Here is a 138,323-nt window from a genome sequence, read left to right on the forward strand (position 1 = left end):
TGTCTTTCTGAATAGCAGAGGTTGGCTTCCAGTTTTCTCAGGCTTTGCCCAGGCGTGTCTTGAATATCACAAGAGATTAAGCTTCAAATTACTTGTGTAGATTGTCCAGCCAGGTCTTAAGTATTTAGATCTTAAATGAGCGATTAGTGAGTGGCTGGAGGCTGCCATGGCGCGTACGGGGGTCCTGAGCAGCGCTGGCTGGAGACACCCACCCGGGTCCCTTCAGTGGGAAGGCAGCTGGCAGGAAGCGGGCCCCTTCCTCAGGGTACGAATAAGTATTTCCTTGAGCGCAGGGATTAACAAAGCCGGGTTTCCCACAGATCTGTGTCTTGTGGGCAATTGTTAATTGCGATTGAAGCTTTTCCCACAACTGGGACACTTGACATCTCCCTTCCTCCTCCTTCCCCCATAGAGGCTGTGGTATCCAGCGAGGGGTGATCAGATGCTGTAGGTTTTGAGTGGGGTGGTGTTTAGGGTTGTCTTCTAACAACTGGCCTTTCTAACAGCTTCTCACAAAGCTGCAGTGATGGGGGACTCGGAGGCGTTTTGCCTCCGTCAAATGCTGCTGAAGGTGCCAAGAGAATGAGAACGGTCAGAAACGGGCACACACCCGTGCATATGCAGTGCGTCTGAGAAGTGTTGTCGTGTTAAATCGGCCTAAAATTGCCAAGGATGGATTTGAAAATCATGGCAGGCTTCATAAACTTCATTGGGTTTGAGTTAACTTAGTGGTTTAGGGATTTTTTGGTTTGTTTTGTTTTACCAGTTTGGGGTTTTTTTTTGCTTTGTGGTGGATTTTTGTTTTATGTAGAGCCCAGTCTTGGATTTTTGGATGAAAAGCATGCAAGATTGAATTCTGCTAATTTTGAAATGAGGACTGTGGGCATTATCCTGTCCATCTTAGTACAGGCAGAGCAGGACCAAAGTCCTGATTTTTGTTTTATGATCTAGCTGAGATGTTGCTTTCTTTATACCGGCCATCCGCTTGTGGATCAAGCCTTAAAGTTGCTGCATATGTTTCCCAACTGTTACATGGGAATAAAAGATCTCCTTTGTTCTATGTAAAATTAAAACTGTGAGCTAGGACAATGGAGTTTCCTAGAAAAAGACCCTTGGTGTTTAGGTGTTTGTGATGGACAAGGCCGCTGTGCTGTGCTTGGAGATGTAAACTGGAAATCCCTGGCCAAATCTTTCAATGTCCTGGCTTCAACTGGGGCAAATTCCAAGTTCATATGAGGCCTTTAAGATGCGTATTCTTACGGCTGCACACCAGATAAGTGACAATTATAAAAGACAATCAATTTGTGGCTGCTCTGGTTTTAGTTTCCATCTGATGCAACTACAATCTGGAAGACAAATCTTAATTTAGGACTACAAAGGGATTGTTCTCTCAGAAGATAACACGCTGCCGGCCAGGCTGTTATCTTCCGTGAAAATTGATTGTCCCGTTTAGTGATGTCTCTATTTTCCCATAGCTGGTTCAGAAGGAGCCGCTGAAAAGCGAACTACATTGAGGTTGTGGATGCTGTGGTTGTTGCTGTGAGAGGACCACTAATTATCCCACCTCTCCTCCCTTCACCTTTGCAGGCTCCCTAAAACTCGCCTGTTTGCCCTGATGTGCTAGGGACGTTTGAAGCTCTGTTCTGCAAAAGCTGCTTTCCTCTCACTTCTAGTGAACGGTATGAAAAAGGCAAAAGCCTGTTGTAAAAATGTGGAGGCTGGAGCTGTGATCTCTTCTGTATTACTGCGTGCCCGCTTAGGAAACGGGTGGAGGTGAAATTTCCCATGGGAAAGACATGAAGCCTCCTTGGAGGCAGAGGAGAGCCTCGGATTAGCTTCTCTGCTGCCACCCCTAGTGTCCTTTATCCTTTTCCCTTTCATTTGGTCCACCTCCTAGATCCCGGTTTCTTTCTTTCACTTAGGTCCCTAGACCTCGCTTGCCTGGCTGCTTTGATAACACCTTCCTCTGTCTCTTTTCCTAATAAATGGGCCCAAACAGGTCTTCTGACTAAGCTGAAAAATCAAGTTCTTCTCTGTTCTGCTGGTTACTGCGCTAGCGAGAAAGCTTGGAGCAGCTGTCAGATATTTATGCAAGCCCTTTTCCTCTTCTATTTTAAGTTCAGTTTTGATCAAAAAGGAGGGTGGGGGGAGAGGGGGGGGGGGAATCAGCTTGGAAACCACAATACATTATTCAGAGCTCCCTGCTGCTTTTTTCTGCTCGTTTGCAAAAGTAGGTGTGAGGTGCAGCGACGAAACGCACTGTTCAAACTGAACCTGCTGAAGGAGACAGCAAGCAGAGGATCGGAGATGCTGACTTGCTTCTCTACAAAACCCAGCCTTTCTCGCTGCCCAAACTGTGCTGTTGAGTTAATCATCATCTCCCTTGGAGGCCAACCCGCAGTGAACTTCAGCCAGACAACACACGCGACTCTTCACAGCCCTACTTATTTAGCAATGTTCAGGGTTTAACATCCAAAGCAGCAGATGGGGAGGATAGCATGCGCTGGGGAGGGCGGCAGGCAGAGCAGGGTTGGGAACAAGCTGTTCGAGGCCTGTTTCTGCTGGGATTTCACCTCCCATCTGAACTGGAAGTAACGCCGTGCTCAGCCCCGGCTCTGGACACTCCCATGGCTTTGCATGGCAAGGAGGACTTCGTAGGGGTGAAGCATGGCCCCACGGTTGCTCTCTGTACAGGCTCGGGGAGGAAAGAGGTGTATGGTGCTGCTTTTCCCTCCAGTTAGCGTAATAAGTATTAAATTGTAAAGCTTCCAAGGGCGATGAAGCACAGACATTGTGGTTGAGTTCACGGTGCGTGAGGATATGGGGGGGTTCTGAGGCATCGCTGAGCCAGTGGTTTTTGTCAGGAGCCCTAAAAGGTGAAGAACGGCTGTAGTACTGATGTGGAACCTCAGGGAAAATATGGAAAACTTCCCTGGTTTTCTTCTTCTAAAAATGCCTGTGTGTGTTTCTGCTGGGACAAATAGGTATTGCATAGGGGTGTTTCGGGGCGGGGACTGGGACAAGAAGCATGCAGCGGCCTGGGCTTTGACTAGCCCAGACTCCAGGAGGTACCGTGATTTCAAGGGACCTTCAGGCTCTGCGCTTCTGGGGTTGCGTCGGCTGCCAGTCAGCCTCCGGCACGGAGACCAGAAGCCATAATCCCCAGAGGAGCTTGCCCGTTTGCTTCTATATGTTTTGAATTATGCTCTGCTCACTTAGTTCCTCTTATCTAACAAGGCACTGTGGTGTTTAGGCCTTGGCAATAGATAGTTTTTCCCTAAGAATAATCTTTCTAGCTTCTGAAAAATCACGGGGAAAGAATGATTCTCGTGTTAAATGTTCTTGTCGGTACGGTAACTGGAATATTTAATATACTAACTTTAGGATCTGTGACTTGTTACGGTAATAAAAAGAAAAAATACAAAATGACACTCTTGCAAAACAGATTCCAGTAACTACTGGCTAGAAAAGTTTCAAGAGACTTTCTCAAGAGGAGAGTGAGGAGGCTGCCATGTCATTCCCCCCCCCCCCTTTTTTTTTTTTGAGAGCTGCTGTGCAAATTGAAACGTGTATTGCTGACTGATTCCTGCTGCCTTATTTCACACCTAGTGCTGAGGTCACCCTGCAAGAGGCTGAGCAGGGAATGCTCTTGCCTGCCTGTAAACAGGGGAAAGATCTTCCCAAGGATCCTTCCACAGCACACAAAAAAAGCAAATTCATGATTCATGAAGGCTCTGGCCATAGATCTTGCAAAGAAATGCTTGGCAGCTTTAGAGAATAGCTGGGTTTATTTTAACCTTTAAGAATGACACCAATTTCACAGCTGTTAATGCTATGTGGCTCCTACGCTTTCCAATGCAAATTGCACATGAAGGGCTAATGCATTTTGATGAAGGGAGGGGGGGTAAGGCAGAATCTCCATATTAATGTGCCAATATCTTTGTTCTGAAGTGTTTAATTTTATGCTTTAATGAGAGATCCTCTTTCTGGTTAAGGCAAGCCTTTGCAAGAAACAATTTAGATATTTGCTAGTGTCATCACGCTCTGGAGCAGGGGGAGGGAAATACTTATTGCAGGTGCGGGGGCAGGGGGGTGCCTCTGCGGCAAAGGCTGCTGCGGTGGGAGTCCCATGGAGATGAGGGAGTCCCTGAGTGAAGGTCTTACCCAGAGCCCCTCAAAATCGGGTTCGGGATTAACTCTTGCTGCTTCCAAAAGAATTGGGGATTTTGGATCAACTGCCTGGTGATCTGCTGGCTGCAGGGTGGAAAGTAGGTGTGATGGGCATCCGATCGCCCTGAAATTTTAGGGGGGTTCCTCCCTCTTTTCACCTGTGCCAGCATCTCTGAGCTCTGATTACTTGTACTTCAGGTGAACAGCTCTGTCGCTGCGTGCGAAACCTGGCGCTCTGTCTCCATGTGCATCCTCCAAAATACATTAGTCATTGGCACGGTGTGGGATAACCTGCCAAAGCCTATCGCCGGGTCTGAATGCGACTTCCTCGCCTCCGTGGGCCACGTCCTGCTTCTGTGACTCCTCTTGGCTGGTGCTTTAGGGCTGGGGCTGGGACTGCCCCGTCTACCTGCTGAACGGAAGGATTAAAAAAACCTCTGACTCTTGTTTTTCAGGTACAAATCCAGTCCAAGCCAGCGATATCCGTGTTTGGTTAGAGTGGAGAAGAGCTGTCAGCCTGCCACAGCCATGCCATTAAAGGGCTGTTTCACCTTCCCCAGATGAGTATTTTCACAGCCTGGATCATGCCAAGGTACCAGGAATTGAGTGCTGAAAGTTCTTTATGTCTCCGAGATGTGATGCACATTTGGTTTTAATCAAAATCGCGTTGAAACAGGCAGTCAGGATTTAGAGCATAGGATTACAAGTAATACCGGGTTATTATTAGTAATCACTTTTCATCGTGCGTTGCATTTACAAGATACAGAACAATCCCAGCAGAAATACCCTAAAATACATAATTCCTTTTATTAAAAAATCAAATTGGGCGAAGTGAATAAATCACGTACTACCGTAATGTGAGAAGACCTTTAACTTGCCTTCATTTGTGCTTCCGATTAACTCAAACACCGTAGAAGACAATAGTTGCAACCTTATGTTGGGCGTTAAACAACTGTACCTTAAACATACAGCAGTCGTGACACAGTTTGACCTATTCTGAATTTTTGCATATAAACCAGAGATGTTAAATCCCTTTGTTTAATAAGACGATTTTGAGCAGGTTTTTTGTTGTTGTTGTGCCAGGTTTAGGGAGCGAAGGCCAAAGCCTCTAGACAGATCCAAGTGGCTTTGTTGGGGCAGACACCCAGGTAACTCTTAAATTGTATCCTGCCTTTGGAACAAGTTCTGACATCACTTGCCTGGTGCAGCCAGGGTTATTCATTTGGGCTAAGCAAATTAAAAGGTTCTGCTTAGCCTCTCCCTTACTTTGCTTTTATACTGTCAGTGTAATTGAAGCGACTCCTGGTTTATAACTCTGCGATGGGGGATTGCATCCAGACAGCGTGTGGTGACGCATCGGAGTAATGGCGTAGATGAAGGGCTAATATTGAATTCGGCGGTTATACTAATGTGCACCTGTTGAGGATCTGGTCCGGCGAGATGTGTGCGGGCGGCTGGCGAGCTCTCAAGGCCTCGAGACAGCGCGGGTTGGATCCTTACACAGGGCCCTTCCCGTGAGCTGCAGCGCCCGCTGAAGTGGCGGTGAGGAGGGAGCAAGCTCTGCCCTTTGCTGGCCGTGGGTCCTGCTCCCTGCCAGCCCACCCCGTCCGCACCGTGCTGCTCCGTGGCGGCTCTTCCCAGCCATCCCTTTTGCGTGTCAACAGAGTAAAAGTGCGGCGTGTCGACGGGCCGAGCCGTGAGGAAGGGGTGGGGTGGCTGCGGACGTGTGTGCCAAAGTGTCGCTGCCGCGAGAGGCGGCGTACGAGGAGGCTCGTTTGCTTGGAAGGAGCAGACGTGCAGGGACGAGGCAGCGGAGCGTTGCTAACTCCCGAGGTGATGCAGTTGCTCACGTCCCTCCGGAGCGGAGCGAATGGAGGGGTCCTGGGCTGGGGCAGGGGGGCCGCAAGGTGGGCAGGGATCCAGTTACACAATGGCGGGGGGGCCGCTGCCCTCGCAGCAGCTTCCAGCCGGGGAGCAGCTGAGCACAAAGCGGAGCGGGGAGGGGGGGGGGTTGTTCACTTTAGGTTCCCCTCTTTTCTTTTTCGTCTTTTCTTTTCTCTTCCCCTGTGTTTCTTACTGAGGTCGGACAAAAATCTTAACACCTTGGGAACAGACTCGCAGCGGTACAGTGGTGTGTACTGTTCAGTTTAGTAGGGTCTCTTGAATGGAAATGCAAAGAAGGGGACGGGTCACTCGGGGCTAACAGCGCCTTTCTCTTCTCTCCTTACGTGTATCGGCCAGGCAACAAACCCACCTACTTCAGGGCAGCATTTAACCTGTAAGGGGAGGTACGGAGAAAATTCTTCCAGCAGGCTATGCCGAGCCTTTAAGTCACGAATAGCGGAACTTCTTTGGGGTTTTTATTTTGGGTTGGTTTTTTTTTTCTCTTCTGGTGAGATCTCGAGGGTATAGGCCAGCTGTTAACTGAGGAGGAAGGAAGATTTTTAGGGAAAATCTTATCTTGTAATGGGTATTCTTCTCGTGTCCCTAAACCTTCTAGCAGCAGTCTTAAAGGCATGACCATGGAACGGGCAAACCACCGATCTTTAAACAGTCTAATGATTTCTGCGCTGATTCTTTCTTTTTCCCTTTAAAAGCTTGAGTACAAGAGGGAAGCCAAGCTCCTCTGCCATCGTACAGTGAGTGCAGAGTGGAGGTTCAGGGGGATTTCGCAGTTCTTGTTGCCTTCAGTATGCAAAGCAAGTAATGCAAATGTGCTCTGGTACCAAAGGAATCAAATGTCTCATGCAGAAATTTGCTTGTACAAGTCTCCTTCCAAATGTGACAGCAACTCAGTATGGGTCCTTCGCTCCTGAATTCGTTTTCCCACTTCCTTAAAGCAGTCATAAAGGTACTGCCTTCACAGGGTCTTTTGGAGACTCAGGGAAGTTTTTCTGATATTATAACGTTTGCATGTGTCCTGATCCCAAGGTACCGCACCGTACTGCAGTGCCCGTTCCCATTACCGAAGCGGGCCTCATCCTGCGGTTGATCTCCTGTTATTGCTGTTCGTAATTAAAAAACAGGTTGCTCTGGAAATATGCAGCAGGTACAAATACTAACTGTGTCCCTAGAGGAGTAAATCAGCCCTGGAATAATTATAGGAGAAAGAGTAGAAAATGAGCTGGAAGAATTTTTAGTATCTGTAGGAGCTACTTGCTACTGATTTTTCCTTACACTTGGACTCAAATCAGGATGTATACGTGCTCGGAGGGCCAGGACAACCTGTTTTGTTTTGCAAACTACTTACAGTTCTGATTGAAACATTAAAAAAGACAAGTAGGAATGTTCACCTTGGGGGTGAAGGGGTGGAGAAATCGGGCTTTGAGTTTGAAATTCAATTTTGTGGAAAATGCAATGCTTCCACTCCAAATAGGACTTAGATAGAATGGTGATTCATCGCCCATTGAAGTCAATGCCAGAGTTGCTTTTGATTTAATCAGAATCAAACCCTATGGGATTATTCTCACTTGCAAACTGGACTGGTCCTATTAAGTAGAGAAACCACAGTGTTTTTGCAGGGCCGCCTTTTTTTTTTCTTTAATTTTTTTTTTTATTTATTTAATGAAATTGGCTCAGTGTCACAAAACTGAGACGAAACCCGAAACCCTTCTGTTTCAGTGCTTTTTGAATGTTCTTGGAACATCTGGCACAGCTGTTATTTTGACCCCAAGGCAGGAGTACAACCTCGCTCCTGTTCCTATTCCAATTGAAGCTGACACCAAATATGCCAACACGAGTGGGGCTGCGCAGCCCAAACTGAGCTGACAGCTCCTTCTCGGAAGAAATCGGAGCTCAGGGATGGGGCGAGGAACCAGAGCGGTCCCGCTGTCACGGTCAGAGCTGTCAAACCTACGCAAAAAAAAAGACAGGAATGAGGTAAAGTGATGGGCACTGTTTCTGGAGCTCCACGAAGGAAGAGGCTACTTCTGTTTTTCTTTAAATTGCTTCCTTATTGACTTTTAAATTTAGCCACCCATAAACCTGAATGAATGCCCACAGGACGAGGGGTTTTTTTACACATCCACTTAAATAAGATTTGTAGAATTGGTTCGTCCGAACAGAACTTCTGTACGTGGACAGGTCTATGAATCTATTCCAGCTGCATTTCCTTACCTGGCACCACAGAGACGAGAGTGTTTTTCCTTCAACAGGAAAGATCGTGGGGATAGCTGAGTGAGAATCAGGCATGCTCAAGATGCAAAAGAAGCTATCTTGTCTCTGATCAGTAATACCTGATATCTAAATCTTTCAACTTATTCTAAGCTGCAGGAACTTGTAACTTTTTATCTATAAATCTTCTTTCTCCATGCACCTTCCCAATTTCCTTTCAGCTCTAAGGCTTAATACTACTGCTTATACTTTCATCCCTTAAATACTCAGAGCCTTAAATTGTCTCTGGTATACAGGATAATCAGTTCTCTAGTGTGTTAATCCTCATTATGTGCCTATTAAGATGAAGATTAAATCAAGCATTAGGGTGCCTCCTCCCGTTATGAAATCTGAAAAACAGGATTGAATTTAGGGGGGAGGAAAACCACCAGACACCTCAAAAATTGTTTCTCGAGCTTCACTGGGGAGCGGTAAAGACTCCGCCGAAGTCTGAGGTATGAGCTCATGATTTTATCCACGTAATTGTGCAAGTGAGGGGAAGATAAGGAATGCGGTGTGTGAGGAATAAGGTTTTAGGCACCGAGAGGGTATTTGCATGTGCCTACGTGAGGCGTAGTGTGTTTGTGCACGGGCTCGGTGTTGCGCGCACGTGCGTTGGCAGGCGAGAGGCGATGCCTCCCGTCCGCACGCACGCAGGTACGTCCTCTTTGCCTTTCGGGGGGCTGGGGTCAGGTGCGGGGCTGACCCGCTGCGTGAGGGCTCGGTGCCAGCCCCCGTTCTACGTGCCATACAAAAATGCCCCTTCCCTGGGATAACTGCTAAACCCTGGGATAACTGCTAAACGGATGGGAAAAGATCTTTCCTTAAAGGGCAGGTGATTTTTTTTTTTTGGGGTGGGGGAAGATTTAGGACTGCCCTGTCATTTCCTTGAGCTCAATTATCCATAGGAAGTCCCCCCCCTTCCCTTTCCCACCGCCTCTCCAAAGATTAACTTTTTGGTTATTGTTGTTTGGCAGGTACTTTTAATTGGCTGGAAAATATTCTTCCTGTGAAGTTGCAGTTTTCTGGGGCTTGAATGAGTCCAGTCTGCCATTGGCTCTGCCCAGCGCCTCCCGATTGGCTCGGCAGCCCGCGGGGGGACCGATAAGGGCGGCTATAAAAGCCCTCGGCGCTGCTCCTGGTCCCCCAGCGAGCAGGAGCCAGAGGGGCCAGGCAGAGCCGGGCTGCGGCACGTCCCCGAGCCTCGGCAGACTCCTTTCTCTCTCCCTGGGAGCGCGTATCCAGATCCACATCTTTGCTCAAGCCGAAGTGGAAGAGGAGAGAGACACACACACACATACACCAAAAAAAAAAAAAAAAAAAAAAAAACCAACCAAAAAAAAAAAAAAACCCACCCAAAAAACCACACTTAGCGGAAACTTGTCAGAGAATGCTCCTAAAGTCTGGTTTTCTCCTGCTGCTGGTGATCAGTGCATCTGCATCCTATGAAGCTGAACAGAATGACTCTGTGAGCCCCAGGAAACCCAGGGTTGCAGCCCAGAACTCAGGTAACACCCAGCAAGGAGGGCTTTGAGCCTGAACCCTGATGTGTTAAACTGTCTCAGATATCTCTACTGCTGATTTTTCTTTTTTTTTTTTTTCTCCTTTCTTTTTTTTTTTTTTCCTTTTTTTTTTTTTTTTTTTTTTTTGCTTATAAACTTAATGGCTGGTAGGAGCAAATATTAATGTAAGGCTCTGATTCAGGAGGATGTTGGTGCATAGCTGGAGAAGAAATCTTCTCCTTTCAGGAGCTGGGTCAGGGAACCGGTGTGTGATCTGCTTGCAGGATGCAATCCATTCTCTCTCCTCCTCCCCCATCTACTAAATGAGTTCCATGTACTTTTTTTTTTTTTCCCCTGCTTGCATGTATCTTTCTCTCTTCTCCAATTGCAGTCCTACTTTGGTGTTAAATTCCTTGCTTTTTAGGAAGTTGATAAAATCCGTGGAAATTTGACTGAACCATTGTTCTGCCAAACATCTGTCTATTCAAAGAGGGGGAGAGAGATATGCGACTTTGAAGAATGCAGTAACCTAGAAACTGTCCACTGCTAGCATTTATTTTCAAAACCTGATTGCTATCAGTTAGATGGTACCATAAAAATACGATTGTGACATTTAGCAAACTTGCTTTTACAATGGGTAAAAAAAATTTGCTGGCAAGTCAGCTCTGGATGTCTTACTTTGTGCACTATAGATGCTTAGATAAGTTGGACACATTGTCTTGAACAATGGAAATTAAAAATCTGTCTTCTAGTATACTGAAAAGATATTAGGTCTCTAATTTGGAGCTCATTAACAGATGTCTTATTTTAGATCTGCAAGGCTCTGCAGCATTATACTAGGGTGTTTGCTCAATTTCCTTTTGTATTTGGTTGCTATAGAAACATAGGGTCTCACTATTGCACCGTGCCTAAAACAATAAAAGCTTAATGCATACTAAGTCTGCTGAAAGCAAAGTTATAATTTGAACCTGTGGAAACGTAATTATGGGAATGACTTGTGCGATGGTGAGGTTATGAACTGGGGAGAGGATGATCTTACCAAATATTTCTCCCTTCAGGCATGTAAGCAAGAGTGGAGAATGAGGAGGGGTTAATTGGGTGATTTTTTCTTTTTTTAATATATTTTTTTCTCCTCTTTTCTGTAAAGATCGTGGTTGTATAGACACATCTTTAGGCTACAGCTTAGCTCCTAATAAGGTGTGTTCTCTTCCACTAAATGCAAATCTTCACTTTCCCCACACCTAGGATCTTCATGGGAGACACTGGGTTTGCATTTCTTCCTAAAGAATGTCTCGTAACACGATCTGCAAAAGTAATGAATATGCCTTGCGCAGACACATAAGGGGACAGATGTTCAGCTTACCAAAAAAGGTTAATCCCTACTAATTTCAGGGCAATCATGTGGCAATACTGCTGATTCATTGTTAAAATGCATAGGATCTGCACTAAAAAAGATGGGATGACATGGATACCCTCCTGTTCAGACTAACTGCTGCCTCAACGATTTTAATTATACATGGTCAGCTCCATTACCTTAACTTTCTCTGCCCAAATGTCCCTTCTCTTTGCAAATCTTCAGCAATATGACCTTTCTTGGCTATGCTTGCAAACTGCTGGGTACCAGGTTAGTATTTAGCACCAAGCTGCTCGTTCAAGTCCTTTGTAGTACCGATAATTGTCAGGCAAACGAAACCCTTGTTTCTCGACACTTCACGCTTTTTAGAAAAGCACAACTACCTCCAGTGCTCGCAAACCCGGCGGTTCCTCGCAATAAGTGCAGGTTTCGTGCCAGCTTGCTGGCGGCCACCATCCCTTTGGTCTCATTTTCAAATGGGGTTTGTGAGGCAGATGCTGCCAAGCTGCTCTGCCCTCCCTTCGGTCTAAGACCGTGGAGAAGACCTCACCACCCAGTGCCCTTCATGGGGCCATCCTCATTACTTCTGCCTTCTTTAGAGGAACTCTGATTAAAGCTGTAAATGCACGCAGTCGGAGTTAGTTTTGGGATGGACCTGTAGGTCTCCATCTAGCCAAAGGCTGTCAGCTGTTGCCTCTCTTTTAATGTGTGTGTAACCGGTTGAAGGTTTTGGTGGTTGCAGTTTCTGTTCCTTGATTCGCTACTCGTCTGTCGCGCGACTTCAGTCCGTGACTCCTTCGGTAGAGCCTTTGGCCTCTCTCGGTTGCCTCTCCCTCCACTCCCGAAAAGCAGTAAGGCTCCTGCTTGACTGCAGTTGAGCAGGGCTCGCCTTTGTGCTGGAGAAGGGCTTTACGGCCTGGGGCATCGGGGAGTGGTGCGTGTGTAACTGTTGGGCCTGTGCCTCTCTCTCCGCAGCCGAGGTGGTTCGCTGTCTGAACAGTGCCCTCCAGGTGGGCTGTGGGGCCTTCGCCTGCCTGGAGAACTCCACGTGCGACACGGATGGCATGTACGACATCTGCAAGTCCTTCCTGTACAGCGCTGCTAAATTTGACACTCAGGTACGGTACGAGTATAAAGGGGACAAGAATAATACCTCGCCCTCAGAGCTCCCTTTTCATGCCCCGGTTCAATAAAGCGCTTTTACAAGTCCTGCGGCACTGAAGCGCGTGCTTCGGCGCTTTGCTGAATGGATGCCTTAATTTCTCTGTCCTCATGGGGGTCTGTGCAGGCTTAACCCTTCCTTTCTTGCAGCCCTTCCTCCTGCTTAGCTACTCCTCTGCACCGTGATTTTGGGTTTTGGCTACAAACGCATCCTTCAGGCCTGTTTTCTACGGCGGATTTTCCACATACTGTATGCTATGTGTGAGGACTTGGCAAGGAGCGTTTTGTGGGGCGGAGAGCTGAGTTTCCTCTTCAGGAGGAAATATAAACGTTCTTCTAACAAAGTACGTCTTCTGACTGTGTGACCTGGCACAGGGCTGGGATTTGAATTGGAAGTCTTCAGGCCTGGGAATACACGGCCAGATCAGCCTCTCCGGAGCTGCAGTCCCTCGCAGCAGAATAAATAGGATCATATCAGAGGACTGTGGCTCTGCCAAGGGCCCTTTTCCTTCGTACTTTCTTCCCCAAAAACACGCACGCCCCCTTGTTCCCTGGGCTCTCGCTCCCAAGTGCAAACTTAAAAGCTCTTAAAGCATCTCGAGGTCTGGTGAACCAGATGTGTTAAGTCGCTGGTATGCAGCGAGCGCTCTGGCCCCCTCCCAGAGGGCAGAACTGGCCCCTCTCTGGTGTTGGCACTTCCAGGTCTGTTCACGCAAAGATCTTCCATTGCCTAAATCTTTTGGGAACAGGAGCTTGCTGTTCTCTCTGGACTGTGTGCACCCCAACTGCAACTGCTGTCAATGATAACTGTGCAATAATTGCGAGCGCTTAGGGTCTGATTCCCTGCCGTGCTTGGTAAGAGACCTCCAACAGGTCTGTAATTGCAGCAAGGGTAATTAACAGCAGCCAGCCACAGTGGAGTATCTGTTAATACATCCCTTTCTATGAAATCGGTTGCAGTTTAAGGTTTTTTTCCTTCTGTTTGCAGGGAAAAGCTTTTGTGAAAGAAAGCTTGAAATGCATCGCAAATGGGGTTACGTCCAAGGTGTTCCTTGCCATCCGGAGGTGCTCCACGTTCCAAAGAATGATCTCCGAGGTGCAAGAGGAGTGCTACAGCAAACTGGACATGTGCGGCATTGCGAAACGAAATCCCGAAGCCATCACAGAGGTCGTCCAGCTTCCAAATCAGTTCTCAAACCGGTACGTGGAGCTTTCCTCAGCTGAAAGGCATCAAGTGCAAAAATGTGAAGCACAGGGAAAGAAATGAGAGGAACCGAGTTGACTGACTTCCTACAAGTCCTAATATAGCTCAGGCTAACTAATGTTCTCTGCCTTTTCAAGTCCTCGTTACGTTTTACCAGCACTCTTCTGATTCTCTTTTTGGTAAATGCACTTACAAAGACCTCCGGGGGAGAATCACAGAGTTAACTAGACATACATTACTTCAAAGCCTGAAGTTTGTTTAAACGTTAGCTCTTTCAGTTCGGATGCGGTGTCATGTTAAACAGAGCTTTTAAATGCCAGACCAGTTTGATTAATACAGCATCTCTGGCATATTGAGCACTTAAGAGCTTCTCAGACTGCTGCAACTTCTTCAGACTGCTGCCATCCCCTTCCTTGGGTTTGTGTGGCACCTGGCAAATGAGGCCTTGCCCTCAGGCTTACCGGGGCAGTATGAAAAACCAAGAAGGCTTTGAAGGGAAGCAGCGAACACGCTCCTCTGTAACCTTATTCTGCCATGAGCCAGTAGTTCCTATTTCCTAGGGATAGTCTGGTGTTCTTGATGGTCTCTTTTAGGGTTGTTTCACCCCTGTTCCTTCTTGATAGCAAAGGCTGCCTGCAGAAATGGGCACGTCACGCGGCTCTCTGGCACCTTGATCTGAGCACAGAACTGCCCTGTCCCCATCCTCCAAGGACAAGGGACAGAGGCTTCAGGGAGCTACTGCAATCTGCGCAGTCACGCTGCAAGGGCAGGGACTTCTTCCTCTGAATCCTGGAACAATCAGTGCTGAGTCTTGTGATTGGGATAAAAGGGATCTTTTTGAACCGTTTGAGTAAATATGCTCTAGAATTGGAGTGCAAACAGACCAGGCTGCAATTTAACGCGTTGGCTGGCTGTGGCTCCTCTGGGGTGGCTGTTGGACTTGATCTAGAAGCATCTTAAGCCTCCAGACCTATCCTAGGACAGGTAATGCAAGTGATGTGGAGATGTTGCATCTCCTCTCAACATAAATTTATTATAGAAAACCATTGTAGATGTTATATCCAGAAAATTATCCTTGTGGGAAGAAGAAAATGATACTTGTGTGTCTTTCCCTTCTTTCCCCAAGGAAATTTGAAGAGATTCACTTCAGCGCTCCCCCAAGGGCTGGGACAAGGAGCAGGCAGCACTGTGGCATCCGTGTTTCACAGGCTGAAAGAGCAGTTCAGATTCACGTGATGGATTGTAGAGTTCAACAGCCCTTGGCGGGGCTGTAGGGGCGTTGGGGTGAAGAGGGGACACTTGAGTGAGGGAGGATGCGGTGGTGGCAGCGGTGGAGTCGTACGTGTTGGGGACGCTCCTCTCCAGAGGACCAAGCCTGAACCGGAGCCGCTGTCTCCCGAGGCAGAGGGAACTCCTCCCCCACAGCCGCCAACCCTTGTCGAAGCCAAAGGATATTATGACATGTTGAGTAACAAAAGCAGCAGGATTTCCCAGCTAATAGTTTACATTGAGGTCTCCTAAAGCATCCTGCTTTCCCAGCCCCTGTCCCAACATAGCCACAGAATAAGAATGTGCCACTTGGCCTGGGAGGCTGAGAGGAAGTAGTTAAAGGTCATAGCATCTTCCTGTGATTTAATCTCATGGCAGGAGCAGGAGGAGAGGAAAGCCTTGTTGCCTTTGCTCGCAGCCGAGCTGCTGAAAGGCACTAGCGAGCTGTTTGATTGCAGCTCCAGCCATGGAAACCCCCCGGGCTGTGTTTGTACGGAGGAGGTGTGGGCAGCGCAGCAGGGGAAGGTGGACGGGCCCTGTTCCTCCTGCCCTGTTAGACCGGGGCTGATGTCAGCTGGACGCATGGCTCGCACAGATGTATTCATCGTCAACTTCTGTGCACGCTTCAGACCTCAACGTGAGCACTGCCAAGCTGTGCTTACACTGTGCTCCACCGTGCCAAAGCCTGGTGCTTTTGTGCTTCAAGTGCAGCAGAAACTTTAACCTCACCTGACCTCCACTGGCTGCTCTAAAGGCCAGAGCTGAGAGGTAGGAAAGGATTTTGAATGTGAACTCTCATTTCCCTCTTCCTTCCCCTCCTCCACCTGCAGGTTATTCTCTTCTCTGCTCCTGTGGAAAAATGTCACGGTGACCTTAAAGGCTTAAAATAAGTTCCCCGACGTCCTTTCAGGCAGAAGTAGCCAAGCAATTACGGAACTGCTCCTCTTTTCCCAACTTTCTCTCCCTAGGAAGATGTGCTCTTGTACAGCGAGGTCCCACTCGCCGGCTTTGCTCTCCCTGCCCGAGCCAGGCTGTGCTGATTCTGCCTGAGCCCTGCGCAGGATCGTTCCTTTGAGCGCTGCTCTCCGCTCGGCTCAGGCAGCGCTGGGGAAGCAGAGCAGCACAATTTTCTGGCTCCCTCCTTGAGCAAGGGACGCGTGCCGGGGGGTGCTGGAAGGTGAAGAGGCAGCAGCAGGCTGGAGAGGGGGGAAGGCGCGCAACAGGGCGAAGCATAAGGTCCTCACTTGGGATTTAATGCATGGTTGGAAGTGACACCACCTGATTGCACGGCCTAAAGATCTGGCCCCAGGGAATACCTGCATCTGTCAGGCTCTGGCTTGGCCCGAGCTTGCTTCTCGCCCTTCTGGTCCCTTGCTAAAGGCTCTGCCCAGAGGGGAGGGGAGAGGGACGAAAGGGAGCGATGCCCCAGGGGTGGGTGCATTCGTAGGGAGGGTTGCGCAGGCTCGGGCCAGTGGTCTGTGTACTCCGTTACCCTGTCTGGTGACGGGCGGGATCTGTCCCTTAGAAAGACGCGATTATTTTTCTTCCTAAAGCTCTAGAAACTGGGGTTGTTTAGCGGAGAGTAAAACACCCACTTCAGCCGATTACTGCAGCATCTCAGCTCCTCGCTCTCACCTTCTTCCCGAATTGCCAGGGTAACACCAACATCACTTGTGCTTATGGCCTCACCTTTCAGAGCTGGAGCGGCTGCTCGTTTAGGGCGACTGAATTAGAAGTTGTCGGGTTGTGCTCCGTCCGTGTGTCACGTGCACAGCCCCTCCAGGGCCAGGGCGTTGGTTCGATGCAGTGAGGATACGTACGTTGGGCGCTGTCGAAAATCAATTTCAAGCACACCCTGAATGACTTAAAAACGCTGATTCTCGTAGTTTTATTGCTTGGACTGGTCTCCTGGCTTGAGGTCAGCTCTTACCTTGTTTCTTTGGTCTCGCTGAGAGATGCCTTGGAATAACGGATGGTAACTCCCGTGCAGGTATTACAACAAGCTGGTGAGGAGCTTACTGGAGTGTGACGAAGAGACTGTCAGCACCATCAAGGACAGCTTGATGGAGAAGATCGGGCCCAACATGGCAAGCCTCTTCCACCTGCTGCAGACCGATCACTGCGCCCAAGGCCACCCGCGTGCCGACTTCACCAGGAGACGTATCACCGAGCCGCAGAAGCTAAAACTCTACTTCAGGAACCTGCGAGGTGAGGGGTCCGTCCCGGCCCACGCGAAGCGCAGCTCCGCCGAAAGCGCGTAACGCCTCGGGGGAGCCCCAATGGGTGTGTAAGGGATGCTAAGCACTACCAAAGCTGAAGTCTCTCTTCTAGAAGAGTAATGCACCCAAACCAAGTGTACTGTAGCTAGTTTTAATAACAACTAGGAACTGGTTTTAGATTTAGTCATTAATATTTTCTATTCCTCTCGAACAAAACTTTTGCATGGATCTGTGTTCAGTGTCTCAGCTTTCCCGCCGTCAAAATGTCTCCATCTCTTTTCTTCCCCACAAAAAGATATCCCAAAAAAATCTTAGTCTTAAATAGAACCGTACAGTAGTCAGGCCTTCAGACACCAAACTCTAAATGTACTGTAGCGCTAACACCATTGAAGTCTGAAGATTTGGCACCAGGGAGAATGGCTTGTTCTCTCTTGGAGTGAGCTGGTAGGCGACAATAGATGCACTAATAACTATTGCACATCCTAAAGATGTCAATGGAATTCGTGTTATGAATCTGTGCTGGCCATGGACGAATATGAATGTCATATTCCTGGTCTCTTAGTGTCATACAGTCCTAATCCTTCCAATACAGCTCTGTTAACCCTTTGATTTACCGAACTCGTTAGCTGTGGATGAGTCTAGTTACCGTGACCTGGCACCACAGCGCAAAACGAGTTAAAACTAACCCCCCCGACACACACCAAATCAGGAAAGGAACATTTTGTACTACGGAAAGGATCAAAAGAGGTGCCAGTCTATGGCTGAAGCTAGTCAGAAGGTTACATAATCTTGCATTGTATTTAAAAGCTAACATCTATGTACTGTATTTAACTGTCTAAAGCTTTAAAAGAAATCTAACAAAAACAAACCCTGTCTTAAGACTAGAGTATTAAAGGTCTTGCTCTAACTGTGGTATAAATAGTTTTAAAATCTGTTATGTACTGTACATAAATTCCACGAGAGTCTGCTTAAGAGGAGCAGAATATAATAACTTTATTGCATAAACTTAGTTTTGTAAGTTAGCTATTTCTTTTTTTCCTGGAAACAGTATCTCTGTCATATTCAAGAGTTCGCATTCTCCTCTGTGGCCTTTTTACAGTGGAAGAGAGAAAATGTTTAGGACAGAAGTTCCAGGGCCAGAAACAAACCTCTCTCCTCATAGTGGAAAGGGAGAGGAGGGGAAGAGTTCGACTGGCCAGTCCTATCTCCACAGAGCTGCTGTGAGCCGCAGTTGTACCCAAGGCGCGAGTGCTGCTGCAGAGCTCTTGGGGGAGTTCCCAGGTGGCTGACAAAAAAGCTGCTTTGGGGTCTCCGAGCTGCCGCGGCGCACGACTGCCTTTCGAAAGCTGATTTCTGGGGAAAGGCAGGAAAAAAAATCCTTACGTTCTCTTCAGCTTCAGAAGCCAAGCAGCGGGCCTGCCTTTGAGAGGCCACGTGCATTAATGCTCTCGGATCTGCCTTTCCTCCCAGCCGCCTCTTCGGCAGCCTCTGCGAACAGGAGCGGAGCAGCCCGGCCCGCAGCAGTAGCTGGGGGCCTCCCCCCACGCCGCTCGCTGCACAGTAGTCTGGCCGGGCTGCGGGGAGCCAAAAAAAGCCACGTCGTGGCATGCGATCAACCAGGCCAGTTCCACGCTCCAAATCTATCCCGTTAGAGTCCATCTGCAGAGTGGATGACTCCTGCTCAACTCGTTAGAGAGCTAATAAAGGAGGGATCTAGTTTTCTTTTCAAAACCTGAAGCAATATAACTTTTTTTTTTTTTTTTTTAAACCACAAAGCCTTTAAACAATAACTTGCTGCTAATATATTGAAACCAGATGCAGTGGCAGCATTTCTAATATTGCTGTCTTCATTAAATGTAGCCCAAAAGTGCTGTCATAAAATTGTAAGCAGCAAAAAATGTTGCTGACGGTAGAGGGTTGTTATTTTATTTTATTTTTTTTTTTTTAATACTCTGAATCGTGCCGTCCAGGGCAAGCAAGATGCAATATTGCTCGTTCTTAAATCACAGTCAGGTATATAGAGTCCAACACAAAGAAGTTTTGCAAGGTGAAAACCAAAGGCCCCTTGAATATCCTGACCCTAAAAGTTTGGCTTACGCTGGGGGAGCTGCTCCCGGAGCTGTGCGCTGCGACTCTCCGCCCTGCAGCCTCGCACCTCGGGCTGCGCCCTTCGGAGGTCTGAGGAGGGAGGTCTGCTGGGCTTGGTGCACCCAGTGCGCGTTGCCCCGCGGGGAGACAGCGACAAAAGGGGCTTGACGTGGCTCGGGGCCGTGTCACCCCACCGCCCCGACGCCCTGGTGCTCCGGAGCCCGGCTCGGGGCTGTGCGGAGCCGCTCCCGGTGTGGGTACCCAAGGCCCCCACGGGCTCCCCCCAGCAGAGCTCACTGAGGATGTCTGGCAGCCACGGGTTTCCGTGGAGAGGCTCCTCAGGGCGAGTGGCTCCTCCGTTGCTTCGTGCATCCATTTCTGTGAAACCCCAGAGAAGGTTTGTAACGTGGATGTGGGGCCAGGGAGGAGGGTCAGGTGGCCCCGCACCCCGTCTCTCTGGATTGTCATAATTAACTTTCTTTTTTCGGATAGGAATTTCAATGTCCCCTTAACATGTGTGGGAAGGTGACTGGGAAAATAACTCCCCTCCCCATTCGATTCGCTCTGGTACCGCAGGTGAGCGGCGCCCGCGCCCACCGAAGCGGCGCCTCTCCGCCCCGGCACTCTCGGGCCGCCCCGTGCCGGAGAGAGCCCCGGCTACATCACGAGATTTTTGAGCTGCTTTAACCTGTCACTTTGGGTTTTTGGTTTTTTTTTTTCCCTGTGCTGAAGTAGCGAGGAAGCTGCAAGCCCACGTCGGTCAGATCCAAAGGCCTGGGGTTCACCTTGCCTAACTTTTGCCGTCAAGCCTAAGCTGGTCATTTAGAGCTCTCCCACCAGGGGAGGGGGACGGGGAGAAGGGAGAGGCGCTTCCCGGCGACTGGGAGGGATGCCTGGTTTTAGAGGGGTTGAATTAGGTGAGAGGGATCCCCCTGGGGATGGGGAATGATTCTCAACAGTAAGTCCAGCTATTTCACGTTTTATTTAACCTCTAATGCTTTATTTTTTTAATCTTGCGTTCATTGCAAAATGATTTCTCTTGGGGGCGGGGAGGGGCTTCTCTAGAAATGTTTGCATGATTCTCATTGTGATTTGTTTGCACTTTAGATGTTTTGTGCCATTATAAATTTGCATTATGTATTTATAATTTAAAGATACTTAGAAGGGGGAGAGAGTTTGGGGTTTTGGTTTTTTTTGCTGAGTACTGGAATAAACAGTGAGCATATCTGGTATATGTCATTATTTATTGTTTAAATTACATTTTTAAAGCTCAGTGTGTTCATATAAAGGTTATTTGAAACATATCATAGTAATGAGAAAGATGCAAGTTATTTTCTTTGCTTATTTTTATAATTAAAGATGCATAACATAATGAGGCCTATGTTGGATTTTCTTCTGCAATGAAATAAAATGTCAAATTTAAGGGTTTTTGGCGTCTGACTCGTTCATTGAACCTTGCTGTGAGTGCTGAGTACCGTACTGCCATCAAGCACGTTGTTGTACTTACCTTCCACCGAGCATCGTAGCTTCGACGCCGAGTATCTCGGGTTCGGACCCTGCAGCGTAGCTGAGGGGAAGCCAGAGGTTCGTCTCACACAGTCTCCAGCCCTGAGGCTGGAGAAAAATAGGTAGAAGCGGGTGAGCGCAGAGTAGATGATTCCTGGAGTCCAGACCACGGTGCCGAGCGTCACCAGAATAATCCTCTGGCTACGTTTGGTCTGAGCAGAACCTCCCATCCGGGCCCTGCCACGTCCGAGAGCAGCTGCACGTCCCGGTGCTGGTAACGCTCTTGCCGGGGCTCTCTGGCAGCGGCCTGGCCTTGTAAGTTGTGTCTTGTTCAGCCTCGTCACGAAATTAAGGCAGAACCATTTTTTTAATGAGTGCGCCCGTAACAGCATTGCAGGAAAAAGAAAATACCTTGATTTTGACTTTGATGTACATGAAAATGTGCGTTTACACTTCATTCAGGAAATCTCTAATTTCCAGTGGAAGATCAAAAAAAGTTTACTAGTCATCAGAGGAAGACTGGCAGACTAGTTCAGCCTTACTGCTCCAAAAGCTACTGCAAAGGTTAAAAACCCATTTCCCCCATCACATTACACTAAGACTTGTCCAAGAGAACCGAAGAATAAATATTAGCAACACAGCTGGGTTAAAATAAAATCTTTCCTCCTTTCTTGTTTTGTCCAGCAATGTAGAAATTACTTTCAAAAGGGGCTATTAGGACTTTGCTGTTGCTGAAACCTCTTTCTGGTCAAACCCCAAGTTCGTAACAGGGTGCAGTAACTTACCAAAATCAGAATTTATCGTTCTTTGCAAACAGAGTTGATGCTTATTTAGCATTGCTGCAAACCAGGGCCGAGGGGCCGAGGAAATGGGACCTTCCTTGAGCTCCCGTCTACTGCTATTAATTCGCAGAAGGCGACAAGCCACCCCCCACCTGCTTACCCTGATCCCGCCTTGGGAAGCACCCCTGTTCCTGGCTCCGGGAGAGCTGCTCTGTCCCGGTGGGAGGTGAGCTGATGTCTGGGGAAAAGGCAGAAAGGGCGAGCACTGGCATCGTCGGGAGCACTGGGCCGTGCTGCCAGTTCGGTTTGGGGGGGGCTCAGAAAATCCTTTCCCCAGACGAAACCCTGAAAAGCAAAAAGGATTGGGGAGAAATGTCAGCGTCGCTGCCGTAACCGAGCGTCAGATCAGGTCGGTGTGCGAGGGAACGCCAGACCAGCTCCTGTCTCTGTGCAAGGGCCGCGGGGGCGTCCGACGTGCCGGGGGGCTTGGACGTGGATGGCGCCCTCCGACTCTTTCCTTTGCGCTCCCGTTAGTAGGAATCCCCGAATCTCTGGCTGAACATTCGCCCACCTGTAAATCACCGGCTGCTCGATAGCACACCCCCACACACCCCACTTTCCAGAAGCCAGAGCAGCGAAGGGAAGAGCGTTCGGTTAGAAATCACGAAAAAATTTAGGGATGAACAGGGAATTATACATTGCTAGAAACAAAGCCAGTTAATGTTTCTGCTCTTGCAAAAAGCAAGCCTTGGCAATAGTGCAGATGCCACGCGTCCGAAGGCTGGCTGTCCCAGCCGCTCTGTAATTAATAACCACTATAAAATAATTACTGTCAATACAATGTACTATTCAAATGAGATCTTCATAAATCTCAGCCTCCACAGCTTCCTCCCCGGCAAACCACATCCCTAAAATGAAATTGCTCTTTACAGAATTGCAGGATTTTGCCGGCCCAAAGCACCTCACCCCGATGCGTGGAGTCGCTTAGAAATCGGGGCGTTTCTGTAATAGTCCTACACAACAAATTCTGTTTGAAACCCTGGTAATTCTGGGTTGGGGTTTTTTTCCTTTCTTCCCTTGCATAGTGTATGAAGCAGGCAGCGTGAGTCAAGTGAAGTTCTTTAAAAAGAGCAATGGTGTTAATCAGGCTGTTGTTGTTGTTATTATTATTATTATTATTATTATTCCCACTACTACTATTAGAAATATCATGGGTAATTTTTACCTGCTGCCCCCACCTGCAACAACATCTCAAGAGGCAGAAACAAAAGTGCCAGGCTTAGACCAGTGCGAGTAACTGGGGTTTTGAGTTCAAGCAAATGGCAGGAGGAGGGGTCTGATCGAAACAGCCACGACGGTGGAAAGACCGCGCCGAAAACAGTCCCAGGAAAGGAAACCTTGGCTCCCGACGCGGGAGAGCTCGGAGCGCGCTGAAGGCCTGGTTGTCATCGTCAAATGGAACAAACAGACCAGGAGCTGAGTTGATCTGGCCGAGGCCCAAAGTCCATGATTGACTGATGTTCGTGTCTTGGCCTTTTTTTTCTTTTTTTTTCTTTTTTTTTAAAGTTTCATTACAAAACAAGGGGAAAAATCATTTCAGATTTTCCTGGTCCTCACCCTTCCTGCTTGCTTTGCTGTTCTGAGCAAGGAGGGAGGGAGAGAAAGAGCGCGAGCGGGAGAGAAGGAGTGTCATCTTTGGCACTTCGAATGACACTGGGCAAAACGACTGGGAGTGAAATTTGGGAACAGCCTTCGCTTCCGGCCTCCCATGAGCTTAGAAAAATAAAAGGAGCAAAAGAAAAAAAAAAGCCTTCCACAATATAATAAAGGACATTGTCTTTGCCATCATGATTCAGCCAGTACGGCCGGGAATATGAAAGAAGTTAAAAAAAAAAAAAAGAAGTAGGATGCTAAAAATATAATCAAAGTGCAAAGAAATTGACTCGGCAGTGCTCGTTCCCATCGTGCGGGGTTTGATGGGCGAGATGCGAAAGGAAAAGGCAGAAGAAATGCAAATGGATGCAGACTTCGCCGTGTTAGACACCAGGGAACTCGCAGTCGCAGGGCACTGAGCTATGCAAAGAGATTTTTATATATTTCAGTGTAAAGCAATGGCCAGAAATTATGGTGATGGATTTTTTGGGGGGGGTTACACTGCTTGAAATCCCTCTCTTTCCAAGGCCTGATCAGCGGGAAAGACAGGCGGAAGGCTTATGGACAATAGTGTCCAACAGCACAAAGCACTCACAAAAATTCCTTTCTTTCAATAAATCAGCATTTTCCAAGGAGAGAACTCTTCCTCCCCTGGCTCACGGTGTACAAACCTGTGGTTTCATAGGCCGGCTTCCTCCTCAAAAAGCCCGAGTTAGGCATCAGAGACAATGACAGATAACTTGTGCTGTCACCCCCCTTATCTCGGCAGTGGAGAGGGGTCCATGTTGCAAGCGGCAGGAGAACCTTGGGCAGAAAAATATCTGCGAGAGACACGGGACTTTTATTCCAGACTACAGCTGGAAAAACCAGTAAAACCTGTATGAGCTCATGGGGGGGGCGGTGGATGTAATTATTTTCACACAGATGGGATTTTTTTCTCTCTTTTTTTTTTTTTTCTTCTTTGGTTTTTATTTTTAAGCAGACTGGAATGCCAGGGTAGCCCAGATCGTGGCTGCAAAGGAGGGTTCCTGTTACCTGCACCTTCCCGCTTCCCCCTCCAGCCTTTCCCCTGGCCGGGATGGCTGCTGCAAGTCCAGGCACAAAAACCTGAGCTGGTCATAATGGTTATTTAAAGAGAAAAAAATCATTTTATGGAACCTGCATTCCCTGTATTCTCAAGCTGGGAGAAAATTCTGGTTGGTTCCCTTGAATTTCCTTCAGGGTTATTTTTCATCTGCAGGCTTGGAGCGTTTTGTGCTGCAAAAACAAACCCCTGCTCTTCTCTCGATGTGCTGTTTGGTTTGGAGTAATCAACTGGGCTCAATAAAATCATCAGCCATCTCCAGCCAGTCGTGCCGAAACCCTAGCATGATTTTGCTCTCAACTGGGGAATTTAGACAGTCCAAACCAGCAGAAAGAGCCCAGCTATTTATTTTTATTACCGTGCTGATAATTAATCCTAGAAGTTTTTCAGGACTTAAAAAAAAATCTTTTTCTGAGCTGTTGTTTGCTTAACTGTTTCACATGTGTTTCTTAGAATCTCTTCTATTCGCTGGCCATGATTTTCGTGGGAATGAGGTGTCCGTCTGCGGATTCGAGTTCATGTTTGTGGTAATTATCTGAAAAAGATCCCTTTGATCTTTTCCTAAATGTGCCTTTATTCCTACAGCCACAGCGAAGCACACAGCCCCCGTAGGGTACACTCACAGAGAAGCTGCAAGCATGAAAACTTACAAAAATCCAATTAATCGGAACAAGAGGAGAAGAATACAGATGTTTTCTGGGTTTATCATTCCTCCATCACGTTTGCTCGCTCTGGTGCTCCCAGGCTTCCGCGAGCATCGCTCAGCTCCTCGCCCCAACAACCGTCCCCTTCGCCCACCAGCTCCTGGCCGGGCAGGACACACTCCTGCCCCAGGTAACTCCTTCCTTCCTCTGGGCAGAGGCGCTGTCCTCAGGAAGAAGGAAGGAGGAGGCCGAGGGTCGCGCCGGCTCCCGGGGCGGTGTGTGCCTGGCTAGGTGGAGCCGCCATCGGTGAGTCAAGAGAGCCCCAAGGACGCACGAGCGTTTTCCTCCTCGTCACCCGCGCAGGTGCCGGCGGGGACGGACACCCGAGCCCCGCTGACACGGTTAAAGCTTTGATTGATGGAGCTGGAGAGGGCAGATGTTTTATCGCTGCATCAGAGGAAAGGGCTCCGGGCAGATCCACCCACGGGGCCCCTGGGGAGATGCACCAGCCCCGGAGCTGGATTCCCAGGTCAGGGAGCAAACTTCCCTTAAGGATGGGGAGTGGTACGTTCTGGCCGAAAGAATGAGATTACCAGAAGGACAATATTGGTTTTTCCTCTGGTGTGGAAAGGCGTTCTGCTCTGCTCCCAGCATTGTGCGGCTTCATTCTTCCTAGGGGTGTACTTGGAGTTCACGGAGCCTGACGCTCACCCCATCGTTAGGCACTGATCGGAGTCAAGTACGAGGGACCTTTTTCTTGAAGCCTCGGGGCCCCTCGGTGCTCAGCATCCAGAGGAATTTTCCACAAATACCCGGAATTTTCCCAGCATCCCCTTTCGGGGCTACTCGGGAGGCTTCGACAGAGCCCTGGTTTCAGCTCACGGGTATTCAGCAAGGCTGAAAAAAGCAGATCGACACCAGCTGAGACAATCCCACCCTGAACACCAGCCGTTCTCCAGCGCAGCGGGCCACAGCCACCACCCACGCCCCGTTTACGTGCGACTGAGTTGCCAGGAGCATCTGGCTGTGACATCTCCCACATTTCACATCCAAGCACAGCTAAAAAAGTCACGTTAGCGTCGTAGAAGTCTGCACGCGTTGGTGCCCGGCTCAGCTTTGCAATCTCCTACGCAGTTTTGCAGCAGCTAAGAGTTTCATCTGCCGTCAAAACAGCAAATAACCCCCTGATCTGGCATTCAAACTGCTACCAAAAGCTCATCGTTTGCCGTGTAGAAAGCAAAATATTCCCTATAACCTGAATTTCCAGCAATTTGCTAAGCAGACACCGACCAAAAGGCCAGCGGGAGCAGCACGCACCCCACTGTGTGGCCAGGCTCCGGCAAGATGTGCGTTAGTTTTTTCAGCATCCCCTGATACTCAGCTGTTGTGAATGACTTAGTAATACCATGGTTTTTCTGAATTATATGTGTGCTCAGAGAGGTCCGATGTGCTCCGGCTGCTTGTCACGCAGGCAGCAGTTCCTGCGTGAGGTTGTAAACTTTGGTTCAATTCTACGAGTTTCTCACACGCTGTGTGAAGGATTAACCACCTTCATTGCCCCCACATGCCTTAAAAGAAATGGAACAACTGTCCCAGCTGACTGCCACCTTCGACATCCCAACGCTTGGCTGGGATTTGAGCTCCTAAAAAAATCCCCTTCAGCCCTGGGGTAGGTCTAACCGAGCCAAACTAAGGATGGATTCAGTTTACAGGGAAGAAAACATGGAGATGCTCTCTTGTGGCGAGGCGGTTGGGGCTCCCAGCTCAGCTGCAATTTGATTTTAAGGCGGCTGTTGGTGAAATCTCAAGAAGTTTGGGATTCGGGCATCACGGCAAAGGGCAAAGCTGAAGCTCAGCGTTCTTCCCAACCGAAACCCCTCCCGGCTGCCCTGCTGGGACCGGGGTGAAAGCTGCGTCAGCCCTTGCACAGCATCACTCCGGAGGATTTCTCATGCAGCTCCGGGGCCGTCAGGAAGTGATTAAGAAAGCAAAGGAAATAAAAACAAGTCAAAGAGTTTTGATCCCGCTCACCCTCTTCCCCCCGCAGCGCTGACGCCGGAGAGCAGGATTATTCAGGGTCCCCTTTGAAGCTGCGCTTGCGTCAAAGGACGGCACCTGAAAACGGGGAATCGTCTCGATTCCAGCCTGGATTCAGTAGCAGAGAGGAGCCGGGGTGGATCTGGGGCAGAGCCTCATCTCTGCAGACTCTTGTGTGGTTTGTTCAGTCGCTGCCACCCCAGTGCATCCGCCTCTAACCCAGCGCATTGCCCAGTGCTGCTGCGGGGATTGCACTGGGCAGCGAGAAAACCAAAGCTGATCCACGCGCTTTGCCCCCAGCTGGGCTTAGAGCGCTTCCCGGCTGCAAAGGGCATCGTGATCCACAGCCCCATCCCAGCCGGGGAGCAAAGCCCCGCCGCGTTCAACTGCTCCCGAAAAACTGCTCTCGCGTGTCACGAGAAGACGCGTTTCAGAGCAAACACGCGACCAAAAAGTGGATTTCTCCGAACCCACACAAAAAGCCAGGGGTATTATTTGCTTTTTCTCCCTGCTCTCCTCCTCCCAGGAGGCTCCGATGTGTTTTCAGCTGGTTCGGCCGCCCCCGGAGCCGGCGCGCAGCCTGACGTCACCCCCGCGCTGCACCTCCAGCTCCCATTTATGCTGGCAGCGCTCTAAAGATAGATCCGAGCGAAGATTATCAGCCCGAGCGGTATTAATAGGAGGCAGCTGCTCTTTAAAGAGGCTTTTAAATAATGTAAAGAAACTTTGTCGTATTTTTAAAAGCCTTTTAAGTGAGCCAACCTACCCCTCCTCTTCTCTCACCCCCCGGCCCAAGCCCGCGTGCACCCGCGCCCAGGCGGTGTTGGCCCTGGGAGGTGCCGTTTTGTCACCCTGCTTGCTGAAAAGCAGCTCCCCCATCGGCATGGGCTGGGGGATCACGGCTCTATCCCTGCTTCAGCCCAAAGGGAGGGTTGGCGGAGCTGGGAAGGGGTTCACCGACCCCCCAGCTGCCGCGCTGGGCTGGCTTAGAGCAGCGACCTCTCAAAAAAAGCCTCGGGCAGAGCTGGTTTTAAGGAAAACACAGTGAGATGCCTAAATTAGCACCGAGCAGAGCAAACGCATCCCTGTGGGTCAGCGGGGTTGTACCCAGGGTCTGACACCCCGCTGACACCCCCACCCACCCCCAGCTCCGCAGCGGGGCCACGAGCCTTGGGGCAGGCTGGTGAGCCCGGACAGCGTCCCGCTGCCGCGTCGGCTGGTTGTTTGCATGGCACGAAGGGAAATAACACACAAGATCTTGGTCTTTCCTCCAGCCAACTCTGGCTCCTCGGCCACGTCTAAGCCAACTAAATGGCTCCCGAGCGCCACAACAGCCGGGGAAAACGGTGAAAGGCAAAAATAAACATTGTGAAACTCGCGGCCGTAGGAACCCGCTGCAGCGGCCGATCGCCGCGTGGCGCAGGCAGGGCCCGCTCGGAGGTCGGGCAGGGGCAGCGTCTCTCCTGCCTGCCCCGTTTGCTGGGGGCATGGGGAGGATGCTGCCCTGGGTCCCCCCCGCCGTGGCATGGCCATTCCTCTGCTCGGTAACCTCATCTCCCGGTTAACTGAATAATGGAGTGAAACCTTAACCGTGCTGCTCGCAGCCTGAAAATAAAACCCTCCAGGACAGCGCAGGCTCCTGCGGAGCCCTGCTCGGGGCTGCCTGCGCTGAAAAGGGAGCGGATACCCCGTAAATCCCATCTTTGTCTAAAACCAGGGAGGGCCCGTATGGCACGGAGCTCCAAAGGGTCTGGCTTGGGGCTGGAGCGGGCAGAAAACGCTGCGGCAGGGCCACCGACGTCCCGGCTGCTGGCCCCGAGCGTGGCCGAGCTGCAGGGGCGATGCTCGTGCCCGCGGGCAGCAGATGCCTGCGGTTGTTGGGAATAGATGCCTGCGGCATGCCGTTGCTTTTAAAGGCCAAACCAGGGCGAAATTTGTTGCTGTGGCGCGAAAAGAGTCGAGAGCGAAGCCTGTTGGAGAGGAATAAACGTTTCTCCTTGGGGAAAGAGAGGCAGCGAGGCTGGCCGGGTGCAAAAGCCGGGGATTCGTGCCCGTGCAAGAAGCGGAGCGTGGGCACGGCCACAACCCGCCTGCAGCTCGGCTGCTCCGTCTGAAACAGGGCGGGGTACGGTCCAGGTTTGGGACTGGGCTCTCGGGAGACTCCGGCTCTCACAGCCGTCAGGCCAAGACCCTCCGAGGAGTTTCTAACCCTCAACACGCCCAATCCACTCACTTGTGCTTTTAAGGAGGCTCTTCCTTTTGGCAGCCGTTTAGTTGAAAGCGGAAAATTGCACAGCTCCCGCTCGGAGCTGATGGCCACACCATTAATCATGATTTTTTTTTTTTTTTTCTTTTTTTTTCATTCAATTCCGAAGAGGACACCACAAACACGAGCACCAAATGGGCTGCTCGGGTTGACCTCCGATTGCTTCAGCACGGATTTCGCTCCAGCTCAGGAAGTTGCTCACAGCCAGTTTATATATTTTAAGGGTGGGTAGATTGACAAATAGGAAATCTATGACATGTAATAGCTGATAACTCATGATGCATTTCCCCCTGCCCTGTGACTTCTTTGAGGCTGCATTTTATTTAAATATCACCGTGCCTAGGATTTCAGCGTGTGGCATCATCTACAGATGACATCAGAGAGAAAAAAAATTGAGCAATTCTCTTTATTTTAGGAGCTTGCTTACTCCAGATATTTTAAGTTACGTTTTTGGCCCAGCATCCAAGCGCTCTTTCTTTAATCTAAATAAATGTCTCCCATTTAAAAAAAAAAAAAAAAAAAAAAAAAAAAAAAGGCAAAACAAACCAAAACACAAACCCAACAGATGTGGCGAGCCCCGCAGTTGTTCCAGAGCAGAAAGCAAACCCCAGCACGTTTGCCAGGCCCCGTCCGCCCACTTAACCGAGCCTGTCAAAACCAATAATAAAGAACACTTGTGCAGTGCTTGAGCTTCCACGGGGCAGCTTGAGAGGGGGCTGCACGGCGAGCGTGGGGTGAAGGAGGGACCCCCTTCTTTTTTTGAAGTGAGGGTGTTGAGGTTTGGGGTTCGGGGAGGTGAAACGGGGAGGTCGGGGCTTTTCCCCGACCCTGCACCCCTTTTCGAAACCCCTCTCCCGTGCGGCTCGGAGGGCGATGGGGGATTTTCAGCCCACCTCCATGGGGGAGGGCAGGGGGTGTGCACCCCTGCGATGCGTTCGGGATGCTGCTTTGCACGCTGAGCATCGAAGAGGCACGGCCCAAATTCCCCCTTCCCTGAGAAGCACTTGCACTCCAGACACCCCAGACATTTCCCATCAGGTATTTTCCTTGCCAGAGCCAGGATTTGGGGTTTTTTGGCTTCCACCGTGCTGGCAAACCCCCTCAGCCCTCTGCTCCCAGGGGGCTAGAGAACCCCTCGGCTCCCTCCCAAATAACCCAGCCGGGAGCGCCGCAGCCTCGCTGCCCAGCACTGCAGCGGGATGCAGCTGTGGGAAACCCGAGGACAAGTTTGGGATGCTCCAACCCTAACGGAGCTGCTGGCGGGAGAGACGACAGACTGGGCTCCTGCTGGGACTCACTGGGAGCTGTGGAGGAAGCTGGAGGGACCAGCGTCGGTTGCCTGCGGTGCCTCCTGCTCTACCCTTTCTGTTCAGCGAGCTGCAGGGTGATGCACTTATTTTTTTTACTTTTTTTTTTCCCCAATTACTTTTTCCTCTGCCCAAGGCGCTCAGCCACGGCTCTTGTGCCATCTGCCGACCGAAGGCCGCCGGCTCCGTGGCCCCACCACGCCACAGCACCCACCACCCAGCACCCACTCGGCCTGCCTGCACCCATCCCTTCCCCTCCAGCAGCCCCCAGTGCCTCCTTCCCTTCGCCTCGCTCCCACCGCCACCTCCTGCCCAGCCCTGGCTCGAAAGCATCCCCGGGAATTTGGCTAAATCCGGAAAAGTCCAAAGATGAGAAAAATTTCTGCTCCTTGGTCATCCCCTCTACGGCCACCCAGGCTGCCCCAGCGGCAGAGGAGGAGGGGGAAAGGCTGCACCCCGGCTGCTTTCAGACCTGTTTTTGCAGGAAAGGAGGGTAGAAGCAGGATGGGTCTGCCCAAAATGTCCAGGTAGAGAATCGAAGAATCATTGAGGTTGGAAAAGACCTTTAAGATCAACTGTAAATTGAACACTGCCAAGTCCAAACGCTGGGAAGGGGCAGCCTTTCGGGGAACCCTCTCAGGGAGGCTCTGCTCTTGCTCAGCATCTTTGGCCCAGGCGCTGCCCCCGGCCCCGGCCATGGCCCCAGCACAGCCCCACACGTCGCAGAGCTTTGTCTGCCGGGGGGCTGCACCCTTCACTGCAGAAATACGGGGGGAAGGAGCAGGGAGCCCCGATGGTTTGCTGGAGGATGCTCCCTGCAGCTGCCTCGTCAGACCGAGTGACAGACAAGCACCCAGAATGTAATTTTATGAGTTCAAATTTCCTCCATCTGCCAGCACTGGGGGACACTGAATTATTCATGACATTTCACCAAAATAATCCCTTTTAAAAATAACTCCGCTGCTTAAAAGAGGGCGAGAGCGCTTTTAACGCTGACCAATATTTTCATCTCCCAAGTGTGACCCAGCAAAACTCCCCCGACCCCAGCAGCTCCTGCCCACCGCTGACCCCAACAGCGTGGGGGAAGGAGCACGGGGTTGGTTTTTTTTTTTCCCCATTTTTTTTCCCATTTTTTTCCCCCATCCCTTTTCAGTGCTCAGCTTTGGCGTTTGGAGAAGCAAAGCTGCACATCTCCGGTGTCCAAGCAGAGGGCACTGCTGTCTAATGATTTAAGCCAAGGCTCTGCTGCAGGGGTTTGGTTTAAGTCAAACCCCAAATCCTTCTGGCACAGAAAACCTCTTCCACCGGCAGATATTGCCGTAGCAGCAGCTGAGAATCCCTCTCGCCACTTCACGCCCCTGATTTCAACAGGTCCCCCAAAATCCTGAAATAATAGATTAAAAAACGGTGATAAAACCAGCTCCTACAGCGGAGCAGAGCACTGGGAAAGCGCTGGCTTCTCTCAAAAGGGTAAGAGCTGGCTAAAATAGGGGGGAAAAAAAGAAAGGAGATAAATAGAGGGCAGGAGATGACAGCCTGCCCCACTTCTGGCCGTTCAGCCTTGAGCCCGTACTGCCTGCGCTGTGTCACCTCGCGATGCCCTGCCCGCACCCTGCCTGCACTCGCTGCCTGCCTCTGCCGGCGCAGCAGAGCCGCGGCCTTCGTCCCGGAGCCAGGCAGAAAGCGGGTTCTCTGTGAAAACTTGCTCAAGTTTCAAAGCTGTTTTTATCCCACAGATTCTGAAAAGCAACACGTTTTTTCTGCTCTTTCTTTTTTTTTCCCCACGATGTTTATTAGAAAGCCTTGGAGAAGGAATCTGCTTTCCCTCACCCGCCTGCAGCTCACTCTCTGCCATCACGTCCATTTTCTCTGTTTTTGTTTTATTTCACTGATCAAAAAGCACAGAAAGTAGCTGGGAAAAAAGAAGAGGATACAGAAAACCCTTTTAAGTTCTGTTTCAGCTGCATCAAAGCATTTGCAGACTCCTTAGAGATGTCTATACATGTGCTCTGCGCTTGCAGCCCCCCTGTGCAACCACCTCACTCATCATTCCCTTTATTCCCATTATATTCCCATTATGCCCATTAGTCAATATTCCCATTATTCCCTTGTTCTGAGCACTTTAAAAACAAAAGCTTCTGGCGGGGCAGCAGTGCCTTGGGAGGGCTGGCTGCCCCATCACTCTCCCGGCAGCCAGAGTTGGGTTTCCAGGGCCTCGGATGCTCCTCCGACATCGCATCGGGATCCTGATGCTTCCCAGCGATAGCTGCCAGAAATCAGATACCTCGGGAGCTGCGGTTGCGCTGCTGCCATAGAAATGGTCCCGTTTAAACACCCAACAGCAGCTAGAAGCAGCTTTCTCCTGATTTCATCTAACCTAGTTAAAATGAGGAGTAATGTCCCTGGAGAGGTGTAATGAAATTAACTTGCCAGTCAAAAAGAAGCTGATGATTTATGATCGCTTGTGACAGATACTCTTAGTCTTCCCAGAAATCCCCCAGTGGCCTCTCACTGCCAAAACACAGCGGCCGAGAGCCACGTCCATCCCCCGGCACCGCGGGAAGGGCCCGAGCCCTCATGGATGCTGATGTCCACGGCACCGGGAAAGCTCCCGGGCACGGGGCAGGGAGCGGGGCCGGGGCTGGGCCGGCTCGGCAGCAGGTTTTGGCAGGGGAGCGCCTGCAGAGATGATTTACAAGCCTCATCCAGGCTTCTGGAGGCTTCAGAGGCCGTTGCTGCTCTGCAAGCAAGGGAGGGCTGGATGCGCCCCGTGGGGGCACACGGAGCGGGATGGGGAGCAGCCAGCACAGCCCCCCAGCCGTCGCAGGGCACTCATCCTGCCCCGCCGCCAGCTGCTCGCTGTAAGCTCCATTTTCCTTCACTCTCCCCTGACTCGACCCACCCAGTGCCTCGTCTCTCCGCAGGTCCTGAGAGCCAAACTCCAGCCTCTCCATTAATCTCGGCCGCACCGAGTCATTAGGGGCGGATAAAGCTACTTACCCCAATTCCTTCCTGCTCGTCTCGATCCCAGCCAAGCATTTTACCTTGGCGCCGGCTGCCTCCCGCCATCAACAAGCCAAGGTGTAATGTTACTGTCTGTTTGCTCTCGCCTTTTGGTGTTTCGAGTCCCAAACAAGCCATTTAGACGTGGCAATGAATCCAGCCGGGGATGGGGAAGGGGCTTTGCAAACGGGGCACAGCCCTGGGCTCGGAGGATGGGTTTGCAGGAGCTAAACCTGTCCGTAGGGACCGTGGCGAAGGGCTGCAGGGAGCACACGGCCGCTGCGGTGGCTGGCATGGGCAGGAGCCTCCAGCCCGAGGAGCCTGCGCTGGTTTAAGTCAGCTGCGCTGTCATTCCTGCATGGGATTAGAAATTTTGGGGCCTGGGCAGTGCAATAGCTGAAAAAAAGGTTTAAAATAACCCCAAAAATTACCTCCAGGTATCCTTTCATCATGCAAAAGTCAGCCTGCAAAGTTCACACTCCTACCAACTATAAAGAGAGCAGGATCAGGCCCGCAGCGATGGACAAGCACGACTTGAAGCCATCGCAGAGGCGAGCGAGTGCTCTCCAGGGGGGGCAGCCCGAAAGAAAGCGCTGGAGCAGAGCCCGAGCTTTACCCCCGCCGAAGGGCTATCGCGGCTGCTGAAGGGGGCTGCAAAGGCATCGCCACGCGCCGCGAAACCCTCCCGGGGAAGGGGAGCTCAGCGTTTCTCACGGTGTGTTGGGTCATAATTCCTGCTTTACACTGGGAAATAAGGCACTGTGGGCAGGGATGTCCCACGGGCGTGGAGGCACACAGAGCCCAAAACACAGACTACAGGGGCCGGGAAGGAGCCCATGCATTATGTAGAAATGAGGACCGACCTGTGGGGCTGGGAGTGCTTTTCTCCCCAAGCCACTGTATTTATTTTCCCTCCTGTTCCAGCCCCTCACTTCCTTGCCTGCGTTTGGGGAGTTTATTTATTCAGCCTCCCCTAACAGTCCGGTTTGGCTATTTCGGTGGTGCGAGAGATACCGACCCAGCCCAGACAAAAACTAGCTCTGCTCTGTCAGGGCTATCAGCAAACACCAGCCCCTGAGGCCGGCCAGGAATTTTAATTGAAATAGCCGGTCACTGGGCTCAGATAAGGCCCAGCATCACCCCACGGCCGGTGGGGCTCCCCACTGCCCCCCCACACACCACCCCACAGGGCTACCAGGGCCCCACTCCGCTCCCCAAACTCATGGCGGAGGGGGAGCTTGGTCCTGCTTCATGCCTGGGTGGAGGGGTCTGCCAGCTCAATGGCCGCCTTCTAAGGCAGCACTGGAACAGACTGGGAGGGAACTGGGGCCCAGAGCTGCTGGCGGTGGGCAGCCCAAGCTGGTGGGGGCTCTCGCAGCATATCCCCCCCCCCCCCCCCCCAAACTCCATGCCCGCAGGAGCTAGGTGGTCTGCGCCCCTTATCAGCCCTTATCTCCCGAAGCCGCTCGCTAATGTGACCTTAATGGAGCTAAAATCAACTCGATTTGTTTTATTGCAGCTCAGCCCAAATCCCACACCACCACCCCCCACCCTTTCTCACTTCCCCTTGTTTTGGAAATACAGAGGGGAAGGGGTCTGGCTCCTTCCTCGGGAGCTGAATGGGGAGCCCTATCCGGACCAGCATCCCAGGCAGCAGGGAGAGCCCCCCCCCCGCCACCCCGGGGACACACCCGCCTTCTCCTGCTCCCCCAAACCCCCGGGGACCCCCCCCTCTCCACCGGGGACCGGGGGTGGTGCCTGGCCCGGCGGCAGCAGGAGGGTCAGAGGCGGGGAGCGGGTCCCGGAGCGCACAGCCCCCCCCTCCCCTCCACATCCCCCCCCACCCCCCGGCCCTGGAAGATGCTGCCCACCCCCTTCTCGGTGAAGGACATCCTCAACCTGGAGCGGTCGGGAGCTGCCGGGGGACCCCGAGCCGCCCCCGGCCCCCGGGATTCCCGCAGCCCCGACGGGGAGGACCAGCCGCCGCCGCCGCGTAAGTCACCGGCGGGACCGGGGGGGGGCGGCGGGACCGGGGGGGGGGGGCGGCGGGACCGGAGGGGGTGGCGGGGCCGGGGGGGGGGGGGCGGCGGGACCGGGGGGGATCCCCACGGAGCCGCTTTCGTTCCTCCGGGGCTGGAAAAATCCGAGGGCAGCGGAGCCGCCCGTGGCATCCTCGCACCCTCCAACCGCGATCCCGCCGGGACCCGGCGCTCCCCGCTGCCCGCCGCGGGCCTTGGCGAATTTCCTCCTTTTTTCACTTTTTTTTTTCCCCCCAGGGTTTGTTTTTTGGGGTTGTTCGGGGCGTTTCCCGGGCTGCCCGGCAAGCCCCGGTGCAGCCGCGCATCCCTTTGCCCTCGGGGAAACGAAACGGCCCGGGGGAGCGGGGCGGGAGGGATGGATATTTCGGGGGGGGGGGGGGGGGTGGGGTGGGGTGTTCTGCCGAAAGGCACAAATCGCCACCGTTTTCGATGCCACAACCCCCTGTGTCGATGCTCGGTAAATTGTCCCCGCTGGGGACGGGGACCGCCGCGCCAAGGCACGACCGGCCCCGGGGGCGCGGCGCCGGCGGCGGGGATGCTGCTGCGGAGCGGCCGCCGAGGGGGGGATCGGACGGGCCCCCTTCTCCCCCCGGCTAAAATCCGACGAAGTTTCCTTTGCTCGCGTTTCTCCAACCCCCGGCAGCTGCAGAAACGGGGAAACCAGTAGGACCAGAGCCTGAGCACTGGTCAGCACTGGGAGACGGAGCCAGAAAGCCGGAGAGGGTGAAAGCAGCCCGGGGAGGGTGAGAGGAGCCCGGGGAGACCTCCCTGCCGGCTTTACACCTGCAGAAGGACCCCTCCAGCACCCCGTTTCCCAGCAGCACCCCCCTCAAATTCCCCGAGCCCCTGCTGAGGCTGCCAGGGTACCCGAACGCATCCCACCGGCCAGGGAGCGATGGCCCACGGGACCCCCGGCTGGCTCCCCTGCCACACAGAACGCCAGCAGATGAAAAGCAAGCCTCTGCTTTGCATTTTTCTCGCGGATCGAACGATTTTTCCTCCATCGTTCCCAGCTGTTTCGTTTTTCTGGTTTTGCTTAAATTCAGAGAGCCGCAGGATTCGCCTTCCCGCGGGCGCTGGGGGTGAATCCTGCCAGAGCTCCGACTGCCATCGCTTCCACCCCTCAGGAGCAGGACGGTGGGGAAGGGGGGTTGTGTTTTGGGGTACTTGAACATGTGGCGTACCCCACCTTCCCCGTGTCCCTCCGGGCCGGGATTGCCACGGTGGCAGCACCCACGACAGTTAGGAGGGACCGAAAGGAGGCATTATCCAAACTTCATATGACAGTTTAATTCCACCCAAAAAAAAGGGAATTTTCTTGTATCCCCATTAAACACGACAGGAAAGTTCATATTAAATTGATCAACTATCAGCCCCAGGGGCCCCATTCCCAATCACCCCCCTCCTTCGGAAACACACCCTCACTGGGAACAGAACCGGACTTGGGTCTCACTTTGCTTCGGGTTTTTCTCGCTGCAGGAAAATGTTTGCTCGCCCACCCTTCCGAGGCAGACGAGAAGAAAGCTGACCCCTGCCACCACCCCAAGCAGCGACAGCGGCGAAAACCCCGAGTTTTGTTCTCCCAAGCTCAGGTGTTCGAGCTGGAGCGGCGATTTAAGCAACAGAAATACCTCTCGGCTCCGGAAAGGGACCACCTCGCCAGCGTGCTCAAGCTCACTTCCACGCAGGTGAAAATCTGGTTCCAAAACCGGCGGTACAAGTGCAAGAGGCAAAGGCAGGATAAATCCCTGGAGCTGGCTGCCCACCCGCTGCCCCCGCGGAGGGTGGCAGTGCCGGTGCTGGTCAGGGACGGCAAACCCTGTCTTGGGGGCTCCCAGCCTTACCCAGCCCCCTTCAGCATCACCGCCAGCCCTTACTCCTACAGCTCCTACTACAGTGCCTATAGCAGCAGCCCGTATGGCGCTAGCTACGGGGGGGGCTACGCCGGGGTGCCCCCCAGTGCCGCCCCTGGCAGCCCCACTGTGAGCTTGGGCATGGCCGGCGCCGCTCAGCACCAGCCCGGGTGCTTGCAAGCCACTGTGCAAGCGGGGATCAGGGCTTGGTAGATGGCCGTGGAGGTGAGGACCACCTGAAAAGCACCAAAGCAAGCCCCCCCTCCACCCCAGAGCCCAGCCTTCCTCGGGATGGGAGCTGAATCTGGAGGGTTTCTGCCACCCAGGACAGTGGGTCGTCTCCGGAGCATCCGTCCCCTCCAGGCAGTTTGTGCGGTCACGTCTCTGCAAAGGCAGGTCAGGAGCGAGGGGGATGCTGCCGCTCCAGCACTGCCGCTTTGGGGACCCAGTGACTGAGGGCATTTATTTATTTAAACACAAGTGTTTCGGAGCCTGGCCCTTCCTGCTCCCCCAGAGGATCTACTCCTCCAGGGTGCCAGCGCACAGCCACCATGAGGGTACGAGCGCTGGTTTTCTTCCTAAGGACAACTGGAAAACAGGGTCTGTGCACATCGCTGTGCATTCACTTTTATACGAACAATATTTAATGCTTTGAGTTCCTCTAATCTTTTGAGATACATTTCTGATTTATATTCCTTAATATCTCCCAGCACAGATGTTCATTTCAGTCTTTGTTATTATTAATAATATTTGCAGATAAAAAGGTAATTGATGAAATTGTGTGTTTTCACTCTCTTGCCAATCCTCACTGAACATTTTGACTTTTCCTACCCGCAACTTGCAGCTGAGCATCAAAATCCGATCCAAGGGAAAAAAACCCCAAATCAATCTTAATGCTGATAATTAATTCAGTAAGATAACTGCCTTGTAGTCCAAGCTTGGGGAGCTCCCAAGGTTTAACCCCCTCCCTGACTCTTGGCGAGTGTTTTCAGGTCTCTGTTGCTATTCCCTTACTGGTAAAAGGGGTTTGCAGGTCCCTCGTGGAGCAGCCGTGAGGGGCAGCTCACAGGATCACACGGTGGGTTGGTGTCACCTGAATTACACCAGCACCAAGAGGCGCAGGATCCCCAAATCAGGATCCATCAGCATCCGGTGCCTTGCTGGATCAAAGGACTGCAGGTATATTTATACATCCATCTCTCTACACGTATTTATGAAATGCAGGAGGGCTGAACACCATTGCAGTGTGCTGGGATGGATCAAAGGGGAGCACAGCCACATCCCAAACAGGTGGCACGAAACCATGGCCTCACCCTTACAGAACAAACCCAGTGAGACCTCGTTAGACCAACCCACTCATCGGGCTGCGCACAGCCCCCCTGTGCAGGCTTTGCTCATGCCGGGGAGTGGGGAAAAACACACGGAGGTCAATGCCTGATGCTAAATGGTGGTTTAACGGAGATCTTTCCATTACAATGCCAACATATCCCAGTCACAGAGCCGGGCAGGAACCTGCACACAACTCCCTCCGCACGGGACAGGCAAAATCTCCCCCTCACAACCTCCATCCTCGCTCCGGGCTGCCGCCTGCTCCTCCCCACTCCTTTCCCGACAGCTTCTTATCCCCCCAGCGTTTGGCGACAAGAGACTTGCAGGAGGCAATTAAGCTTTTATCTCTAATCCCCCTCAGCCCCATCACTCCAGCGGTCACTCGCTTCCCAAATGGGACATCCCTGACATCTAAATCAAACCAGAATAAAACCCTCTTGGCAAGATAGCTTGCTCCCCATCCCGCTGCTCCAAGGCTTTGCAGCCCCACCGGGACACTGGAACAGACTGGGTAAGGCGACAGCCCCCCTGGATGCTGCCCCTTCTGCTCCCCTTCATCCATCCACACTCACCGAGGGATATCTCCCGAAAATCAGCTGAGTCTCAGGTCTCTGCTCTGGCTTGGGAGCAGCCACGGGGCTCGACAGGGTCCTTGCACTGGGAAATGTTGCCGGCGTCGGGGAAAGCCCCAGCAAACAGCAGCGTCCCCAGTGCATGGGCTTACCTGCAAGTCTTAACAGCACTGAGCGTTTTAACTTTGAGGTTCAGCGATCAAATGAGGCAAATCACACAAAAATCCCCCCAAATAAACATGGAAATCAAAGAAGAAAATTGCTACCGTTCCCAGCTCAGGAAAAAAAAAAAAACCTGAAAATGGGAATCATGAGCGCCGAAGGCATCGTTTGTGCCCCACCACTTGTTTTGGAGGAGCTTCCAGAAAGTCCAGTTCCTGCAGGATCAGGATACCCTTAAAATCCTGGTGTACACCAGCTTCCCTCTGTCACCTGCAGCTCTGCAGCACGTGCCGGGGCTGCTGTTAAACCTCCCCTGTTTCCAGCCCAAACCAGAAATCACTCGCTACACCAACCCCTGCAAAAACGAGCTTCCCCAAACACCCCCACGCACCAGCTACCGTTTCCCCAAAAACCTTCTCCTGGACCAAAACTCCCATCCTGGGCCAAATTACTCACCGCTCGTCAGCTATGAGTCATTTTCCCTGAGTGAACAGCGAATGCGGACACCAGCAATGAAGGGACAAGAGGCTGGACCCCAAAAGAGTGGTGCAACAAGGCTGCCCAGGACAGACTTACAGCTGGAGGGGTCGAGCAGACGGACAGCACCGGGAGATTTCACTAATAGTTAGGGTAAAGCTGTGGCAGCTCAGCTCTATTTGCAGGAAAATGGTTAATTGAAATGAAATATCCCCCTGGAAGGAAGGGAAGCGCCCAGCTGCTGAGGGGAGAAGCCCTTCTGCTGGGCTTGTGGTCCCATCTCGGTGACAGAGCCCAAAATGGGGGTGGATGCAGGACAAAGCGAGCCCCTGGGTGTGTGGCGGGGGGGGGGGACAAGCACGTGCTGAGCTCCCACAACAGCGAGGGTAGCCTAAAATTGGCAGGGGTAGGGTCTCTGCAGTGGGAAAACTGGCTCCCAAATTGTCCCCAAGGCTTCCTGACCCGAGCGAGTGTCCCTGCTCAGCAAGCCCGGCCGTGCGGCATGCCAAGCCCTGCTCCTGCCAGGGCAGCCACCGGTGCCCCTCGGGGCTCCCCCTCCACCCCAAGCCCCCCCTGGGCAGCACAGTGGGATCCCAATTAAGCACTGGAGCGGGCGGGCAGGGAGCTGTGGGGCAGCCCACCCACCCACCACGGCCACAGCAGCACCTTGCACCGGCTCCTCACTTGCTCTCCAGAAGCTGGGCTGGGGGGTTAGAGGGCCAGTGGCCGGGCCACGGCTGCAATAGTACCCCTGGGCTCCAATTGCTTCATAAATCTTTCCAAATTCCCTTTCTCAGACTATAGGAGTATAATGAGGCTGAATTATTGAAGCTACTGAAGCTTTCCAAGCGTACAGTGAATATAGGAGGATACTCTCTAAGGCAGGAGCATCAGCAGGTTAAAGAACGAGAGAAAAGGGCAGGTTAAAAGCCGAGTTCGGGGCATGTCTGCACAACCTGCTCTGGGCTTTGCGCTGCCGTAACTGAACACCCTCCTATAAAATCAACAAAATCCTCCGGGGATTTCAAGGAAACCTATTGTTTCCCCTTTTTAAAGTTAAAAAATCCCATGCCTGGGCTTTTTGGCTGAGGAAGAGGGGCTGGGTTTGAGTGGAGGCTTTAGAAATAGAAGAGCTGATTAATGCTGCGTTATTCCAACAGTGAAAGGAGTTTGCAGGCAATGGGGCCGTAGTGGATCACTGTAGATACATATATACATATTTATATATATAAAAATCACCCAGAGGGTGCCTGCAGTTCCCAGGGATGCTGCTCATCCGCATCCACAGAGCCAAATCCTGCTCCCACGGGGGTTTCCCCACCAGATTGCTCTGCCTTACGATGAGGCAAGGTGATTTTTTAGTCATGGACTGCCCACATCTGGCGGGGGGGGGTTGCAGCTGTTTGTGTGGTGAGCAGGGTGTTGTTTTCCAAACAGAAACTCTAGAAGAACAACTACAAATAAAGTAGATACTCAGCAAAAAGTCTGTTGTAACAGAGAGCTCAACTCTTTGTTTTTTCTTGGAATCAGGAAGATTTTTCTTCTTTTGGTGTGCCTTTGAACACAGGGCCTTGCAGGATGGTGTATAAAGGTACTAAGGCTTCCTAAACAAATGCTGTCCCGTTCCACAGCTGGTCAAGGAGCTAGTTTGAGCTTAAGGCTTAAATTTTCATGTGAACCCTCTGCCCCTCTCTGTGCAAGCATGTGCCTCTGGAGCTGCTCTTCCTGTCTGTTACATCTTTTATTTTAAGGCCCTCGTTAGAGCAGCTTTGCAAAGCTGATGAAAATGTGACATTTTTCGCTTGTTTTTCAACAAACTGAAAGTGCATCAAAGTGGAAGGTTTTGAAAGAAACCCCCAAAGCCCCCAAAATACAAAAATCCCACCCCAAATCCTTTTATTTTCTTCACTTTTTTTTTTTTTTTTTCCCCTGAAAACAGCATTTCCCCAAAGAGCTCTGGGGATTACCCCGGAGACAGAAATAATTTCCATAACCAGCAGCAAGCAGAGCACCGGCTCGCTGGGGCTGGCGCAGGGGCTGCAGAAGCTGTCCCCTTCCAGAGCATCCTTCCAAGGCAGCGATGCTGCTCCCCCCTCCTCTTGCCAGCACCCCCCACCCTGGGAGCGTTTTGATCCCAAAAGGATGAACTCAGGCATCCTTTTCTTCATCATAAAAGCTCGGGGGGGATTTGCCAGCAAAGGAGCAACAGAGGGGCATAGGAGGAGGCTGAGGTTTGGCTGCAACCCCGTGGATCCATGGGGAAGGGCGTCCTGGGCAAGAGGGAGAAAAGCAAGCGGCAGGAAAACCCGTGGGAGCCAAGCCATAACCGAAGGGCGTAGACTCCTGCCAGGGATCTCCAATCAGGCCCGGGAGGCTTGGCTGCCTGCCGTATAACCGCCGAGCCGGGAGGGTGGGAAGGCAGCGTGCCTCTGGGCAGGGACGAGAAGAGGAGGATGAGTGCCGGGGTGCTCCCCGCAGGGGGGAAGAGAGCACCCAGCAGCACCCCAGCGGGGATGAGCCGGACCCCGGCAGCAGCCCAGCAGCCCATGCCCGTCTCCTCCAGGCCCAGGACATCCTTCCTCATCCAAGACATCCTCTGGGATGGGGCAGAGCGGGGAACACGGCGGGAGCAGGACGAGAGCAGAGGGTTTGGCAGCCCGGAGGAGCGGGAGCTGCGGGCGGCCGTGGTGGAGGGCAGCGAGGGCAGCTCAGCCCCGCAGGTTGCCCCAGGGCACCCCCCCGGGAGCCCTTGTCCCCCAGGAGCATCCCCAGCCCAAGGCCGAGGGACACCCCACGAGGAGGACGCAGGTAAGGGGGTGGAAGCTCCTGGCTGAGCCAAGGGCTGGGGAATGGATCAGCGATGTCCGAGCTCGGGTCAGCCAAGGGGTAGGATCCAGACCCAGCTGCCTCGAGCACCCCAGAGCCAAACCACCAGCGCCTTGAACACCAGGGAGTTTCGGTGCTTTGGCAGTGGGAAAGTAAGAGAAATAGCAACTGCGTGCAAACCTTTCGCCAGGCACTGCAAATAACTCAAGGGGCTGAATTTGCCTGAAATGCCATTTAAAAAAAAAAAAAACAACGCAGTCAATGCGTTTCTGTGATATTTTGGGAAATAAAATTCCCTTTTAACTCAGAAGGTCCCCAGCAAGGGCACCGTAGGGCTGCCAGCTCAGAGAGGCTGTTTGTGCCAGTCCTTCATGCAGCCGAGCTCCTCGGTGCCTCCGGACTGGGGATATTTTGAAAGTCCCCGTGTTGAATCTGCGCTGTTTTGCAGCAGAGCTCAGCTTTCCCACGTGCCCAGCCCCGGTTTCACAGCGTGCTCCTGCCTGTACCACCGCACATCGTGTGTTTTATTGATAACCGTCCTGCTCCTCTTGCCCCAACATCCCTTTCTAGTGTGCGGTCGCTAAATTCATTGCAGGCAAGAACATTTCGCTGCAGAAGCGACTTAACAAAAATCACACTCAGAAGCAGATTTTTTTGACCGGTGCCTCTGGCCTTGCAGGAGCAGGAGCACGGCTGGGGCTGCGGGAGGGGACTCAGCCTTTCCTTGCCCAAGCGGTCCTGGGCTGAGCTGCAACAGCCAAAAAAGCAGTTCTGAACTCTCTAGCGACCAGCTCTTGCTTGCTGAGAGAGCCCTTGCCAGGGGAATTTTGGCTTTACTTTTCAATTCTATTAAAAGAAGCTTCTACATAAAAGCAAGTTCAGAAACAGCCACCGGGCTGATTATTACGAAAATCATTAAGAGCCGTACCAAATCTCCCAGAAAGGGGCTAGTGTAAATCAGCGCAGCTCCGGGGATTTCAGTGGGACAGCCGTGATTTACACAAGCTGGGATTTAAGCCCGTTGTTTCTATCTCGAGCATTATGTTCACATCTTAAGAAAATATACTAAGAAATGACTAAAGGAAAAAAAAAAAAATTGGCCTATTTCCATCCCAAGCTGGGTAATACACAAAAAGGAACTAACTGCATAAATAAATTGACTTAAGAATTTTTTAACAGTTGCAGATGACACTTCCCAGGGAGCTCAGCACCTTTCTGGTCCTGGCTCAGGCGGCCGAACGGTGCCATGAGAAATAAGCCAGGGTCAGACACTGAGATGCTGCTTTGGAGCTGTGATCTGAGGCCAGGTCTGCAGCTACATGTGTAAAGCCAAGCCTGAAGGTTTAAGAATCTGCCCCAAAAGTTCTTAGCAGTGACTTGAGGCTGCGAGAGAGAAAAGGGAGGAACCTATTTTCAATGCTTTTTAACTGCACTCTGCTTTAGGCTGCACCCATTTCCCATTTCTGAGCTATCCTCTGTAGCTTGAGGATAAAAATTCATTTTCTCTGGGGATCAGGATTTTCCCAGAGGCAAAGCAGAGAGGATGTCTCAAAGAAACGCCTGATTGTATGAATTCTGCAATAAAAATCTCAAGAGATGGCGATGCCATAACTTAGACAACAACAGCACCTTGAGGTTTTAGCCAGACCTCCACCAGCACCGCAAAATATCCCTTTCTGTATTGTTTTAGCCCCTTGAATGTACATTCGTATGGAATTCGTGCTTATTTGAATCAGGAAAGTGTGATTTAGGAAGAAAAAACTCCCTTGTATGACTTTAAGGTGATATTCACTCTACCAAATGGAAATATTTCCAAGATAATATGAATATTTTGCGCTCTGGAAGGGAAAAAGCAAGTGATCCCGGCAATTTCCAAGCAGGTAATTCTCTTTCCTCTTTCCTCCCGCAGATGCCACGGCGGAGACCTACCTGTCGGACTGTGCCCCCCCGCTGCCCCTCGCCCCTCGCCCCCCCAAGCAGGCGAAGCGCTCGCGGTCGGCGTTCTCCCACACCCAAGTCGTCGAACTGGAGCGGAAATTCAGCCACCAAAAATACCTGTCGGCCCCCGAGCGAGCCCACCTGGCCAAAAACCTGCAGCTCACCGAGACCCAGGTGAAAATCTGGTTCCAGAACAGGAGGTATAAAACCAAGAGGAAACAAGTGGCCTCCGAAATCAGCAGACTGGGCACGCTGGCCGGGCGGGAGGCGGCCGAGCTCCCCGCGGCATCGCTGCTCGCCCTGCGGGGCGGCTGGCAGTACCTGCCTTGCCTCTACTACTTGAACGGCTGGAGTCCCTCGTGGTGGTAACCGCCTTTTTAAGCTGAAAGCATCGGTTTTTTCTTTTTTTTTTTTAATACTGCGTCTCTTTTTTTCTAGAGCAAATTAGGAGAGGGAGACCCCATTCATCAGCATTTTAGAGTTGCCACAGCAGCCTCTCTCATTGCTAACAGTAAAAAAAACCTCAAAAAACCAAAATTTTAAAAGTGTGTAATTCAGCACGCTTGATAGGACTGCTCCGGGGTCACTTTGGAGCTGTGGCATACTGCAGGCTCTTTTGGGGGCGGAAAGGGATGGTCCAGCTCCAGAGACAGCAATCGCCCATCTCTGCTCCCCCAAAATCGCCTGTGCCCCCCCGCCAAGCCTTTGTCCCTTGCTGAGATCAAGAGGGCAAAAAGCAAACTGCTGGTCCTGGGCTGGCACTGATAGGGCCACTTGGGCCACCAGCTGTTTTATCATCTGAAAACGAGGGGTTTTTTTTTTTAAAAAAAAGGCAAAAAAAATTGCATTTCTGCCTTTGATAATTGCTAATGGTCCCAGGGGGGACTTAGAGCCCCCCAAGATTTCTGTGTGCTGTCACGCAGCACCACAGCCTCCACCCGGGGCAACACATGTGCCTTTTGGGGAGAATTAAACCCTTTTTCTGCCACGAGCAACAAAAAAAACCCTGAAGTGCCTGATGCAGCCGGGGAGGGGGTTTGGTGGGAGGTGAGCGAAGGCGCCCGCCCCGGCTGGGATGGAGCCGTGCCAGCTGACCCCCACCCAAACCCATCCCTCTGCCCTTCGACGAGATCCCAACCGCCTTGACAGCCGAACCAGAAAGCCCCGGGCACGCGGACAATAGCGCAATGACAGATGAGCTTTGCATATCCGGGTGCTGAGGCTGTTTGAACATTCCCATACGAGCGATTTAAAATAGCAACAGCTCGAAGAGTTCAACGCTCCTGTCAGCTTTCAAAGCAGCAAACTCCCTGCTTGCAAGTGAAATCAGCCCAACTCTCAGCGCCGAGGCGTCAGGGCAGCAAGACGATGATATCTTTACAAGTGGGTTTTTTTTCACTGACATGACAACTATTTGCACTAGCAGAAGAGCAAAGATTATTATTTTTTTTTTTAGCTGATCATACTTAAAACTTCAGATGCTGCGATGTCCGTGGGGGAAAGTGTAGAAATAAAATGAGATTTTCAAGAGAGGAAGCCCATCAACCGCTTTTCCTCAGCTAGTGTAAATCAGCATAGCTCTGCTGGAGCAAATTTAATCTCCTGAAACAAAAATACGTGGAGGTTTCTTCCCTGTGAACCTCCAGAAATGTTCCTGTGGAGCCTGTGCTTTCCGAAAGAGAACTGAAAAACGCAGTGGTCCAATTCCCCCCCGCAGCAGGGAAATACAGACAATTAAATAACATTAAGAAACCGCTTAGATCTGTCCCTTTTAACAGGATTATTTGGGACCCGATCTTTCGCCTTGCCCATAGATGCAGACCTTGCAAGCTCGCGGCCATAGCACAGATGAAGCTGCTGGGGGAACGCGGATGAGGAAAAGCTCAGGGGAAGGGAGGACAGGGAGAGGAGGACACGCAAACTGAAACCCTTTGCGGTAGATACTCATTTGCTCTTGCTATCAAAGCTGCTTGCTCAATTTGGAGGTCAACCAGTTGCTTTCTAATTGTCTGAAAGTAACTCCCACCACCTCGAGATAACGTTTTTCTCCCAGCTCCCGCTCTCAGATGCTGCGTATCCCCCCGGCCCCTTCTCTCGCTCGGGCGAGAAGGCCGTCTCCCCTGCACTGTTGCAATGTGTTTCAAACCCAGCCCCGCTGCTTATCCACTTTGCTTATCCGCTGCTTGGAACGACAACAACAAAAAGCCTTTATGGCCTCGGAGCCAAGCCCCCGCAGGGCACGCAACCCTCCCGATGGCATCTCCAGGGGGAGGAGGTCTTGTTGAAAACCCAGACCCTTGGGATGCTGCTTAAATCAACGCAGAGGCACAATATTTGCACTAAATACACCGGATTAGCAGCTCCGACCGTCCCAGAGCTGCCCTGAACAGGGATCACGATGTGTCCTTTGCACAGCCAGCAGAAGAGCAGCAGGGATGGGCACGGTATGCTGGGAAGGACTGGATTGGGCTGGGAAAACTAGATATAAACTGAAAATCAGACATAAACTGAACTTCTTGGATGCTTCTTTGGGAAAATGTTCGTGTCATGGCTACTTTTTTTTCCCCAGCTGATGGTTTACAACCAGTAAAACAGCCTTCTTGTTGCTTCAACCCCCAACTGCTCACACTTAACTTTGCTGGTATAAAGCAAGTCCAGTGCAAATAGTCACTATTTTTGTACATATTTTTTGATACTATTTTATCTGATGTGCATTGTCCTTTGGAATAAAGAGTGCAGAGTCTTTATTAAAAGCAAGCTGCCTCAGTGGTTTTTTTGCCCCAGGTTTGGATGTTCTTTTGACCCCTGTTTCTGCCACGACATGACCATGGCTGTCCCTCCGACACCAGCTTCCCACACGAACAAGTGTTGCAGATGTCACAAGCACCAGCTCACAAGGTTTTACAGGTGGTAAATCATCATTCACCACTATTTCTAGGTGCTCAGCATCGAACGTTGCTCCATCACTTATCCAGCCAGGTATAGGGCACCACCGAGCATCCTCCAACCCCATTTACTCTCCGATGAGCATGAAACAGGTGACTATTTCCCCAAAGTAAGAGCTTACATAGTGAAACACTTTCTTTAACACCCCCAAATTACTCCTTGTCCCAAAATGTAAGCACAATCCCAGTGGCCTCCAGAGTTTTGCACCACAAGCACTGGTCCCAGTTCTTATTTCTGCTGCTGCCTTCCAGTCCTGCAACCACACCAGCGCAGTCAGGAGCAGCGCTGGGCTCTGTAGGACCCGAAGAAGAAGAATTCCCCCTGGGAGCTGTCAGTATGAACATTCCCCCCTCGTACAGAGGAGGAGAGGGACCGACCTTGGGTCCCAGCCTGCCCGTGGGCGCACTCCCTCGCCTCTGCTTTGGCAGCAGCGACTTTTCCCAAGTGGAAACGAGCTGCCATACCATTACTCCCAGCTTAATTTTGTATTTCAGTAGCTTTAAAACAAACAAAAGGCACCAAGATGGCAAAATGGGATCTTGGGGAGCTCGTATCGCCTTAGGAGGCTGGTGCTGGCTCCTCACCAGCCCAATCCTCCGGCAGACGCCGCTCGCCAGGCTCCCCTGCCTTCACCCGGCGATGTCGTGGATGGGAACGGCTCCCGAACGTGGGTGACTGTTTGTCACAGCCAGGGCTGGAAGTCGGGTCTCTTCCCCCCGCACTAATCCTGCCAGCAGCGCCGTCCTGCTCACAGGAGCTGCCTTGTTTGGGACCCAGACCAGAAAGCTGCCGCACGCCACAGTTTGCCGCAACACAGGCACCGTCAAGTGCACGGCTTTTGCGGCGTGGGCACCTGCCAAAGCAGGTGCTGGGTCTGACACGGGTGCTGGTTGGAGACAGGGATGTGGGCAGCAGCGCCGGCTCCTTCGCAGCCTCTGCCGTGGAGAAACACCGTGGCTGACTCCCCCCTGCCGCGAGCACTGCCCTCCCTCCTCTCCTTCCCAAGCCTTTTCTCTGCAACCCCTAAGTGGCTTCTTTATGGACAGAAGATAGACTTCCAGTTGGGTTTTCCTTTTCCTTTTCAAGCACAAAGCACAAGGACAAGAAAAAAGGGCTGTTCTGTTTGGATAACCAAATCATCCGAGAGTGTCAAAGCATTAATCACAACAAGGGGAACCACATGGCAGGCCTTCCCGGTGATAAATATCCCCTTGATTAATACAGAAAAGAAAAATCCCACCCAAACTATGGAGACGTGGAGTTTTAATCAGCCCTAACGAAGCAGAACTCCTGTTTGTACGCAACAAGAAACAGAAAGCATCATTTAATGTCTGTCAATTAGTGTCACGCTCTGCCGCTAACATATCCGTCAAGATTAAATAGTGTCTAATGCTGACATAACATTTACACTTGTTTGTGCCAAATCATTTATTTAAAGCTAAAAAGAAAGGAAAAAAGGCTGCCTTTGGATAATGTAACTGTTGACTAACATTTGCATGCAATAAACCACATACTTGGCAAGGACTCTCAGGACTGGAGCCAAGAAAAATCTTCGACTTGACCTACACAACGGCTGCAAACCGGAGCAGTGGGAACAAGTTCACCACATGGAGCTAAACAGGGGATGGAAAATGCAATGGCACCCAAAGTGCCAGGCTGCATCAGACCGGTGTTTCCCCCCAGTTTTGGTACCGGTTACGACAAAGATGACTTGGAGGGAAGCGCAGAAAACCCTTCAGCAACGAGCACTAGGGTGCATCTTCTGGGATGCTCAGATGCTTCCCAAGGAGACAGGCAAGCTAAGCCGTAAAGCACAAGGATTCAGAGCTCTTAAAAACCCTTGGGGATGTGCAGTATCTACTATTCTTGTTGCGGATGCTCCTGTCATCCACAGAAACACTTCATCTCTTTCTAACCCAGCTAGAGCCTTGGTGGCAAGGCCGTCCTGCAGCAGGCAGTCCCCCACACAGCCCATTTCAGGTGCTGGACCACCGGGTGCTCCCACCACCCTTGAGCCACCCCGGCAGCAGCAATGCCAAAGGGGGAAGCACGGGAGAAGCCGAGTGGCACAGTCATCGAGGCAGATTTTCGCCGATGGGGAAAGGAAAGGAAAAGGGGAAAAAAATAAAAAATGAAGTACTTTGGTGATGTGGCAAAATGCAGCTTCACAGATTGGTGTTCCCATGGGAAACTCCTTCTCTGCCCCTCACAAAAATCCAAGGCGCATTCCTCCTCTTTCTTCTGTTATGGTCTGGGCACCATTTATTAAGAACAGCCGAAGGCAGGGAGAAATCCGCAGCAAATACCCCTGGAAGTGCTTCCAAAGCCGTCTGCCTGGGGTAATTTATGGCGGCCCACTCGCAGAAGGGAAAGTCAAGCGATAAGACAAGTATTTTTACAGGAAAAGGAGTTAGGAGCGAAGCATATATGGGTGGGGTTTGTGTTGAAATGCTCCAGTTTTGGAAGAAAAAGGAAACGGGGCAAAGAAAAAGGCTTTGGGAGTCAGGTACTGGGTGTCGGAGCAGATGGATTCGGGCTGGTTGCTTTATCTCCCAGCCCAAAACAGGGAAGTGCAGGGGGGGTGTAAGAGGGGCCCTATGTGTGTCACCCGCGGTCACCTGGCCACAGCCTCCCCAGGGAGCCCCCCAGCAAGGCCATTCCTGGGGGGCAGGAGGGGTGATAGGCACGGAAGGGAGCTGCAGCATCTGGGCTCTGCCTCCAGCCACGCTGCCTGGGGGAGTTGTCCTTTCCCCCGGCTCAGAAAGCTGGCAGGGAGAGCAAGGACATAAGGGAGGCTCCGGCAGCGGGGGGACATTCCCACCGGACAGTGCCGGAGCTGGGAGGGGGGGGGGGGATCTCCACAGAGGCAGCGGGGGAGGATGCTCGCAGCACTGTAGCTGTTGGTTTTACCCAATTCTATTCCCATTTAGGGCTCTTTCCAGCCCTAGGGTTTGGGTTTGCAAAAGAGATCAGCCGTGCACAGTCTCCCCAGCTCTTCTTTTCATCCAGAGCCTTTTGGGGCAACCAGATTTCCAGAAAAGCAGGGGTTTTTCAGACTCAAGGCGGTATAACCTCAGAGCAAGGCCAGTCTCCCCTCAGCAGTGCATACACATCCCCGTTGAGCCCTGGCTGCCCAGCCTGAGCCTCCCAGAGAGATAGTCCCGGCTTTTAAGACCGAGTTTCGAACACAGTTTGATGTTACATCCTCTGTGTCCAAAAGTTTGCATCACCTGAGCCTGGCGAGGCTGGATCAGGGCTCTCAGAAGGCAAAAGGGACCCCGTGCCGAAGAGGGGGGTAAAAGCAGGGGTAGTGGCTATTCGGCGCAGCCTCCCACGGTACTTTTCCACCGGCCGGTGAATCGCTCAGCCCAGACGGCACGACGGGGTCCTGCTCGCGCCGCGCCGGAAAGCAAAGGGATTAGCACAAGTCTCTCTACAAACAGAGCTTGGGTGGGGGCACCCAGCGCTCCCCGCCGCTCCCCTGAGAATAAATGGCTGGGTTAAGCAGGAAAACGCACCCGCCGAGCTCTAGTGAAGCAATTATTCATTTGGAGCCGCTTTCTCATGGGGGACGGGAGCACCTGGGCGTCTGAGGTGGAGATTTGCAGGATTTACACAGGGCAGAGTAACTCTGGGGTACACCCAGAACAACTTCCTCTGCAGAAGGATGTCCAAATGCTTTACAAACACCATCCCAACGGCTGTGCCGCTCGGTTGGGGTGAGGGCAAAGCTCCTTTCCCAGCCTGGGGCTGTTGGAGGAGAGCGTAGCCCAGAGGCTGCAGCAAATGCCAGATGTTCCCCTCGCAACGTGTGCAGATGTTTTCCCACCCCAGCCGGGTCTGAAACAAGCAGAACATGGGCTCTCTTTGTACCAGCTAGATAATATTAATCCTTTTTCTAGACTCTGAGCGCTGCGGCGGCCGGGAGCTCTGCCAGCGTCTATCGGATTTGTTTGCTGCTAGGTATCGTCACGTACGAGGCGGAGGGATGCAGACTGCTCAGCTCCCAGGCAAGTTTCCATGATGAAACTGAGTTTTTCCCCAAATACCAGTGTTTCAGTCTGGATATCCACTCTGTTCCCCAGCATGTAGCTTCCTTGCATGAACTTTTCCCCCTAGAACGGTATTTCTTCATTACAGGTTTTATCCTTCAGCCCTTTAAAAAAGGGGGAACAGAGATAACCTGCAAGCCGGCACCAATCCTGCACTGCTCCTGTGGCAGGTCCCCAGCAAGCCCCAAGCATTTATATAAACCCCCCATGGGGGCTCAGTTCCCTGCTCCCCAGAAGCATGATGCATTTGATGACATGAGCATGGAGAGGTACTGAATCCAGAACGATTCGGGTCATTTCCCACCTCAATTCAAGAGCCACCCACTCCGCCTAATTAAAGATGATGATGATGATGGTCACCAGTAGAGCCAGCAGCAAAACTTCTCAGGCCCAGGACTGCACCCTAAAGCCACAGCCTTGTCCCCGTCAGCACAGGCAATGTGGAAACGTTGGTTTTTTTCATGCCAGCTAACAGGCAAATGGAGAATTTTAAGGCAAAAATCCTGGAGCAGGACCTGGGGAGCCTTCGAGGCACCTTTGCGAGATCTGACTCAACACAAGGCAGCTCCGTGCCTGGGCACCAGACAACCAGCAACGTACCAGGGCATTGACTAATCCAGGGTCTGGAGCTCTCGGGCTTCAGAAGAGAGACGGAGGAACTAATTCTACTCGTGACACCAAGACCTACACAGTTTTCACCCAGGTCTCCCCATTCTCAGCCCAAAGGACCTCTGGACGCTATTTAGCAAATGGCTGATATTTCACCCCTCCCTGCTGAGTGGCTTTTTGCTGGGTGTCGATGGCACATCAACCCTCCTCATCCTCTATTTGCCCTGGTGAAAGGAGGAATTACTGCAGTATTTATCTACCACACTCTTTCACCGGGAGACTGATCATCTCCTTTGCAAAGCAGCCCTGGGGGCACTCATCACTGCACGCTTCATACCACTTGCTAAAAACATCGCAGGGGGCAAAGCTTTAAAGCAAATAAAATAATAGAGAATTTGCAAACGAAGGTGATTAATGTACTTGGAGGATTCGGTTGCTCAGTGACTGTGTCTGGGCTGGGCTGGCTGGTGCAGAGCTCCATCTCGGAGCAGTTTTTGGAGGGTTCAGTTTCCTCCAGGCAATGACAAACAGATTTTTGCTGTGCAAAAGTGAAAAAGAAAACAGAGGGGAAACCTGGCTTTCCTCCTCCCACCAAAACTGCTAATACTGGGGCTGTGCTGGGAGCAACACAGGCGTAAGTGAAGCAAAGGTGAGGATGCTGCAGGAACCTGCTTCATTCCAGGACAAAAAGGTTCATGGTCCCAAATCAGCAATATTTGGGGCGGGAATCACATTCAGCTCCTCCACAGCCGTCCGCAGCCAGGGCTTGGCCACGCTGCACTGCTCCATGACAGATTTACACCTGCAGAGCCCGGCGGAAAACACTTACCTGTTCTATAAAAGGATCCCTTGTCTTTTAAAAGGAATTAAATCTTATGGATAAATACAAGTGGTTTTATTCCCTTTGTGGACAATCGTGGCATAATAAGATAGCGGGTTAAGGTGTGGCCGGAAAACCTTTCACTCCATGGGCTGCATCTTGTCATCCAAGGTAAACACGCAGCTTAATGAAATTTCAAGAGGGGAAAAAGTGAGATATTTGCCTTTATGTTTATTACCCTTTAGAGCAGAAACAATATTTGAAGAGAAACAAAGATAATAATCATATGCGGTGAACAAACACAGCCTAGATCCTGGATTAATCGAGTGACTTAAATAAAAATCCAAACGCCGGGGCTTTGGCAGCGCAGAGGAGAGCACCCGTGTCCCACAGGGCACGTAGACCTTGCACCCACCCCTGTCCCTAACATCTCTGCCTGAAGGTCCCCCAGATGGCGTCCCCAGATGCTGTCCCGAGGACGTGGCCATCGCCATCGCCACTGTCCACAAGTCCCAGAGAGCCTTTGTCCCCTGGCAGCCCCCTATACGCACGACTGATGCTCAGGGTGCACTTTCCACTCTCTGGCAAAGCCCTCAGTTGCTGTTTCTCCTTTACCCACGCAAACTTCAAGATATTACAGTTGTCATTTAATTATTTTCCCCTCTTCTTCTTGTCCTGTGTACTTATAGACCCCTAAGAAAAATGGGGATGTTTATAAACCACAGACTGCACAGTAGAAGGGGATTTGTTGGTGCCAACCCAAGACTTCAACAGACAAACAAGTGCTGAGCACAGCAAAGCGAGCACCCGCCGCCCTGTAGATCTTCGCTGCAAGTTGCTACGGTCTGCCAGGTAAATAAGACTCATTAAAAAACACCCTTAAAAGATATTTACACAATAACCTGTACTGGTTCCAAAGAAACCATTAGTGTCAATTAGAAAAATCCGATGAGTTCCCAGGGCAAAACACCACCCAGCCCGGAGGGAGGTGGGGACATAGGTGTCACAGCTCTTGGCAAGTGCTACACGCCCATGGGTGGCAATTCCAGCAGTTCCTTCCTCCTCCTGGGGAGCCATCCCAAAAGTTTGGAGGTGGTGGAGGAGCCAGGGCGATGCCCTTGGGCTTTGCTGGCTCTGCCGCCTCCTGCTGCGGCTCTCGGTACCCGTGTGCCCCACGGACGTGTCCCGTCCTCCTCAGCTGCAGGAATTCCCCATTTCCACTTACTGGCCATCGACCAGCCAGGCAGATGCCAGAGGTTTAAAGCAGAAAGGAAGGAGGAGAGATAACCATCGACGTGATATTTTGCAGAGATCCTTCAGCCTTTCTAGTAATCTCAGCCAGCCTCGCCATCCAGGGAAAAATCATCCCCTTCTCCCGACCGCAGCTTTTTCCTGCCGGGAAAACTGGGACTCAGCAGCTACCCCATGCTTTCCTAACAAACAGTATCTATTTCCCACAATAACCAGCTACATTTTCCATTTTTATTCGCAGTGCCAGTAGGACACAGCACAAAACAAGCACTTAATGAAGTCAGGCAACTTTTAGGCACACAAAAACCAGAGAAAATGTAAGAAAAGTTTAAATCACTCACCAGGCAAACAGAGGGAGAGCAGCCTGGAGTCCTTGGGGATGTCGGGGCTGGAGGGCTGCAGCCACGTCTCCCTCTTGGGCAGGTGAGGAAGGTGAGGATGCTCCCAGGGCATCTTGCAAGGGCACAGAGTCTCTTTTCAGAGGTTTTTAGTTTTCCTGGGTGTTTTTCCTTTATTTCAGTAGACCTAATTCAGAGTTTTGACAGCCTTGAATAATCCAGGGGTAAAAATTCCCTAGTCCCCCTGGGTCTGATGGAGAAGATGGATGGACAGAAATAGTTGTTACCAGCAATTCAGCTGCAAGTTTAATCGCGTAATTTGCGTCTCTTCTAACCACATGTCAGCTCAGCACAAAAATCCCCTCCTTCGCAGACACGTATTAGGGGCATTTCTCACTTCTTGGGGAATTACTGGGAATAAGATGGAGCTGAATGGTGGCTGTGACAAAGAGAAATGCAGGGGTCCTCACCAGCCTTCATATAAAGAAGGTATTTAGTGTTTAAGAGGTATGCACGAAGCATGTTACATACCTCACCTTTCAGTACTACACACGTTTACCACACAGCGGGAAGGGAGGGTTAAATATTTACTCTACAATGCAAACAAATATAAACCTGTCAAAAACATTTAGCTGAGGACAAATAGCACTTTATCTCTTGATCGTGTCTCTTAAGCTCATCAGCCAGGCGAGGCAGCCTGCTCTCCACCCCAGGACATCAACAGGTCGCTGCACTTCCCTGATTTTTCAGTGACAGTAAAAAAAAAAAAAAAAAAAAAGAAAAAGAAAAAGGGGAGAAGAAATGAGAAAAGGAAAGTCCTTTTCCCTTTGGGGTGGATCAAGGACAGCAGCATCTTGCTGCTGCTTCCCTTTGCAGCCAGCCCTGGCTCCCCAGGTAGGTGTTTGCTGCTAAACCCTGTCATCGTCCTTATCCCCAGCTGAGCTGCCCTTTGCCAGCCCAGGGGGGGCTGGGGCAGAACTGCTGGCTGGCTGCATCCCAAACCTCTAGGATTTTGGGTGGCTCTCTTCATCGCTGCACCAGGACCACACTGAAATCAACGCCTCCTGCATCACTGGAAGGTGCATACATACCCAGCAGCTATTCCAAACCTGTGGTTTTCCAAACAAAACTGATAGAGGAAACAAATCATGCTCCATCCCCTTGTCAAAACTACAGGAGGCTGCTCCCAAAATAATCCTTCAGACCCAGCTCCAGAATTTAAGGCTGGAAATTTAGTCCAAGGAGTTTCAGACTCTTCTATGCACAGTGCTTGGTAAGTGGAAATGTTATTTTAAGACAACCTGGTTTTCATGCTAGATTTGGAACAAGGACCAGGCAGTTCTGTCACATTTATTAGAGGTGAAAAGGAGGAAAAGGACCTGCAAGAATCTCAGATACTCCTGACAACATTAGAAAGAGTTAAAGTTTGAAATAAGGTACGGTAGACTTTGGATAAACCAAACTTTGGCCCAAAAAAACCTCTGACACCACCAAAAGAAGTGAGGAATTTCTTCTGCTTATGCACATGCCCAAGCTTTAGCAAAGTCCATGGTACAGTGCAGGCTGCTCGGGCACCCCTGCCCCACAGCCCTGCTATCCCACCCTGCAGCCACGCTGCTCTGCCTTCAGAGCCCCCAAACTCAGCAGCTGAGATGACAACAACTACAGTTGACTTATCCTTGGGACCAGACCAGGGCAAAGCTCCCCGCATCAGACACCAAGCTGGAAACCAAAACCTCTGTTTGGAGCCAGAAACATTTTCTACCATGAGCTGAAACAGTCGCTCCGCGCTGGAGATTCCACAATTGAAATGTTTCGGTGAAGACTCGCTTTTTTTCCTTTCAGAGCCCACCTTGGCCAAGCCCTGGGGGACACATTTGCCCTGGGGACAGCTTAGTTGAAGGCTCCGGGGCAGGTCAGTAGCTCCGATTAGCCTGATGCTGCTCAGGGAAGCATTCCTCCCCCAGCACCCGTGCTGTGCAGAAGCCACACCAACAGATGGGTCTTCTCCTTTTCATTGAAGGGGAAGGTAAGATCTAAAGCAGCCTCATAACTTCTGGGGTTTTCCCTTCAAATTATACAGCAAATCTTATTGAAACCTCAGCAAACAAGCAGCTCCCTCAGGGCCTTCACCTCATGCACTTTCCTTCCAGGGGGAAGAAATTCCAATTTGGGAATTTGCTGCTGAACAAGCCACAGTCTGCAGGTTTGCTTTGCAAATCTCGGAAGCCAATTCATTGCCAAAAGGACTAAGTTTCAAAACTCTTCAGCGGCTCCTAGAGGAGTGAAAGCCCGTCATACAGATGTCAGCTCCTGCCAGGCTGCAAAACCCCTCCCAGAAGTATTTCTGTCCTCCAGTGTTGACCAAGGGCTTTCTCTGACTCAGATGATGAGGTGCTGAGCCTGCCAAGTGTTCAGGCAACACTAGAAGGCACCATTCCTCCAGAGATCAGCCTGCCCGGCTGCCGCCAAGCAGAGCCATCGACACCCTCCTGCTGCTCAGCCCCAGTTGGAGCTCCATGCCCAACTACTACACAGCTCAGGAAAGCCACAAGCATGAGCCTAAAAGGACAAAAATCAGATTTTTTTATTTCCTTGAGCTCCAGTGATACAACTGTAGCAGCATTTCACAAATGAACTCCTGCATTGTTAAATATACATTTAAGGAAACACATTGAATTCCATGGCAGGCAAAAAAAAAATAATAAAAATTAAGAACTGCGGACAAAGTTACTCATCCTCCCCCTTAAATAATATGTGCGTTTGTTGCAGACAAAGCAGCAGTACCTGTTTCACATACCAGGTTAAAACAAAACTTCAGACTCGCAGCAAAACTTTCAAATGCAAACCTAGAAGAGACGAGGAGCAGCTTTGGTGAAGGGCTTTCACCTGGGGATCCAGCATTACACACAGCAGGAAACATTTTAAACACGAGAGACCTCTGCAAGTATTAGACCAACTGGGCACATTCCCAGCTGCAGAATGGGAAGTCTGGTTTTATGGGATACCCAGGGTAATCCATAAAGAGCTCTATAAATATACAAGTGCTGCTCACCCTCTCTCAGCTCGAGGCAGAGCAAGCTCCCAAGAAAACGTGGTTGATAATTATTTGTGCTCAACACTCAGGAGGTTCCCAGACATGCTCTGGTTAGTGACCGAAACGGGCTACCCTCCCCCTCCAAGGACAATGCTCAGCTGGCCAAAACCATGACCACCCTCCCAGTCATTCCACGGCCACAGGCTCTGTCCCTGGGCAAGCCCAGCCTTGCCCCAGTTACTCACAGGTTACTCCAAATGGGAGATGAAGTTCTTCCGGAATAGTCAAAGTGATGTCAGAAATGTTAAAGCTAAGCAGCCAGAGGAAGGGGGTGGTGCACTGGGGACCACTTGCCGAGTCTCCTGGCCACTGAAGTCGCACTGAAATCTGTCGCCTACGCAAAAATATCAGCTGTCGTTATGCTACAGTTTGCCTCTTTTAACATTAAAGTGACCCAAAATTTGCATCAAAGTGTTTATGCCCATCTCCGATGGGAATATTTTGTGCAGTTCTGGTTCCTGTTAGTGACTCCCCAGTTCCTCAAGTCAACAGACAAAGACATCCAAGGCTGACAGGCAGCTCAGAGACCTCCAGCCACGAGGATCTCCACGTGCAGAGAGCGCTGAGGGCTTTCTCCAGCTGCACCACTGCCACCAGTAGCCTCAAGCCTACAATTGTTACACTTTAAGACACAGGGTACATTTGACACAGTGATTCATTCAGTTTAAGTGACAGAAAGGCATCGAGAAGCTCATTTCACCATTATCAGTGATGCAAGATTAATTTACACAAGGCACATGCAACACACCACCCAGTGAGGTGCTCTTTGATTTACCTTCTCCAAAGAACGGAGCAAAAGGATTAGCTCTGGTTAGTGTCATCCTACGCAACGTGCCTGGCTGAGGGACACCTCCAGCGACACGTGTCAGCCCAAACGGGTCGCAGCTCCCCCACAGACCCCCCCAGCACTGACAGCAAACTGAAGCCACATCTCCACAAGCTGCCCCGTGCCCAGCAGTAAGGAGATGGTGCCAGCTCGAGACATCAGTGCCTGCTGGCAGGGGAAGTTCCAGGGAGCATGGAGATTTGCCAACTGGTGTCCTGTAACTTGGATTTCCACAGCCAGGCCCCCAAAATCCCTCATGAGCTGCTGAGCACCCAAGTAGCTGGCTAAAGGATGCATTTTGGTTTGGAAGAGCCATTCCCAGGAGGAGCAAGGCATGCAGCAAGGCTTCCACCCTTCCCAAGCAGGCACAGCTTCGCTGGCCACCCCAAAGCTCAGCACCCCGCAGCAGCCAAACCAAACCCACGCCACGAGGAACCTCTCTAGGTTGGGGTTGGGGGTTTTTTTTCCTCCCCAAGAGAGACGAGCAGCAGCTTATTGTCAAACACGGGCTGGGAGGTGGCTTCGGTTCTGCAGGGAAGACTTTCCCAGCTGCTGGTTTGGGGCTGCCAGGGTGCGACCCTTGCGACCCAGTAGCCAAACTGTAAACAGAAGCTCTGCGCTCCACACCCCCCCCCCCCAGGGAGCAGAGCAGCTCCGCGCACCCTGCTTCGCCCCCGCCAGCTACCGAGATGCACATGGTCGCTCCTGCAAGCAGGATCAGGGCCTTAACGAAAAAGTCCGAATAAATTAAGGGAGGATGAAGGCTGTTCAGCTATCACATGCCATAAAAATGTACCTTTAAAAAAAGTGTTTGCAAAAAAACCCCTATTCTTTAAAATCTACTTTTTTTTTTTTTTAAGAGACTCCTCGTAAAAAAATGGAATTAATAGTTTCCCCCTCACCCCCACAAAGTGACCAGGTATTCTGGGGTGCCCCTTCCTCGGTGTCCTGCAGTTTCCCAAAGTGGTGTCCCTATTCCTTCTCCCCCCACCCCCGCTAGTCACAAGGGGCTAGCAAGTACCTTGACACCCACAGGAGAATCCAGGCCACCATTTGGGGGCTAAATGCTGTACAATTAAAGCCAATCTGGCTATAAAAATAAATGCTTTTGTGTCTTCCTTACAGAGGATGGAAGATTTTAGCCCTTTTTAAACAGCTCAGCATCTAGCTGTAATAGTATTTAAAAAAAACCCCAAATGTCTACATAGAAAAATAAAGGATAAACATTATCCATCTTTTATATTTATATAAAAAGTAAGTTCTGTGTCAGGATAATTTGCTTCTTTGCTGTAAAAAACCCCAGCCTAGGCTGTACAACCTAAGCCTTCTGGTGAGGAGTAAACTACATCTTCAAACTTATCCAGAGAAAAATATCAAGTTAGCAATTTCACTTCTCCAAAATAAAGTTATTAAATATATATATTATTCTAAGTCTTTATAAACTATTCCATTGTTTAAGCAAGGAGGGGAACACGTGACTGAGGACCACTTTAATCCCTCCTTCCCTGGGGAGGGAGAAGTGGCCGTCAGCTGTGAATCCACCAGAAACCTGGCATGTTCCTTAGCAGAGACCCAGAGCTGGCTGGCTTGCAGGCACACACAGACACACACAGAGGGGACACGGAGGCTTGCATTCACTCGTGGGTAAGTCCTTCACAAGGATGTTCTTTTTTCCAGCTTGTGTTTTGTGAGAAAGTACTTGAAGAATTCATACACCGACCAGGCGATGGCTGTTGAAGGCATCTGGTAAATGACACGCGCCTGCACCCCTCTGAAATACCCCGAAACGCCCCCCAGCTGATAGACAGTCTTGAAGGCGTTCACCATGCCCGAGAGATGTCCGCTGATGTTCACAGAGCTCAAGGCCATGTTCTCCTGGGTGTTGAGCAGGGTCTTACAGACATCCAGAGGAGTGGTGGCGGCGGCGGCCACGGCCCCTGCGACGGCACCGGAGATGATGTGGGACCGAGGGTTATACTCCCGGTGCGGGTTGATCTGCTCCTGCATGAATTCGTAGGTGATGAAGTGAATGGCCTGGAAGGGGACGTTCATGGTGAGCTGGGTGGTGTAGCTGCGGTAGAAGGCACTGAACCCCTCCGTCTTCTGCACTGTCCTTACGCACGCCAGGACGGACTTGTAGGGGGAGTTGAACATCTGCATCCGCTGCTTCACCACTGGTCCAGGCAGGGCAGGCAGCACGAGGCAGGACAGACACGGGGAGATAAAGACTTGTTAGCTAAGGCACATCTTTCCTGGTCACCACAACACCCAGACCAAACCCTGCTCCCAGTCCCTGCCATCCAGACCCAACCTCCCCCTTCCAAGTCCAAACGGCCAAAGACATCAGCCAGGCCCTTCTGTAGCAATGAGCTCCGTATTGACAGGCTTTTACCGAAAAAAAAAAAAAAAAAAGTAATCCTCCACTTCCCCCAACCTGCCCAGTGCCCTCCCCAAAAAACTCAACACAACCAGTGAGGGAAGCGGGTCAGAGCTCAGCCCTGGTCCAACAGCTCTCCTCTTCCATGGGCTAAACCCACTCCTCTCCTCCGGCATCATTAAGGAACTTTCACTCCTAGCTAGAAAGGCATTAAGACAGACTGGTACGGACCCTCAGGTGCCTCTGTGAGGATGCAGAGCTGTTGTGTGGGAACACTGACGTACCAAGAGGACAAAGGCAGAAAGTGCTCAAATCACCCTACGTCATCTGGGAAGCCTAACAGGCCTCGCCTATCGTCCCAAGCCCTGAAATGGAACAACTTCCACTGACTAAAGCAAAAGGAAGGCCAATTCATTTAATCAGGATACAGTTAAAAGGATTTTAAACACTGGAGGTATTTTTTCCTTCAGAAAAACCTGGGTTTGGGCCAGCTCAGAAGCACAATACATGAACACTGCACAGCTGGCAGTCCAGCCTCATTTTAGCCGCATTTCACTGCTAGTCCTCTTCATGCCTGACCCTACCCACCCGGGAAGGCTACGCAACAGTCCCACCGGCTGCTGTACTTGTCTAACAACATGACTAAGCTCAGCTTTGTTTGGGTGGCCCAAAACTTCAGAAAAAAACAGTAAAGATGCAGTAGCAGAGTAGTAACAGCATCATGTTAGTAAAGGTGACACAGTTTTCCTGGAAAAATCACAATGAGCCACACAGATGCTGTGCAACCCCCTGGCAAACAAGGGAAAACAGTCAGGCAGAATTTATCCCTCTACACTGGCCTGTCTGAGCTCAATACAAGCTGGGCAGAGTCACTAAAACAAAGGGCTTAAGCTGTTAAGATGGCACAGGGTATCCTCAGTGCCTTCCCAGGGGTGCAGCACCTCCGCGCCGAGCACAAGGCATTACCTTCTGCAGGATTCATCACCGCGTCGTGCAGCAGCGTGGCCACGCTCCCTGCTATACCTGCAAGACACAAGAGCATCCTTCAAAAAATAAAAAAAAAAAGAAATTCAGAAGCCATGGCTTGCTTGGGCACTGCACTCTGCAGCCCCCAAGCCACCCAGCAGCCTGGGGAGCTGCAGCCCAGCTCTGCAGCAAAGCCGAAGGAAGCACCCAGCAACACCGCTCATTCCCAGGGCAGAAAAACCCATCCAGAGCAGCCTGACGGAAACCAGGATCCCCCTCCCAGCATCACAGCCGTCACCTTTGCTATTCCCTACAACTCACAAGGTTTTGTCCATGCAAGACACCACCAGCTTCACTAAGCCTGCGCTGGACTGAGAAACGAGCAACGCTTAGAACTGGCTCAGCACATCCATAATCGGGCATTTTCATCCATACACTCAGTCTAGTTTTAAACACTAATTGCACGGATCCTGCAAACATCCAGCCAGCCATTAATGATTCTGCAGTTGGCTCTAGGATGGGCCTCTCGAGCCACACCTTCTCCTTTGATGTAGGTTTCCATCTCAAATTCTCTCTTGCCCAAATGACTTTCGGTCATTTCTCATTAACGCAGCGCTTCAGTTTTCCCGCTGGTACTGAAAGCCTGTAGCTACTTGAAGGCAAACACAGGAAGCATATTACTAGCAAAAAGCAGCAAGCCAGAAAGGTATTAAACACCCTTAAGCTGGTCGAGTCAAGTCAAGTGACTGCCATGGCAGATTCCTACCGTCACATCACGTCAAGGCCCCGGCAGAAGTGCCTTCTGCACAAACCCTTTTGTAACACCCCTGGCTGCTCAATTAAGAGGGTTTCTGCTGTTACAGCGGTATTGCTGGACCGAAAAGTAAAAGCCTTCCTGGTAGAAGCAAAGTCTTTAACAAAGCATGCGAGCACACGGAGGATGCAGCGCTCTCTGGCTCCGAGGAAGCCATCTGGAACAACCTGTACTTCAAACTTCAAGAGGTTTAGATGATGCCTTCAACATAAAGCCTGAAACAGCCCGTGACTGCACCTGAACACCTCTTGTCCAATGTGCTGATTACTTGTGCTACAGCAATTTGAGATTAAAGAGTAGTGCAGAAATCTAGATTAGACAAAGGCTTTGGCGGGTGCCCAGCAGTGCCATCAGGGGTTCCAGGCCAGGAAGGGTGTCTCTATTCTGCTGCTGAGCACCAGCCCAGCCATCTCTACCCTCTGGAAGAGAGATGTACCAAGCAGTCAGCAATCCTAAGCCAGGGCACAGGTTTCCGAGGAGCGTGGCAACCAGCACGAAGCACTCAACTAGAGGGCAGGCGCCCCACTTGCCCACCTGGCTTCCCCCTGCCTCTCCGGCACTCCCGAAGCGAGTGCCAAAAATCTGCAAGCCTGGGGTCACGTTTGCCCCTTGCATCCTCCCGCAGGGGTATTTACACGCAGGCTGCCTACAGCAGGTCCGGCAGGAGCAGAGCGCAGCGAAGGATGCCAGGCAAGCAAGGGACAGGCTGCTCGCTGCGAGGGGGAAGGGGGTTGTGCAAAAACCAAAAATACCATTGGCCAAGTGGCTGTTTCCTCCGTGCTGGATAGTATCACTTAGAGACTTTTTCATTTTTTCATAGCAGGCAAAATACATCGCGTGGGCAGGGCCAGCCCCCAGCATGGTGACATTAATCCCACGTAAAGGCCTCCAGAAACCCTCTGTAAGGACAATCTTCTTCAGAGCTTCGTACACGCTCCTGTACTGGGCTTTGGGGTCCGGCTGCAAGCTCTGCATCCTTGTCTGCAACAAAGCACACGTAGGGAGAGGCCTCAGTTACCTGTCTCTAATGCAACAAGCGTGAGTCAGAGCGCTACAAGACTTCCAAGATCATTAGAGGGGTCAATAATTCAGTCCCCAGTTGCACCCGCGCCAGGGCCGCGGCAGTGTTTATCCACGCTTCGCCTGCCAGACCGGCGAGATTAGCTCCGCGCTCCCATTGCAACACCAAAACGTTATGAGGCTGCTCAGACAAGCGCTCAGCGGAGGGAAGTGTAACCTCTGCTCTTGTTTATGCACGGAAAGTACAGGGAATTAAGCTAGCGCAGTCGTTCAAACGACTCGGTGAAGAAATACAGTTAGGTCTTTAATTGCCTCTTGCTTACAACACTCCCGGCTCTCTGCCCCAGCTTGTTTCTCCTGCAGTTGCTCAGCTGCTTGTGACACTTGGAGCGCAGTTAGTCTGCTCCATCGGGAGCCAGGTTTCCTAGAAGGGCAAGCTGAAAAAAAATGGGGTACTTGCAGTAACCTGCCCCCCATAGAGGGCGAGACAGGGAAAGGCCACCACCCAAGGAAGACCCAGCTGGTGACTACGTCCCCCAGAGCCACCCTTCGCCCCATTGTCTTCCCTCCCAGCTCCTGCACCCCCCAGCTGCCTGAGCTGGGTGGTTTCATCTGTGTTCAGTAGTCCTCGACGGACTCTTCTTCCACAGATTTTTGAAGGCAGCTAAGCTTCTGGCATCCAAAGCATCCCATTAAACTCACTGCCATTACTTAATTATGCACCGTGGGAAAAATTAACTTCTTTTAGCTTGTTTCAGGCTTCTGCAGGCTGACGTCATCACACACCAGCAACACTCAAAGCCCTCGCAACGGTGATGCCAACCTGCGACGGGCATTTGCAGGGCACAGACCCCCGCCACCTCTCACCAGCCACAGGAGACACGCTGGCAGGGCTTCAACCTCTACGAACGCCCCAGCAAGACTGAGCACATCTAGAGCACCAAGATGCAACACGGCTGATGCACCCCACCACGCTGAAACCGGTCTGAAGGGACGCAGCCTTTGGTGCAGCCTCGAAACACAAACAGAGAAGGCTCCTGGGGAAGGGCACAGCCACAGGAGATGAGTGTTCAGCAACCTGCAATGGGCTCCATCGAATTGATGTGCTTTTAAGGAGAAGCTTGAGAACTGCAATTCGTTTGGGTTTGACAGGGAGGATGCCTTCTGCCCCCTCAGCTGGGACACCCCATCTTCAGAATAAAGTTTCCCCCAAAGGATTTGGCAGCATGCAGACCCCAGCGCCGCCCCGGCAGGCAAAGCAACACGCATGGCTCTGTCCTCGGCAGCGATTCAATCGCCCTTGAAAAAGCAAGGACTGCCCGTGCCACCTCCACACTTCCTCACCGGGACACATCCCTGCAAGCTTATCGATCCACTTCAATTACCCAGGAGGCAATACTAGAGCTAAGCTTTCAGGCAAGATTAAGCCAACAAAAGCGTTTCAGGTTTGGACCTTTGATTTTCCCAAACCACTCCAGTTACCAGAAACTGAAGAGCACTTTCACGTACACTTTCTGAGACCACGGAAGAGATCAGAGCTGAATGCAGGACTTTAACCCAGTATAATAAAACCAAGCTATGAAAGCAGCAAAGCAACCAGTGAGGCTAAGCCAACAAATTATTGCGTTTGTAGTAAATACTCTAACAGAATTGCACAGGAATTACATTTGCAAAGTGACTTAGCTCAGCAGCTAGCTGAATTTCAGACTTCAGCATCGGCTGGTGTTCATGACAAGGCATCGCCCTACAACAGGGAATTTGGCAGCCTCGAGCAAAGCTTCCCATTTCAGAGCACTAATGCATTGTAACCTATGAACAGCACTGGAAATAAAGCCAAAGGCTCAGAAAAATCCTCCTGTCAAGGCAGCAACAGCACTGAATTATCTTAGAATTTTAAACCAGGTTTTAAATCCTTCTCTCAGCCCTCGCTGAGCGGGCATAAGGGTCTCCCAAACCCCTCCATGGGTCTCTGCACCTTCGCGTCCCACGGATGCTCATCAGGAGGGGCTGGACTTCACGATGCCCCAGAGAAACTCCCAGCAGCTGCTCCGCCATCAGCGTGACTCAGCATGACCCACCGCTGCTCAGCTGGTCGCATCCCGATGAGGTTTTGGTGGTGGTTTTGTGTTTTGTTTTGTTTTTTTTTCCCTCTGCTAGTTTTAACTTGAAGGCATTGCTTCAGACTCCAGAACTGACCCCAGGAGATCTCGATCTCACCCCGGTCTATTGCTGAGATGCCTTCGAAGCAACCAGTACCATTTAAGCATGCAGCAGCATCTTCTCATCAGAAAGGCAATCAGGGATAAATGCTCCTGTAAAGCAATAACCTAGCAGCCTGGCATACACACGACCAAAGCGCGTGGCGCTGTGTTGTTGGGAACTAACCCCAAGTTATCTCCACCCTTAGTGAGAATCCAGTTGCTTTCACATGAGAATGGACAAATATTAATTTTTTATTTTTCCAGTGATCACCTAAGCCACTCCAGAGGGGTTCAAAAGCTCACCCTGTACCCCAGAGCGGGCAGTAAGCATCTGTCACACCCACCTAACCCCGGTACCACCACCAGCACAGCCAGGCCCACAGACTTGCACTTTTCATTAAAGCTGTGGAGAAGACAAACAGCCCAAGGAGTCACCAAACCCAGGATCTCCTGCGTGGCCGCTGCCACGCAAGAGGCACAGAGCTGAAAACAGGTTCAGCTCCGTTTCATCCACGATAAGTTTATCACGGTGTGAACAATGATGATTTGCTATGAGCTATGCAGTCCTTACCCCTCCAGCTCCTGCCACCCATCTGAAGCCAGCAAGCTCCTCCAGGAGCCTCACCCCCCTCTTGTTACTCAGCCAAGAAATACTTCTCCACCTACTTAGATTAATCCTCATTGCATAAGGCAAGAGTGTACCGACAACCGCAAGCATCCTGGTAGTCCTGGTTTCAGCTTGGGCATAAAAAGCAACACCAGAAGTCACAGCTTCAGGTTCATGAGGTTCCCTGCTGCTTGCAGAGCAGCGCTGTCTTTACAGATGCTGTTTGGGGGGCAGCACCCAGCCTTCCTGCTGCCAGGAGCACAGGAATAGTCCGGGGTCATTTTCTACCTAGAGTTGCTTTACTAACGAGAGGCAGGTCTCTAGTTCTGCATATTCTTGCAAAGGGTCACTGATTTGACATGCCACTGTACAAACAAGCTCAGATGTAATTTGCCTTTTTTTTTTTTTCCCCCCTGAACATGGCATGCTTTCTCAAAGTTCAGCCGGCGCGTTCATGTGACAGACAACCACCCCAGTCTCCCTGCAGCTAACAAAAGACACAGAGAACACAATATGCCTTTACCAGGAAATAAGCAGCAGTTCTTCAGTGACCGGGTCAGATCCTGCTGCCTGGAGAAGGCTTCGCTATTGCACGACCCATGCCCATGCTCAAGCTCCAAACTCCTTTTTCTTTTCTGCTGGGCTGTTTTTCAGCTAAAGAAGCTCCCCAGACAAGCAAAACACTTGGTGTGGTACACCCTGTGTCTGCAAATGCCCACAGGAGGGGAGCGCAGGGTCAGTCGAACAGGTTAGCCGTGACTTTCCAGCAGCCCAATACTATCAGCTGAAACAAGAGTAACTGCTCCTCCTGGACCTGTGTAGAGATAGGTGGATGTAGAATCTCCCACCACCAAACCCAAGCCAAGGCAAGTGTTCCTAAGCCCAAAGTCTAAATAAACCACAGTAAAACAGCTCACAGGAGCTCATCTGCCCTGCCACCCTCGGTCACACCGGTGTGCTTCCAAGACCTTAGTCACAAGCAGGGCAGCTCCAAAGTCTACTTGCATCAGGCAGGTCACCCATGGGTGACTGGAGCCACCGAAACACTCGCTCCATCCCTTCCAACAAGCCCCATTGTACTTATCTTCCTTTCCACTCCCCGCTCTGGCATCGCAGATGTAGGCTGGGTGTTTCTCCTACCCTTCACCCCAGGAGTTCCCAGCACAGCACAGGACCTCCTGTACCCGTTAGGAACCACACACAGCCACAGCACCATCAACTTACACACACGTCTTGTTGCACCAGCTTGGTTAGGAGCAGTTCAGGTTTTCACAGAGGAGGACTGTAGCATGGCTGGGGATGGAGCAAGGACTTCTTGTCATTAGTGCAACTGCCACCCACTGCGAGGAAGGGAGGTTCAAGCCCTGCACACACCTCCAGTTTCTCACTGAGCTGTCTCACATCAGCAGTTACTTCCCAGGAGAGGACAACTGTTTCTTCACATCCTCAAGGCAGCTACTTCACCTGCTTTGGCAAACCAGCTCCAACAGCCTTGCAGAAAAGCCACCGAATGGCTTAAGCAAGACGAGGGAGGAAGCTCCAGGGGAGTCCTCCAGAAACTCCCTTCTGCCACCATCACAAGAAGTCCTTAACATGCTGATCTCTAAAATTACTTTGGAGACTGACCAGGCTTGCCAGGACAGCCTTGTTTTCAGCAGCTACAAAACAAAACAAGCCTCAGCACTATGAGAAACACCATCGGCATTCCTAAACCTACAGTTCAAGCCAGTGTTTCAATACAACCACAGCGTTAAGGGGGTAAGACAGAGGCCAGCGTGCCGTTAAGGCTGAAGCTGCAAGGGGGTCTTTACCATTAGAGGGAAAATCATGGGAAAGAAAAGACATCAAGCAAGTCTCAATCATCACAAGCCTCCAGCTGAAGCTTTAGTTGCTAAATACAGCCTGTAAGGCATTTCCCCACCGAACAAACAGCAACGCTGCTGCAGAACACACACACAACTAGCAGTGCTGTAAGTTACAGCAGGGTTCTCGCAGCCAGGCGCTGTAGGAGGCTGCACACAGGCACGCGCATCACGGATTTACACCCTCATCCCAGCACGTGTTGCACCACGAGCACCAAGAGCACCTCTGGGTATTTTCTACGCTGTCACACAGGCGTATCTAGGAACTTCACAGAGGTCCATAGGGCACGATTTTACCTGCTTGCCTTGACTCACCTCAACAGGACACCACTATTGCAGCCTGCCCTACCCCGACCTCATCAAGCTCAGGAATTGTGAAAGTGTCTGAAGCAAACAATTCCCCAAATTAAAACATTTTCAGTTTCCCTTTCAGAGGAAATGACTCGCTGGAACGAAAACATTTATTTTACAGCACGATCTAGCCAGGTGCCTGAAATGCCTCTTTTCTGCAGCATCCGCAGCCCCCTACCTCCTCCGTGGGCTCTGCTCAGCCAGGACCAATCCCAGTAACTATCATCCAGAAAGTCAGACTAAGGAAGGAGCTTTTTTGTAGGAGAGCAGCACATTTCCCACGGTAAAGTGTAAGACAGCTGCTCTTACAAGCTTATAGTGTTTGGTTACTCCCATTACCAAAAAAAAAGCCCTTTTGGGGTCAGTTCTCACCTTTTCCCATAGCAGACGGACAGAACAGGCAGGGACCAGCGGCGAGTGCCCATCGCAGTAGCAGCACCCAAACCCTGCAGCGCGGGATTTCACTCTGCCCCCGACACATGGGGTGACCTTGGCCACGCTCTGCCAGAGCTTTCCCGCAGCCAGCCAACGGCCGGAGCATTTTATCTGCTTCTGAGCACTTCAAGGCAGTTTGCAGAGTGGGATTATTCCCAGCGTAAGGCATTGCCCTGGCGCTCTCCTCGCACAGGCGCTGCCAGCCCTGAAGCCACTGGGGAATTCACTGCGCGGTGAAATCAGCACTTTTACCTTCCTACAAAGCACCTCCCGCTCCGGAAAACCAGGCACAACTTTCGTTTTCTCCCTCTCCCTTTTCCCGGCAGAGGAAATGCCCTCTTAAACAACGCCATAAAGTCCAAAGTGACGACACGCTGCTCTGACCGTGACTTGGCAGAAAATACCAGGCTTGTTTGTGGAAGGAGCCGGTGCGGAGGCACCCGGGGTGGGCACGGACCCTGCGCCTCGGGGGGGACCCACGATGCAGAACAGCGCAAACTTACAAGCACAGACCCAGAGGGAAAACACAGAAAAAAAGCAGAGAATATTTCCTCCGAGTGCTTATCGCAGCACACTGGCAAGACCTCCAGTGCCTCAAAGCGAAGGCATTTCCTCTCCTTCTACTCTTTCGGGGAGCCCTGCATTGAAAAGAGGAGAAATTAGAGCATCTGCTTGCAGCCCTTCCCAACCGGACCCTGGAGGATCTGTCAGCACTTGGCAATACAGGATTGAGGGCGTTTGGCTTTTCCCAGCCTTATTTTCTCTTTTTTTGAAGCTGCCAGAGCAGCACGCTGGCAGGGCAGAGGGAGGAAATACCCTTCGCTGTGCTTCCCACCACAGCAATGATGTGCCGTGAAGTCGTCCCTCGTGTGTACTCGACAGCACCAAGAGCACACTCAGTCTCGAGCAGCTCATCCGCACTAAAACCCAAACACCACCGGAATATCCGTGCAAGCCCCTTCGTAAGCCCCGACCCTGATAAAGCCACCGCTGCCACAGGGCTGGGGGGACACGTGAGGTCGGGTTCACGCCGCTTGCAGCCCTCCTGGTGCGCGGATGGACGGAGCACCCCGTGTCCCACCAGCTCGTGCCTCCTGGGCTGAGCTTCCAACCCTACTGGGAGGGAAAATCCTGCTGGAGGGCACTGGTGGCATCCCGGGGAGCAGCCCGAGGACTTTGCTTGCTGCAGCGGATGGCGGCCAGGCCCAGCGCACACCTTTGCACCGTGGGTTGCGCAACGCTCGCCGGGGCTGAGGACGCTGGGGGTGCCCGGGATGGCACCCAAAGGGTCCAGGGTGGGTGCACAGCTCTGGCTTCCACCGCAGACCTCGGGGGGTGACGCCTCGGGGACCTTGCCCACCGCAGCACCCCGCTCCTCGCCCACCCTCAGCACCTCTTGCACGCTCCTCCCCACCCCAACAGCCCCGTACAACTCCGCTCCCCCCAAGCCACACTCCCCACCCCGCGAGCCCTGTGCACCCCGACACCCCTTGCACACTCCCCCACTCGCACCACTGCACACCCCCCCCCCCCAGCACCCCACGCGTGCACTTCCCGCTTGCACCAGCACAAACCCCGGCACACCCCGTGCATGCAACCCCGTGCCCTCCCGGTACCCCGGGCACGCACTCCCGGTGCACCCACACCCACCGCACCGCCGCGCACGCCTCCCCCGAGACCGGCAGCCGCCGGAGCAGCCCCCGGCGGTCCCGGGGGCCACCCCCACCCTCCGCCCCGTACCTTGACCGAGTCCACCGGGTACATGACCGTGTGTTCCATGATGCCCGCCACCGCCCCGGCCATCATGTGGGTGCCGAGCGAGGCGCCGCTGGGCAGGCTCTCGTACTCCTCACCCTCCATAGGCGGCGCGGGGGCGGCGGCGGCGGGGGGGCCGGGCCCCGGGGGCGCCGCCGCGCTGCCCCCCACTCCGCAGCTCAGCTCCATCCTCCCGGTGACGGCGGAGGGGGGGTGGGGGGGCGGGGAGAGGGGGGGAGGGGGCGGTAAGGGGTACCGGGGGGGGGGGGGGGGTGTTACACCGGGCTCGCGCGCCGCCCCGGCCCCGCTTTAAAGCCGCGCCCGCGCCCCGCCCCGCCCCGCCCGGCGCCCGCCAATAGCGAGACGCAACGGCCGCCGCCCGCCCGCCCCGTTGGGCTGCGGCGGGGGCCGCCGCGGCGTGACGTCACAGGCCGCCGGGCACAGGGATGGGGGATTGGCAAAGAAGCGGGCGAATGGCGAGGTGAGGCGGGGGGGGTGGAAGGTTGTGATTGGCTTCTGCCGGAGGGGGGGGCGGGTCGGCTGGCCGGCGAGCGGAGGGGGCGGCCGGTGCGGGGAGCCCGGTGCAAGCGGCCGGTGGGCGCCCCGCGAGCGTGCGGGCGTCGTGCGGGCGTGCAAGAGGGTGCGGAGCCGTGTGCACGGGAGTGCGCACCCCCCCCCCCCCCGTGCAAGCACGCGCCCCTCGTGCAAGCACACCCCCCTGTGACTGTGCGCCTTGCACAAGCAGACGACCCCAGGCACGGCTGGTGCAAAGCGCTTCCCCCCCCCCCCCCCGTGCAAGCACGCGCCCCTCGTGCAAGCACGTGTGCAAACCGGTGCAGAGCCACGTGCATGGGAGTGTCCACCCACCCCTCGCCCTCCCCGTGCAAGCACTCACCCCTCGTGCAAGCACACCCACCCGTGACTGCGTGCCTTGCACAAGCAGATGTCCCCAGGCACGGCTGGTAGAAAGTGCTTCCCCCCTCCCCGTGCAAGCACACACCCCTCGTGCAAGCACACATGCAAACCAGTGCAGAGCCACGTGCACGGGAGCGCACACCCACCCCTCGCCCTCCCCGTGCAAGCACGCGCCCCTCGTGCAAGCACACCCCGCCTGTGACTTGCACAAGCACATGCTCCCAGGCATGGCCAGTGCAAAGCGCTTCCCACACTTGTGCTTGCACGCGGGGCAGAGGGCCCAGGCTGCCCCGTGGCCCGTGGCCCGTCGCAGCAGCCGGCCCAGCCCTCCCCAGCATGTCAGGGTGCAAAACGCTGCCCGGGGCGCTGGGTGTGCATCGCCTGCACGGCTGGGGCGTTGCAGGCTCCTGTGCATGGCCCTGGTGGTGGTGGGGGTGGTGGTTTTTGGGGTGGGCACCCCCGGCTGCACCCTGCCCTGCACCTCCGGGGAGCCACGGGGCGAGGCCGGGCAGGAAGGTGGAAATCGTGGGCGTTACGCGAGCAAAGGTGGTATTTTTCCTGGAGGGCCGTGGTGTCGCTGGGAGCCCTTGGCACGTGGGCGTTCCGCGTCCCCGAACAGCCCCAAGTGCTCCCCAAAGCACAAGCGAGGCCACGGGGCCAGCTCAGATCTTGTGCTGCTGCCGCCGTGTCTCAGAGGAGTTTTGCCTACGGTAGGGTTGATTTTTGGTCGTGTTTTCAGGGTTTTCTGGGTGCCTCAGCCCACACAGAGCCCAGTGTCCTCTCCTGCCACCCTGTCTGGCAGCGCCAGGACAGCAGGGCTGTCCTGCACGGGCTTGAGCCTCGGTGTGGGGGACAAAAGCTGGTGGAAGGGCTTAGGAGAGCTTTCTGCCCTTCCCTGCAAAGGCTTTTTGGGAAGATGGGATGTGCACCATCCACCACCCCACACTGCAGCTCCCCCTCCACCGCCGAGCTGTTAACCCTGGCCTGTCTGCAGGAGGAACAAGCTCACCCCATGCCCCTGCGTCCCTGAATGCTCCTCTGCCCTTGGATTTTGTATGATCTCTTTGTTCCACCATGAAATCACCCTAAAGCAATTAAATGTGACACTCTCAAAGAGATGGAGGCAAAGTCTTTGTGGCCCAGGGCTCCAGGAACTGCACAGACTTTATTTCATTCCTCCTTGGAGGATTATTTGGAATTCGACCTTGCTGGGAAGTTGGTTGCGTAGTGTGTACTGGAAATCAAGGTTAACCATTCGCATGGTGCACCATGATATCGCAGCGCAGTTTATTGCTGCTTGAGCTTCGGGAAGCAAGTGAGAAAACCATCCTGTGAGGACCCAAAAAAGCAGGAAAATAAAGTGCTTGGTTTTCCAGTTAACCATGAAATGAGGCGAGAAAAGCCCAGTCTGTTCTCATCCTCACCCCCCGTCTGGGTACCTGGAGAGGGGCTGTGGTGGAGCAGCTGGCACATGCTGTTCTCCTCCCTCCTGCCCCGTGTTTGTGCTGGGAAGCCTCCGTTCTCCGTGGGAACATGGTGCTGCTGGAAAAAACAACAATAATCATAATAATAGCGTCACGCGCGTGACTCACACCTGAATGATTTTGGGTACCTGGCAGCATTTTCTGCACCTGGAGCAGTGCTTGTATGGGGGGTGGGAGGGATGGAGGCGAGACCTGGCCCCCATCCTGGTGTGTCCACGCCATCACACTGTCTCATGAAAGCAGGCGTCACCAAATGCCCCGAAACCTGTAGAAAGCAGAGACAAAGATAAAAAGTCCTTCAACAACATGCAATTTAACACAGTAGTTGCTAAATCTCTCCTTCTTTTCCCCCTCATCTTGCCCCCTGGCAGAAGCCACTGCATTATCATGGCTTTGTTTCCTCCAGAAGAGACTAAACCCAATATATGTTGCTGACGGATGGTTTGACACTGTGTTCTCCCGCTGAAACGACATCGTGGGGTTAGAGAGCCATGTGCATACCTGTAATTCCAGCAGACAGCCCTCCCCGACGATCACGCGGGTCTGCAAGACGTAAATCAAACACGGGCACAAGAACTTCCTTTTTGTGAGGCAGCCTTCTTCAAGGAAATGCCTGAGCGAAACCTCAGCGAGGAACACTTTCCAGTATTGCCCCACATGGTTCATCCAGGTTTTCTACTCCATAAACAACAGTCAACACCGGCTAATCTCCTTCCAGTGCTTTTGGCAGGGCAGAGGAGGGTGGGGAAATTACACTGTCACTTACCTTAATGAGCCCTTTCCCCTACAGTCTTCGCTCTTGCTCCCTGATAAGAAATAGTATGGACCAGTCTGAAACACGGTGCTGTTTCCAGGTAGCAGCAGGTTATATTTTAACCCTGAGGAGCACTGACACGAGGAATCCTTTCTCCCTGTGTCCCATGCCCGTGCCAGGGGCCACCCTGGGGCGCAGGGAGCTGCTGTGGCCAGAGATGCCCAAGCAGAAACGCACAGACTGAGGATTTTCCCCATGTTCATGAAGAAGGGACAAAATTATTCACCGTTTGTGGGGGGAAAATGGGGCAGGGACTCTGGTCTGGCTTGTGGTTTTGTCGTGTGACGTGTCCCACTGGCAGGAAAAGGAACAACCTGTGTCTCTTGGATGGTTTCCTGCCATCCCTGCCTGGCAAATAAGTCATCACCAAAGCGAACTCCACTCGATATACAAAACCTTCCTTTGAAACAACTCGGTCTTGCGCAACGATTCCCTTGCTGCCTCCCAGGGCACAACCACCGCTGGGTGCATCCCGTCCCGGTGCCAGAGCTCCCCTGGGGTTAGCAGGTCCCTCAGGGGCTCCACGAGCCCCAGACTCCGTCAGAGCAGAGCAGCAGCGAAGGGCAAAGCTGTCCCTGCTATTAAAAGCACAGCCTGGCTGCAGGCTGCACGGAGCACCCTCGTTTATACACCGGCAAGTCGATGCAAAATACACCGCCGCAATCCGCACGCACGTTGCATCACTGCGAGCAGCTAAATGAAGTGATGAATCAGACCCACAGATGTGAGTCCCCACGGGTACGTAACCTCCTCTGCGGGGCCTCTGCACTACAGCCCAGCTTTTGAACAGCAGAAATTTAGGCAAGCCACCAGAAATATAACGAGAAATGAGAAACAACCTGCAAAATGCAGTGAAATGCCCCTGGCTTTCGCTAAGTCCCTGCCCAAAGAAGGTGCCTGCAGCCCCCAGCCCATCTGCGTGGCGCTCCGCAGCTGATTAGGGACACTCGGTTCTGCTTATCGCAGCAAGAGGTGCAGGACCCCACGGCTGCACCCACGCTGATAAGGCAGGAGTGTCCCGCTGGGAGGTGGACACCTTCTGGAAACCACTGAAATTGTCGCTTATCTTCAAGGTCCAGTGGGATATATCTTTTTTTTTTTTTTCACTTTCCAAATCTACATGTTCTCTAACAGCTGAGCAACACCTTGGTTTAGGGTGGGGGTTTATCCTTTTCACAACCTGCAGCCACCATCGCGGGGCTGCCGGCAGCGGTGCGGAGCCCTGGGCGCTGAACTGGGGGTGAGGAGGAGGAACGCTCCTTCACCTCCAGCTGCACAGAGCCAAGTAGCGGCAAATTACAGGACATTTTGTTTTAATTTAGGTGTTCAGCAGCCGGTAATTTTATTTTTAATTGTGGAAAGGAAAAGGCATGGCGTAAAGCCTTCACTTTAGAAGAGGGGCCGGAGCAAATGCATGTGGTTAAGGGCGCATGTTTGCAATCTTATTTGCAGTACAACCAGCCTGAACTTTATGTCCCCACAGCATTTTTTTTTTTTTTTGCCAGATGTTTACGCTGGAGGAAGGACAGTTTTCACGCAGGAATTGCCAGTGCTCAGTGAGCAGCACACACCACGACACCGACTCCCCATCCCGCCTGGATGCAGCCCGTTCCCGGCACACCGGCACTCGGCCACCGCCTGCCCCACGAGCCCCGTCCCTCCTTAGCAATGTTCAAAGCCCCAAAATAAATTTTAAACAGCGAGTCTGGACCGACCCTTGCTGGCCTTAGGTCAAAGATGCCCTGGAAAAGGTCCCTCTGACACGAGCCTGGGCTTTCCTGCCCACCTGGCTGCGTTTTGCGATGCTCCTGGGAAGAGGCGGCTGTGGGGAAGTATCAGCCGGTTATTTTTTATCTCTGTATCAGCAAACACCATAAAAATAATAATAAAAAAAAACAGTATTGGTTTTTCTTCTGGGTGGACTGACCCATTTACTTAAACATCAGCGTAAGGCATCTCCTGGTCTTAAGCCCCTGCTGAGCACACCGAGCTGCCAGTAGGTAGATTAGTACTGGAAAATCAAGAGCATTAATCCCTGCTCTGGTACAAACTCAGAGCACCTCTTTTTGCCTTGATTCCCCAAAGCAGCACTCCAGATTACCACCGTATTCCTTTGATAGCCAGTGTCTATATAACAGGTTCATACCTAACAGCGGCACCGCAGCGTATTAGGTTGGTGCCGGTGAGGGCCACGAACACGAATGCGCAGTAAATGAGAGAGAATTGAGCCCTGGTGATGCTGCGGGGTTATTCTTATGCCAAAACAGCCAAAATCTGAAACCTCAGCACTGCAGCTCCACCGAAGCAATGCAGAAGATCCAGTGCCCACGAACACTTATGCAACCTCAGAGGTAAAGGAGGTGTGGATGCGAGGAATTTGGCCTGTGGGTTTTATTTCAGCGCTCATATAATCTGACCTAATTTACCATTACCTAGCTCAATGGATTAATGGAACAGGGAGAGGCAATCCCCAATGTGTATAATTAAGCCTGTCTTTTGTATTACTTCCTGGACCGAATTTTTTCATCAACTTGCCTTTCTGGTTTGAAGCCCTGGGGAAACAATGGGAAAGGCGCAGCTCATGCTGGTGCTGCTTTCGGGATTGACTGGTGACACTGGGCAGAGGAGGCTGAAAGGATCCCACAGGGTTTGTTGGGTTTGGGTACAGCTCTCCTTTTTTTTTTTTTTTTTTTTAATTGGCTTTGTTTCTGGCAGTCAGCAAAATTAAATCCAGAAAGGAAAGAGAAAACCCTGGCTTGTCGTTCAGGGGATGTGTTTAAAGCTGGGGGTGATCCTGCTCTGCCACCGACTCCTCACATGGCCTTGGTCAACCTGTTTAATTCTGACGGGCTTCACCACCTCTGCTGGGCAAGGTTTTGTGTGATTAAAAGCCGGTGAGCAGAGAAAGGATGAAATGAGGGCTCTGCAAATGGGGCCGTGGCTGGCAGGCAGCCCCAGCCTGCTGCCGCAGTGCAAGCAAATAAAAAATCAGCTTTATTCACCCCAGAGCGAGCGCAACCGGCCTGTCTGGGGAGGTCGGGCTGCGGGGACGCCTCTCCGGCTTTGAAATGGGGAGTTTTAACAAACACAAAAATGCAAGGAGAAAAGTCCATCTGGGAGACACAGCTCAGCCCTGCCTCGTCCTCCACATCCCCCTTCGCACCCCCACCGGCCAAAAACCCGGGGGGCTCCACCTTGATCAGCAACGACAGCCGCCACGCGCCCCGGCTGCTCCCCTATCTGCTCGCCCCGGTGCACCCTGCGGGCTGATATTTGGGAGGGTGCGGCGGGGCGGGTGACATGCACCCCTGAGATAGGGGCCGGGCACCCTGCACACACCTTTCTCGGGCTGTCGGGGTCGAGGTGTGCATGTCCTAGAGGTGGTTTCTCCTTTGGAAATGGGTGACGCCCAAATGCCCGGCTCATGGCGAGCTCTGCAGTCTCCATCCCGCCGCTTTCTCCAGGCACCAATTCAGAGCAAGCTTGATGATTTCAGCAGCGTGGCTTTACCCCAGATTTCCTCCGAATCACGTGGGGGAAACAAAGCAGGGTTTGGTGCTCGGAGGAAGCCTTCCTCCCGTGAAAAAAGCTGGGAGTTCTCCTCGGCGGAGCAATCGAGCTGGCATCCAGGCTTGCTTCACCAGCACGATCAACAGCCCGTGGAGAAGGTTTTACTCCCACGGGTGATACTGTTAATGGTGGGATGAAATATATTCACAAACAACTAATATTTTCTCCGTGGCTGTGAAGAGCATGCATCTGGAAATAATTAGCATGCACAAAACCAACTTGCACATTCCTCCTGGGCCTCCATTTTGTGCCGCCTGCGGACTCGCAAGGACGGTTTCATCGGCAGCTCTTAATTTCTGCATATTTTTCAGTATGTCTAACACCCAGTCTGGCCCAGGCCAACCCCTGGCCGAAGCTTGCTGGTGATGCAGAAACCACGCTCAGCCCCCACCAAACCACCCCCCAGCGCAGCTTTTGTGTTCGCATCGTTTGATGGCAGTGCTGGCTTTTTTTTTTCCTTTCTTTTCTTTTCTTTTCTTTTCTTTTCTTTTCTTTTCTTTTCTTTTCTTTTCTTTTCTTTTCTTTTCTTTTCTTTTCTTTTCTTTTCTTTTCTTTTCTTTTCTTTTCTTTTCTTTTCTTTTCTTTTCTTTTCTTTTCTTTTCTTTTCTTTTCTCTTTTCTTCTCTTTTCTTCTCTTTTCTTCTCTTTTCTTTTCTTTTCTTTTCTTTTCTTTTCTTTTCTTTTCTTTTCTTTTCTTTTCTTTTCTTTTCTTTTCTTTTCTCTTTTCTCTTCTCTTCTCTTTTCTTTTCTTTTCTTTTCTTTTCTTTTCTTTTCTTTTCTTTTCTTTTCTTTTCTTTTCTTTTCTTTTCTTTTCTTTTCTTTTCTTTTCTTTTCTTTTCTTTTCTTTTCTTTTCTTTTCTCTTTTCTCTTCTCTTTTCTTTTCTTTTCTTTTCTTTTCTTTTCTTTTCTTTTCTTTTCTTTTCTCTTTTCTCTTCTCTTCTCTTTTCTCTTCTCTTCTCTTCTCTTCTCTTCTCTTCTCTTCTCTTCTCTTCTCTTCTCTTCTCTTCTCTTCTCTTCTCTTCTCTTCTCTTCTCTTCTCTTCTCTTCTCTTCTCTTCTCTTCTCTTCTCTTCTTATCTTTTTTCTTTTCTTTTTCTCCACAAAGCCTTCACCGCTGCTGACATGCTCCTACTTGTGCCTTCATCGCTGTCGACGGCAGCATCGCGAACCGGCTGCCCTGCAGCCATTTCCCCCAGAGTCACGAGTTGCTGCAACTACTTTTGGGTTGAATTAAGCTCGGAAAGGGACCGAGGGGCTGCCCAGAGCAGCTGGGTTTTTAGCCGCGTGGCCAGTGGGAGCCCATACAATGCCAGGATGGGTTGCACCAGCCAGGTGGTTGAATGTGCTGAGCGAGGACAGGGAAGCCCTGAAGGGACACGTGCTCCTCACCCCAGGGGACAACAGGCTCAGCACCTCCGCAGGGCTGGACCCCCCTGGCGGAGGTTTGCTCCCTCCTCCAAGCCCTTGTGCTGACACCAGCGACTGCCCCAGGGCTCCGTGTTTCTCTTGCAAAGCAAGGGCAGGTCTAAGAGCTCCTTCTGCCTCGAGGTCCCATCATTAGCTCGGCATAATTTGCCATCCCAGAGCTTTCCTGCCCAGGGCCGCATCCAGCTGTGCTGGGGATGGGTTGCACACTCAGCACAGCTTTCCTTGCATGTTCAGTACTGTCTGCTCTGCTTTGGTCCAAACTAAGGAGGGATATATACCCACAGAGAAGATCTGCAATGCTTAAATCTGAAAGAAGCCCAATGTCTTGGCCATCATGGAGAGCCACAAACCTGGAGCGTGGCTGCAGCCCTCCCTCCAGCCCCCAGCAAAGCCTTCTCCCCTGCCCGGGTGACCTGCCCTCGCTCCGTGGGGCACCATGCGTTACTTTGGCTTAGTCAATATGTTTCTGCATTGCTTGTACATGAAGTTCATTAAAATGCTTTAACTGTTGTGAAAAAAGACACTGGAGACGTGTGACTTCGTTCTCAGTGCATGGCAAAGTAGCTGCAGGGAGCCCTGGAGGGAAGCGTAGCCCTCACCCCACCCTGGTTATCCGGTGTGCAAAATCCAGGGTGCAAAACCCAGGATGCAAAACCCAGGATGCAAAACCCAGAGTGCAAAACCCAGGGTGCAAAATCCAGGGTGCAAAATCCAGGGTGCAGAATCCAGGGTGCAGAACCCGGCGTGCAAAACCCAGCGTGGAAAATCCAGGGTACAAATCCCAGCGTGGAGAACCCAGTGTGCAGAAGCTGGCACACGACATCTGGTGTGTAAACCCTGGTGTGCCAAATCCAGCACATAAAACCCAGATGCGAAACCCAGTGCATGGGCTCGGCGGGTCTCCCCGCGGACAGCTGGGTGCACTGGGGACTCTGCATCGAGTGGGAAGCGAAAGCCAAAGTGGTTTTGAGAAGGACCGACAGCGGCTTGAGAGGCAAAGATGAAAGTTTCTTGTGTGAGAAGAGAAAGAGGAAGAGGAAACACGGCAGACAATGAACTGCTGTGACAACCCACTGCCTTCCACTTTCCCCTCCAGCCTAAAGCGTCCTGCAGAGGATCCTGCTCAGAGCAAGTGGCTTCTCGGTCACATCTGCTTTTCCTGAGGGGACAGACAGACAATCCCGGCTCTGCTGCTTCCCCCCGGGCCAGATTTGGTTTCTGTGTTCACGGTGTGACCGTGGCTTTCAAAAGCCAGGAGTAGCTCTGGATGCTCCCTGTGAAAGGCACGGCAGAGGCTCGATGCTCCTTTGCTTAAGTCCTATTCACTGCCCAAGGGCAAAGCCTTAGTGGGGTGTTTAAAGCTGGGACATCCAAAATCTGCATGACCACGGAGGCCTGTGCTGGACAGACAGACGGACAAACAGCAGGGACCCCGTGTGCGTTAAGGAAAGGACAGCAGCCATCAGGCTGGGTGCTCAGTTTTGTCCCGCTTCCCTCCTGCTGCGCTCTCAGGGACGAAGGTGAAGTCCTTGATGTCCCAATTTGTGACGGCAGAAGGAATGAGAAGCAGCGGAGAAGCCAGAGCAGCCCGGCAGGTCCGGCTCCTTCCCTCCCGCAAGGGAACGGGGACCGCAGGGGAGCGATTTTTTACCTTACAAAACCTGCTTACCCCTGGAAAAGCAGCGTTTCACCCATGAGAGCTTTATGCAACACCCTCCAAACCTGCTCCTGGGCACACGTGAATCACCGACCACGCGGTGTTGGTGTTGCTCGTGCAGCCACACACGATTTCACCTGCAGCAGCTGAAGCTCACTCCGGGATCACCAAAACTACTCCTGTGGGGAGAGGTGAGGCCCCAGCAAAGCTCCCCAGCCTTCCCACGAGGTTATTCCTGTTGTTAATACGTTATAGTCGCCTGGATAAACTTTTTCTTTCTGAAGGGGTGGTGGAGCTGCGCGGGCACAGGCTGTGCTGCCGCTCAGTGGCAACGCACAGGAGGGTTGGCCGGCAGATTTGCAGCCCCTTCGAGGCGAGGAGAGGCTTTTCGTTGGCTTTTTTTCTGAGCCAGATTCGTTGATTTCTTACGGACACCAGAAACATTTACGAGTTTGTGACAGGCGCTGCGGAACCGCTGTGTTTTTATAACGCACGAACAAACATTTACGTTAATAAATGGATGTTTACAAAGGTCTGGCTCTGCGTTGGGGCGCGGTTTGTGCCCGGATTTGCCCAGTTACCCCAGTCACATCCCCCAGCTCCTACCCCCAGCGCCGGGCACTAGAGCGGCGCTTAACGCGAACCCAACCGCGCCTCCCTGGCCACGCCCCCTGCCCCGACCACGCCCCAACATTGACCACGCCCCCTGCCCCGATCACGCCCCTAACACTGACCACGCCCTCTTACGCATGGCCACGCCTCTCCTTTGCAACCACGCCTCCTCTCCCCCCTACGTGGCCACGCCCCCGGGGGAATCCCTTCCCAGCCCACCGCCGCGAATCCCAGCGCCACGTATGGGCGTGCGCGCGTGCGTGCGTCACGTCCGGCGGCGGGACCCGGAAGTGGCGCGGTAGCCGGTTGCTATGCGGCGGGCCGGCGGCGGGCCGGGAGGTGAGTGCGGCGGTGGCGGCCGCCCGGGGTCACCGGCTGGGGAGAGGGAACGGACGGCAGCGGGGCGGGCCCAGGGACAGGCCCCGGCCGCCGGGGGTGCCGCCGCGGGTGCCGCCGCCGTTCTGGGGAGCGGGGCGGTGGGGTGAGAGCGGGCCGAGCCGTGCGGCCTGCCCGCTGCTGGGGCCGTCAGGAAGGGGTTAGGGGTCCCCCCGCAGCCCACCGGAGCCCCGTGGGCTGTCGGGGCCTGTCCCCGTTGTCCTTTCCCCTCCTTGCCTCCGCCCGGTGCGGCTTTGCGGGCGCCATGGGGAGCGGGAGTGGGCGGCTGCGGTTTGGCACCGGCGCAGGGACTTCGTGGCAGCTCGGGCAGGTGCTTTCGTAAGGCTGGGGCGTGTGTGGCAGGGCTGCGAGAGCGGCTGGGGGTGGGGGGGGGAAATATCGACGGTCCCGACCCGCGCCGGAGTGTCGCCGTTCGTGTGTGGTTGGGTTTTTTTTAACGTTGCTGATGTTACGTCGTGTCTGGAGTCTTCCACGTTTCGGGGACTGGCTTTGCAGGCGGTGGCAGAGCTGGAGCTACTCGGTTTGTAAAGAGCTGGTGCGGCAGGTGAGCTGCCGTGTGTGCCTGGCTTCCTTTGGTCTCCCTGAGCAGAGCAGCAAGCAGCTGGGCTCCAAGCAGGGTCCGCTGGAGCGGGTTGCCCAGGTCTGGGTCCAGTCAGGCTCTCAATGTCTTAGAGCCCCTCTGAGTAACCTGTTCCAGTGTCCCACCGCCCCCACGGGTGTTTTTTATGTTCAGGTGGAATTCCCTGTATTTTAGTTTGTGTCTGTCACCTCTTATCCTGTCACTGGGCACCACTGGGAAACACTTTTGCTTCCTCATTTCCATTCTGCGGTCAGATTTCTATATGCAGTGATGAGAGTCATCTCCTCTCCACGTGAAGCAGGCCCAGCTTTCTCAGCCTCTCATTGTGTGAGAGATGCTTCACCTTCATCATCTTTGTGGCTCTACACTGAGCTTCATCTGTGTTTCTTGTCCTCGGGAGCCCCAAGGTGGACCCAGCACTCCAAATGTGGCCTCACCAGTGCTGAGGGGAAGGGAAGGATCATCTCCCCCAACCTGCTGGCAATGCTCTTCGTAGTGGTGTCTAGAAGATGATCTGTGTTTTCTTTTCAATTCAGGAACAGAAGAGCAATGGCTTTGAGAATGGTCGATGTGCCTTGTCAGTCTGAGGTGACCGGCTGATGTCTGACCACCAGCTGGTCTTTCCCTCTGCTGGTCAGATCCCAAAATGGGGAGGTAAGGATCCCAAAGTGGGGAGGTAAGAATCCCAAAGGAGCAGTCAGATTAAACTGTGCTGCCTTTTGCGTGAAGGACAGGGAACCTCATGATGAATTAATGGCTAATGATTAATTCGAAGGGTGGGAGTAGGGTCTTGGCAACCCTCAAGCCAGAGCATAAGCAAAGCTGGAGCAGAGCAAAGTAAAAAGTTTGAAGAATCTGTTTGTCCTCAGCTTCTTTCAAAAGGCATTGAGCTTCTTTTTAGTAATAAAGTCCGTTTTTAAAGCAGGTTGTCCTCTTTGAATTTTAGGGTCAGCATCTCCTGTTTGCTTCCCGCTTCTTGGCACTTCAGCATCTCCCCGGTGGGGTGTCCCCGGGTTCTCAACACCACTCTGCGGCAGATCGTTGTGATAGGGATCCTTGCTGCTGCCGTCTCGTTGCTCTACTACTCTCTGGTAGTCATCCGCAATAAGTATGGGCGTGCATCCAGGGACAAAAGATTCCACAGGTGAGAGCTGGAAAGGAATGAAATGTAGTTTTGGTGTGAAAGAGAAAACACTGACAGGCTGTGCCTGTAAAATACGTGAATGGGGTCAAAAAAGTATCAACTTCCTACTTTTTTATGAAGCTTTCCTTATCTAAGTTGATTTTAGTTTATCGATAATTCAACTTTCTGATATTTTATGGATCTGTAGCAGCTCAGTAAAACTGTAGGCACAAAAATACTGCGTAATAAATTATTTTGGAGGTTACTTCTGATGTCTGTTCTGGGAATGTGATTCTTATGGGTGGCACTTTGCTTTTTTTCCTCATCAGCAGCACAGTAGGGAAATCGGTGATCCCTGTGATGGCCTGTTTTGAGCCTGATGTTGAGGAGATCTTCCGTGTGGCACTTAATTGCCACGTAGCAATGCCTGGTTTTCTTCTAGATATCTTGCTCGAGTGACTGACACCGAAGCTACAGATACAAACAACCCCAACCTGAACTACGGCATCGTTGTGGACTGCGGCAGCAGCGGCTCCAGGATTTTTGTGTATTGTTGGCCGAGGCACAATGGTAACCCGCACGATCTGCTGGACATCAAACAGATGAGGGACAAAAACAGAAAACCAGTGGTTATGAAAATTAAGCCAGGTATTAGAGAGAAATGAGTTTTCAGTGCGATTTTCTAGATACTTTTCTGTCCTAACTTTCCTTTCTATCCTAACTTTGCTTTTTCAACCCCCCTGTTTGAAGTGCCTGGGTAAGGGAGGCTCACAAGCTGTCAGCGTGGCGCTCCTCTGGGCTTGGGTTGCAGAGAGCTTTGTTCAGCTTTAAAGCTTGAAACAGGACACTGACGGGCAGGAGGGACGGGTTTCTGTGTGGACCAAGACAGCTGCTGGTTCAGTTGTCTGTTAACTGGGTTCTGTTTATTTAGTGAATAAATAATTGGCTGTCTGTAAAGCTGTTTGAACAATTCTGTAAGCAGGTAATGCAGCCAATGTGGGATTTTGTTCAATGTTTGGAGGACGATTAAGTGTTACCTTCATTCTTATTTTTCTTATTTCTGTAGCTGATCTCCTGGGTTTGGCTTCGGGTTGTTTGTTTCTCTGTGCATTGGTTGTTGAGGTTTTCTAGGAAATACCCAAAGCTTGAGTGGCTTCACTCTCGCATTTCTCTGTTTCACTAGGCATTTCGGAGTTTGCCAGCTCTCCTGAAAAGGTCAGTGATTATATTTCTCCACTTCTGAGCTTTGCTGCTGAACACGTGCCACGTGCAAAACACAAAGAGACTCCTCTTTATATTCTCTGTACTGCAGGAATGAGGATTCTGCCAGAAAGGTTATTGGCTGTCTTATTTTTAGCGTTTAGAATAGCGATCCTGGTGTGTCTGACTATTTTTAACTGTTCAAAATGTAATTTTGCAGCCAGCAGAAGGCCATACTTGAAGATCTGCTCACTGATATTCCTGTGCATTTTGATTTTCTGTTTTCGGACTCGCATGCAGAGGTTATTTCAGGGAAACAGGAAGGTAGGTTAACGTTGGAAAAATTATCTCTGTTTATTACTTTCATGGTACAACTTGGATATTTTGTTGTTGTTGTTGCTTTTTAAAACTCTGGTTTGATTGAGAGACCTTATTCCTCAGTAGCAACATATGGAGTGTGGAGATGATCATCTGCTGTGGTCTTCTAACTTGTCTAAATGTTTTCTAATTAGCAGTGACAATAACTTGTCTTTGTTCAGCAGGAATTTTAGTCCATTTTCTCTGGCTTTGGGGAGGAAGGGGTAAGGATAAGGCACGACTTTCCTGGTGGAAGGAACTTTGCAGGGGAAGATGGTTTCTAAAGGAGCAATGTTTTGATGTGATCAGCTCATAGAGGCTTAAAATCTCTTTAAAAGCTGATGTGCCTACTTTTTCTGGAAATTACACGTTGGGATGTCTTTAGTACTTTGAATTTGGGTTTCTTTTTTTTTATCATAGCCTTGACTTGGGAGAGAAGGGCTACAATAACTTGTGAGGAATGTTTAACTTTTAAGTATTTTATATAATAAAATATGAGCAGTGACATATCCTAGCTCATATACAAAAAATCCCTCTCTGTTTTTAAGAGGGTATGTACCAGATATTCCTGAAGTGTCCAACTGTGTTCTCTTGTGTGTGTAGGAGTGTACGCGTGGATTGGCATCAACTTTGTTCTTGGAAGATTTGAACACACAGATGATGGCAAGTATCTGAATTGTGAACTAGATTTTTGGGAAGGATTTCAAGCCCGTTCCTGTGCTTTCACTGGTGATGGTCCGTTTTTAGACAGAGATGTTGGTGGGTAGCGCACGTGCCGATGCTGCCGTTGGCTTCAGTTGTGCGTGGAATTTCAATGATCTGCATTGCTCCAAAAGCCAGGGAACTAGAAGTAGTGTGCTGCTGCGTCAGGCCCGCCCTGGTTGGATGCCTTACTGCCTTCTCGTTGTTTTATCCAGAGGATGACGCGATTGTGGAGGTGCACGTCCCAGGCAGTGAAAACAAAGAGGCCATCTTTCGTAAGAGGACAGTGGGTATTCTTGACATGGGCGGAGTGTCGACTCAGATAGCGTATGAAGTCCCTAAAACTGTAAGCTTTGCCTCTTCACAGCAGGTTATTATCTGTGCAACTTTCTTCTTTTCCTTTTGGTTTATTTTAATGCATACTCGTTGTTTTGTTTCCTTTGTTTTGAGTCCTGTTCTTCATTGCATCGTGTGCCAAAACCAAGGCAAGAGAAGACGGCAAATAAGTCCTCCATCAGCTAAGCACTTCATTTGTGTTTTGTTTATTTCAATTAGTGTAATTTGCCGGTCATTTTTTCAGTTTTAAGTGGATGTGCATTCTTTGCGTGTGTGTGTGTGTGTGTATGTACAACTTTAAAATTTGTGTTGTACTTAAGAGCCTGTCTTCTGGAGTTTTGAAACCCAAAAGTTGTGTCGTTCTTCTTATACAAGAACTTATGTAAAATATGACTTGCCTTTAAGTCAGGTTGGTAGAAACTGAGTTAACGGGACGTGGGGGTAACAGTACCGTTTGTTTAAATATCACCTATGTCCTCAGCACAGTTCTTGTGTTGTAGGAAGCAAATTTCTTTGTTACAGGTCTTAACTGGAACGTAAATTGCTCCGACTTCAATCCATTAAGTTCTAGAGAAATTCTCAATGAAGTTAACAGGAGTTTATCCAACTTCAAAAATTAATCTAATGTAAAAATACCGTGGAAGCCCAATGTTTTGATGCACACTGCGCTGTTATAATGATGTGTGTATATCTATATGTATTTTTTTAAATCTCCCAGTGAAATGGTGCCTTTTCATTATTACAGACTTAATAACTACGCTGCCTTTCAGGCAGATGGTGTAGCGAGTAGTTTGGGCCGTTCAACAAAAGTATGGGTGTTTAGATTCAGAGCAGATTGCCCCAGTCAAATACGAATTGGCAATCGGAAGAGGTGCAGACAGTTGATGATGACTGTTGGTTGTATGGCTCTGTCTGAACATAAGCCAGGATAAAATAGGTGTTCTGGTCACGGCACCTGCCCGGGTTCTAGACAGCGAATGACAAGAGTCAGACAACTGGCTGTGACACTTGTAGTGCTGGTGCTGTTTTTCATTTACACGGTCAGTGGAAGGCATGTAATTTCATGCTACGTTTCTGAGCGTGTTCCACATGAAGTGCTTCTGCTGTGCATCTCTGAAATATCTGAAAAGCTGCTGCAAGTGATTGATGTGTGGTATGTGAGGAGAGCCGAGTGACTGACAGCTCTCCTGAAGAGCTTGAGAACTCCAGATTGGAAAATGAAGAACAGCTCTGTTGGGCAGACCATAAATCTACCTAGCCCAGTGATTGGTAGTGTGGGGACTCGGTCAGTAGCCACAGAATACACTTTTTTGTAGGAAAAGATACTTTAGTGTCCGTAGTAGCAGTTCCTGGCCTCTGCAGCTCGTTGAGTATCATATCAGCAGTGGTAATGCACTTCCCTGCAATCCATGTGCTTTGCCTATGAAATAGAAGGTAAGGTGGACCTGTGAAAAGCAGAACAGATGAGTAAGGAGTGAAGCTTAAAGACGTCAAGGGCGTCCCGTTGTCCAAAGAACTCACCTTTAAGTTCTGGGTCATCTCGTTTATACCTGATCTCGGTGGTTGTGTTCCTACAGGAGGAAGTAGCCAAGAACTTACTTGCAGAGTTCAACTTGGGCTGTGATGCTCATCAGACTGAGCACGTGTATCGAGTCTATGTTGCAACGTTCCTTGGCTTTGGAGGAAATGCAGCACGCCAGAGATACGAAGACAGTCTGTTTACCAGTACAGTGCTTAAAAACAGGTAGCTGGGGATATGGGTTCTGGGTATCCCTAGGCTCAGTAACCCCCTCACTGGAATATAGTTAGCAAAGCGTCCTGACATAAAACTTCATTTCTACAGCGTCCTGCATGCGATGCTGGAGTTTCTTTAAATGAGGATGCCTTGTTTTGATGCTGCTGTATCTGCTTGATGTTTCGGATGTGCAGTTCTGTGCTCTCTCTTTTGTACAGACTGCTGGGCAAACAGACTGGCATGACTTCAGAGTCGCCCTACCTGGATCCTTGCCTGCCCCTGGACGCTCAAGATGAGATCCAGCAGAATGGACAGAGAATGTATTTGCGGGGAACAGGAGATTTTAATCTGTGTCGTGAAATTATTCAGCCGTTCATGAATAAGACTAACGAAACGCAGACTTCTCTTAATGGTGTCTATCAGCCTGCTGTGCACTTTCAGAACAGTGAATTCTATGGTTTCTCAGAGTTCTACTACTGCACTGAGGACGTGTTGCGCATGGGTGGGGATTACAATGCTGCTAAATTTACTAAAGCCGCAAAGGTAAAGTGTCTTGGGAGAAACCTTTTCTAATTCAAACCAACTATTCTCTAGAAGCGTTTTGTTCTGAAAGTCTTGCAGCAAAAACTCTTCCTTTAAAGATCCAAAATCCTTTTGCCCTGCAATGAACTGTCACAGGGCACCTCTTTTCCTCGTTGGGTTTCCTTTTGGAATGCTCGTTTCAAGGCACAATAGTAAAATGGGCTGTAGAGGGGATGGGACGCGTGGTAGTCAAGCTCCAGCAGAACTGTTGCTAATGGGGAAATCCGTGCTGCTTCCACCCCTTGCTTCTTTTTGGGAATGTCTTGGTTCTTGTTAGAGAAATAATTCCTTTTCCTCTTGCTTTATACGTTTTGTACCAGTTTCCCAGGTGTTACTGCTAACAGGGATCAACCTGTTGGGCACAGCTTAAAGGCAGGCTACCACATAAAGTAGAGGAATATGACCTGCTTTGTCAATGCCCGAAAAATAGCTTGTCTATTTTTCATCTGCAAGTACGTGACCAAAGAGTTTAAGTCCTACTGAATATTGGTTTAACCACAAATGCCATATTATGGATCAAAGTGTTGCAGAAAATGCCATGAAATTTGTGATCTGACTTTTAGCAGTGCAAGGGAAGCTGTGACTTTTGAGTTTTCTAGCTTTGGGTATTTACAGAGCATCTTTAGGGGCATTTTTTTATTCTCAAGGCAGAAGCAATGTTGAAGTCTGTCGTTGTTTTTTTTTTTTTCCTTGAAGGATTATTGTGCCACTAAGTGGTCTGTCCTGCGGGAACGTTTTGACCGTGGTCTTTATGCATCACATGCTGATCTCCACAGATTGAAGTAAGTATTTGTGTTTGTACAGCAAATTCATTCATGCAGAGTTGCCAGGGAGAGGCCAAGGTCACGTCCAAACGATCCATTTAATGAAATCATTGAAAGTGTGAATATAACCTCAAATATTGCATCAGCTGTAAAAAGTTACTGATAATTTTGTGTCTAACTGTGCTCGCCAGTCCTCTGGGACTCTAACTGCTGGCCTGACCTTATGCCACTCTCTCTATAGGTACCAGTGTTTTAAGTCCGCCTGGATGTATGAAGTATTTCACAGTGGCTTCTCTTTTCCTGTGAGTTACAGCAATTTGAAAACAGCTCTGCAGGTTTATGACAAAGAGGTGCAATGGACCTTGGGAGCCATTCTTTACCGAACACGGTTCTTACCTTTAAGGTACCAGTTGTTCTCTCAAATGTCTGGAAAGAGCATTTGGGTGGAAGGCACGGGAGTTCTGTGAAGGGAAGAAGTGTGGTGATAGCAAAGCAGCTGACAGATAGGGGGAGACAAGATGTTGTTTCTAGTGCGTTACCTACAACCTCAGCACGTATTTCTGGTAGCTCAATATGCTTTATATTGCTTTATAAAGGCTCTTCTACTAAAACGGGCTGCGTTTCCCACGGTAAGGTGGCTTGGAGGCAAAGTTAGATTTGCAACTTACGTCTGTTTTTCCTGTGATTCCTTTCAGAGACATCCAGCAAGAAAACTTCCGTGGAAGTCACTCCCACTGGAGGAGCTTCTCCTTTGTTTACAATCACTATCTGTTTTTTGTCTGTTTTCTGATCGTGCTGCTCTCCATCCTGCTCTACCTGCTGAGGCTCAGGCGGATCCACCGGCGAATGCTGCGTAACAGCTCCTCCACTTCCCTCTGGATCGAGGAAGGCCTCCCACCACAGAAGATCGCAGGACCCTGATGAGCTGCTGTGATGGAGAGCTTCGATTGGACTTGCTACACGAAAAGCCATTTTTGCCTCAGGGTTCCTCCTTTTTGTCCCTTGAAACCATGGAAGAAGCAGATTGCCCGGAGCGTGTCGTGCAGCTAGGCTTTGGAAATGCGGGAAAATGGGGTCAACTTGGCTTAGTCTCATTAGACAGTATCTGCCAAAAATTACTTTTTTTTTTTTTTTAATATTGCACTTTGTGTGTAACGGGACGAGCAAAGGCTCGTTGTCAGTAAATGAGTAGCAGCAGCTTAAGCTACGTATGGTAAGAGAATGAGCGTGAATTCTCATCCTTTGGGTGAGATTGTGAAATACTGTTAGCTGGGATGAATGAGGACTGTTTTTATCTTCTTTTCCAGATTCCAGGATTGATATCACTTGAATTCTCGATTCTGAGTCTCCTCAGTCAGAGAAAAGGAAGTGCAGGGCTTTCAAAAGCAGTAAGAAAACAACCTTTTAGGATGGCTTATCTGATTTTATATTCTGGAATAAATACTGTGATGGAGAAGAAAAATCTATTGCACCCAATGCTGTGCTTCCACAAAACTGCTTAAATCAGTTTTGTTTACTTGTGACAGTTTCCCCTTTTGTCTTGGAAGCTATATCCTCATAGTGGCAAAAGTCACTACTTTTTAGTCCTTTATTTCTGTTCCGTAATCATTCAGAGATCTCCCTGAAACTCCAGTGAGGTGAAGAGAACTGGAATATATGCCTAGGCTTTTGTTTCTGCTAGAGTAGACATGCACAGTGTCTTTTTATTTTTGTCTTTGAGTACTCTGATTTGTTAATTTAAGTTTTATTTAAAACTGTTAATTTTACTTGAAAGTAAATTTGTCCATGATTAAAAGTGGGATTTATATGAACTTGTGGCGTATGGATATTTTATTGCACAGTATCTCTTCTCACTGCTTGTATCCAACTGGCAAAACTTTCTTCTCTTCTAGTAGGTGTGAATATGCTGGGGAAACTGGATGCTGTTTCCTGTGTTGGAGAACTAGACACGTTGATACCATTTTTGTCATACTTAAGGTGCAGTTTATTCATCTACAAATCTAGATACTTTGAATTGTTTTATTGTCTCCTTTTGATCTGTTTGCTTTTGCCTTGGACTGTATAGGAAGTTTAGGCTTGGTCTGCTGAACTGCAGCTAAATTTAGGTGCGAAACTTCCTGCTCCTTCCACCCCGTGGCTGTGTTGCAGTCATACGAATCGAGTGGTTGTGTGGTGGAATTCTGAAACGGCAGCAGAATCTTCAGCTGAATGTTCAGAAATAAAGAATGTTCTTTCATAAAGGATTTTTTTTTTGTACCTGCCGGATCTAAGCACTTCACCACCCGAGTCTGTTTTGCATTTTGCTGGTTTTTGAGCACCGTGTGAGTGGATGCTTAGATAATACCCCTCTCAGTGATGTCTGGAACCATGGTACAAACTTGTTGCACTTGTAGGCTGATAATTCTTATCAGAAAACTGACACTGCCCAGTGTTAGAGCCTATACTGCCTGGGTCTGAGACGCCTAAAACTAGAGGACAGAGCCTCTAATTGTGTGCTTAGATAGAGCAGCCCCCTTTGGACAAGGGCTGACGTTAGTGGTGCAGTGGAGAGGAAGTATCAGCGTGTGACTTGGCAAAATCCAGACAGATGCCAAGAGATCATGCCTGAAATGCAGCAAGCACCAAAAAAATAAACACTCATCTCAAAAAGTACCGATAAAATCCTTAGGAAAATCATAAAAACGTTAAAAAGCTGAAGGAAGACTGTTTCAGGCCTAAACCAGAATTTCTTTTTAGATGCTGCAGTGTTTTCTTTTTAGAGAAGTTCTTAACATCTAAGAGACTGCAAAAAAAATCGTTTTAATGTGTAACTTCAAAATTGATTCTTTAATAGAATTAGAAGCTCATTTCTATTAAATAATGGACAGTCATGGAAAAAACAACCTATTCTGGCCTTAACTAAGGTGATATAAACTTTTTTTGGAAGGAAAAACGGCTGTCTAAAGTTATGTCATGTGTCGTGGCTGAACCAAGTGCAGGATTTCGACATTGCTTTCCTGTCTTGTAGGGTGGACAAGCTGTGGCTGTGCACAATGAAGTGTGTGTATGTAATGGCCCCCAGAGCTTAAGAAGATGTTGGTAGAACAAGCTGCATCTAGCAAGCTTGCTGGATGCAGTAGGGACAGGTACAGCTTTGGGATAAGGGGGACAGCGTGGTCTTGTTCTTACATGGTGTGCCTGCTTTAAGGTTTCCGTGCTCGTTTTTGAAAGCACCACTGTGGGGAATGAAGGTAGGAAGCAGGAGCGTTTGGAATGTGAAGGAAGATGAGATGATGAATGGTGGCAAGAAAGCAATCAGGAAAACGGGGCGTGAATGGGCAGGGAGTTGTTTCCGTGTGCCAGTGACTGCTCTGCAGTGTACAGGGTCTCATAATGTTTTTCCTTTGACTTTTTTTCTGCTCCAGGATCCTAGCTGTCTTGTCCTGCTTTTTTCTAGTGATTTGGTTCAGGGAGGGCGGAAAAACAGATGACCCAATACACGATTTCCTTGTGTAATGGTAAAAAGATCCTGCCAGCAGAGATTGGTTGTGGGAGCAGCTACTGTTCATTAAAAATTTAAGCAGTGCATGAAAAACAGATTCAAACAAGTCTGAGGCCTAGAAACTTAAACAAGCCTGCTCCATTCATGCAAACTAGTGCACAGAGGCCTGGTTTCTATCTGCGTGCTTCCCCCTCACTCGGATACCAGGTGGTAAGGTGAGCAGGTGTCAGGGTGCTTCAGAGTGAACAATATCTTCGAAACTAAACCCAGCTGGCTCTTATCTGCTTGGGGACTTGCTCTCTGAAATTCTTTAAGGCCTTTAAGAAATCTCATTAGATACTCAGCTGCCTCTCCCTGTGCATGAGAAGGGACGATTTGCCATGGTAATGCCAGTCCCTGAGCCTCACTTTGAGAGCTTGGGTTTGTTGTTTTTTCTTTAATTTCTTCCAGTAAACTGTTTCCCTCGGTTGCTTCTTGGATTTGTATCTCTTTGTGCAGGTTTTCTGCTGCATTATGTCTTTACGGTTGCGATGCTGACTGCAAGATGTGAGGGGAATGGGCTGAGTTTCTTTAAACCCTGACTCTCAGCTGTTCCACCCGTGACCGCCCAACCTCGCACCCTGGTCGGAGTGCAGTGAGCTTCAAGGGGTTGAGGACACTGGGAAAGCAGCACTGGGACCCTCTTTACTTCCAGCAAGCTGGGAGTTAAACCCCTTGATCTCCCACAAGTGTAGAGGGCACAGTGAGAGGCGGCTGCATTAATTAAGTTTCCTGAAGGTGCACAGGAGAGAGCCATCGTGCTCATTAGAGCAAGAGCCTGTAAGGTCTGGGAGAACATAGGGCTAAGGAAGAACAGATGGTGCTGTGCTCTGGCCTGGTGCTCTTTGGACGTATTACTGCTTCTCTGAGGTATTCTAGCTTCAAAGTGAAGGCTTTTAGCCCCGTTGGAGAAGGGGTGGGATTGTGTTTTCGTTACTGTTGAACCCTGGGAAACGTGTGGTAGAAGTGTGGTAGGATGCTGCAGAGGGGAGCAAAGTGTGCAGAGGGGTTTGCAGTGGGGACCTGAAGTAGCAAAACAAGCCTGAAAACTGGTGGCTTTAGATTGATTTAGCAGCGGTCCTGGGGTAGGCGGTTGTTGCTTGGAGAGAAGTGGGGGTGTTGAGAGGAATTTCAGCAGGTTTTTAGGCTGTGGGTCTAAAAAAGGTTGATTGTCCTTGGCCTGCACCTTTGGTAAGAGAAGAGCAGCAATGACTTGGAGCTTCTGGCTTTTGCTTCTTTCAGGAGGTGGTTTTAATGCTACAACTGGGGTCTGCTTGGGTTGTGGGTATGGAAGAGAGTAGGAGGTTTGTCCTGGAAAAGTGTGGTTTAGAAGAAAGGACATTAAAAAGCCAACTTTGAGTACCAGCTTGATTATCAAGGCAGTGTAGGGCCACAAAGCAGGCTTGAGCATGTTGGCCTGATTCTGTCTGTAAAGGTTTGTAGCGTGATCAGAGAGTCTGTGTGTGCAAGGAAGCAGCTGGAACACCTTGCAGAGCACTCTGCTCACGCAGTCTCGCTGCTGGTGTGTCTGTGAGGCCAATGGGATGGCCTGTGGGGTAGGATTGGAAGTGGGGAACAGTCTGTTCCTCATGGGCATCTCCTCTGGGGCGCTCGAGTGCTGCTGGTTAACGGGTAACCAGTCCAGCCCCCGGTGTAGGGGCAGCTCAAGCCACGCACCATCCTTCTGTGTAACGCAGCGCAGGCTCACAGCATATGGACAGTGTCAGGCCCTTCCTGCGAGGGCTTTGGGCGAGTTCGTTGCACGTTAGTGTTTGCTGAATTGAGGCTGACAGATGCACGGGTGCCTTTAATTGCTTTAAGAGCTTAAAGCCCACAAGGCATGGGGAGGAGGCAGGGGTTTTCAAAAGCAATCGGCTAAGTGTCAAACCTAAATGCCTGGATTTACAAGACTGCTGTGCTTTTGGGTGCTTGAACTGTCCCGTGGCCAGTGTTTGCAAAGTCAGCTCTTAGCTTCTTTGAAAATCTGGCGGTAGCGTCCCAATAATTAGAATTACAGTGTGTGTATGTGTGGTGGGTTTTTGTTTTGGTTTGGTTTTTTCCCTCCCGGCCCAGGGGTTTGCAGGATGGGATGAGGGCTCTGGAAGAGGAGGAAGAATTTTGTGACATCTCCCGAGGAGGAGACTAAAGCCGTATTATTTTTGCAGCTCCAGATGAAGGGGGGCAAAAAAAAAAAGGAAGCCTTTCCATCCTACCTCTGGACAAGCCTGCTCCAAAGAGACTACGCTAAGCAACAGCACCAGGGGAAACATGATTCGTTTAAGAGACTTAGCCATACCTGTTTTCACTCAGTGCCTGTTCCTGGGCTCGGATTCCCAAGTCACAATGGTAATGTTTATCTGTTTATGTCTGTTTCTGCATTAACATGCTTTATTTTCTTTCTTCTGCTTCTCCTATTCCCCTTGTCCTTTCTCCAGGTCCATTAAAGACAGGTAAGGCATGCAGAAAAGCACCAAGGGGGGAGCCAAGGGCGCTGCTCTTTGACCTGTCCCAGTGACCTGGAATGGACAGGCGAGTGATACCGAAGCTTTTGGCTTCATGGCCTCTTAAATATATCACTCTTCTTTTTGTTGTTGTGTTGTTTGTGGAAAATGTACGAAGCAGATAAGGCCAAACGTGGCCCCTAATGGAAGCAGTGCTTGGGAGACAAAAATACCCCCATGAGAAAGGGAGGGGTGTGATGGATAGGGTGGGGAAGGGAGGAAGCACGTGGCTCCTCCAGGAGCACCAGCCCGAAGGAGGCAGCCCTGCAGCTTGTGGCAACAAAAGGGTTTTCTGTCTCGGCAGCACTTAGCGAAGGGGACAGTCAATAGTAGTGACTTGATGGCGTGCCCGATCGGGGCACCTTGTTCTTACTTGTCCCATTGTTTATGCCATTGTTGCTACTAAATAACGCATGAAGCTCATTGAAAGCCCAAATGAGCCTGGTGAGGACTCGCTGTGTCCCTCTCACTGGGCACCAGCCTCCACGTGTAGTGTTCAGAGGGCCTGGTCCTGACAGTTGTTTTTCAGGTCAGCCTCCTCCTTTCGTTTAAAGAACGGGAGGATGACAATGACTTTCTCACCAGCTTGTGCTTGAAGGTCTTTGGATTGGTAGGAAGTGGTGCTGGGGAACTGCTTGGGACTGGGTTAGCAGTGTCCTCCTAGATGGGGAGTGATGTGTGTTGCTGGAGATGCTTTTCAGAGCCCTGATCCTCAAAGGGAACCGCTCAGCACACTTGTACCAGGCAACACACAAATGCACTGAAGACACCAATGGGATGCCCGGGTTTTCCTGAACTCCAAATGCTTTCCAGGGCCCTGGAAGTTACTGTCTCTACGTTCCCAGCTACAAATAATATGCAGAGCAGGGCAGGATTTGAACCTACAGATTGCAGATGTTTTCTGTTTCTGGGTCTCATGTGTGTGGCACTTAGCCAGTATTTCTCTTCTGCTGATAAATCCAGTGGTGATTTGAAAACAAGAATCCAACAGTGTCATGTTGTTTTCCCTGTGAGGTGGGCTCTAGGTTGCCATGGCCAAATTTTGGCAGGTGCTAATAGGTAGGCAGTAATCTCAGGTAACTCTTTGGGCATCACTTGCCATGAAAGCAGAGAGTCCTTTGCTCCTTGCTGATCACACAGGCATGAAAGGCGTTAATGAAATGGTGGGATCAGTCACAAGGGTGTGTAGTGCATCTCCTACGTAGCTGTTCCCTTCTGCATCCCATGTCCTGGCCTTGCAGGGAGCTCTCTTGCAAATTCAGCACGTGGAGTCTCTGTCCTTGAACTAATTGTTCAAGTTTCTGCATAAGAGCAGAACCGCTAGCAGAAACTGGCCTTGTTAGGACGTGTTCTTTGGCCTGTCACAGTGAATCAGCACAAAAGATGTTAAAACAGATGTTTCCATAACGCCTTTTAAGGATGAGGAAGGATTTGCTGCATTTGCCTGGGTGTAATGGAGACCAGTACGTTGTGTTCTTGAGCGTTCTCCCCTTTTACAACCAAAGGGCCTTATTCTGTTCAGTTCCTCCCCTCTTCTCCCTTTCTCCTGGGCACAGCTTTCTTAATCACAGCAAAATAAATCCCGACAGACTGGATGGCAGGCCAGTTCTGTCTGCTCAGTGCTCTTCAGGGCCGGAACTCTCCTCTCTGGCTCTTGACCCCTGGACACAAAGCCTGTACTTGCAGAGGCTCTGCTGTTAGGAGGGGGACTCTTGCCATCTAGTGGGAGGGGATGGTAAGCTCCAGGACCTCTGCCATCTCGGGATAAGAAGACAAAATGCAGCCCACCTTCCTGGACATGTAGTGAGCGAGTCATTTGGCTGCACATGTGGGATTAGCTCCTACTGCTTTCCCACAGCGTTGTCACTGCCTCGAACTGGTGAAGCTGGGTTTCTCAAGCTCTTTTCTTTTCCAGAAATCTCACTCTTTTCACACTTTTTAGGGACAAACCCAGGTTGTTTACACCCTTCTATACTCATCTCCTGGATGGCTGAGTTGCACAGAGGGGATCTGTCAGGAACGGTATGTGTGGGGAAGGATGTTGGTGTGTGCTGGTCAAATACTGTGTGCCACCTGCATTTTGTCAGGAGATTGCTCGGGGGAAGTTGCCTTTCAACAGCTGACTCCTTGAATCAGTGCTCAAAGACAGCCAGGATCTCTGACTAATTGCTCTTCCTGATTGAGAATGAAAAGCACTTGCCAAGTGCCTTGCGCTCGGGTCTTCCTTGGTGTGGGAAAATCAGAAGCTCACATTCCTTCTGGGAGATGTCAGTAGTAACTGGCCTCCCCCCACCCCTTTCTTGAAAAGTTAAGGAGAGAAATACAGGGAAGATGTATGTGCTGCTCTATTGCTCAAACTGCCTGGAACTGAGAAGGAACAGCTGCAATCACGGACGAGAACAGACATCATCTCTGAGCTCCTGTGCCCGCTACAGAAATAGATCTGCTGTGGGGATTTCTTGGGGCTTCAGGTTGTCACCCACCTTGGCGTATGAGCCTTTCATTTGCTCAGAAATAGGTGTAGTTAGTGGCTGTTGAAGGTGCATTAGTATCTAGATGGTGCATCAAATTGAGAGCTGGAAGACACGGGTCTGTCACAGATCTTGTACGAGGCTGATCTGCACTTCTGTTCAAACAGGCCATTTGTTGAGAGTCTGGACTTCAGCAGAGACCTTGTTTCGGAATCTTTTGTAGAGTGTTGAGGTCAGCTGTGCCTTAGTGAGCTAATACGAATTGTGAGACTTGGAAGCTAGGAGGGCTGCAGATTTGAGGGGGTGACTCTGCAAAGTGTGGAAAATCAAGTGGGTGATGGGAAGTAAGTGTGATGTGGTCATTGTCTGCATTGCATTGACCGTTAGACTAGAACACATGCAGAGCAGAAAAAGAGGGATCCCAAGGGATGGAAGTTCTTTCCCATAGAAGATGTCTCATTTTTTCCAGCTTTGCTGGCTGCAAAAGAGTTGTGTCATGCAAGTTTACAGTCCTTTCAACAGCAAGTAGCAGAGGATGGGAGTCTGGAGTGTCAATTCAGTCACTACCAAACTCGTGATGTGGAGATCATAGAAATTCCAGCAGGGATTAAACCTATTATATAAATTGGTTTATGCCTTTTTTTTTTTTTTTTTTCTGAGGGAAGCATAGACCTACTTCTCCAGAGTTGCTGGTGTGTGTTAGCCCTCCTAGGAACTCAAAAAGCAGGGATCCAGCTCTCCAATTACACATTGCAGGAACTTTCCACTAGAGCCAATTGGCGTGAAAATTGCCACGTGTCGTTCACACTTACAGAGCAGTCAGGTCCTTCAGTTCTTTAGGTATCACCTGGATCATCTGTGTGCGGAGCAACCTTTACGGAGCTTAGTGTATCTGCTCTGTGAATTCGAAAGGTCAAGTCAACCTACGGCTCCAGGGAGTCTACAGGGTGAAAACGCGAGGTTTGGCGAGGCAATGAGCCTTCCCTTTTTAAAAGAACTGAAAATTGGAGAAGAGAGATTATAGAACCTAATAGTGCGTAGCTAATTCTTGGGAGCGTGGACCATGACTGTGACTACTTGGTCAAAACCAGTCTTGACTTGTCCATGGGGCAAGGCGTGTCCTTCAGGCAGCTGCAGAAGAAAACACGTGGGCAAGGGATGTGGACCTGACATGGTGGCTGGGTGTATGGCCGAGAGACAGATTCAGCTGTGGCTGGTACTTGTACGAGTATTTTGCATGAAAATATCCCTTATGCCTGGAGTCACTGAATGCAGAAAATCATTGCCTGCTGTTAGCTCTGATATTGCAGCCCACAAGGGTCCATCTGTGCCCCTTTGTTGGAAGATTGCTGCTGGGGAGAGGATGAGGTGGGGTGGTAGATCCGTGCTTCCCTCCTGGTGAAGGGCAGCAAACTCCACAGAGCCCGAAGAGCAACGAGGTGCCAGTTAAACAGGTTGAGAGGTGACAGGATGGCTGGTGGGCCTGGCAAGTGATTTCCCTGGTTGCTCGTTTGCACGATCAGGTGATGCAAATCGAGTTTGAGCAGCAATTTTTTCCATACACTGTGTGATTTTGAGAAGTTTTCTATTTTTTCTTTTTTTGCCAAGTGCTTTTCTTCTGGTCTTAACCAGCTGCAGTATGAAGGGGGCAGCAGATTCCTTGAATCCAGCTTGTTACCTGGAAGACCTGTGCTGAATTCCTGCTGAATGTTTTGCTTTATGCAACCAGCAAGCTCTTCCATCAGCTGGAAGCCTGCATGGCATTTGCTGCTGGTATCCTTACCCGACCCGGGCATTCGGCAAACATTCCTCCGGCAGGCTGTCATGTTTCTCCATGCCCTGCTCAGCAGACGCTCACACATTCCTTCCTCTGGCCAAACTGCTTCCAGCTTCCTGCCAGTCTGAAATTGCTCTGCTCTGTGGAGCTTCTGCTGGGACACGTTTTTCCCGGCAATGTCGCCGAGGCTGAGCGAGGCCTGACCCGCCAGGTGGTGCTCTGCTGATAGCCATGATGCTCCTTGCAATTTGCAGCGTTTCACCTCTTTCCTGAGCGTTCCTGGTGCAGGAGGATTCCTTAATCCACACTGTGGAGGAGTGTGCAAAATCTGCTGCTGCTTGCCACTCCTGCTGCCTTCCCGGGGAAGAAGAGCCAAGCTCCGTTTTGGTGGTGTCCTGGGAAGTCCTGACATCTTGATATTATCTGTATCGCACCAAGAAACAACTATCCTCTTTCTAATGATTTTTTTTTTTTTTCCTCCTTTAGCAACACAATTGACATTGGGGGACTGCCCTGCAGGAGGCTTTGCCAACTTAGTGGAACGTGGTTGTCCTCACCATATCAGTGTTGTCAGCTTTGTGGTCTCCTCTGGGTGGGTATTATCTTGCAAGCCTGCTATACCAGTGGGTAACTGGGCTATTCTAGTGTTGGACTGACCCCTCAGCTCTGGACTGGACCACTTCATGTAGAGTCTGTGAAACAGAGCAAGAGAGACTTTGTGCTGATCACTTTGCAGTCTCTTGGGAGCAAGGTTGAGTTTCTCTGTTATGGTCAGTTCATCCAGTGAAGAGCTACGACCTTCCTTAAGTTATGCAGGGCTGCCTTCCGCTTCCAAACGAGCTTCCTTGCTGTTTCCAGCGTGTTGCAGATTCCTCTAACGTTGGTGCCCAGTTCAGTGCAATATCCCTTTCCAATAAAAGGGGGCATCAGAGGGTGGGGAAGCCCTGCACGTCAGTGCCAGAGCAGCTGGGACTGAGAACAAATGCTGCTTTTCCTGTGCTTGGGGGTTGAGAAAATGGAGTTGTGCTCTGAGCAGGAAGCGGGTGCTACTTGGTGTGGGGAAATTGTGTTCAGGAAGTGATGAAAAGCCTGGGAAAAGGGAGAAGTCTGATGACAGACATGGTCTTGTAGGGTTTGGTGTTACATTGCTGGAAAGGTATCCAGAGATGTGGATTAAGCACCGGAACTTTTCAAAATAGTTAATAGAATTTATTTGAGAATTGATGTGAAGCCAGGCAGGACTAATCTGGAAGAGTAAGCTATGGGCAGCAATCCTGTGCTAGGGAAGGACTTGCTAGAAAGTCCTTTACAAATATGAATATACTGAAATAAATGGGGATATTCCTTCAAAAGTCACCCTTTGGGAATACCTGCTGTTCTTTCTATGCTGATCACCTTTCCAGTGACTTGTTTGAAAAGCCCGTTGAACCTAGATTTAAATACTCAAGGTCAAAGCTGGTAAGAAAATATATTTCCATTCTTTGGGGAGTGCTGACACTTCAGAATATGTTGCTGTCCAAAACTGGGTCAGAAGACAAAAATTTCAAGTTCTTCTCTATTACAGAGATTTGAAAGCCACCGATTTCTTGTTGTTTTCATGGTTACAGAAAACAGAAGTGAATAGAATTGTTAGGAAGTGTTAAAAGCTTAAATGAAAAAAAAAAAAAAGACAGTTTTAAAACCACAACCCCCCTCCCCCAGTTGAAAAGATTGCAGAAATTTACTGTTGCCTCAGAATAAAGTCTGATTGATTTTGCTGCTCCTTGTTGATAGAACTGTTTCAACTAGCCGAGGCCAGTGTTGCTCTTTCACTGCTAGCTGCTCGCACCACAGATGCTCTGAATTTTCTGACACAGCAGAGGTTGGGATTTTCGATTGCTCTGTTGGTTGGTGTTTTTTATGAAGAATTGCTTTTAGTACCTGGTTAGTCCTCGGGACGTCAAGGAGTACGGAGTAACTCTTGCTGCAGATCTAGATGGTTTTTAAGTGTGTGCCTTGGTTTGAGCTGCTGTAGTTACCAGCTTTAAGAATGTCGAGCTGCTGGAAAAGCAGTTGCTGGATGCTGAAGGGTTAAGGTGGGTGATACCTGAATAGCTGGGGAGATGGCCCGCTGCAAACCCTACAGGCTATAGGAAGGGGTGTAAGTTTGGAGATGCTGTACTGTAAGACCCTGCAGCTTAGCACTGGGAGGCTCTGACTCGAACTGGGGTGCTTAAAATCTGCTGCGATCGCACTGTGTTATTTAATGCTGGTATTGGTGTGATTCTTAGTGTTTGTTCTCTAGGAACATCCTGAGAAAGTCTTCGTGTTCCTAACCCACCTCCTTCCCTGCAACTATGGCCAGGCTTTCCCCCCCATTTCTTTTCTGTTCGCACTCCTTCTGCTCAGATTACAAGACAAGCCCATGATATCACCCGCTCTGAGCTGAGGCTAAAGGGGCTGGGTCTTGGGAGGGGTTTGCTTGACTAACTCTAGTGAAATTTGCCAGGAAGCAGCAGCTTCTTGCAGCATATTTCTCTGGCTGCAGGATATTTGCTAGCGCAGAGGGGACCACTCAGGCGGCGTGCTCAGCCCAGCAGAAAGAACTTCATGAAGCGCGACAAGACGGGGGTCACCCCCAGCACAGCCTACCACTAACTCCAAGGTAAAGGCAGTCCTGCCGAGACTGCAAGCCAGAACAGCGGCGTTACTGCTAGAGATGAAGGGGCTGATGAGTTAATTTAAACATTTCTAACCCTCTCTCGCTTTGGGGCTGAAAGTTTGATTTCACTTCTTCCCTTTTCTCTTTGAATGTATTTCTTTCTCTCCCATCAGGTTGTTATTAAGTACGATGTTTAGACACTGCAGGCTGGGAAGAAGGTAGTCTTGTCTTCTTATTTCTGTCCCCTGAGACTTGATTTGGCAGGGATGGGACAGCACAGACATTCAATGTCACATTGCGAAGATGTTGTGACCAAGTTAAAGATTTTTCTCCCCTTGCCTGCTCACAGGCATGCACAGATGAAATAAAAAAGATGTGTTGCAAACTGTCTGCAAGTTCAGGCAATGCATATTCTGTAATATTATTAAAATATGCTTGATTTAGACCAGAAAGCTACAGTACATGCCATCAGCATTGTGTAAATGTTACCAGCTAAACTTCAGAAGCGGTTTAAATTCTCTTCTCTGAATAACTGTGCTCTTTCAGAGGAAAAGGCTTCAGTGCAGATGTTTCCCATTGGCAGAAGGTGCAAAACAGTTATGTCCCTAGTTAAGAAACTTTTCTCCTTGGGATTTGCTGCCTCTTGTAAAGCAGCCCTCAGCCTACCAGCAAGTTTCTTCAGGCTGTTCTATTATGCAGCAATCACAGTAGTTTTCAGGGTAACTCCAGGATATGCAGTAGCATCACCTGAAAAGTTGCAGTACAGAAATGTGGGCTGTGTTTCCCTCTGCGGTGAACCCAGCCCAGGCTGAGTTCTGATTCTCCAGCATATAACAAATAACTCTGCCTTCTTTTAGGTTAATTTTTGTTGTTTGATTTAAACAGGTATTGCTCTCTGCATGAGTAAAAAAACTCTAAAGACCAAGATAGTTTAGAAGACTATAGAGAAAGAGCCTAGTTTAGCTATCTGGGAGTGTAGTAGGAACGCTATTTAGCACCTCTATAATCAGCTCACAAAGATGACATCGCAGTGCTTTCAAATTTGGAATGAATAGGGGCTGAAAATAATTGCTTTAGGGTTCCTTTTTGCCAGTTTGATTTCGTCTGTATTGAACCACCCACAGTGGTGGAATTTCCTTGGTTGGAAGCTAGAGAGTCGTTAAAAAAACATAAACCAAAATATTAGCATGAACCACTGTAATAGCAAAGCCTGTAGGGAGAAACCATCTCTTCAACATAGTGTGCTGGATGCTTGTTGCTGCAGGAATGCATTTCACGTGATCTTGGTTCTAAGTGCAGGATGCTGTTGGGAAGCACCCCCAAAAACGGGTTACTGAGACGAAGTTGAATACTTCCATCAGGTGGTGTTGAGGCTCACGATAGCTCTAAGATGGTCTGCTCTCCAGTCGGCTCCAGTGTGGTGCTTTGTGAGTGCTGGGCAGGAGTGCGGAGATGAGGTCTTTAGAAGAACCTTCAAGAAAGTTTTAGCAGCTTGGGGAAGCCACCAAGCTTGGAGGGGGTGTGGATGGTGTGGTAGAGGGCAATGCCTTTGTCTTCAGCAGGGAGATTTAATAGAGAAGCCATGCATTTTGCTGAAGGTGCTACCATTTTGCAAGTGAAGCAGAGACCCCAAAATGCATACCTAGCAATGTTCTCTGCATTTTTTTTCCCAATACTTGGGCTCCCAAGTTTGTTGTCTTTACCTTACGGTCCTGCTGACTTCCCTTCTGGTTTTTTCTGTTTCTTGCCTTTATGTTTGTTTTAACCTTTTATTCTTTCTCCTCCTGAACTGTTTCATAACGTTCCTGGTGCTGTTTGAAAACAGTGATGTCCTTTCTTAGAGATCGTAACTCCGGTGGACGGAATGATTTAGCAGATCAACCAGTCAGTTGGCTTGCAAAGCACTTTCTGTGAAATCCTCTGGGAGCACGTGTGCGTGTGCAGACATATGTTTACTATGGATGTCTGCAAATATACGCATTGAGGAGGAGAAGTCCTGCTCCTAATCTGTAGTAATACTGACAGAAGTTTGACGTTTCATAGGAAAAACATTGTGCTGTTCTGTGGTGAACCTGCCCTGCCTCTGCACTGCTGGTGGGTTAGGCTGTGTTAAGACAGCATTACACGGGGGGGATCTCCTTCTTGGAGGATATCTAGTGTTTGCCAAGGTTCTTCCAACTTAGGTCGTGCACATATCTGGCTCTGCGTGTGTGTGTGCTTGTGAGTGGTGGATTTTAGTGTGGTAGCTTTGTGTAGGGTCTTTATTCATGAACCAAGTGTGTATGTCATGAAGTAATTGTGTATGTCTCATGAAAAGAGGAGTGGAATCGTGTAGCTCTAGTCATCACCGCTGCTTTGGCTAAGTACAAACAGATTACTTGGTCGTCACAGTCGCATCCACTAGCTGCAAGTTAAAGAATTGTTACTACTAGGTTCAAAAATCACTTTTTCTGTTTAATTGCCTTGGAAGTATACTTGGGAAGAAGCTCTGCTTCCCGTTAAGAGTACAGCACAAGGTCTGTGGAACAGCCAGCTGGTGCTGGCCGGGAGCCTGAGAGTTGTCATGACTCACATCTCTATTCGTCTTGGTTCTCCAACACCAGGCAAAGGGAAGAGATAAGGAAAATAAAGAACTTCCCAAAATGAAGCGTATTTGAATGGCAACCGTGACACGGAGAGGTGCTGCTGCGTGTGTCCGTCTGGTCCTCAGGGAAGCTTGTTTGCCTGCCTAGATAAGTGGATGCATCGAGGGGCTATGACTGACGGGCGATGCGAATTGCTTCAGTTGAAGTAGATCTGAGCAGAGGCCACAGCCTGGATTTGGAAGCTGTAAGAAGCGTTTGGCTGAGCCCTTTCATGAAATGTGCTGACCATGGATTGGGGTGTTTTGCCCTGCAAAAATTGCTGTGTCCTTGGAGAGCAGCACGCTTCTAAACGTTTGGATCTCACAGATCTAATCAAACAGTGATGCAAAGGGCTTTGGTTAGGCAACTTCCACTTTCTTTCCTGCTCTCTGAACTAGACTGTTTGCCCACCAGAGCTTCTCTTCTCTTGTCTAGCTTCAATAGCAAGTGATGGAAAGCAACATGTGTTCCTGGGCTATATACATCTTTTTTTGCTGTCTGTTCGAAGTGCTGTCTGTCGTAGTTTGTCCTCGTCAGTTGGCAAACACTCCAAACAGTTTTCTGTTCCAGGTAGTACCTACCTCAGTAAGCTTTTGGGAAGAAATAATAAAAAAAAAAGTGGGTGTGTATGTAGGTACATTTGAATGTGAAGCAGAGGCCAGAAGGTTCTTTAGTAATTATTAAATGATGTTGTTTCTCTCTTGAGTGAGATCTTGTGGCTGGTAAAATCTTGGCAAGTCTGTAGTTTTGGGTTGTGTAAGCTTTGCCTCTGCTGTGAGAGGGCTTACTGGGACCTTGCTCTCTCTTTCCCTGCAACATCCCAACGGACTAGAAGCAGTGAATTGCGTTTGGTAGCTTCCCTGATGTAAACAACTGTTGAATTTGCCACTGGTTGCCCTTGGCCAGTTTGCAATAATGTGAAATTTGCTTTCTTGAAGTAGCTCTCTGCTCCCTGGTAGCAGGTTTCAGTTCCTGAGCAGCATCAGCACTCTAAAGTGACTTATGAAAGCCCTACGCTAATCAGAGCTACGTGGAGCCCGAGTGAAAGGGGTGAGCAAATAGCAACAGCTCAGTGGTACTGGCTGACAGGCATCAGTTCTTTACTCCTCAGCTGTCAAGAGAAATCCAGAGGAAATGTGTCCCTTGGAGTGATCACTGGTGGATTATATTGCCATTCTTCTGGCTTGCAGAGTCTGTGGATTTGTAACATATCAAAAAGTTACCCTGAAATGATTTCTGCAGTCCTGCTTGAATCCTGGACAGCATTTTACTGAAAAAAAAAAAAAAACCTTTATGGTTTGGGTGTCCCCAGCAGCATTTCAGCTTCCTTCAGTCATTCAACTTCCACCTTCAGCATCTCTTTGGATTGCCTTACCTTTGCTACCTCTCCTAAAAGTGGCTGAAGGGGGCTTGCCTGACCCGTCATCAGGGGTGGCAGGATGGCATCTCATCCCTGAGGAGGCCTTCCCAGTCACAGAACACTGTACTACACTGGTTTTGTTACCAAGCCCGTGCCGTTCTGCTCTTCTCCACGGCAGGTTCAGTTACACTGAAGTCAATCCAAAGGATGTCTGAGGATTTCTAGGAAAAGGGTGAAGAGTGTTGGTGGTTTTTCTGATGACCCCACTTAACTGTGTCCACTCCTTAACCCCTGGGCTAAGTACTGGTCTTGCATTGCTCCTCCAGCTAATGGCTCTTTGCTGTAGATTTGGATTTATTGCCATTGCTTGGTACATCTGGCCCTGCCAGCGACTTTTATGGCTTAGTGTTTTCAGAATGTGAACGAGAGGGTTCTCATTCGTGTTTTACACCGGGGTTATGATCAATGGGGATTTAATCCACGAAAGCGTTAGCCCTGGTGCCCACAGCGGGGCTGCGTCTCTTGGAACAATTGGAGATTGTATCTGAGCTCTCACCCAGGTGAGCAGTAGCATGTCTCTTCGCTTTAATGGTCCTGGAGAGGAGCCCAGTGAGAACTGCCCTGGTGTTGGCCTGAGAGCTGCTTCCACGTTAGTGGGAAAGCCTCTTCCTGTCCCAGGGCCGTGCCCGCTGCGGGAGCGCGCGCGAGGAACGCGCTTTGGGCGACGGGGCATGGGATTGGAAACGCAGGGCGCACGATTCGGGTGGCGCCGTTTCAGGTGGCTGGCGTGCCAACGGTTTGGTGCTCCTGGCCAAGACCCAGGCGTGCCAGCGGTGGGCAGAGTGCGAATTGTCCCTTCCTTCTGACGGATGCCAAGCCACACGGAGCGTTGCTGGGCCTCCAGTCACAAAGGGCTCCAGTCAACCACTCCAGAATTTCCTTTTGTGGTCTGGATAAGGATGGGAGCAGGAAAGCTGGTGCTTCTGGCTTTGTCTGAGCTGATCTATTGTTTGGATGATTTGGTGACATTGAAAAAGCGATCCTTGCTGGTAGGAGCAAGCTTTTGATTTGGGGAGATGAATAGCCTGTTAGTTTCACCTGGTAAATTCTCTGAAGCAGTGAAAGCTCAGTGTTATTTTGAAATGAAACTGTTGCACATTTCCCTGTAAGCCTGTGTCCGTCTGTTGATGCCTTCAAGACTTAAGACTGGAGTCCTGAAAAGGGCTGAGTCAGCAGCTAGCAGGAGTGTGCCTTAAAGCCTTAAATTACATGTTAATGCGGTGATGGAGAAGCATCTTATGGCCTGAGGTACAGGATGGGGAGCCAGGAGACCTGGAGTATTTTTCTGGCTTCTCCACTGACTTTATTCAATAGGTTTTTAATGTTCTGTCTTGGATTCTTTTGAATGGGGAGACCAAAATATAGACTTTTAGGATTACGTCATTATTAAATCTGGAGGCTATTAAAGAGAGGGTGTGAGGGAAGGAATGAGCCCTGCAGTAAAGGGAATAGCCAGCACAAACCAAACATCCTGCAAACCTAAGCCTAGATTTGTTCTTAGGAAGTTCAGCATGTGCAGCTTGCTTGGAGACTTGGGGAAAAAAATGAGTCCAAATCTTGGTCACAGCAGCAGAGGAGTGGGTTTACTTAAATACTTTCCTTATTAAATTTTGTTGTTGTGGCTTATAATGATGCTGCCACACACGTGTGTGCGCAGTTGACTCTTGTCTGATACTGTCCATGTTTGCTTCTTTAAATGCTTTTGAGTGAGTCTGTGGCTGAATCGTCAGTGTTCTCATTGGAGAGCAGTGATCGCTTTCTTTGCTGCTGGTGCAGTAAAATTAACGTCTTGTAGCTAAGGAGACTTCAGGAGGAGCCAGGAAAGAATAAATCCGGGACTCATGTGGCTGTTGTGCTGTGGAGTGAAAGAAGTGGTATAAAATCTTCTGTGCTGCTTTATCAATTCTCCAGACCGATCCTGTGTAACCGCTTGTCTTGCCTCCCAGTGAAAGCCAACCCGGAGGGTACGGATGGGTGCCTCGGCTAGAAGATGCCCGAGCCTCTCCAGTGCCATAACTCCTCGTTGTGCCTCCTGGCCGATCTTGATAGGAGGCAGAAAGCTGAGAGCCCTTTTCAGTACTGGGCGGCTTCCCTGGACGCTGCTGGGCACGCCGGGCTCCTGAAGTTTCCCCATTGTACCTGGGCTGCTTGTGGAAACACTGAAATATGCCTGTGTTCAAATTCCACTGGATTCTGCTTTTCCTGACATCGTGACTTAGTCTGAATAGTTTCTCTTAAGCACCTCAATAAACAAGTCCTCTGGGTATGGAAGGTTTTATTTCTGGGGCGATGCAAACACTGTGAAGGCTTTGTCTCTTAATGTTTGCATGTGTAACTGTTTTGAAGGGGATGGTAATATGACCTGAAGGAAAAGCAGGCTGGTTGCTAGTACACACTGCAGTGTTGTCTCCTGAAGCATGCAGGATTGCTGCTGTTCTGATCTTACGGAGGATTCCTCCAGGATTCGCTGCCTCAGGTGGAATAGGACTAGAAGGGAGATTTCTGAATGCTTTTCCAGTACCTTCCCCTGGGCCCTCGAGGGACCCCTCCTGATCCTTGCAGGATGCTGACAAAGAGGAGATACGATGCTGTATGACCTGAGCACAAAACGTGTGTGCCCCGAGTCGTTTTCCTTGGCGAATGGGACTGTGTTCACACAGGCTTGTTAAAACTCCTTTTTTTTTTCTAGTCACGCTTCTCTCTGTGGAGCAGGGGGCGCTCAGGCAACCTTATCGTTCCTCAACAGGTTTTCTTCAGTTCTATGGTAAACTGTGGGTTTTCTTAGTCCTGCCTGACTCTGAAGTCTCTAAGCCTTCGGGGAACAAAAGCAAACCCCCCTGCAGTTGCCTTTTGGAGCCTTGGGGCTCCTGGGGTGTCTGACTCAGCAAGGCTTTGCCAAGAGTGAAAATCACCCCTCCTGTATCTACTGTAATCTAAATTAGTATCTCCCTGACTAATCTTGATATAAATTAAAGTAACCTGGAAGTCTGTTGTGACCCTCCCCTCCCCTCCAGCTGCTCATGGACCATGAGGTCTCCCGGTGCTGTGACTTTTTGAAAGGCTCTGGCATCTCGCAGTGGTCTGTCTGCTTTATTAATTAACACTTCAGGGAGTGCTGCTCTCAGCTGGTAACTATTACATCCTGCCTCTGAATGGTTTCCCCAAATTGTTGTGTCTTTTGGCTGAAGTCCTTCAGTAAAATGACTCAAGAGCTTTGGTTTGAATAGAAAGCAGTCCTGGAAACTGGTGTTGCACAGCTTTTAGCTATTGCTTGGCCTCTGAATGCGAAAGACCCCTGTTAACCTGAGCGCAGAGCTGACCGCTGGCCTCTGTTTGCCTTGGCACAAGAGGGACGAGCGAAACATGCTGACCGGCTGGTGACGCGCAGTTTGTCAGTCCTTTTCTCCTGTAAAATATTCTTATTCGCCTTACTATTGAGCTTTCTGGAGGGTCATGAAACAAAACCGTAACTGAGAAGGGAATCTGGCATGTTCTGTTAACTACACTGATGTGCCTTCTAATCCCTTGAGAGCTAGAGGTCCTTCAGGCCTTGGCTGTAAGGCTACTCACCGCGCATTATCTGCCTTTGCCTTCTCGGTTGTCCTTCGTGAGGCCGCCTGCCACACAGCAAGACTATCCAGGCGCTTCAGAAGGTCCCAGCAGCGTACAGAGCACTGCCCTCTTGCACGTGTGGGACAGCCATGGGAAAGCTGTAATGACTTGTTTAGAAACCTGACTGTGTAGCTTTCAGCTAAGTCAGGGCCCTGCTACCCCTCATTTTAGTTTCTGGAAAGAGATTTTATTTTTTTTTTCAGTCCAACTTAGTTTTTGATTAAAATTGGCTGAGGCTTTTAAAATCTGATTCATGCAGTAGCAAGAAACAACAGCCACTTAAAATGAAGTAGGTCAAACCAGATGTCAAAAGAAGATGAAAACTGAAAACCAGATTATTATTTTTTTTTTCCTGAAGACCACTAGGCTTGTGGTTGTGCTAGGCTTGAAGTTAGACGCCCCCTCTTCGGTATTTGTACGTATAACTCACATATGTTATTCTTCTCTGTTATGATCTGACTAAGGGGGTTATTTGAATTTTTTTATACTGTTCATGACAATTGCTCTGCCCATGTGTTTATCCTCTGGGCTAAAAACCATCTTGTATCCATGAGAAACATTGTAAGAGGTTTCTTTTGAAATGAGTGCTAGTAGGTATTGAAGTCAGGAATGTCTGACTAGTACTAATGTGCCTTGACTCAAGAGCCTTTTATTTTTACAGAACATATGTATCCTGCCCCATCGACTGCATTTGCTTTGGGAAATCCCCTTTGTTTGCTGCTGGAGGGGAGCAGCCTTGTGAAAGCAGTTGTATTTCCTTCTTCTCTTCCTCTCCAACTCCCTCTGACATGGGGCAGGACTTAATTTTATTCCTCTCTTTCAGCCTGGCCTCCTGACCTACAAAAAATTGAAAAATACCTTGTTTCTGTAGCAGTATTTTGCTGAATACCTGATGAAAATTTACAAACCTCAGTCTCGTGAAGCCAATGTGAAAGTACGTGGCTCCTTGAAACCGAATGTTTATTTTCCAGTAATTTTTTTCCCATATGTTTCCCCCCCACCCTGCCCCGATTTAGTCAGACCTGGTGTAAATCTCCCCTTTTCCTGTTTCCTCCCCTGATGTCCAGCACTAGACTTCTAACCCACGTGCTTTCTGTTCCATTTGTCTGTTCCTTAGGCAGGTGCCTTTCACCCCCAGGTCTCAAAGCACTTGATCACCAGCCCAGTTTAATACAAGGGGAAATTAAGGCACAGCCCTGGAAGTGACCTGCCTGATGTCTCCTGAATTTCAGTTGCCTGGGATTTCTGGTACAACTTCTCATGAAGCAGCTTGAAAGGCTAGTTAGTGTATTTCCCTGGGCTTCAGATGAGTATGTGATCTGCTGGTCATGTTTTAGGGGTAGCTGAGACCTAGCAAAAATACAGGAGGATTTTAGCTTCTAGACATCTGGTTTTGGAGCCAAGTCTTTCCCCTTCTCCCTCCCCTTTGGTAGTTGCCAGGAAATAATGGAACTTTAAAGGGCTGGGGAGCTTTTTCCCACTGCGCTCTGGCATTGCTTCATTTGGAAACTATTCAATCGTCAACCCCCACGTGTGCTGCTTGACCACTCCATGTGCTGGGTGCCTGAATGAAGGCTGGGGAGTACGTGAGCGGGAGGTGGGCAGAAAAGGACCGGGATTTAAACTCTGCACGGCATCTAGATGAAATTCCTCTAATGAGTCAACAAGTTGCTGGTTCATACCTTAAATGACTAGCTTGTTTAAGGGTGTAGCACTTGTATGACAAGTAAGACCCTATCCAGACTTAGCAACCAAAAACTGGAGACCATTAGCCACTACTCCATCAGACAGACAAGGTTAGGCAAGGCTACTGCAAAGTGCCTGTGTACAGTAACATAGATTGATTCTCTACAGATGAAACTGGTTGTGATAGAAATAAGTCTTCTGTCGTTGTATTGGGAAAACAGACTTCAATATAAGTACCTCACTTCTGCCATATTAGAATACATTTCGTTACCCTTCTGGTTTTCCGCTGCTTAAGTGATGGTTTTGGCTTCTTTATTGAAGGGGGTACGGGAGAAAAGTTGTTCAGTTCTGCCCTTGTAGGATTTGAACCAAGGTTTGCTGCAGCTTCCTGGAGCCACTGACCTACTGGATTTGCGGAGAAATAGGCAAATTGATTGCTAGCACTTGCAACCTGTAGAATTTTGTCCTGAGCAATGGTATTTTCCAGCTGAAACTATTTGGCAAGTTGACCTAAACTTACAAATGGTTTTAATGTGGGGTTGTGGGGTTTTTTTCAGTTTGTTCATCCACCACACAAGACCTAATTTACTTGACTTTGTTTTTTACAGGCAGCATTGGACGTAGTCTCTTCCATAGCTTTATTCCCTGCTGAACCAAGAGATACAAAGTCCATGTCATCACCAAGCCTTACTCAAACCTTTTTTTTTTTTATTTCATTCCAGGACAGCCACGCAGTACCTACCTGCACTGATTGGCAGCTGCTAGCACAGGAACTGGCTCTTGAGAACTGTGAGCACTGAAAATGGAAAGATTCCTGAGTTTTACCCATAACCACTGTTTCATCATGCTGTTCTTCATCTCCCTGAGCCCGGTGGGCCTTGCCCAGTATGAACACTGGCCCTACCTCCCCGGTTACCCTGAGCCACCCCCCCAAGTGTACCAACCCCCCCAGAGACCGGCAAATGTCCCCAAGATCCAGCTGCGGCTTGCAGGGCAGAAGAGGAAGCACAACGAAGGCAGAGTGGAGGTGTTTTACAGCGGCGAGTGGGGCACGGTGTGCGACGATGACTTCTCCATCCACGCTGCGCACGTGGTCTGCAGGGAGCTGGGCTACGTGGAGGCAGTGTCTTGGCTACCCAGCTCGAAGTACGGAAAAGGAGAAGGTAAGGTAACTCCGGAGCAGGGGTGTTGTACTAGCTGCGTCTCCAACCCCCAATGATTCTTGACCTGTCAATCCAATTGAAGATGTAAGGCTATTTCCTACCAATGTGACTGAAATAGCTTCCAGGTGAAGCAGTGCCTCTTTAAATCAGGGTCCCATTGGATTAACCAGTTTAAGTAATAGGTGTTTGCTTGTTTTGACGGCAACAAGTGGTGTGTGAACTCCGGCAGGGGATGCTGGGGTGCAGCTGGCGGTGGATGAGGGTAGGAGGCTCTTCAGCAGCCAGCATGACTACTCGAAAGGGAAGCTGCACCCACAAGTGTGACGTGGAGATGGTCCATTTCTGTCCTTGCGCTTCCATTGCCTTGCAGTGAGTCAAACAGGGCCTCCAAACACTCCTTCCCCCTATTCTTTCTTTTTCCTCTGAACTGTTGAGGCTCTAAGCAGACAAGTCTTTCTTCTGCCCTGTTAGCCTCTCTGGAAACACATGCATCGTGTTCTGCCATGCAGGCTGGCCCCTAGAACCCCAAAGCTTCGTGTCCTGCATAGGGCTATAATTATAATAATCCTCTTGGACACTTTCAGGCTGTTCCTGGGGGAGAAAACCTACTGAGCCTTAACCCAAACTGTACATCCTCTCTTGCTCTTTGAAATAATGCGTGATGGATGTGTGATAATCGTGGGTTGCACCTTCCTGCACCTTGTTCCCAAATACGTGCTGAACAAAGACTTGGAAAGGTGAATGTTTGTGTGTTATAGCAATGAATTCTTACGATCGCAGTGCTTGAGAGAGAGAATAGCTCTGTGATAGTATATAACTCAACAGGTTTAATTGTCGTCTTTTGATATGCTGTTAGTTAAATGTTGACTTATGGAGAATTTTTTCTGCAAACACTGAAGCCTGGCGCACTGTTGATGTAACCCACGGACAGATTATTTCCACTGCAGCAGGGATAAACGTGCTGAACGGCTGTTACTTAGCACCGCTCGTTAGTGCTCACGCCTATAAACTTGCCCGTAAAAGAGCAAGCAGGCCTTGACAGTGACTTGACTGAAATGCAAAACCTGGAATGTTGTCCCAAGCTGTGGATTTTGGCTCTTGGGGTGGAGTAGGAGATTTCCAAGTGAGAAAAAGGCCGTGACATTTGAAAATAAACCAGAAACTGATTGCCGTTGGGTTTAACAGGAGCAAGTGTTCTCCGCACGCCAGAATAGCGCTGGTAAATCCCGACGAAGGGAGCCTGTGCAGGGGGGATCGTGCCTTCCTCACACCGTAGAGACAGGCTTTGTGGGGGCTCTTTCTGCTCCCCTGTTTGGGGAGCACAGCGAGGGCTGGCAGATCCATCGTCTGGTGATGAATCAGCTGAACTCGGGGCTGCTGGAACAAAGCTGGGACAGCCAAGGGAAGCTAGAGAATCTCCTCGAGGCTCTGAAGGTCAGGCAGACCTTTCTGTCCAAAGAACATGTTACTCTTCAGCCAAGCAAAGCATTTGGTACCCTAAAATATGGGAATTGCTCGTTGGCCTTTGCTCCCAGTGACTTAGGGGGCAAATTGCAGGGGGGCAGCCTGTGCCCAGCACGTTTCCAAAGGGAAAAAAAGCACTTTGAAAAGATGGATCTCAGAGATGGTGTTAGGACTTCTGCTTTCAGCTGGTCTTGGGGAAAACATGACCTAAATTTTGGAGGTAGCACCTTTTGATTTTTGTCTGCTCATCTTAGAAGTGAGTTCTGAGGGACCCAATGGTTTAAAAATACTCTCTCTATGTGTGTGTATGTATATATATATATATATATATATATATATGCATGTACACGTGCATGCTTATGTGTGTGCACACTTTTTGCTGGAGGGAAAATGGTAATTACAGTCTGGAAACTGAATCTGGCAATTTCTTTTCAAAGAACACCTAAATAACATGAGGTTTCAATCAATAGTGGCTTGTTAAAGCTTCTGCAAAAATCTGCTTTTAAGAAGTTAGGGCATTTAATCAAAACTTTGAGCTGTCTTCTACAAGAGATTTAATGAGGAGCTGATAAATGAGAAATGATGTAAAGAGAAGCCTTAAATACAGAAGGGATGATATGGTGAGTATGATTAGAGGGCAAGGTCTAATCAGCCAAATCGAGGGGACCCGATGACACTGCGTGCTCTGAAGTGGCTGTCGTCAGAGGAGGGCAGTTATCACTGTGACCAGGACAGCAGCGGAGGCTGCTTCAGGCTGGTGGTATTTTTTTATTACCATGCAGATAAGCGAAAGGGAAAGCTGTGGGGCAGAGCTGTTTCCAGTTAGTGAGTACTTGAGGTGGATCGTTGATGTTCCTTAGGTGTTTTATTCCAGCTTATTTTAGCAGTAAACTCTTCCCCTGTCATAGTAAAAGCACAGCAGCCTTGCTCGCTTTCAGTACAATCCGGATTTACCCTCTTTGTGAGTCTCAGTTCTATTTTCTTTCCCCTTCAGGGAAAATTTGGATGGACAATGTCCACTGTAATGGCAAGGAGACCACCCTGGCAGCATGCACTTCCAATGGCTGGGGAGTAACTGACTGCAAACACACCGAAGACGTGGGAGTGGTCTGCAGTGAAAAGAGAATCCCTGGCTTCAAGTTTGACAACTCATTGCTTAACCAAATAGAGGTAAACGTACTTAAAACTGCACGCTGCTGATCAAGAGCCTTGCGCGGACGGGGTGTCTGCTGCTACACGTTATACGTTACCCCAGCTGCACGCCGAGGTTAAAGCAAACTCTTGACAGTGTTCCTAGGTATTGGCTAAAGATGCAACTTTCAGATTTCAATTTCAGGTGTTCAGAGCATTATATATATAACAAGAATTTGAAAGTGGTTTTTAATAGCATAAGTAAGGAGAAAACATACTACTCCTGTTCTGCAGTCCATTTTCAAAATGGAAAACTGGTTTATTATATTTCTGAGAATGCATTTAGAGAGACAGGGGGTGTGTTGTACTCGTAGACCTTACATCTGGGTGACTTTCTTGGTTCATAGTACTAAATTACTGGGTTTTCTTTCCGCTGATGCCTCACTTTTGGTACTGGGAGTAATTTGGAGGTCTCTGGTGTAACAGGGGGGTCAGCACGTAGGGTTGGATCTGGAGGTGAATAGGACTTGCGACCATGGCTTAAAGTGAGTGGGTTTATAGGTAAAGATATGAAGACATTTTTGCACAGTAACTTCATCACATTTGCTAAGCGATGATGAAGTAACCAACCATGATAAGTGTATGGAAATATTTGCGGGAATGGGGGATTAGTACTGGAAGCGATGAAAGGAATTGAAGAGAGGAAAACGTGGGCTGGTCATTGGGGAAATGTTCTGGATTGTGACTGGGTTAGGCTGCTATAGGCTGAGGCTGAGACTCTTGGGGAAATGACTGAAGCAAAATGTTTGAATCACCTTCCAGTGGACTGGTTAGATTTCTGTAGAATAAAGAGCTGGGGGAATGCTGGGCTGGAAAGAAGCTGGGCTGCGCAATTCGAAGGAAAAAAAAATAAAGTATGGGTTTGGTTGTTTATTTTTTCCTTCAGCTTTTCAGGTTGGAAAGTCTTTGTGGTGACTCGGCTAACATCTCCCTTGTTTTGGATGCTCTGGAGTTTCTCTATACAAATTCAGTGGTTGCCTTTGGTCAAAATCGATTGAAAGAGCCTCTCCAGTAACTACAGCTAAAGCTTATTTTAAGCAGGCAGGGAATCCAGGATATATCACGTATCACAGTGTGGTTTCCATGGCTGAATCTTGGCTTTGTCCATGAAACAATGGACGCAGCCTTCTTTATCGCTCTAACTGCTAGAATAATTTTGTTTTACTTCACAGGCAGTGATTTAGAAAGGGTCTCCCAGCATTTTCTTCTACCAGATTTTTCCATTGGAGGCTAATGCAGTGCAGCATATTCAACAAGGGAAGATAATATGCTCAGTCAAACCTTTCATTGCCCTGCTGAGGCTTTAGGAAGATCACTGTATGCGTGAGCAGGCAGCATTCAGCACTTGCCTGGAAGGCTCCCGTGCAAGGGTGCGGATGTGGGACACGAGAGCTGAAATTCTCTTCCTTTCCTTGACCTTGCTTCACGTGGGTATGGAGGGAAAGGCCTTTCTGGAGGGACCCCAAGCTGCCTCTGTCAATGGCACCGTTGTTGCTCGGGGAATGAGGCGAGATCATGGAACATCAGTAATGGCTTTGGCAGGCGCATGCTTCCCCAAAGCCACAGTGAATCCTCAAAACAGGGGCCTGGAAGAAAAGATGCTTTAGTCTAGACGGAGGTCACTTCTCTCCGAGATGCTTCAGATATTAATCATAAAAGCTTCGGGGGGCTCTGCTTTTCCATTAGCTAAGCACTGGCGCTTGACTAATGAGTTGAACACATGGGGTAATTGAGGGCTAGCTTGTGCTGATGCTGTGTGGGTGCTTCAGCTTCACATATGATAAGTAAAATGAATCATGACATGGAAGCAGTTTGTGGAGCCGAAGCCTGACTCATCGACAGGACCATTCAGGAGAAAAGAGGTGTAAGAGAAGTCGTGTTCCCCGTGTCCTGGCAGCTCTTGGGAGCTATCTGTGGGTGAAGGCATCCGCTGCCGTGACAAGTAACAGCATTCACAGCGGTTGCTATGGGGCACTGGTGGCTAAAGACGCTGAACTGGTGTGGGGAGGGGGAAGTAAAATAGAAGTATAGTTTAATTTTTAAGTACCTGCACTAAGCTGAGAGCTGTCAGCCTGGCTGTCCCTGTGACTTTGTCCAGGTGGTAGAAAATAGCGTTACATTTTCTGGGCAGAGGCTGCTGTCACCCCCGGCTCTGTGTGTCTGTGTGTGCCTGCTTCTCCCCACCCTATCACTGCTTAAATTTTATGAACAACTTAGTACCGTACTGCTGCTTCTACTCTGCAAAAGCAGGCTGGTTTTTCTTATATCCCAGTAAGGTCACTGGCAGCTGAGGGGTACTTTTTCTGCTGGTTTCATTGCAGCGGGATTAAGGCTAAAGGTGATGTGCTAGAAATTTTTAAAATGCCATTGTGGAAGTACTCTTCAGTCACAGCTAGCTGTCAAATGTTTAAACTCTTTCCCCCTCTCTCAGCTTTCCTCCTCTTAATCTTTGCTTTATCTCATTAGCAGCTGGCGTGACATAGTTTGAGTCAAAGATGATGAGCAGGGTTACTCATAGGGTCATAAACTCCAAAACAGGGAGGTCAAAAGGCTTGTGTGAACGCAAGTTGAAAGTCTTTGCCCTCTCTAACATGCCTGGGAATTCTACATATCATACCTCGCATTCACCAGAGGAAACATCATCATTTTGTAAGCTGCTGGGTTCTTTAGCCTGTAGCCCACAGCTTGCCCAAGTGATGTTTTCTCTTTGGAATGAGATCCGGGGTTGAGGGGCCTGGAATTTTCTACTGTGGTCAGGTCTGTCTGCCAGTCCCACTGGCTTCAGCTGTTGCACTAACAGAGGTAAACCAGTACAAATTTCCTACAGGTTTCTAATGGAAGATCTTTCAGTTTGCCTTTTAAGCTGCTTTTAAAACCAGGCTTTACTCAAAATAGGCCTGGTTTAAGATGATGCACAGAGCTGATGTATTCACTTCCAGCGTTGCTTGCCCACAGTAGTTAGTAACAACTGTAACGACTCCCAAATGGCTCTGACTGTCTGCAGACTGATGTTTTCACAGCCAGCAGGTTAACAGGAGCAAGCCCTGACTTCAGCATACATTCGTGTGTCAGGGTGTAAGCTGCGGTGGGGTAGGAGCAGCAGCTCTGTTCTGCTTTCCTGTTGCAAGCATTCAGGGGAAATAGTCCGTGGAGCAGCCTCATTAACCCATCACCAAACATGTGCCATCACACTCCATTTCCCTTGTCTGTAACAGGGAGCTCTGTGTGTTCCCACTGCCAGGGACAGATGGACCATCTTAAATTCATCATTTAGAAAGTGTCTTAAAGACCCTGTCGTGCTAGGTTCTCTGGGGCTGCCAAGTGCTGCTGAGACGTAACGTGGAAAGCCAGTAGGTATAAGACAACATCTGACTTCACTTTGATGGGGCTCCAGCTCAGAGGGGCTGTGCAAATTGGTATTTGCTGAAATCTGCCCTTCCTTCCTCAAATCCGACAGGCAAGGAGTTCAGGCTCTTTTAAAAGCAACATGATAGCCCTCAAGCTGAGTTTATTTTTCTTGGACGACGTACATACCTCCATTGCCCGGTTTGGAAATGCTGCAGATAAATAGCATAGGATGAAATTTTCCATCGCCATAAACCACTTGGCTTTTATATATATATATATATATATATATGTGTGTGCTCAGATCTTTTCCCATCACAGCTCATATTTTGAGGGTTACATCATATCTCTTCCTGTCCCTGAGCCTTTCCATTCCCTGCCCTGTTGGGAAGCGGCAGTGCCTGACCCTCGCTTCTGTAAGACAAGTTGCCAGTCACAGGCCAGAGTGAAATGTTTGTCTAGGGTGAGTGATGGAAGATCTGTGATAAGAAGATGGGAGACGGGCAGGAAGAGGTTAATTCTTCTAACAGGACCAAGGTTGGGGCAGGTCTGAAATCCATCAGTCCCCTGCTAAAAGGCAGAGAAACTCCCATCATTTTTGCTTGCTATTTTCCGCAGCCACTGCAGCTTTTAGCCTTGGGACTTGTTCAAAGGATTATTTCTTGGAGGATGATGAATGTGCATAGCAGGACAGCCCTTTCATGGGCTGCTGGCTGGCCAGAATTAGCCTGATACCCCTTTAGCTCAGTGGCTGGGTAAACACTGAAGGTTGCTCACCTTTTCAAAGCTGGGAGAGCAGTGTTTGTTCGATGCCGACGTGAGCGTAATCACATCGAGTGGATTTTTACAGAGGGGCTTTTCCCCCTCCCCTTTAAAGGCTATAGACCAAATACACAGACAGTTTCTCATTAATGGAGAGAGCAGGGCTCGTGGTTGGGCTTTGTCTGTTATTACCTGTTTGCCTCTGGGAAAACATTAGGAGGGGAAAAGCAAGTACATCTCCTGCTGGTATCGCATCCTCTCCCTTGTCCTCCAGCCCCCAGCTCCGTGAGAGTAAGCTGCACACCCTGAAAGGGTTAGGGGGAAAAAAAAAAGCAGTAGCTGTGCTTGGAAGTGCTGCGAGCGTGTGGCTGAGGATGGCTTAACCCAGTAATTGTATGTGAATGTAAAGGCTGCCCACAGCCCTGTGGATGGTTGGGGGCTCGAAGGTGATGCTGAACCTGCTTGCTGTGATGCTCCACGGAGGCATCTGCGCGTCCAGCACAATGAGGGCAAAGTCGTTGTTAAAACAACACTGTTGTTGATGGCTGTTGAAATAACACTGTTGTTGAACTCGGAGGTTCATGTTGCTTGCATTCCTTCTTTTTCAGCCGCAGCCTGGAGTAAAAGATCTGTTTTGCCTACTCTAAATCACATTAGTGGCTTGATGTACAACTTGGGCCTGACCATGATGGCAGAGCAGGTTGCCCACTTTATTCATAATGGTAACTCTCGTAGGCATTACGATGTGGCAGGCACGTTGACTGGTGTCTTGGGAGCTCAAAGGAAAGGAAAAGTTTAATCATGTTGGTTTTAAGTGCTCAAAGCATCTCTGAGAACACAAAAACTGCTTGCTGACTCTCTGGCGGGGATTGGGACAAAGAGACAGTAAGTGCTATCAATATATATACTGAACTGCAATCATTCAAGCTTTGTAAAATATAACACGTGGAATCTGCTGCTTTAGCCAAAGCTCTCTGAGCACACGGGGCCTTGTGCTGTCTGTTTGCCCCAAGTAAGCACTGTATCTGTTCTGCAGGTGGGGCAGGGCGAGCCAGCAAGGGGAAGGGCCAGGTTGTAGGAGCTAAGTGACTCGCCTGAAGGCACAGCGAAGTGGAGGAGAAGAGCTGGGAGCAGAATCTGTGCATCGAGACTGTCCTGAGCTGCGCTCCTCCTTCCGCTGATACGCTGTGGCAAAAGGTATAAAGAGCAGGGTAAAACAGACGCAGAGGCGTAGTACGACTGTTGGTCCTTTCTTGTCTTGCAGTTCACAAGGGTCTGAAAGCGGCTGGCTGGGTAGCGTGGACCTGCCTCAAGGTTCCTTTATACGGTGCCAAAGCCCGTATTTAAATGTGTGCACAGTCTCAAATGTTTTCCTAAGTCTTTGCAGGATGCCAGGAGCTCTGAAATCAAAATGATTTAATGTGTATTCACAAAACCATGAGCAGGGAATGCCATTCCCTGCTTTTTCAAACAGAACATGTAGCCACTTTGTGTTGTCCAAGCGCAGCACAGGCCCACCTGCAACTGCCTCGCTGGGTTCATGAGCAATTTTAAGACCACAGTAACTAACTCCTGCCCTTAATATATTTCTTAAGTAAATGCACGATAGGTATTTTTTTAACCTATCCCCCAAAACATCCTTAACATAATATTTGTTGTCCACCTTCTTCCTCTGTGTGCACACACACAGGCTTCAAATAGGACCTACTCTAAATATATCAAATTGCTGCAGCCATTACAAGTTCACAAATAGATCTGGTACCCGAGACTAGACCGTAGCTTTGGCCAGACGGTGGGCAGACAAGGTCTAGCTAAACATACCAGGCTGTGCTGCTATTTCTGTCCTCCTTTTCCCTTCTGGGTGTATGTGAAGCATAAAAAACCCCTCACTTCAAAGCCCAGTGGCTCAAAGGCTCTGGTTATGCCAGGTTAAAAGCGGGTTGAACTATATTGTCCAAGTTTCTTAACCAGTGGGAAAGGGTGCTGCGAAGTCCTGCTCCTGAGCTTTCAGTTAAATTGAGCTCTGTGGATGAGGCCACATAAAATGCTCCTGTATGCTGAGCTGCTTCTGACTGGAGCGTGTAAGGAGGGGAGGAGGAGAGGGTCATTGTTTGTGGCTTGGCACACAGAGAGATCTTCCCCTCATCTAGCTTTTTGCCACGCAAATCAGCGCAGACTCTGTGCTGTGGGGAGTTGCAACTTCGGTCACCACCATCTCAGACTTGACCTCTGTGTCTCAACCATCCAGTTCTCGAGAATGTTTGACAATTAAAGGTTTATTTGCCTGTTTGTTATGACAACAGTGTTTTAATTTCTTTCCCCTTGGTGTAAATGTTTACTTCTCTAAACAAAAGCCCATGTGAACATAAATGCTGACGCATCTAGAAGGGGTCTTCAGCATCTCTTCTGGAGCTAATTCCAGAGAAATATTAATTGAGCTGCCATTGGGGTAAGCCACCACGTTTCTTTGGTGCTATAATTTTAAAGTGTGTGCAATAGTTTCTAACTGCTTGCCTCAATGATTTCTTTGTGATGGCTTTTGGCATGTCAGGGTGCTGGATTTGCCAGCCAGAGAGCTGGCGCTTGTCATCTAGCACGAGGTTTGAGCTATGGAACTGGTAGGGCTGAGAAGACCCCAAGGCTGCTGTTGGTTTGCTGCAATTCCTCAGGAGACAGCTGAGCTGTTTGTCTCCTTGCACCGGCTGCACCCAGGGCCTGGGGAGCTGACAGCCGCCGTGCTGGGCGCGATACCGTTTCTCTGGCAATACTGAACTAAGCCTGAGAACGGGACGTGACCTTGTTCCGTTTTGCAGTGCAGAGGGCAGGTAATAAATTTGGCTGGCTTGCCACATCTGATCCACCTTGTCTTTTAAAACAGCTCCGGAGGAAGGAAATGGAGAATGTTAAAGCTTTGCTCATCATGAAACCCTCGGGCCACGATGTGTGCGGGACAGAGCAGCATCCCATCCTAGGCTGAGCCTCCCACCCGTGCCAGAGTATCTCCAGGGTTCAGTGCTCCTGCCTTCGCTCGCTCGCTTCTGCCACCAGCGTTTCTTTTCTTCGGTGCTTTTTCACTAGCCTGCTTTGCATCGGCAATCAGGAGGCTGCTGCTGAAGCGTTCCGTGGCTTAGCAAAGGCCTTGGCTTTTGTCATTTATAATCGGGGCTGTATTTGCTCCTGGACCCTAATCCTGAATCGCCCTCTCATCGCTTGCCCTTTTGTACTGCACAATCCCGGAACAAAAAGTGCTTGCAGTCCAATACAGCATAATGTTCCCAGGGGACTGCTGTCCCCCCCTAGGCAACCCATCTTTGTCTTGCAGCATCTATTTCACCATGTTTATTTAACAGCTGGGACCTTGTTAGTGACTCAGAGGCAGAGCTCCAGATGTTTAAATCAAAACAGATTCCACCCATTCCTATGTATGTGAAGAGACAGCTTTCTAAAAAGTCCTCTTCAGGGGAAAAGACTTGGTAGCGAAGACTTTGGTGGAAGTAAGTGAAGGGTTCAGATACAGGAGAGAAGATGCCTCTGGGATGAGCAAAGTCCATGTGGAAAGATCTTGTGTTATGTTTTTAATTGAGAAAAAACAATTCATTTCTTGTCCAAGTTGCAGCTTTAATGTCTTGGTGTTTGGGAAGCCTAGAAATCCTGGAGCTCCATTGTAAATGGAAAATGATATGAATAGGTTTCTGCACCTAAGGAGTGGTGGGATAGGTCAGGTATAAGGAAGGAAAGAGCAGTTCAAGTGAATCATGGGGAATCTTAAAGCAGGAGAGCACTGAATATGGACTAGACAGAGACAGAGGTAGCACGAAGGCTCCTTGCATTTGTTAAATCAAGGATTGTGGTGGGAAGTGCACCTTTGCCCAAGCTGGCTGTTCGTACAGTCACCCGGGGAGCAGATAACTTCCAGGGCCAGTACTGAACACCTCCACTCTCCTGCTCTTCAATCCTTAGCATCGCTCATGGTGATGTTTGGGGTTTTTTTTAAAAAATAAAGTAAAATACACAGAAGCAAAATTTCATTCCCGTTGCCTTTCTGCCTGCATTTGAGTAGTTCCTCTGGCCGTAGGGAAGACACAGCCAGAGCTGTACAGACCCGCCTGCCCCATGCAGTTCTCTAGCTGGTTTCTTAATGTTGTCCCTGAGCACGTGGGTGTGTGTTTCAAGTGAGTGTTGAGATGCTCTTCTAAAGAGCCCCTCTGAAATCCCAGCTGCCGTGGCTTGCTTCCAGCCAGGAGGCAGTGATTCAGAACCAGGGTAGCGTCTGCGGTCTGAGCAGCAGTCGTGTTTCTAGGAACGGCGTCTCCTCCCTGTATTGATTATGTGCATCCTCAGGGCTGTTGCTAGAAGAAGGGGTATCGGTGAGCTTGGGCAGTGGGGGAGGACGCACGCGTGCTGTCCTGCGCCTGGTTGTTCTGCCGACACAAAACAGAGGGCAAAAGGTAAAACAAAACGTTATGAAAGTTGTGTCAGTTTTTGCAATCAGATTCGAAGCCGTGGGGAAGCGTTTGGTTCAGAGAGTGGAAACAAAGCAGCTGAGGCTCATGTGAAAACTTTCCGAGCCAGGAATCCTTTTGTGAAAGCTCAAAAAACAAACCCCTTTCTTTTCGCTGTCTCTGGGCAGGCCCCGGCTTTCTGAGCCGAGATTCATTGGTTTCGTAACAGAGCGCAGCATGTTGGCTTGCGGTGGCCTTTTGTGTCCAGGACTGAAGAGGAGCAGCGGTGCGGGTCTTGGATGTGGCTCTTGGTGAAGAAAGGAGTGGGGTAGAGGGGAATATGGCCCAACCCAGAGTAGTTTGATGCTTTCCCCCCACTCCTTGTTCTTATACTCGTTTGTGTTATAATGTTGGAAGTCCCAAGTGAAATCTCATCTTTGCTTTGGGCAAACACAGAGGTAAAGCCCTTGCTGCAGAGGCTTTGTGATTCGGAGCATGTGAGATGGGCTCAGCGTTGTCTTCCCTTCCTAGAAGAGGTGAGGAAGGGTGAGCAAGAGGCCAGAGGTAACAGCGAGGAGGTGGGGAAGTGAGTTTGTGTGCCTGAAACCACACTGGGCATCTGCGGCAGAACTGAGCAGGATCTCTTCGGCCTCAGACCACAGAGTTTAGCTTCAGTCTGATTTTTATATCGCTATATGCAGTCAAGTGGCTCTGCTGAAAAGCAAGTTGATGTGGAAGCCCCGGAGCATTGCATCTAGGAACAGATGTACTACCCTTCCTCCCCCTGCCCTCCATACCCAGCTTTCTGTTTCTTCACACCTTTCAAGGCTAAGGAGGCTTAACTCAAGCAGGAGAAAAATGCCTTAAGAATTCTTATTGCCTGTGTGCTTGCTCCCTTGATGGAGTTCATCTGGGCCGGAATGGATGTCTCTGATAAAAGCAAAGCTGTGCCTTGACAAATGAGGCCGGTAGCGACGGAGCAGAACCTGCAGACTCCATGCATGGGGTCAGCAACGCGAGACACGCCATCCTCTGCACGAGCAGCGTTCTGGAGAGCAGAAAGCAAAAGCAAGAGCTCATTCAACCTCAAGTATGTGGGTGGGATTGTTTCATAAGCAAAGCAGAGGTTGGAGATCCGGGTCTGAATTGTGCTAGTAGCTGAATTCTACGACTTGGAGTTTAGGTGGGGGGAAGGAAAAGGGCTGGCACACACATCTCCACAGCTGTTGGCCTAAATGGGTGAAAATTTCGCAAGGCCAGCTGAGAAGGGGAGGGCTATGATGCCTGAGCCATGAGAGTTAACTCTTCCTGAGTTCAGTCTCTTCTCTTCCTTTGTGGCTAGAAATCCCCAGCAGCACTTTTCCCTTGTATCAAGGGAGCTGAGCTGTGGGTTTGTGCACGGTTTTCTCCCTCCTTGCTTTGTGTTCCTCAGCCTCAGACTGAGCAAACCATATCTCATTGGCTTTGGGGTTTGGGCCTCTCTTTCCCTACCTATAATTTGGCATGCAGTCAACCCAGATTTATTTCCTGACAGTAGTATTGCTCTTTGGTGAGTGACTGCTTGGCTCCTGAAATATCGTTGAAGGCTCTGCTTTATGGTTGATACCTGAGGTGGGAGCTGGGCAGACGTGCATTCAGCTTCTGAGTTGGTTGCAGATACCTGCTTTGTGATCCTGAGATACCCTTCAGAGGATTTACCAGTCGACCTTGTAGCTTCAGTGCGTGGCTATAATGTGAGCATAAGCAAAGCTTTCAGAGCTGCGGTTTTCTTGTTGATATGACAGCTTATTGCAGGCATTTGTCTCCACGTGTACATAAAGCATGGAGAGGGTGATTTTAAAAAGTCTGCTCTAGCTATTAAGTGTTGTTTGCTTCTGATTTTTATGTGGAGTCTGTTTTCACCATTAGCCCAGCTGCTCTACACGTTGGTGTTGGAAGATAAAATATGTTTGCCTGTATTTGCATTATTGAATACTCCCAGCGTAACAAAAACTCTGCAGTGAAAGGAAACCATTCAAATCTGCAACGAATTATTGGGAGAAAGCTCTTAGTGGTCCTTCCTCCTTGAGAAACCTCCAGGATACTTGTCTTGATCCTTTGTTCTTTAATCTTCCCAATATAAAGCTGAGGTCGACAGCATCTTGCATTCTTCTCACACGTTTTGCTGTTTGTTCAGACTGGGAGCAAACCCTTCAGTTGCTATATCAATAATTCTCTGCTCTAAACCTACTCTCTGTGAGCGGAAAGGGGAATGGATGTGGGTTGGTTTTGCTCTCAGACAGATCATGAAACTGTCATTGCGTGCCGGTCTGCTATAGCTATCTGAAGATTGAAATACCCTCGAGGGAATGAAATGATAGCTTATTTCTTGCTAGTTTGCTCACTTTTTTTTTTTTTTTCTCCTTTGGCAAATAGAGACAAAAAACCATGACAAAGGAGTTGGATTCACTAAACTGGAGTCCCAGCTCAGAGCAGGATTTCTTTTTGTGTCTGTGTCAGCATCTCTGGGGGAAGAGACATGTGTTGCGGGACCTTTGTACCAGCGCCTGCAGTGCCTGAGGTGGCATGCTGGCTCTGACTATGTTTTTTTGAGTCCAAACACAAGCTGTTCAATTTGTACCTTATTTTTCTCTTCCGTAAAATGAACAGTAAGGACAACCCTGTCCAGACAGAGGAAAATACGTGCCCAAACACACAGCCTGAAGTAAGAAAGGCGGGCACCTTGAGCCCTAGACTGGGTCATGGGTACCACACCAGGTTGGGACACCCCAGGATTACTGGGACTCCAGCATTGCCACTCCTGCAGTGGTCAGAGCTCTTCTGGAAACAGCCATAGCAACCCGTTTTTGTTTGCCAAGCTGCTGAACTAATTGCAAAAATAACAGACAAATCATCAGGTCCCTGACAGCACTCCCAAGCTTTCCTTTTTCCAAGAGTTTTTATTTTTTTGCAACTTCTCTCTTGCCTTTCCTGCCTCAGTGGGCTGGTTTCTTTCTTTGCCTGTTGCTTTGATATCATAAATCCCATCAAGGGATTCACAAATCCTTCCAGGGTTTTTGAGCATTAAAATATACCCTCTGGCTTGGAAAGTCTGTGAGATACAGATGCTTGGAAGCTGCAGGGATACAGCAGGGAAGAATTGCTGCATGCTGCCCTGTTCAGATGCTCTTTCCTCAGCATCTGTTATTGGCAGCTGTCAGAGACAGGCTGGATGTCTTTGTTTTTTGTGCAGCACAGCTCCTGCTAGGTTGGTGGAGTGGGAAGGGGAAGAAAACCCAAATGTGCTTGGTAAGAATGGGAGTGCTCTAGAGCTAGAGGTTTCAGTGATGTTCCCTGCTGCAGGAGGGATCCTCATGAGTTGGGGCCTCAGGACACTGCCTGTGCTTTCCTGCCCCTGTGGTCTTTGCAGAAGCAGTTTGCTTTCTCTGCACCTTATTTCTCCGTCTGCAAAAGGATCAGTGCTTTCTCCCAGCCTTTCAGCGCTCTGTTTACCTTGGAGGCTTTTCAAAATTGGTCACCACCTTCCATCGCCGTGAAGCCCTCTGACGGTGCAGCAGGAGAACAGTGATGTATCAACGAGGCCTAATAGGTGCAACGTGGGAATAACGAGTCTGCCGCTTGTGGTGGAAGCATCAGGCAGATGTTTAACAGCTGGAACGGCGCTCTGCGTGATTCAGATGGGGCCAGCAACTGCTGTCATGCGGCTTCCTCGCAAAGCACGGGCACCTTGAGCACCGTTCCTGAATGTGAAATCACACTTTGTTCCTGACTGCCGCTCCTCAATCTCCGTCGTGCTGAGGATCAGCTGCAGCCTCCAGCCTGTCTGAATTCAGGCAAAATGGAAGTGACTGTCAAGTGAAAACCACGGGTGGATTTTAGCACGTTGCTTATGTCAGGTCTAGTCAGGGAAAATGTTCCCTTTCGGTTACTTTAATATGCAGCGGGGCTGATACTGACGTAACTACGTGGAGCAAACGTACTTAGGGCTTTATATAGGGTGGATATATCCTGCAGTCGCAGACAGAAAAACTCACTTAGGCTGTCTCACCCACTTTCTCAGCTGTCAATGCAAATTTCCTCCTTAGTTGCTATCTTTTCATGTGCTTTTCCAGTGCAATTTTAAGCTTTGGCTCTCTGTCCTTTAGGTTAATCCTTTTAATAGGCTTTTATTAAAAACACTTCTAGATCTTCAGCAGTCAAAGCTATTTCCAAATGGATTTAAGGCTTTGATTACCTCTTGTTTCCTGGTAAAGAAACTAAGGCAAGGTCGAGGAGCAGAGAAACAAGGTGCTCTCTCAGGCAGCACTGGCCTGTGGCTCCAGGTAAACATGCTTTCTCCATCAAGTGAAGAGCTGGAAACATTTCTTAAACTGCACCAGGGGAAAAGTGAGTTGCAGGCTTTGGAAACCAGCCTGGAGAGGCCTTCAATGCACAGAGGCTCTGATACTTTCCTGACAGCACGTAGTCAACAGCTATGCAATACTTGAAGAGAATGTGCCAAATTCAGGAGAAACTCTTTGTATTGCAAATGGACTTCCCAAACTACCCAGGAGGTGTACAAGTTTGCTCTTGCATCAGACCCTTTGTCTGAGCACCTCAAAGTGTCTCAGATGTAACAAACCTGCATATCCTTGTGGTTATTTTTCCTTCTTGAAGGCTACAAGAGCTTTCAAAACCTAAGCCCAAACTATGAACCTTGTATGAGTAGTGCTACCCTGCTGGGTAAATCGCGAGGTCCTGATTTCCAGGGTTACTGGGGGTGTCTCGTGGATGTTCCAGCCAAGTTGCTGGAGGACTGAATTCCTACAGCTGAAGGTGAAAGCAGGAATCAATGATCTGGTTTGCAGTAAAACTGGGTGGTAAATGTAGACAATAAAAAAAAAAGCGGGGGGGGGGGGGGGGAAGAAAAGAAAAGGGAGGTAAAAGAAGCCTTAAGTGACTTGCCCAAGGTGATGCAGCCAGAGCAGTAGCAGAGCTGAGGATGAGGAGATGCCTGCCCCGGTGCCTGCCCCGGTGCCTGCCCCGGTGCCTGCCCCGGTGCCTGCCCCGGTGCCTGCCCCGGTGCCTGCCCCGGTGCCTGCCCCGGTGCCTGCCCCAGCAGGCTCTTTCTCTGCAGTTGGTTTCCATTTGCCCGGGGTCTGTTAGCCGCATCGGTGTCAGTGAAGCATCTGGAGAATGGATGTGCCACGTGTAATTTGCAGGACTCTGCATGTCCTACTGTGATCTCCCTGACTTCACTCCCTCTGTGTGCTGCTCATCGGTAGCCAGAGGCCCGTGTCTCTTTAAAGCTCTGGGCATTTTTCTTTTCCAAATGATTGCATTTGAGCGAGGGGAGGGGAGGATTCCTCAGTTCTGATGTAACTGTTAGCAGAACCACGTGGTTTCATACATCTCTGACAAGAAAAGGTCTCCTGGAAGCAAGTTATAAAACTTTCAGTAGCTCTTTTGTAATTGCTTGCCACAGCGGATATTTTCCAGTCAGCCTTTGCTGTTGGGCTTGGGTCCCTGCAAGGCTGGCTGGTGCAGCGCCCTCACGTAGGCTCCAAATGTGAAATCCATTCGACCTTCGTGACTCATTTGCCGTCCCAAGTAACGCTTCAGCTGGAGGAGGAACCCGGCTTGGGGAAGCGGTGAAATGCCGGTGTCAGCACGTCGGCATCCCAGCTTTCACAGCGCCTGCCCGGGCCAGGTGGGGAAGGGATGCCCAGTGGTTTGATGAGAGCCCCAGTGTCCTTCTCTGCCTGGGCTCCCACTTCCCTGCACCCTGCCAGCATTAAGGTGGCCCTAGCAAAGCTGAGCCCGGTTCAATTCCACAGTAGCTGAGACTAAATTAAGGTCGCTGTGCTTCTGAAACGAGCGCTGCCATGAAATCAAGGAGCAAAGGAGACTTGTTAGCTGGCCATTTGTGAAATAATGGTTTGGTTTTTAAATGAGAAAAAGCATCCTCTTTCGGAGGATGGATTTGCACAAGGTGGAAGGGTTTGTTTGCTTCCCTGTTGTGTCTTTTCCTCAACAGCTCTTCCTTTCTTCCTCCCCCCGTTCAGCCGTGACCCTGAGCAGAACTGGGGTTTGTTCCCCACCTCGAAGCTGTACAACCAGTTTCCTTGCAAGCCAGCATCATTCGTGTTCCTTTTATCCTTACAGAACATGAACATCCAGGTGGAAGATATACGGATCCGTGCCATCCTCGCCACCTACCGCAAGCGGGTGCCTGTCACAGAGGGTTACGTGGAGGTGAAAGACGAAGGGACCTGGAAGCAGATCTGCGACAAGCACTGGACCATGAAGAATTCCCGAGTTGTCTGTGGCATGTTTGGATTTCCGAGCGAGAGGAAATACAACATCAACGTCTACAAGTAAGAGCGGAGTTTTGTATGAGGCACGAGCACGTTTCGTCGAACACTTGGGGCCTTGTTCAAAAATGCAAATTGTCAAATGACACTGGAGACCTTGAGGTAGAAACACCTCCAACTGCTTCATTCCTTCAGATCAGATTTTCCTTCTGTGTAAATATTTGAAATGTCAAGCATTTCTTGGTGCAGACAGGGGAGTCATTTGATCCTCACCGTTCTGGGTGAAGACCTAGTGCAGCATCAGTTGTAGTATTTGGTAGGTCCTATAACAGGAGTTGTGGACAGTGGGCCCAGGAAATCTTTGTTTTGGTTGTTTTTCCGGCTATAGGATAGCCACTTCCTCCACCAGTGATATGTTCTGTGTCGTGTGCAGGGGCTGGGTGGATGTGAACAAACTGATCGCACTCTCCCAGTAAACCCATCAGCTGCAAGAAAATCTAACTGCTTACCCCGTCCCTCTGCAGAACGGCAGCTGTGGGATCAGATCTGGTACGTGCTGAAAGCTCCAGCCGAGTAATCTTGGAATAAAACAGGCCTTTGTTGTGCTTCGTTGCCCAGGTTCCTCCTTCCCGCCACTGGACACAATTCCTGGTCTCACACCTCTTGTGACCACGTTTACCGGCTGCTCTGGCTCTCACGGGGCTCACCGACCACGGTTCGTCGGTATCCAGCCGCCAAATCACCCCCAAAGGAGCAGCCTGCGCAGGGGACTCTTTCCCAGTAAATCTTTCACTGTTGTTGACCCCAGTTCAGCTCCTTTGGCATCGGCAATTCCTCGGGGTCCCAGGCTGGAAGAGCTGCCAGCCGTCTCCACCTGTTTGACTTGCTCTGTCCATTAAAGCCTGCTCCGAGCGGAGTTGAGTGCTGAGCTAAAAACGTCGGCAGTGCGTCCGTGCTGCTCCTCCCAGGGTTGCTTCTGCCTGGGCGTCCGAGGTGGTGCTTGTAGAAGGATGCAGCTTGGGGCACTTGTGATTTTGGTGCTGCTTTTTCTTCCTAAAATTGTAGGTCGCTTTAAAATGAGGGAAGAAAATAGTGATCCGCAGGGAGACTGTCGTGTATTTCGGAGCTGCAAGCTGATCGCTTCAGCCTGCGTTTCCTGTTTCTTGAAAGCCAGGAGCTCTGGTCTTTTCTGTTGTCATTGCTTCAGCTTGTGTTTTGTCACCAGCCTTCATCACCGACTTGCTTCTTCCTACACTCTTCCCTAGAAATAACACCCTAAAGCAGATGCAAAATAGTTTAAGTGAAATCCTGTCTCATTTCTTTCCTCCACTGTGACCTATGGGGTGGGAAAGTGTCAGCTGGTTAGGGGGAGAACTGAATTCTCCAGGCAGGAGTTGTGGTTTTCCTGCCTGCTCCTTTTGGCCTGTGCGATGGCTATTTCTGAAGGCTCCCTCGGGAACGGGCTGGCCGGGTTTCACTTCTTTCATTAGCAAGATCGTGATCAATTGAAGAGGTCCTTGGGTTGCAATAGCGTAAAGCCACATAGCAGCACAAAGAATTTAAAATAAATAACCCAAGTGGAATTTTGTTTTCAGGCTTCCCAGGGAGATGAGCAGTGAATTAATAATTGCTACCAGGCAGCCTCATGTTTTGCCCTGGACACGAGTTAGAGGAGCATTTGCTCCCATCAGTGTAGCATGTCTCCCTCAAACTCGGCTCTGAGCTTCCCAGCCCCTGCATCAGAGCAGGAGGGCAGAATAAATTACCTCTAGTAAGACAAAGTAGACTTTTCCTGCTTCTCAGCTGTGGTGTTTCCAAGAAAAGCATTAACTTTAGCAGCTGGAGCCATCTGCCTGAAGTAAAAGGGTGCTTGGTAATTGTCCTGTCTCTTGCAATAGTACACGTAGAGATGGAAAAACTGAGGCACGGTTGTTCGGCGCGATATTCAGCGACGCTGAAAATCCCATTCACCGGAGCTGGGGTTATGAATATGCAGCACTTCCAAATACCAGGCGTGGAGATCTCGGCTGCCGAGCCAGCCAGACTGCTTATGCAGCCTCGGTGCCCGAATACCTCCCTCACCTCTGCTTGTTTTCAGCAAGCGGTAACGGCTCGCTGGGCTCCTGCACTCACAGGAGGGTAGTCTGGAAAATACGCTGAATATTATCCCGGGTGGGAAGAAGACGGGATGTCGTTTTGTGGGAGGGAAGAGACTTGTAAAACTTCGTCAGCTAGACAGTTCCGTTTGGTCAGCGCAGTTTACAAAGCTGTCTTCTTTCTTGGGGTATTTGCCTTTCTGCTTTGTGCTACTGGCAGATGCGTCGTGTGCAACCAGCGTTGCTGGTAACCTTGCTGGTGAGGGAAACCTCCCAGTTCTGGGCTGGGAACTCCAGAAGTGATCTTTGCTTCCTGATGGAGGTACCGGAATGGCGACCGCTGTGATCTGCTTGCCTGGGCCGTGACAGCCCTGCTCTCTGCTTTGTCCCACGCGCTTTCTGGTCCCGTTCTGTCTAGGAGAGGGAAGAGTTCATCTCCAGCTCGTCACTTGAACTAAACCCTCTCTCCACGTGAGTGTGAAGCCTCAGAAACGTTCTTCTCATTTCTCAGGCTTTGCTCTCTGCCCGGTTTGTAAATACTGTTCTCCCAAGGGCAGATCCTTTCCCGCTCCTGCTCCGCAGCTGGGAGCCAGGCTGGAATCGGGTTTCTGCTCCCCGGGGCTGTGAGTGCCCCCTTCTCACATCCCCGCCAGTCCCGCTCCCCACAAACAACAGCTTTGGAAGCCGAGCTAGCTGATACCCTGCTCTGCTTCTGCACAATGGTGGGAGGTGAAATGATTTGCAGATGGATCTTGCTTGAAAGAAAACAACTTAGTTCATTGTTGTCCTGGTGCCAGGGTTTTATTCCTGAATGTAACTTGGGCTCTGCCGTTGACAGCACGATTTATGTGAGGAAACGAAACAAATCTCAGTGTTGTTTCCATGTTCTTGTTCATTCTTCAAAGTGACTTTATATAGGCACCGCTTGTTAACTCCTCCTCCCAATTCCTGCTCCTGTTGAGAAAGCAGAGGAGAATTCAATGCATTTTGCTGACGGGGAGGGTAGAAGGTTGTGACTGGAGATGCCCAAGGCAGAGAGATGGAGCTGATGCCTTCTCGAGGCCTTACAGCTTTGTGATTTGACGAAGAAAGGGATGGAGTAGCTCAGCAGTTCCAGGATACTTCGTTCAATGTCAGTCCAAACAGCCTCTCTCAGTTTAACCAGTCTGCTCAAGGCATTATAAATCTGGTCACGTGCGTAGGGCAGTTAATCACTTCGATGCTTGTGGTAGAAATCCTCAGGGTTTGGGTTCTCCCTAGCAAAGCCAGGTTCTTAAGGGCTTTTGGCAGAAGGTGGCAGGTCTGGGTTCTCTTCTGTCTCCCTGAAGACAGCAAGCTTGTTAACTTCAGTAAATGCTTGAAGAATTTCTCAAGGGTAAACACCTTATGCTCACACCCCTGAAGAGGAGTTCGCCAGCTTCGGTTCAGTGTGTTTTGGGTGAATTTTCCTGGCATGAATGCGTGTAACGGTTTATTTTGTGCTCACCGAGTCCTCTCCGATGCGGTCTTACATGGCAAGGTTCCTTTAGCTAAACCCTCAGCCGCTTCCCACAGCCCTTGGGCTTAACCCTTATCTTTCTTTAAAGCTCATGTGATGAAGGTCCATCTCTCCTCACCAGTAGAAACGGTTTGCCCTCCAACTTGACCTAGAATTGGCTACGCTCTCGCAGCATGACTGTTCACTGACACCTCTGGTCTGAGCAGCATTGCTCTTGGCTTATACCAAGGCCAGGGAGAGGTGGGTTGCACCCTTTCTGTAGGTGTAAAAGTAAATAGCAAGAATGCCCTGAGTTTCTATCTGTAAAGATCATCTGTATTCTACTTTTTTTTAACAGATTTAGTCTGGGAAAATGAGGTGGGGCTTTCTCTGGCTGTTTCTCCCCAGCCTACCAAGGGCTGTTAATACCAACCAGATGTTGATGCCTCATGAAATTTCCAGGATGAGGTCATTGTTTGCTATTATAAGGCATCCCCGTAATTACTTCTCTAAGACAGGCCGTGTTTCTTGTCTGCTTTGGAGTTCGTGGCGTGCTCCACACATGTCTGGAGGGCCCTCCGTGAAAATACTCCTTCAGGTTCTCGCTTCTGTGCTGAGCAGGCAGACTGAAAGAGGGTGGTGGGGACAGTGTGGAGCGGCATCACCGAACTCGGGCGCCTCCAGATGCTTTCCAGCGTGTCACGTACGCCTGAATCTGCCCCATCGCTCTGCAGCCCGAGAGGGCAGTTAACGTTCCAGTGGGACCTCGGTGCTGAGCTCCAGCAGTCCAAGGGCAGAGGTTTTCATGGCTTTTTGGTAGACATAGAGTATCCTGGGTAGTTTACTTAAAAGGAAGAAGAATCTTCAAGGTTTGGTCCAAACTGAACCAGATATTCTCGCTGAGAAGTGGCTGGCACTTTCTGCCTGCCTCCTCCCTGGTTTTACTTTTTTTTTTTTAATATATTTTTAAAATTTGTGTTCCCCCTTCCTATTTCCCATTCATTTTCTGTTGATTCAGGGTCCCTGACAGCTCTGGTTTGACAGACTTGGAGTTTGACAGCCAGTGTTTTACCCACAAGACGGGCAGGTTGCCCTGCCCCTGCCCCATCCTCCATCCTTTCCAGCACAGCGTTTACTCCCCACCACGTGGTGCAGTTGCTTCTCTGTCTCCAGTCCGGCTGTATTTGGCCCTAACCTCAACTCGGAGGAATTTGGTTCCAGAAAGGATTAGTCAGTGGCTGTGAGCCACAGGAGCCCAGACAACTGCTGAGCTTGTCAGCAAAGCTCAGCAAGCAGAAAGGGAGCAGGTAGTTCTCTCAAGCATCTGAAATGGTGCAAATTAGCCCACACGGGACCACCAGAGGGCGTCGGTTGGGAAAACCTTGACCTGTCCAGTTTAGTTTCAAACCGACCACCTATGAAAGGCTCTTTGTCCCTTTTCCAGGTCCCGTTCAGGCTCTCTGTCCTGCAGGGACGTGCTACGGTTAATCGGAATCGGTGCGCTTCCTCCCAGCAAGTTTCACCCACCTCGCTATTCCATTTATCACAGCGAATCCTTGGGTCACCGGGGCTACGTGGCAGCTGGTCCTGGAATAAGGAGCAGCACGGGGATCTCGCAAAGCCACATCAAGATCGCAGCAGGGCGTTGGCTCCTCTGAGCCTTGACTTTTTCCTAACTTAACTCCAAACATCTCCCTTTTGATAATGATCTGACCTGCGTTTTTGTTTCATTGACTATTTTAGCTCCCATACAGTCATCCAACAGCCTTGCAATGCGGTTAGGATGAAGCTGGATTACTTTCTTTTCTTGTTTATCACACATGCCCCTTCCCCCTTAGGAGTCCCTGGACCACCTCCAGGCAAGTGCTACGGTTTGGGAGCGAGAAGCAGAAACTGCTGCCAATCTCCTCTGCTGCGAACATGTCATCAAGGGAATTGCTCTTGCTCTCGGAAATTGCTTTCAGGCTCACGGTTGTTAACACTGCAGCTTTGAGAGGAGCCGGAGAGCCGTGGCTTTTTCCCAGTCTGCCATCTTCTCACAGCTGACGGGAGATGGCCGGCAAAGAGAACAGCTCGTTTGCGGGAGAGGTCTTCTGGGGGCCTCTCCAGTCCAAACTCGGCAGCGTTATTTGCGCAAGGCCCTGTTTGTACGCTGCCTTTTGAATGACCTGATCTCTGACCCCTGCATAATGGAGGGATCTCTATTATGTGTCTCTCCTTCGAGTGCGGAATTGTTGCGCTAGCTGCACTGTTGATTCCTACTCTGATCTTTAGCTTAAGGAGATGACCTATTTACTCCCAAGTGACACCTTCACAGAGAGTCATTGTGTGTATGAATGGATCCACCTTCAAATAATGCTCTTCGATCCCTATTTTATTTCAAGGCGCTTTTTCCCAAACGTAGCTACGTCAGTGAGGGGGTTTATGGATTCCTAACTTTTGTTTTCCTGTTCCCCTTTATTCCTTTAAGGATGTTTGCCAGCAGAAGGAAGCAACATTACTGGGCTTACTCAATGGACTGCACTGGGAACGAGGCTCATATCTCCAGCTGCAAACTGGGCAACCACCTCAACGTGGATGCAGAGAAGAATGCAACGTGTGAGAACGGGATGCCGGCGGTAGTCAGCTGTGTCCCCGGACGCGCCTTTGCCCCCAGCAGCCACAGTGGCTTCCGAAAAGCCTTCAGGCAGGAGGTGAGCAGGGAGTGAATGCAAGTGGGAAAAGCCTGGGGGTCCGCAGGGCCTGAACCCGGGTACGCCCGTAGCCGCAAACCAGCCTGGTGTGCAAACGTCGCCTCTTTGAATTTCTTTCTCCCCGCGAACCCGGCTGAGTTTCTGTCCTGGCAAATACGCGGTACCTTGCCTCTGTCTGCAGGCTCAGAGAGGTGGGAGACTGGCTCGCTGCTGCAGCTGGCAAGGCTGGGAGCAAGTAGTAAGAAAATACATTTGTCACGTTTCTGTTTGAGCTGTTCTGTTCAAGCCAACTGAATGCGTGCCCAGTTGCTGCCGGGCTTTGCCGCTTCACAGTCACTTGAACACTGCTGGGTTGCCTCTCCCGTAGAGGTACGAGGGAAATAAGCTGGCATTTCCTCTACCCCTGTGCCTTCTGCGGAGAAATGCCCTGAGAGACTGGGAAAACACGGCCTACAGGAAGGTTGAAAAAGCCCTGTTTGTTTAGTCTAGCAAGGAGAGGGCTGAGCACAGCGTAAAAATGCTAAGATATGCAAAAGGCTGTTTAAAACGACCCTGGAGTCAGTTGTTCTCAGTGTCAGTGGGGTGACTGCATGTGAAAGAACAGCTTAACTTGCGGCAAACATGGTTTAAGTTTATGCGAAGGGAAATTTTCCAGCTGTGAGGTATGTGCGGCCTTAGGATACAGGGGTGATCTCGGGGTCTGGAGGCCCTTAGTGCTGGGTCAGGGGGATTTTTTTGCAAGGTGTATTAGGTGCTGTGGATCTTGCCTGTAGCCTGCATCCCCCAGCCCTATACCTGTGCCTTAAGGAGTGGGCTTTCTCTTGGCACCAGAGAAGACCCCGGACAACACCTCCAGACGCTGCTGTTGTGGGAACAGAGCAGTCCTGCCTGTGGCCCGGGCACTTCCTTGCACGAGAGCTTGCAGGATCTAGGCCTCAAAGGTGAAAGGTCTTGTAAATCATTACTAATCTTCCGAGCCATGCACGCTGCCAAGTAATTCCTTAAGCCTTTGTGTAGGCTTTGGATGTCCTTCGTGTGACCCTGGCCTGGAGAACTGCGTATGCTTCCAGTTTTAAAAGTTTTTTTGGTGTCAGACTCTGCACAAACCATGTGGTGTTCCCGTACCTAGGATTCAGTTCCCACTGCAACAGCACATTTCTCGGGTGCAGCAGCAATGGGCAGGTCTCCCTGCTTGGGACTGCGAAAAGCTGTGAGCGATGGATAGTTGGTGACTAATAGAAATATAAGAAGAACAGAAATTAATGGAGCTGGACCTGCCACTCAGCTGTGTGTTTCTGGCTGCGATCTGCCAGATCGCAGATTCCGCTAGTCGTAACCGCAGCGGACGGATAGGTTTTACGTGGTGGAGTTCCACGTTGGTCTCCTCAGATAACCCAGGAGCCCTGCCTGGTTATCGGTACGGCAAATGAATCCATCTGGCAGCTGAACCACAGGCAGCAGGGGGCTGGGAGCCGTGCGGTAGCTGGCTCGGTGCGATTCCCAAGCCTCCTACGTGGCTCCCAAGAGACACGGGAGGAGAACAGGGTTGTTGCGTGTCCAGCCGCTCGTGTGTGCAGCAGCCCTCTTCTGCTGCAGACCTGCTTGTGTGAAAAAAGGCTCCTAAATCCAAGCACCGAGACTGCAGAGAACTAAGGTGTCTCTTGTTGTTCTGTGCCCATGTACAGGGGTGTGAGAAACGTATGTCTGCGCATACCGTAAGCCTCAGCAGATCAAGGTCTCCTTTCACCCAGCACTTTCAGGTTTTTGTATTATGTGGTGGTGGTTTTAAGGTGCCTCAGGGTAACGCTTTTTGGGCCACATCTTGCCTGCAGCCACATGCCCTAAGTAAGAGGTGTAAAGAAAGGATGCTTTGTTCCTAGGCAGTGGTAACGCCACTTCTGTCCGTGTCTTCCAGCAACCACTGGTGAGGCTGAAAGGGGGAGCCAACACTGGCGAAGGACGAGTTGA

General features: G+C 50.2%; 7 protein-coding genes and 1 long non-coding RNA gene across 10 annotated transcripts in view; 6 read left to right on the plus strand and 2 right to left on the minus strand.

Annotated features, from left to right (window-relative positions):
• Positions 1-9,712: 9,712 nt before the first annotated feature.
• Positions 9,713-17,073, plus strand: STC1 (stanniocalcin 1). The gene is made up of 4 exons (XM_009947482.1): positions 9,713-9,830; positions 12,154-12,296; positions 13,328-13,539; positions 16,803-17,073. Exons 1-4 carry the CDS (start codon positions 9,713-9,715, stop codon positions 17,071-17,073), a joined length of 744 nt encoding a protein of 247 aa, XP_009945784.1.
• An 18,188-nt stretch (positions 17,074-35,261) lies between these two features.
• Positions 35,262-37,506, plus strand: NKX2-6 (NK2 homeobox 6). Its single transcript, XM_086477227.1, has 2 exons — positions 35,262-35,394; positions 36,920-37,506. The coding sequence occupies exons 1-2, from the start codon at positions 35,262-35,264 to the stop codon at positions 37,504-37,506; spliced, it is 720 nt and encodes a 239-aa protein (XP_086333353.1).
• Positions 37,507-42,346: 4,840 nt separating this feature from the next.
• On the plus strand, positions 42,347-44,966 carry NKX3-1 (NK3 homeobox 1). The gene is made up of 2 exons (XM_086477239.1): positions 42,347-42,641; positions 44,569-44,966. The coding sequence occupies exons 1-2, from the start codon at positions 42,347-42,349 to the stop codon at positions 44,964-44,966; spliced, it is 693 nt and encodes a 230-aa protein (XP_086333365.1).
• A 12,216-nt stretch (positions 44,967-57,182) lies between these two features.
• SLC25A37 (solute carrier family 25 member 37) lies at positions 57,183-71,113 on the minus strand. Its single transcript, XM_086477238.1, has 4 exons — positions 70,910-71,113; positions 63,446-63,674; positions 61,880-61,936; positions 57,183-60,710 (listed from the first exon to the last, which is right to left on the minus strand). Exons 1-4 carry the CDS (start codon positions 71,111-71,113, stop codon positions 60,190-60,192), a joined length of 1,011 nt encoding a protein of 336 aa, XP_086333364.1. The 3' UTR covers positions 57,183-60,189.
• A 255-nt stretch (positions 71,114-71,368) lies between these two features.
• On the plus strand, positions 71,369-76,047 carry LOC147413889 (uncharacterized). Its single transcript, XR_015184015.1, has 2 exons — positions 71,369-71,405; positions 75,643-76,047. It is a non-coding gene; the product is annotated as an uncharacterized LOC147413889 (long non-coding RNA).
• Positions 72,986-75,651, minus strand: LOC147413890 (uncharacterized). 3 transcript variants are annotated; one of them, XM_086477207.1, is made up of 5 exons: positions 74,090-75,651; positions 73,825-73,998; positions 73,452-73,588; positions 73,279-73,381; positions 72,986-73,168 (listed from the first exon to the last, which is right to left on the minus strand). In XM_086477207.1, the coding sequence occupies exons 2-5, from the start codon at positions 73,987-73,989 to the stop codon at positions 73,127-73,129; spliced, it is 447 nt and encodes a 148-aa protein (XP_086333333.1). In that variant the 5' UTR covers positions 73,990-73,998; positions 74,090-75,651; the 3' UTR covers positions 72,986-73,126. The 3 variants fall into 3 exon arrangements, with proteins under 3 accessions (XP_086333333.1, XP_086333334.1, XP_086333332.1); XM_086477208.1 differs by having other exon boundaries at positions 73,279-73,378; positions 73,825-75,651; XM_086477206.1 differs by having other exon boundaries at positions 73,825-75,651.
• Positions 76,048-83,024: 6,977 nt separating the features above from the next.
• Positions 83,025-90,988, plus strand: ENTPD4 (ectonucleoside triphosphate diphosphohydrolase 4). Its single transcript, XM_009947231.2, has 12 exons — positions 83,025-83,032; positions 83,325-83,522; positions 83,944-84,149; positions 84,685-84,835; positions 84,922-85,025; positions 85,662-85,721; positions 85,976-86,130; positions 87,674-87,840; positions 88,050-88,374; positions 89,110-89,195; positions 89,419-89,580; positions 89,873-90,988. The coding sequence occupies exons 1-12, from the start codon at positions 83,025-83,027 to the stop codon at positions 90,096-90,098; spliced, it is 1,848 nt and encodes a 615-aa protein (XP_009945533.1). The 3' UTR covers positions 90,099-90,988.
• Positions 90,989-99,949: 8,961 nt separating this feature from the next.
• Positions 99,950-138,323, plus strand: part of LOXL2 (lysyl oxidase like 2) — a 53,668-nt gene continuing 15,294 nt past the window's right edge. The window contains exons 1-6 of the mRNA XM_086477194.1: positions 99,950-100,038; positions 112,152-112,592; positions 115,051-115,226; positions 129,941-130,152; positions 136,133-136,355; positions 138,271-138,323. The exon at positions 138,271-138,323 is cut by the window's right edge and continues 131 nt beyond it. Of these exons, the coding sequence (XP_086333320.1) occupies positions 112,232-112,592; positions 115,051-115,226; positions 129,941-130,152; positions 136,133-136,355; positions 138,271-138,323 (1,025 nt within the window). The 5' untranslated portion in view covers positions 99,950-100,038; positions 112,152-112,231. The remainder of the gene's footprint in view (positions 100,039-112,151; positions 112,593-115,050; positions 115,227-129,940; positions 130,153-136,132; positions 136,356-138,270) is intronic.

This window comes from Leptosomus discolor, chromosome 23, assembly GCF_034619465.1.
Source record: "Leptosomus discolor isolate bLepDis1 chromosome 23, bLepDis1.hap2, whole genome shotgun sequence".
Lineage (NCBI taxonomy): Eukaryota > Metazoa > Chordata > Aves > Leptosomiformes > Leptosomidae > Leptosomus > Leptosomus discolor.

Coding starts and splice junctions, on each gene's coding strand:
- STC1 (XM_009947482.1), top strand. CDS start 9,713: ATGCTCCTAAAGTCTGGTTTTCTCCTGCTGCTGGTGATCAGTGCATCT. Junction 12,297..13,327: donor CTGCTAAATTTGACACTCAG/GTACGGTACGAG, acceptor TTCTGTTTGCAG/GGAAAAGCTTTTGTGAAAGA. Junction 13,540..16,802: donor CCAAATCAGTTCTCAAACCG/GTACGTGGAGCT, acceptor ACTCCCGTGCAG/GTATTACAACAAGCTGGTGA.
- NKX2-6 (XM_086477227.1), top strand. CDS start 35,262: ATGCTGCCCACCCCCTTCTCGGTGAAGGACATCCTCAACCTGGAGCGG. Junction 35,395..36,919: donor GGACCAGCCGCCGCCGCCGC/GTAAGTCACCGG, acceptor TTCTCGCTGCAG/GAAAATGTTTGCTCGCCCAC.
- NKX3-1 (XM_086477239.1), top strand. CDS start 42,347: ATGAGCCGGACCCCGGCAGCAGCCCAGCAGCCCATGCCCGTCTCCTCC. Junction 42,642..44,568: donor ACCCCACGAGGAGGACGCAG/GTAAGGGGGTGG, acceptor TTCCTCCCGCAG/ATGCCACGGCGGAGACCTAC.
- SLC25A37 (XM_086477238.1), bottom strand. CDS start 71,113: ATGGAGCTGAGCTGCGGAGTGGGGGGCAGCGCGGCGGCGCCCCCGGGG. Junction 63,675..70,909: donor ACCCGGTGGACTCGGTCAAG/GTACGGGGCGGA, acceptor GCTTTGTTGCAG/ACAAGGATGCAGAGCTTGCA. Junction 61,937..63,445: donor AAACAGCCACTTGGCCAATG/GTATTTTTGGTT, acceptor TGTGTCTTGCAG/GTATAGCAGGGAGCGTGGCC.
- LOC147413890 (XM_086477207.1), bottom strand. CDS start 73,989: ATGAACCATGTGGGGCAATACTGGAAAGTGTTCCTCGCTGAGGTTTCG. Junction 73,382..73,451: donor GGTGCAGAAAATGCTGCCAG/GTACCCAAAATC, acceptor TGTTTTTTCCAG/CAGCACCATGTTCCCACGGA. Junction 73,169..73,278: donor CCACCACAGCCCCTCTCCAG/GTACCCAGACGG, acceptor GGGTCCTCACAG/GATGGTTTTCTCACTTGCTT.
- ENTPD4 (XM_009947231.2), top strand. Junction 84,836..84,921: donor ATGAGGATTCTGCCAGAAAG/GTTATTGGCTGT, acceptor GTAATTTTGCAG/CCAGCAGAAGGCCATACTTG. Junction 88,375..89,109: donor AATTTACTAAAGCCGCAAAG/GTAAAGTGTCTT, acceptor TTTTCCTTGAAG/GATTATTGTGCCACTAAGTG.